This window comes from Carcharhinus amblyrhynchos, unplaced genomic scaffold, assembly GCF_965287045.1.
Source record: "Carcharhinus amblyrhynchos unplaced genomic scaffold, sCarAmb.v2.hapA chromosome_171, whole genome shotgun sequence".
Classification (NCBI taxonomy): domain Eukaryota; kingdom Metazoa; phylum Chordata; class Chondrichthyes; order Carcharhiniformes; family Carcharhinidae; genus Carcharhinus; species Carcharhinus amblyrhynchos.
The window spans coordinates 35,323-179,501 of NW_027649911.1; the positions used below are offsets into that span (position 1 = coordinate 35,323).

Below are 144,179 nucleotides of genomic sequence, written 5' to 3' on the forward strand. Positions count from 1 at the left end.
GAGTTGGAATGTTATGGTGAGGTTGCATAAGACATTGGTGAGGCCGAATTTAGAGTATTGTGTACAGTTTTGGTCTCCTAATTACAAGAAGAATATTAATAAGGTTGAAAGAGTGCAGAGAAGGTTTACAAGGATGTTACGTAGAACATAGAACACTGCAGCACAAACAGGCCCTTTGGCCCACAAGTTACACTGATCATATCCCTACCTCCCAGGCCTATCTATAACCCTCAATCCCATTAAATCCCACGTACTCATCCAGAAGTCTCTTAAAAGACCCCAGCGAGTTCGCCTCCACCACCACCAATGGCAGCCGATTCCACTCACTCACCACCCTCTGAGTGAAAAACTTACCCCTGACATCTCCTCTGAGTTACAGAGAGAGATTGAATAGGTTAGGACTTTATTCCCTGGAGCGTAGAAGAATGAGGGGAGATTTGATAGAGGTGTATAAGATTTTGACGGGTATAGATAGAGTGAATGCAAGCAGGCTTTTTCCACTGAGGCTAGGGGAGAAAAAAAACTAGAGGGTGAAAGGGGAGAAGTTTAAAGGGAATTTTAGGGGGGGATTCTTCACGCAGAGAGTGGTGGGAGTGCGGAATGAGCTGCCGGATAAAGTGGTCAACACCTTTAACATTTAAGAAAAACTTGGACAGGTACATGGATGAGAGGGGTGAGGGGGGATATGATGCAGGTCAGTGGGACTAGGCAAAAAATGGTTCGGCACAGACAAGAAGGGCCAAATGGCCTGTTTCTGAGCTGTAATTTTCTCTGGTTCTAATTACAGCAGGACAAGTTTTTTTTATTCATGGAACATGGGTGTCACTGGCTGGGCCAGCATTTATTACCCATCCCTAGTTGCCTTTAGAGGACACCTAAGAGTCACCCACATTGCTGTGGCTCTGGAGTCACATGTAGGCCAGACCAGGTAAGGTTGGCAGATTTCCTTCCCTAAAGGACATTAGTGAACCAGATGGGTTCTTCCGACAATTGACAATGGTTTCATGGTCAACAGCAGGTTCTTAGTTCCAGATATTTTCTTTCATTGAATTCAAATTTAACTGTCTGCTGTGGCAGGATTTGAACCCGGGTCCCCGAGTTTCTGGATTAATAGTCTAGCAATAACACCACTTGGCCATCACCTCCCTATGGGAGTTTATAATGAAAATATACACATCAAGGTTACAAATTATTGCAAAGGGTTGACCTGCACACCCTGCCCTGTAACACCTTCATCTATAAATTATACCTATCTATTCTTCCTTGTCTTCCCATGCGGGGTGGCACGGTGGCACAGTGGTTAGCACTGCTGCCTCACAGCGCCAGGAACCAAGATTCAATTCTGGCCTTGGGTGACTGTCTGTGTGGAGTTTGCACATTCTCCCCGTGTCTGTGTGGGTTTCCTTCCATAGGGCAAAGGTGTGCAGGATAGGTGGATTGACCATGTTAAACTGCCCCTTAGTGTTCCAAGATGTGTAGGTTAAATGGATTAACCATAGTTACAGGGCTAGGGTGGGAGAGAGGGTGTGGGTAAGATACTCTGTCGGAGAGTCAGTCCAGACTCGATAGGATGAATGACCTCTTCTGTACTGTAGGGATTCTATGACAGTGCAGAAAGAGGCCATTTGGCCCATTGAGCATACACTGACAAGAATTCCACCTAGCCCCATCCCTGTAACCCTACATATTTACCTTACTAATCCCCCTGACACTATGATTCTATGAAATATAACTCTGTGGGTGATTAACTGATCGCATATCAAAACTCTTGGATTTGTGCTCACTTTTGATATACAAAATCCTCACTGTCACACTTCTGTGTCACTTTTTGCTCCCCATTATAAATTCCTATGTCCAGATTTATAATGGAAACAGCTTATGTAAACATGTCACAGTGTAATGACAGCCACCTACCACTGGCGGTGCTGTTGTTGCTCAGTTGCTGGGTCCTCAGTGTGTAGGGCAGAGAAATTCCTACATGTTAACCGGATCTGCTTCACAAACTGCTGTTAACTTTCAGTATCTAAGTCTGAAGAAAATGCAAAACTTATTTAAAAATTAATATAAAAATGTATTTGAAACGAATTATATCTGTGTACAATCATTCCCCGTCCATTAATTTGCTTTTACCTGAATTTTGTGCATGGTGTATCACATCTACAACCCACTGGTATATTAAACATTACGCTTGAGTACCTATTTCCTGCTCACAAACATTAATGTTCTATGGTCATGACTTTTTATGGTCAAACTTCTTTTATATTAACAGGCAAATGGGGATGTTGCTATGGTTACAAGTTGAGGCTTGTAGGTGGCTTCACTAAGTGCCTGTATTTCTCTAGTGAGTGATGCTGGGGCTTCATAGCTTACTGGGGTACACTTAACTCACCCACCTGGTTCACTGACGTCCTTTAGGGAAGGAAATCTGCCATCCTTACCCGGTCTGGCCTACACGTGGCTCCAGAGCCACAGCGATGTGGTTGACTCTCAACTGCCCTCTGAAATGGCTGAGGGAGACACTCAGTTCAAGGGGAAATTAAGAATGGGCAACAAATGCTGACCCAGCCAGCGTCACCACACCTTGCGAATGATTGAAAAGAAACTTTTAAGATCGGATCAGTTTAATAACAGCCTAACTTTGTTTTATTTCACTGTATCAACTCAATGCTCTAACTTTCTCTCTCTTTTTTCCTCCCATCAGAAATCAAGACAACTCATTTCCAAGTAAGTTTCACTTTATTGTACAGCAAATAATTACTGCAACTCAACAACCTGCACACTTGTCTATCAGAACAGTTAGTAAAATTAGCAAGTTGTTGGAGACAAAACCCTGTCTTCACATTGAAGATACCCTGTGGCTCCGTCAGTAGCACTCTTGCCCGAATCAGAAGGTTGTGGGTTCAAGTGCACAGCTGGGAACCTGGGTTCGAATCCCACCAGGGCAGACGGTGCTACTTTTAGAACTGAGGGTGAGGAGAAATTTCTTCACCCAGAGGGTGGTGAATGTGTGGAATTCACTCCCACAGAATGGAGTTGAGGCCAAAACGTTACGTGATTTCAAGAAGAAATTAGATATCGCTCTTGGGGCTAAAGGGATCAAGGGATATGGGAGGAAGGGGGAGGATTAGGATATTGAATTTGATGATCAGCTATGATCAAAATGAATGGTACAGCAGGCTCGAAGGGCCAGATGGTCTACTCCTGCTTCTAGTTTCTATATTTCCTAGAGTAACTTGGTATCAAGTTGAGCCCGACCACATTCTGGTGCATCATGATTAAAAATGTCTAAGTGCGAGTGGTTTTTATTTCTTTTGTTCCAGAGCAAATGAGCTTCAGGTTGAAGTGATGCCAACTGTCCACAAGGAAACCTTCAATGTACGGTCTGTATCTGAACAAGTCAAGTCACTGATCGACCGATCGATGGTCTATTACACCATTATACTCAACATGATAGGTAAGAAGGTGCATCTTGTAAATATAAGCCACAATAAACCTTGTGCACAGCTGGAACATATCCTTAAGACCCTGGAAGAAAGGAGATGGCACGGTAGCACAGTGGTCAGCACTGCTGCTCCACAGCTCCAGGGACCTGGGTTCGATTCCCGGCTCGGGTCACTGTCTGTGTGGAGTTTGCACATTCTCCCCGTGTCTAAGTGGGTTTCCTCCGGGCGCTCTGGTTTCCTCCCACAGTCCAAAGATGTGCGGGTTAGGTTGATAGGCCATGTTAAGAAATTGCCCCTTAGTGTCCTGAAACGTGTAGGTTAGAGGGATTAGTGGGTATAATATGTAGGGATATGGGGGTAGGGCCTGGGTGGGATTGTGTTCGGTGTAGACTCAATGGGCCGAAGGGCCTCTTTCTGCACTGTAGGGTTCTATGAGATGTGTTTTAGCAGAGGCTAAAGTACAATTAGAGGCAGGCACTCAGACAGTGGTAGATATGGACAGATCACAGGCCAGAGAATCAAAGGACAGCATTGCATGGGAAGAGGCAACTCAGCTCCAGGTGTTAAAATTGGCTTTTCCAATGGATTGGTCAACTAGTCCCACTTCCCCAGTGTTTCATTCTGGAATCTATACATTTCCTCTTTGAAAGCTGCTCCTCCTGGTATTTTTTGACAGAATGTGGGCATCACTGGCAAGACCAGCCAGCATTTGTTGCCCATCCCTAATTGCCCCTTGAACTGAGTGTCTTGCTCAACCATTTCAGAGGGTAGTTGAGAGTCAACCACATTGCTGTGGCTCTGGAGTCACATGTAGGCCAGACAGGGTAAGGACAGCAGATTTCCTTCCCTAAAGGACATTAGATGGGATTTTGCAACAGTTGACAACCAATCCCCAGTCATGGCCTATAAAGTGCTTTGGAAATTCAGTGGTTGTTAATGGCGCTATATAAATGCAAGTTAGTCTTTCTTTATGTAAAAATGACCTCTGTAGTCAGAAAGGTAAAGAAAGGTGCCCTAACAACAGAAGAGGAATGGCAGACTCAGATAGAGGGAGAGATGGTAGAAGCTAGCATTTAGAGTAAAGAGGGTTGAGGGGAAATTTAAACCTGAGGGTTTGTGATCTAAAAATTAAGAGAAACTTGCTTTTACTGGCAAGAGTGCAGGTATGTGGGGTTGGGGGTGGCACGGTGGCAGAGTGGTCAGCACTGTTGCCTCACAGTGCTGGGTTCAATTCCCAGCCTGGGTCACTGTCTGTGTGGAGTCTGCACATTCTCCCCGTATCTGTGTGGGTTTCCTCCAGGTGCTCCAGTTTTCTCCCACGACTTAGTAGAGGTTTATAAGATGATGAGGGGGATAGACAGAGTGGACGTGCAGAGACTATTTCCTCCAGTGGATGTAGCTGTTACTAGAAGGCATAACCATAAGGTTCATGGTGGGAGATATAGGAGGGATGTCCGAGGTAGATTCTTCACTCAGAGAGTGGTTGGGGTGTGGAATGCACTGCCTGCTGTGATAGTGGAGTCGGACACTTTAGGAACTTTCAAGCGGTTATTGGATAGGCACATGGAGCACACCAGAATGATAGGGAGTGGGATAGCTTGATCTTGGGTTTGGACATAGCTCAGCACAACATTGAGGGCCGAAGGGCCTGTACTGTGCTGTACTGTTCTATGTTCACAATCTGAAAGGTGTGCTAGTTAGGTGCATTGGCGGTGCTAAATTCTCCCTCAGTGTACCCGAACAGGCGCCGCAGTGTGGCAACTAGGGGATTTTCACAGCAACTCCATTGCCGTGTTAATGTAAACCGACTTGTGACACTTAACAAATAAACTTTAAACTTTTAACAGTCGGATGTGGATTTAAGCCAATAAGTCCAAAAAATAACTCAATGTGAAGTTGAGGAGAATGTTTTTTGCAGCAAATTGTTTCCAATATGTGTCAGAAAAATGTGAACTTTTCAAGGGTAACGAACACAGGGTAAGATACGGATGGAAAGAGTATATGGCGGAGAATGAATGGGGTGGTGCATAATGAGAGGAAGCTATCACGGAAAAATGCACAGGGAAATCAGCGGAGATTGAGTAGAGACAATGTAACAAACTGGAATGGCAAGCAGTCAGCAGCACTGGCTACCGAACAGTTACTGTAGCAGAGAGCTTCCCCCAGACTGTCCCTCAGATGTAACAAAGATGGCAGTGCGGGAAATTCATCTTCCTGTTTTCAAGGATTTCTTAACCTCCGAAATGTGACTGGATGCCACGTTTTGCTGAAGTGAGGATCTCACAGAGCCATGAGCGGCTAAACTACTTCCAATAAGGCAAAGGCCGCAGCCTGATTCTCACCGTCTGGAAACACCAAAGAAGATTTTCAGTCCAGAGAGAGAATGAGGCCATTTGGCCCATTGACTCCACTGAACAGATTCAGATAATTGACAGAGGGCTCAGAGGGGACATGTCACTGGGTGTAAAGAGCTTTAGTGAGTTTGGTAGTTGCGAAAGAGATGCAATCTTTCCTTTTTCCCCCGTAAGGTCACCCCTGTCTCAGCTCTTCCGCTGTAGAAGTCCTCATCTACCAGACTTGAATAGCCCAATCCCTGGCCTCCCATCATCCGCTCTCTGTTAAAGTTGCACTCATCCAAACCTCTGCTGCCAGCAAGCCAACTCTCACCGAGTCCCTCCCACCCACTGCGCTCACCAACCTACATTCACGTCCCACCCCCACCTCCATCATCTGGGCCCTAAGCTCTGGAATTCCCTTGCTGAACTTGTTCCTATCTCCACTGTGGCTCCATCAGTAGCACTCTTGCCCGAATCAGAAGGTTGTGGGTTCAAGTGCACAGCGGGGAACCTGGGTTCGAATCCCACCAGGGCAGATGGTGGAATCCGAATTCAATAAAAAGTATCTGGAATGAAGGATGTAATCGATTGTCGGAAAAGCCCATCTGTACGGTACAGTGACACAGTGGTTAGCATTCCTGCCTCACAGCGCCAGGGATCCAGATTCAATTCCGGCCTCCGGTCACTGTCAATGTGGAGTTTGTACGTTCCCTCTGTGTCTGCGTGGGTTTCCTCTGGGTGCTCCGGTTTCCTCCTATGGGTTAGGTTGATTGGCCATGCTAAATTGATCCGAGTGTCAGGGGGAATTAGTTGGGTAAACGTGCAGGGGTATGGGGATAGGGCCTGGGTGGGATTGTGGTCGGTACAGACTTGATGGGCTGAATGGCCTCCTTCAGCACTGTAGGGATTTCTATGATTCACTCATGTCCTTTAGGGAAGGAAATCTGCCATCCTTAGCCTGGTCTGGCCTACGTGCGACTCCAGAGCCACAGCAATGTGGTTGACTCTCAACTGCCCTCTAAGGGCAACTAGAGATGGGCAATAAATGCTGGCCCAGTCAGTGATGTGCACATCCCATGAATGAATGAAAAAAACAATGTGGGCATATACTCTGCTGCAAAGCTGAGCGAGTGCTGCACTGTCTGATGTGATAGCAAAGTCCTGTCACTATTGATCAAAATGAATGGCAGAGCAGGCTCGAAGGGCCAAATGGCCTACTCCTGCTTCTAGTTTCTATGGGCTAGCACAGGAATATTGGATCAAATGGCCTCCCTCTGTGTAGAATCATCTTATGATAAACACGTAAAGACAGGGACCAATTATAGATAGAAAAGTGCACACTCACACAGAGATACAGACTAAAACACATACATGGAGATATCAATATCGATAAAGGGAATTAAGGGTTATGGGGAGAGGGCGGAAAAGTGGAACTGATCCACTTCAGATCAGCCATGATCTTATTGAATGGCGGGGCAGGCTCGAAGGGCTAGATGGCCTACTCCTGCTCCTATTTCTTATGTTCTTATGATACAAGAACACACAGACATGGAGATTGTAGATGAAAACAGATGTAGACATGTAGAGAGATCAGTTGTTATGGACAGGGACGGGGGGGTTAATTTAAGCAGCACTGATTACTCCTCTTACCGCCCATCTATTATTTATTAAAATTCTGATCCTGTGAAGGGTCCTGGAACAAAACAGAAAATGCTGGAAAATCTCAGCAGGTCTGGCAGCATCTGTGGAGAGAGAACAGAACCAACATTGTCCCACCTCCTCTCCGTGTGGCTCAATTTCTTCTCTCACTCAACAGTTTCTCCTTTAAATTCTCTCACTTCCTGCCTACCCACAAGCACCTTGGGATGTTTTACTGCATTGGGGCTGCTATATAATTTTAATTTGAATTGATTTATTAATGTCACATGTATTAACATACAGTTAAAAATATTGTTTCTTGCGCGCTATACAGATTAGCAGAGACTAGGGGAGATGATGGCTTAGTGGCATTATCACTAGACTATCAATCCAGAATCTCAGCCAATGTTCTGGAGACCAGGGTTCGAATCCCGCCACAGCAGGTGGTGGAATTTGAATTCAATATAAAAAGAAAATCTGGAATTAAGAATCTACTGATGACCATGAAACCGTTGTCGAGGGCGGCACAGTAGCACAGTGGGTTAGAACTGCTGCTTCGCAGCTCCAGGGACCTGGGTTCGATTCCCAGCTTGGGTCACTGTCTGTGTGGAATCTGCACATTCTCCTCGTGTCTGTGTGGGTTTCCTCCGGGTGCTCCGGTTTCCTCCCACAGTCCAAAGATGTGCGGGTTAGGTTGATTGGCCATGTTAAAATTGCCCCTTAGTGCCCTGAGATGTGTAGGTTAGAGGGATTAGTGGGTGAAATATGTAGGGATATGGGGGTAGGGCCTGGGTGGGATTGTGGTCAGTGCAGACTCAATGGGCTGAATGGCCTCTTTCTGTACTGGAGGGTTTCTATGATTCTATGATTGTTAGAAGAACTCATCTGGTTCTCTGATGTCCTTTAGGGAAGGAAATCTGCCGTCCTTACCTGGTCTGGCCTACATGTGACTCCAGAGCCGTGAGGTTGACTCTCGACTGCCCTTGGGCAACTAGGGATGGGCAATAAATGCAGGCCAGCCAGCGATGCCTAAGTCCCACGAATGAATAAAAAAATACAGACAAAGCATACCGTTCATAGAGAAGGAAAGGAGAGGGTGCAGAATGTAGTGTTACAGTCATAGCTAGGGTGTAGAGAAAGACCAACTTAAAGCGATGTAGGTCCATTCAAAAGTCTGACAGCAGCAGGGAAGAAGCTGTTCTTGAGTCGGCTGGTTGACGTCAGAACTTTTGTATCTTTTTCCTGACGGAAGAAGGTGGAAGAGAGAATGTCTGGGGTGCGTAGGGTCTAGCAAGGCTGGCAAATAGCACAATTTTTACCAAACTAGATGGAAACATGGCTTTTGGCGATTACATTTGTAAAGGAAATTGTGTCTCCTTAGCCCAGCCAGGAGGATGAGTACATGGGATTTAGTGGGATTGAGGGCTCTAGATAGGCCTAGTAGGTTTTTCTATCAGCGAGGGACATAATTTGACTGTTTTAATAAGAAAACTCCTAGTTTTTTTAACAAACAAAATGAAAATGTGGATAGATTCAACACAGTTTGGTTGTTGGCTACAGGAATCACACTGCCAACTCTGTCCTTCAGTCATTGGTCGTGGACTAACTATCTACATGTCCTTCCTTCCCTAGGTGAATGGTCACGCCTCACCCTGGACACCAAAACTGCCTACTGGTTCCTGACCGTCTCTGAAGATGCCCGCTCGCTGTCGTTTGGCTACGATCTGCAGCCTTACCCGAGCAATCCCGAGAGGTTCCGCACCCACCGCCAGATCCTCTGCTGCCAGAGTTTCACTTCGGGGTACCACTCCTGGGTGGTGCAGGCTGAGGGCATTGCCTGGGGAATCGGGATAGCGTACGGGAGCATAGCTCGGGAGGGCGAGCGCTCTGACTTAACAAACTCGGGCAAAGCGTGGTGCATTCACCTGAATCACGGCACACTCACTGCCAGCCACAATGGCTTCCACATTGACATCATTAAGGAGCCGGTGTACACCAGGTTCCAAGTTGAGTTGGATTACGAGTCGGGCTATGTGGCATTTTACCAGGTTGCCGATGCTCTCCAACACTTGTACACATTTCGAACCGAGTTTACTGAGCCCGTGTTTCCAGCGTTTTCTTGTTTCTACATTTCCTCCATAAAACTGTGCTAATCGGATTATTCATTCAGCCCAATGCTAGTGTTTAATTTTCACTTAGATCTCCTCCCATAATCTTCTTTTGCTGATCTAGAATGTAGAAAAACTACAGCACAAACAGGCCCTTCGGCCCACAAGTTGCGCCGATCATATCCCTACCTACCAGGCCTGTCTATAACCCTCAATCCCATTAAATCCCATGTACTCATCCAGAAGTCTCTTAAAAGACCCCAGCGAGTTCACCTCCACAACCACTGACGGCAGCCGATTCCACTCACTCACCACCCTCTGAGTGAAAAACTTACCCCTGACATCTCTCTAGCTTTCTCTTAAACGCATCTATGCTTATTATCTCGATCATTCCTTGTCACTCTCTGGGAATTTCTGGTGAGTGGCTTTTAGGTATCGTTTGGAAAAGCACATCTACTGCTGCTCTCTCCCACAAGCGAAAACATCTCCACTGCATCAACCCCGATTAATGTTTCCTTAACGTTAATGGTTTTTTAAAATAATTGTTCTTGAGGTGTGAGCATCGCTGGCAAGGTCAGCATTTATTGCCCATTCCTAATTGAGAAGGGGTGGCACAGTGGGTTAGCACTGCTGCTTCACAGCGCCAGGGAGCTGGGTTCGATCCCCACCTTGGGTCACTGTCTGTGTGGAGGTTGCACATTCTTCCCCGTGTCTCCACATAGATAGTCACCTGAGGCCAGAATCGAACCCGGGTTACACTGGGAGGCAGCAACTAACCATTGCGCCCAGATATCCTCAGATACCCCCTTCCATCACTCAGGAACACTTGGAGTGCTTGGGTTGGCGGGTAGGTCTGAAACCAGTCGAGTGTTGCTTTACTGATCTGAGATGTGACTGCCACTCTGTAACTGGGAGAATTAACTCATTCACCAGAAAACCCTTGGGCATCACTGGCATACCCCAGCCCAGGCACCCTCATCATGAAGTCTAAGAGGCCAGAAGAACTGAGTTAAGGCCTTTAGAGTATAACAAAATGTATCAGGTGCTGGGTGGCAGGATGGTGGGAGTGGGGGAAATACAGCGTGGGTGGAAAAATAATAATATCTGTAAGAGAGAAAGGGGAATTGTTAGAACTTACTATCTACTGATGTGTCGTGAATAATTATTTCTAATTTTGAAGGGGCAGAGGAATTGTTAACGTAACAACTAAACAAAAATACTTTGACCTGAAATTGTTGTGTCACTATTCCAGTGGTGAACTGGGGATATTGTTACTGATTTCTATCAATATCCTTTCAACTTCATTCTTTCATGAGATTTGGGCATCGCTGGCAATGCCAACCAGCATTTGTTGCCCATCTCTAATTGCCCTTTGAACTGAGTGGCTCGCCGGGCCATTTCTGAGGGCAGTTGAGGGTCACCCACATTGCTGTGGCTCTGGAGTCACACATAGGCCAGACTGGGGTAAGGACGGCTGATTTCCTTCCCTCAAGGGCCATTAATGAACCGGATGGGTTTTTACAACAATCGCCAATGGTTTCAAAGTTTTTAAATTCCACGTTGTATTAATTAAATTCAAATCCCACCAGCAGCTGTGGTGGGATTCGAACCCGTGTCCCCAGAACATTAATGTGGCTCTCTGGATTATTAGTCCGTGACATTGCCATTACACCTCTCTCATTATGCTATTGGCGGATTCCTCTGCTCCAGATATTTTCACTGACTTGTTTTATCAAAAACTCTTTGGAAATGCTGAGTACTAACCCTCTGGTATCAAAGATTTCTTCAGTAAATAAAGAGTGAATCTCCCACCTGTTGAGTTGCCTCCTCCTTTGTTTGTTTAATGGAACTGGGGGCAAATACAGGGCAGATTTGGTAGCTGATCAGAATCAACCCAATACATGAAGATCCATTTTGTGCAGTCCCTGTTGTTGTATATTTAACATCTCGGAGCTACGCAGAGATGACACTCGTTACACAGGTTTTATTCACGAGGCTTTCAAATGTCTGCTCCATGCTTCAGCTCTGGATTCCACGAATTCGATTAATGATTCCACGTCAAACATGGGCAGCTTTTTCATTCATTCATGGATGTAGGGGGTCACTGGTAAGGCTAGCATTTATCTCGAGAAGGTGGTGGGGAGCCATCTCCTTGATTGCAACTGCTAGACCATTTCAAAACACACTTAAGAGTCAACCACATTGTTGTAAATTGAGCTTTTGTTTCTTATAGAATCCCTACAGTGCAGGGGGCCATCTTTCATTCAGCCCATCGAGTCTGCACTGACCACAATCCCACCCAGACCCTATCCTCATAACCCCACACATTAGTTCCCCTGACACTAAGGGTCAATTTATCATAGCCAGTCAACCTAACCTGCACATCTTTGGGAGTGTGGGAGGAAACCGGAGCAACGGGAGAAAACCCATGGAGACACCGGGAAAATATGCACAGCCACCCAAGGCAGGAACTGAATCAGGTCCCTAGCGCTGTGAGGCAACAGTACTAACCACTGTGCTGCCATGTCAGCCCTGGATCAGCCCTAGCCCCTGGATTACTAGTCCCGTAACATAACCACAATGCTATTACATGTGTTAAGGTTCTTTTAACAGGATATGGGTGAAAGCCCATTCCTAATTGGCCTTGAGAAGGTGGTGGTGAGCTGCCTTCTTGAACTGCTGCAGTCCTTGTGGTGTAGGTACACCCACAGTGCTGTTAGGGGCTAACAGAAGCCAGCTCCTTTTGACCAGTGTAAACCCCTTCTAACTTTCATCATATTCCTCATATCTTTGCTTATTTGACTCGAAACGTTAACTCTGTTTTTCTCTCTCCACAGATACTGCCAGACCTGCTGAGATTTTCCAGCATTTTCTGTTTTTATTTCCTTGGCTGTCCACTTCCACGACAACTTGGGGCAGCACGGTGGCACAGTGGTTAGCACTGCTGCCTCACAGCACCAGGGACCTGGGCTCAATTCCCGGCTCGGGTCACTGCCTATGTCGAGTTCACACATTCTCCTCGTGTCTGTGTGGGTTTCCTCCGGGTGCTCCGGTTTCCTCCCATGCTCCAAAGATGTGCGGGTTAGGTTGATTAGCCATGCTAAATTGTTACTTAGTGTCAGGGGGACTACATAGAAGACAGGGGCAGGATTAGACCGTTTAGCCCTTCGAGCCTGCTCCGCCATTCATTACGATCATGGCTGATCATTCAACTCAATAGCCTCATCCTGCTTTCTCCCCACAACCTTTGATCCCATTTGCCCCAATATCCAGCCGCCTCTTGAATACATTCAATGTTTTGGCATCAACTCCTTCCTGTGGGTAATGAATCTCACAGCCTCACCGGGGTAAGAAATGTCTCCTCATCTCCGTCCTAAATGGTCTACCCCGAATCCTCAGTCTGTGACCCCTGGTTCTGGACTCCCCCCACCATCGGGGACATCCTCCCTGCATCTACCCTGTCCAGTCCTGTTAGAATTTTATAAATCCCACTGAGATCCCCCCTCGTTCTAGCAGGGTAAATATGTGGGGCTATGGGATAGGGGCTGGGTGGGATTGTGGTCGGTGCAGACTAGATGGGCTGAGTGGCCTCTTTCTGCACTGTAGGGATTATATGAATTCTATCAACCTGGTGTTAAAAAAAGGCTGCATCTTATTTCCCTTCTAACCTCCTAAATTAGAGCATGTGAAGGATTTGAAGACTCATCAAAATAAAACCAGTGAGAAATCTCACAACATCAGGTTAAAGTCCAACAGGGTTCTTTGGAATCACAAGCTTTCCGAGTGCTGCTCCTTCCTCAGGTGAAGAATAGAGATGCAATAATTGGGTATATTAATACTCAGGAGGTTCAGGTAAGGTTGCCTAACTATGTTCCTGAGGGTCTGATCACATGTGCCTTGCTCCAGTCAGCCAAGGCACTCACTCTTGTGACAATCTGCCTTCTACACCAAATTGATAGACAGAGAGATTCATTACACAATTCAATAATACTCAACCATCAGCCAAACTGCCCTTTTACTCCCTCCCCCACCCATTTTTAATTTTTTGGTAAATAGAAATGTTCCAATGAAAGGCTATTTAAAAAAATAATGTCCTGGTGATTTTTCTCCAGGGTGGTTGGACTTTGACCTCCAGAGACTCCAGGCCAAGCCAGGAGGGTAGGCAAACCTCAGTGTAGGATTTTGAGGCTGGACTGGAGGGAAGGACAGAGAGCCTGGGCTCAGTGACAGCGCCGCCAAGGGGCTGGAGGAGGGAAGGACAGAGAGCCTGGGCTCAGTGACAGCGCCGCCAAGGGGCTGGAGGAGGGAAGGACAGAGAGCCTGGGCTCAGTGACAGCGCCGCCAAGGGGCTGGAGGAGGGAAGGACAGAGAGCCTGGGCTCAGTGACAGCGCCGCCAAGGGGCTGGAGGAGGGAAGGACAGAGAGCCTGAGCTCAGTGACAGCGCCACCAAGGGGCTGGAGGAGGGAAGGATAGAGAGCCTGGGCTCAGTGACAGCGCCACCAAGGGGCTGGAGGAGGGAAGGATAGAGAGCCTGGGCTCAGTGACAGTGCCACCATGGGGCTGGAGGAGGGAAGGACAGAGAGCCTGGGCTCAGTGACAGTGCCACCATGGGGCTGGAGAAGGGAAGTTCAGAGAGGCTGGGTTCAGTGACAGCGCCACCATGGGACTGGAGAAGGGAAGAACAGAGAGCCTGGCTCAATGACAGCACCACAACTGGGCTGGAACTGTCACTGAGCCTGGTCTCTCTGCCCTTCCTCCTCCAGATGTGGAGATGCTGGTGTTGGACTGAGGTAAACACAGTAAGAGGTCTCACAACACCAGGTTAAAGGCCAACTAAGTTTATCTGATAGTATGGCACATCTGACGAAGGAAAAGCGTTTCCGAAAGCTTGTGGGTTTACTACCAAATAAACTGGTTGGATTTTAACTTAGTGTTGTGAGACTTCTTACTGTGCTTCCTCCTCCAGCCCAGTGGTGGAGCTGTCACTGAGACCAGTCTCAAGCCTACCTTTCAAGAGAAAAGAGACTCAACATTCTCATTCTTTACCAATTGAATAATTTTACAGTTCTGATAGCATCTTTGTAAAACAATTCACACTCTGACTAATGCTTCTATCTTATAAATCCACCTCTTCACCATAAGTTCCTTGCCGTGATCCATGAACAAATCAGCAAACACACAATTAGTTCACTTTCTGTCAATATTTATTTCTAGCGAGGGTGGCACAATGGCACAGTGGTTAGCACTGCTGCCCTCATAGTGGCAGGTACCTGGGTTTGATTCCCGGCTTGTCTGAGTGGAGTCCACACGTTCTCCGCGTGTCTGCGAGGATTTTCCCTGGGTGCTTCAGTTTTGTCCCACAATCCAAAAGACATGCTAAATTCTCCCTCAGTGAACCTGAACAAGCGCCAGAGTGTGGCAACTAGGGGATTTTCACAGTAACTTCATTGCAATGTTAATGTGAGCCTACTTGTGACACTAATAAATAGTCTTTATCTTTGGCAACATGTTCTACAGGGTGACCAACTGTTCTGAAATGAAATTAGGCTCAATGCGTTTTTACAATTGATGGTTTCAGGATTTTCATCATTGATACAAAGTGTTCAATTCCAGATTTTTAAAAAATTAATTCTATTTATTAATTGAATTTAAAATTCACCAGTTACCATGGCGGGATTCAAACTCCTGTTCATGGATATTTGAGTTGATTTGATTTAATTTAATTTGATTTATTATTGTCACATGTATTAACATACAGTGAAAAGCATTGTTTCTTGCATGCTATACACATAATCATTGTGAAAAAAGGAGAGAGTGCAGAATGTAGTGATACAGTCATAGCTAGGGTGTAGAGAAAGATCAACTTAATGTGAGGTAGGTTCATTCAAAAGTCTGACAGCAGCAGGGAAGAAACTGTTCTTGCATCGGTTGGTACGTGACCCCAGACTTTTGTATCTTTTTCTCGAAGGAAGAAGGCGGAAGAGAGAATGTCCGGGGTGTGTGGGGTCCTTAATTATGCTGGCTGCTTTGCTGAGGCAGTGAGGAGTGAAGACAGAGTCAATGGATGGGAGGCTGGTTTGTGTGATGGACTGGGCTACATTCATGATATCACCATTAAGCCATAGTCTTGCCTGTGAATGAATCATCAACTTTCCACTGACATTGAGAGCTCAGGGTTAAGGCTTGAAGAATGGGGGTGGGTAAATATTTAACAACAGTGGCTGGAGACGGAAAGAAGAAAGTGGTTATCGATTGTCCAACTCCAGAAACAATAAAACCTTCTGCCTTTCTTCTTCTTAGGCAGTCTCTTGCGATTGAGGATGACTTGCTTTCAACTCCAGTTCAATGTGTTTTGATTTCAATTGCCAGTAGTGAGCTTCCTCTACACCCTAGCTATGACTGTAACACTACATTCTGCACACTCTCCTTTCCTTCTCTGTAAGTGGTAGGTTTTGTTTATATAGCACGCAAGAAACAATACTTTTCACTGTATACTAATTGCCATGTGACAATAATAAATCAAATCAAAGAAAAACCATCAAGACAAAGAAATCCTAATGAGGTTGGTGCAAAACTTGGAGTGGATTCACTGGTAGAAGTGGAGCAGAAGCTTTGTTTAAAGAGTCCTTTGGAAAATATGGAGTGGATTTACAGAATGCAATTCACTAAATGGAAGTATTACTCAGTAAGAAGTCTCACAACACCAGACTAAAGTCCAACAGGTTTATTTAGTAGCACAAGCTTTTGGCGTGCTGCTCCTTCATCAGATGAGCAACACTCTGAAAGCTCATGCTACCAAATAAACCTGTTGGACTTTGTTGTGAGACTACTTACTGTGCCTACTCCAGTCCAACACCAGCAACTCCACATCAAAAGTATTATGATGAGAGGAAGATTTAAAGTGTATTTTTGGGAGCGGAATTTGGAAGTTCTCATGTAATAATCATCTGCGGGGGGGGGGGATCAGTTTTGCACCCAGAATCTATATTCAGTATCTATGGAGTAAATGGATTTACTATATGAGGGAACCTATAAAATGCCTCATGTTGTACTTATTGCAATCCAGTGTTCTGTGTGTCCAATTTCTTCGTCTGTCACAGGTACACAACTGATGCACATGAGGAAATGGGTTATGGGGAGAGGGCGGGAATGTGGAACTGAGCCACGACAGATCAGCCATGATCTTATTGAATGGCAGGGCAGGCTCAAGGGGCTAGATGGCCTACTCCTGCTCCTACTTCTTGTGTTCTTATTGTCAAACTACCCACAGACTTAAGTCATGAGAGGCTAAACAACCAAGGCAAGTGGGCCTAACACAAAAGAGAGCGAATTCTGACCAAAAACTGCCGGTCGAGCGAGCGCGAGGTCAGGCTTTTTATATTTTGAGTGTCACATTATTTCAATGACTTAAAATGTGAGAAGTTTAACATCTGGAAATAAATACTGATGGAAAGTGAACTGTGTGTTTGCTGATTTGTTCATGGATCACAGCAAGGAATAGATGGTGAAGCGATGAATTTATCAGTGGGGGAGTGAGACTGAGGATTGTCTGGGATCAGTCGAGTATCTCCTGTTGGGCAGAATTCTATGGCACCACTGCTGTGGAGAGTCAGCATGAATTCGATGGGCCAAATGGCTTCCCTACCAGGAAGTTTGAAGTTGGGGACACTTGTATAAACCAGCTATTGAGCCTCTAATGGCAGTGCTGTCTCCCTTCCCTGCACCCCCAACTCCGTCCCAATCCCAGATTAAATCAGCCACCTTGTTGCAGTTCAGCCTCCCTCCAGCAGTAGCACTGTCTCTCCCCTTCTCCCAGATTACATCAGCCATCTTGCTGCAGTTCAGCCTCCCTCCAGCGGTAGCGCTGTCTCTCCCCCACAAGTACACAGAAGTCGGCGGTGATAGAGGCGAAACTCAGTGGGGTCTTTTAAGAGACTTCTAGATGAGTACGTGGGATTGAGAGTTATAGATAGACCTGGTGGGTATGGATATGATCGGCGCAACTTGTGGGCTGAAGGGCCTGTTTGTGTTGTAGTGTTCTATTTTCTATTGTTCTTTACCTTTTATTTCTTTACTGTCTTTCTTCATTTTTCTTCCCCCTGTTCTTTCCCTCTAATTCATACCTCTTTCCTTACCTTTCCTCCCCCCCGTTTCCCCTTTTCTACATTCTATCTCTGTCCCATTTTCCCCTCCCCCAGCATTTTCACCTGTCAGTTTACAGCTTCTCTGCCCTTTGGCCATTCACACCCTTTATTCTCTCTCTGGGCTGCCATTAGCAGCCTTTCCTCTAGTTTCTACGGCTATGACTCATCTTTCATTCCCTCCCCCGTAGTATAAATATCTTCCACTTTCTACGCCTTTTAGCTTTGACAAAGGGTTAACTGGACTCGAAACATCAGCTCTTGTCCCTCCTTACAGAGGCTCCCAGACCTGCTGAGATTTTCCAGCGTTTTCTCTTTTGGTTACTTGAGCCACCTTGCTACAGTTCAGCCTCCCTCCATCGGGAGCGCTGTCTCCCCCTCCCAGATTACATCAACCACCTTGCTGCAGTTTAGCTTCCGTCCAGCAGCAGCGCTGTCACCCCACCTCGGTCCCAGATTACATCAGCCACCTTGTTGCAGTTGAGCTTCCCTCCAGCGGCAGCGCTGTCACCCCACCTCGATCCCAGATTACATCAGCCACCTTGTTGCAGTTGAGCCTCCCTCCAGCGGCAGCGCTACCTCCCCCCCCCTCCCAGATTACATCAGCCTCCCTCCAGCGGGAGCGCTGTCTCCCCCTCTCCCAGATTACATCAGCCACTTTGCTGCAGTTCAACCTCCCTCCAGTGGTAGCGCTGTCTCCCCCCCTCTCCCAGATTACATCAGCCACCGTGCTGCAGTTCAGCTTCCCTCCAGCAGTGGCGCTGTCTCTGCCCTCTCCCCCGATTACATCAGCCACCTTGCTGCAGTTCAGCCTCCCTCCAGCGGCAGCGCTGTCTCTGCCCTCGCCCAGATTACATCAGCCACCTTGCTGCAGTTCAGCCTCCCCCCAGCGGCAGCGCTGTCTCTGACCCTCTCCCGTTCCCCGGCTCATGCTCCTCCGGTTTGCTGCCCGCAGTCGCGCTGTTGCCGCCGCCGCCGCTTGGTCCTCGCTGTTGCCGGGAGCGTGGTGCCGGTGCCGGGCGGTGTGTGTGTCAGCCCCGGGTCTCCAGAAACAGAAAAAGAAGCCGCTGTGGCAGCGCATGGCCGCCGGGATGGAAGGAGACGCGGGCAGGGAGGAGCAGGTCCTGGCGCCGCTGAGGCAGGCGGTGCGGGAGCAGGTGAGAGAGGCCGGGGATGGGGGGGTGGGCACTGGGCTTGGAGGGTTGGCATGGGGAATAAGGTATGGACACTGGGCCAGAAGGTGAGCACTGGAGATAGTACAGGATTAGAGGGTTGGGCACTGGAGGAGCTGGGCACTGAAGGGGGTGGGCACTGGAGGAGCTGGGCACTGAAGGGGGTGGGCACTGGAGGAGCTGGGCACTGGAGGGGTGGGCACTGGGAGAGGTGCCCGGGGATGGAGGAATTCAGAGGGTTAATAAGATTTAGCAAAGCTTTGTTCTGCTAAGAACATAGTGAGATTTGAGAGAAGTGGACAAGATTGTGACAGATCTGGAGAAGGAAGCTCTGCTCCCATCAGCTGGTAATACAAAGCCAGAGGCACAGATTTAAGATTTTGGGGAAGCGATGCTTGGTGGACATGAGGAAGAACTATTTTGACATGGTAACAGCAAGCTAAAGTCCAACAGATTTATTTGGTAGCGCGAGCTTTTGGAGCGCTGCTCCTTCATCAGATGAGTCTCAGGGTGGAAGCTGGAGAGTGGAGCACCGTGAGGTTATCTGTGGGCTTGTGGAACAGTGAGGTGCTGAGTCACTCACCTGATGAAGGAGCAGCGCTCTGAAAGCTTGTGCTACCAAATAAACCTGGTGTTGTGAGACCTGTTACTGTACCCACCCCTGTCAAACACTGGCATCGCCACATCATATTTTGACATGAGTGATAATAGGTGGGGATCAATAATTTGAGAAGGGAATTGGGCGAGCGCTTGAAACAGGGCAGAATGTATGCAGAATAGGATGTGAGACTGATTGGTTTTTCCCAAAGAGTGCAGGTAGGGATGTGAAGGGCTGAATGGCTTCCAGTGCTGTGGGTGACTCTGTGACAACGTACATCCAGCCCAGTCATCAGTTAATCTAATTATGATGATTGCTAAGTGTGATGATATAAAAGCCAATCTAGTAAAATGAACCTATCAGCCATTTACTCTTTAATCATTTGATACTGGATTGCTGAATCATTAATACACAATCTGTGCATTAATAACTGCTTAGGTATGTTTTGCACTATTAAATTGGTAATCAGATGCAAATGCTTCAGTTTTATGTAAAGGAATCATGAAACACTTGCATTTATTTGTTCAGTGTCTTTGACAGCCTCAGGACTTATAAAGCTTAACAGGCAATGAAGTATTTTTGAAGTGTGGTCCCATTGTAATGTTGGGAATGTGGCAGCCACTTTGTGCATAGCAAACTCCCACAGACAGGTATACGATAACCCATTCACCTGTTAAATGAAGGATAAATATTGGCTCTCGCCTGCCCTCTGCATAGTGTCGTGATATCACTGAACCATTTCACGTCCACTTGAGAAGGCAAATTGAATGTCTCATCTGAAAATTTTTAAAGTTTATTTATTAGGATCACTTGTAGGGGTACATTAACACTGCAATGAAGTCACTGTGAAATTCCCCTAGTCGCCACACTCCAACGCCTGTTTGGGTCAATGCACCTAACCTGCACGTCTTTCAGACTGTGGGAGGAAACCCGGAGGAGACCCACGCAGACACGGGGAGAACTTGCAAACTTCACACAGACAGTGGCCCAAGCCGGGACTCAAACTCCGGGTCCCTGGCACTGTGAAGCAGAAGTGCTAACCACTGTGCTGCCCCAAAAGCTGGCAGTTGCGACATTGCTGCAGTCACTCAGCACTGCCTGAACTTTGTGCTCATGCCTCTGGAATGGGACTGAAATCCTCAGCCTGCTGACTCAGACAGGAGTGTACTGCTTGCAGTGTCTATTACCCATTGTAAACTTGTCCAGAAATATATCTCCCTTAGCGTAAAGAAAGGTCTGGCAGCATCTAGAAGGAGAGAAGAGAGCTGATGTTTCGAGTCCAGATTATCCTTTATCAAAGCCTCACCTTCCCACAAGTGATTTGATAAAGGGTCACCTGGACTCGAAGCGTCAGCTCTTTTCTCTCCTTACAGATGCTGCCTGACCTGCTGAGACTTTCCAGCATTTTCTGTCTTGGTTTCAGATTCCAGCATCCGCGGTCATTTTCTTTTATAAAGAAAGTGTCATCTGCTTACAGTCAAAGTCTAAGGGGCGGCACAGTGGTTAGCACAGCTGCCTCACAGTGCCAGGGACCCGGGTTTGATTCCTAGCTTGGGTCACTGTCTGTGCAGCGTCTGCATGTTCTCCCCGTGTCTGCCTGGGTTTTCTCCAAATGCTCTGGTTTCCTCCCACAGTCCAAAGATATGTGCGTTAGGTTGATTGGCCATGCTGAATTGTCAGGGGGACTAGCTAGGGTAAATGCATGGTGTTACAGGGGTAGGGCCTGGGTGGGATTGTTGGTACATGCTTGTGGGCCGAATGGCCTCCTGCACTGTTGGAATTCTATTCTATGAACATTAAATAGCAGTGGTTATACACATTCTGATTTTGAGGTATTGTTTGGAATCAACCAGTTCAGCGAATTATGACAGAGTAAATTGTCTCAGATTGCTCGAGGTAATAGTTTAAATTTCAGCTGTTTTGAAGCCCTGTCAAGTAGTTATCTCCTTACCCATATTTTAAATGAGAAGCTGAGAGATTTTTTGTTTAAAATCAGACTCTGCTCCACCCTCTTCTCCTTCATTGCTGAGATTGAGCTGTGCAGAGCTAGCTGTATGTGGTTCTGCAGAGCTGCCACATGTGTTCCTCAGTGCATTGTGAACTCAGACAGTGTAGAATATCAGCACATCCTGCCTGCTGCAATCTGCGTTTGCAGATTCCTCCCTCCCCTTGCCACGTTTCCCTCTCTTCAGCAGAGAGCTATGGTCTCACCCTGCCCACTGACTGCATTTTGCTGTTTCTGTATTTCCTGCTCAGATATCACACGCTTTGTGGTTGGATATTTTCAGTGGTGTGTCTTCTAAAGTTTCACTTTCTCTTCCTGTAGAATATTTACAGCTTTTGCGATGGATTTTAATTCAAAAACAAAGCCTGCAATTGATGTGGAGCTTTTCCTGTCCACCTAAAGTCTTTTACAGCAATAAAGTATGTTTGAAGTGTGGTCAGAGGGATAGGACCTGGGTGGGATTGGAGTCATATTGGAAACCTAGCAGTACGGACACAGCAAACTCCCACTTAGCAACATGGTAATGATCAGAGAATTTGCTTTTTGTGATGCTGTAACACCATCTCCACTGTGTTCCTGGTTACAGTGGTGCTGTAATACCTCTTGTGTTCCTGGTTACAGTGTACTGTAATATTTCCTCTGTGTTCCTGGTTACAGTGATGCTGTAATATCGCCTCTGTGTTCCCGGTTACAGTGATGCTGTAATATCTCCTGTGTTCCTGGTTACACTGTACTGTGATATCTCATCTGCATTCTCAATGCTGAAGAATTACGTACAACATTCAGAATCGAGCATCAACCGTCAGTTAACGGGCAGTGTGGGGAGGCCACGCATGCTGGGGCAGCGTGGGGAGGCCACACAATGTTGCCTGCGATGTTTCAAGTGCACACGCAGATTTGCAGGGTTGTTAAGTGGTCTCAGGAGTATTCTGTCCAGTTCTTGACCAGTAATTCATTAGCTGAAATTGCAGTAAACATAGAAATTTAGAACAGTACAGGACCTTCGGCCCTTGATGTTGTGCCGAGCTATGTCCAAACCCAAGATCAAGCTATCCCACTCCCTATCGTTCTGGTGTGCTCCATGTGCCTATCCAATAACCGCTTGAAAGTTCCTAAAGTGTCCGACTCCACTATCACAGCAGGCAGTCCATTCCACATCCCAACCACTCTCAGTAAAGAATCTACCTTGGATATCCCCCCTATATCTCCCACCATGAACCTTATAGTTATAGAACATAGAACATTACAGCGCAGAACAGGCCCTTCGGCCCACGATGTTGCGCCGACCAGTTAAAAAAAACAATGAGCCTCTAACCTAAACCAATCCCTTTTCATCCATAAACCTATCCACGGATCTCTTAAACGCCCCCAAACTAGGCGCATTTACAACCGCAGCAGGCAGGGCATTCTAATCCCTCACCACCCTCTGGGTAAAGAACCTACCCCTGACATCCGTCCTATAACTACCCCCCGTTAATTTAAAGCCATGCCCCCTCGTGCTAGCTTTCTCCATCTGAGGAAAAAGGCTATCACTATCCACCCTATCTAAACCTCTAATCATCTTATATGTTTCAATAAGATCCCCTCTTAGCTGCCTTCTTTCTAGCGAAAACAACCCCAAATCCCTCAGTCTCTCCTCATAGGACCTCCCCTCCATACCAGGCAACATCCTGGTAAACCTTCTCTGCACCCTCTCCAAAGTCTCCACATCCTTCCTATAATGTGGGGACCAGAACTGCACACAATACTCCCAAGTGCGGCGGCACCAGAGTTGTGTACAGTTGCAACATGACGCTGCAACTCCTAAATTCAGTCCCCCTACCAATAAACGCCAAGGCACCGTATGCCTTCTTAACAACCTTATCTACTTGATTCCCAACTTTCAGGGATCTATGTACACATACACCTAGATCCCTCTGTTCATCCACACTATTCAGAGTCCTCCTGTTAGCCCTATACTCGACACATCTGTTATTCCTACCAAAGTGAATCACCTCACACTTTTCCGCATTAAACTCCATCCGCCACCTCTCGGCCCAGCTCTGCAACCTGTCTAAGTCCCCCTGCAAACTATGACACCCTTCCTCACGATCTACCACACCTTCGACTTTGGTGTCATCAGCAAATTTACTAATCCATGCCCCTGGTAACAGCTACATCCACCCGAGGAAATAGTCTCTGCACATCTGCTCTATCAATCCCACTCATCATCTTATAAACCTCTATTGAGTCGCCTCTCATCCTCCTCTGCTGTAAAGAGAAAAGTCCAGCTCCCTCAACCTTTCCTCATAAGACCCACCCTCCAAACCAGGCAGCATTCTGGTAAATCTCCTCTGCACTCTCTCCAATGCTTCCACATACTCTTTAGTGAGGTGACCAGAACTGCACACAATATTCCAAATATGGTCTCACCAAGGTCTGATATAGTTGCAGCATAACCCTACGGCTCTTAAACTCAAACCCCCTGTTAATAAACGTTAACACACTAGAGGCCTTCTTCACAGCTCTATCCACTTGAGTGGCAACCTTCAGAGATATGAACCCCAAGATCTCTCTGTTCCTCCACATTCCTCAGAATCCTGCCGTTGACTCTGTAATCCGCGTTCAAGTTTGTCCTACCAAAATGAATCACCTCGCGTTTAAAACTCCATCTGCCACTTTTTGGCCCAGCTCTGCATCCTTTCAATGTCTCTTTGCAGCCTGCAAGAGCCCTGCATCTCATCCATTACTTCACCAATCTTGGTGTCATCAACAAATTTACTAACCCACCCTTCAGCCCCCTCTTCCAAGTCATTGATAAAAATCACAAATAGCAGAGGACCCAGCACTGATCCCTGTGTTAACTGGCCTCTAGTCTGAAAATTTTTCCTCCACCACCACCCTCTGTCTTCTACGAGACAGCCAATTACTTATCCAATTGGCCAAATTTCCTTCTATCCCACACCTCCTTACTTTCTTCATGAGCCTACCAAGGGGAACCTTATCAAATGCCTTACTAAAATCCACGTAAACGACATCAACTGCTCTACCTTTGTCCACACACTTAGTTACCCCCTCAAAGAATTCTGTCGAATTTGTGAGGCAGGACTTACCCCTCACGAAACCGTGCTGACTATCCCGGATTAAATTGCATCTTTCCAAATGGTCACAAATCCTATCTCTCAAGACCCTTTCCATTAACTTACCGACCACTGAAGTAAGACTAACTGGCCTATAATTACCAGGGTCATTCCTATTTCCTTTCTTGAAAAGAGGAACAACATTCGTCACTCTCCAGTCCTCTGGCACAATCCCTGCAGACAGTGAGGACCCAAAGATCAAAGCTAAAGGCTTCGCAATCTCATCCCTTGCCTCCCAAAGTATCCTAGGATGTATACCACCTGGCCCAGGGGACTTATCCACCCTCAGGTTTTTCAAACTTGCTAACACATCTTCCCTCAGAGCATCTACATCCTACATCCTATCAGCCTGTATCACACTCTCATCCTCAAATCCATGGCCCCTCTCCTTAGTGAACACTGAAGAAAATTATTCATTCAATGCCTCACCTATCTCTTCTGACTCCATGCACAAGTTCCCGCTACTATCCTTAACTGGCCTAACCTCACCCTGGTCATTCTTTTATTTCTCACATAAGAGTAAAAAGCCTTGGGGTCTTCCTTTATCCGACTCGCCAAGGTCAACCTTGTTAACAGTCAACCTCGTTATTTAATTGTTGGTTGTGGGAGCTTGCAATGTGTAAATCTACTGCTGAATTCCCTGTATTTCAGTACTTCAAAAATGAAATACTTAACTCAGCTGTGAGATGTGCTGAGATTGCCAAAGCTGTCACAGAAAAGCCAGTTTTGTTTTTCTCCATGGCAAACTCAGGGTAGAGTACCAGGTGCTGTGTGAATGCAAAACTTCACAAAGCTGGACGGAATTAATCCCAAATGATGTACTTACTGTAAAGAATCAGAGAAAGGCTACAAGCGCAGGAGGAGGCCATTCGGCCTGTCATATCTTCCTGGCCCTCTAAAGTGCCCTTCCCCACACCCTGCAAATATTTCCAGATCAGACGGTGATCCAAATTCCCTTAGAAGAACTGAGATGGTGCACTCAGGCAGTGCATTCCTGATCTGTGTAACAACACTCACTGTTCAATGAAACGTTTCCCTCATGCATCTGTGCTTTTCTTGGCAATTACCTTAAATCCGGTGATAGAGAGTAGAGGGATTCCTTGGTAGTTCCCACAGTCCACCTTTCTTGAAGATGGTGGTGATGACAACATTCCTGAGATCAGCAAGAATTTCTTCTCTGTCCCAGATTTTCAGGAACAGCTGATGGAGATGATGGGTAATTTCTTCTCCAAGTTTGAAAATCTTCACTGGAATCCCATCTGCTCCTGTGACTTTTCCATTCTTCACCAATGGAGTGATTCTTCGCTATCCTGTTCCCCTGGTATGGAGCTGCAAAAGTGGCAAGGGAGCCCATCAACGTGGCATCAGTCCTGGAAAAGGTGGCCAATGACACTGCTGAAGTTCTAGGTGAAATGAACGCTGAAATGGTAGCCCTGCAAAACAGGATGGCACTTAACTACATCCTGGCTGAACAAGGAGGCACTTGTGCCTTAATTGGGACTGAGTGCTGCACATATATACCCTACAGCGCAGAAAATATCACTAATTTGGCTGGACACATTAAAAAGGAAGCCGAAAAGCTTAAACAGCCCCCACCCTCCACCTTGTGGAGCTGGGTGACTGGTTGGCTAGGCTCAGTTGGAAGCTCCATGTACAATGACTAGCGTTACTCTTTATCATTATTGTAATGATGCAAAATCTCACTTCCTAAATGCAAGTGTAACCATTTAATGTCGATAGAGAAGGGTAAATCAGTCATGATGCAAACACAAAAGGAACAGGAAGCCAACCATTCCTGCACCTGAAGGAGGTTTCATTTTTTATGATTCAGAATGGTCATATAGAATCAAAGGAAGGATTTGAGGGATGCTGTATGTGTGATTAGCTCTCCTTGTTTCATTAATGCAAAGACTTCATTTTAAGATATTTCTGCCCATGCAATTACATTTAAATGCTAAGCTTTTCAAACTAACTTGACCACATTCTCAATCTCAGCAGGCATGCTGGGATTAGCTAGGAAAATTGACTGCTTTCTTTGAAATTACAATGCAAGCAAAAACAGGTCTTTTCAGAAGCCAAGACGAAGTTTTTCATAGACAAAATCTGCAAGTTGTTTTTGCAGCATGTGCCGAGGGATTTCATAACATGTATTGAATCTCGTATATTATAGTCAGAACTCTAGTTAGTTCGGTGTAGAGTCTGTTTTGAGTGTTGCTTTAATCAGTACAATACTGGGTTTTGCCTCTATCTCTATCTATCTCCATTTTTTTTGCTTTCTGTAATGGGTTAATTTTAAAACCTGTTCAATAAAAGTAGTTCAGCTTCGTATCTGTCTATTCAGAGGAATGAATAAACTCAACAAGTGTTAACCAGTGTGCCACCATATCAGTCAGAGCAATGATAACTGTCCTGTAAATGTTCCCCTGACACTTGATCCACTTGGCTCTCCTCATTCCCAAGATTAACTGGAAATTTTCAGAACCTCCTCTCCAAAAACACAGTTGTAAACTTGCTCAGCACCTTAAGCAGTCACTGTTTTCAATAACTGTGCACAGTGTGTACCAGTCTTAGCTCTCTGTAAAGTGACATTGTTCCTCTAGTCAGGTGGGAGAATTGTTGTTGAGATCCGCAGCCTCTAGCTGTGGGTCTATGCTGATCTCACATGTTCTCATTCAGCTCTTTACTGTTCATTTCCAGGGAGAACTTGTTCGGAAGTTGAAAGCGGAGAATTCTCCACAGGTGGACATCGATAAAGCTGTGGCAGAGCTTAAAGCTCGGAAAAGGATCCTGGAGGCTAAGGTTTGAACTGCGGTCTACCTGGATGGCAGGAGTTCCGTTCTTACATACCTGTCCATAGTGATTCAATCCCTTGTAATAAATCACTCCCACATCATGTTACCCTCCACCTCTCTTGCTGCCCTTTGACAGCTTCATCTGAAGACACCATTGGGTCCCATTTTCTGCATGGACCATATCCAGCTTTATCTTGCCACGTCCTCTTGACTGTTCATCATCTTTGATGAATTTCCAATCCAATATCCTCCTCTTCACTGCAACCATCTACTTCCACCTTCTCCATGTCACCTGTCTTTGACCCTGCCTTGGCTGATCGGCTGCTGAAGCCTTCACCCATACTTCTGTAATTTTGCTGCTAACTAATTGAAAGTACCCACTTGCCACCTCGCACCCTGTGGAACATTCAGCACACCTAAAACTCTGCAGCCTATGTTCTAACTGCATAATGACTTGAGAGACTTCCCAGTGTTAAAGACAAGTTGTTATGTTATATGGCAGTGCGCTAAATCAGAGGTGTCAATGATGATGACGATGTCCTCTGATGCACCTACTTGTTTGAGAATCACTGAGTATAGATTCTCACTGCCATGTGGTATGTGCGAATCACTGAGTGTATACTGTCACTGCCATTTGATTTATGAGGTCCACTGCCATTTGGTATATGCAAATTACTGGGTGTACGTACTCACTGGCATTTGCTATATTCAAAATCACTGGGTGTACATACTGACTGGCATTTGGTATATGAGAATCACTGGCTGTACACTCACTGCCGTTTGGTATATGAGAGTCACTAGTGTACGCACTCGCTGCCATTTGGTACATGAGAATCACTGAGTGTACACCCTCATTGCAGTTTGGTATATGAGAATCATGGAGTGTACACTCTCAGTGCTGTTTAGCATATGAGAATTACTGGGTGTACACGCTCACTGGCATCTAGTATATGAGAATCAATGAGTGTACACACTGGCATGTGCACTTTCACCGTGGTGTAGTTTTCACTTGTATCAGTTCTCTGAAGGGTCTGTGTGTTTGATGCTCATTCACTACAGATTGCTCTCCACTATCCTTTTCCCCACAGGAGCTGGCTCTGCAGCCCAAGGATGACATAGTTGACCGAGCAAAGATGGAGGACACATTAAAGAGGAGGTTCTTCTACGACCAGGCTTTTGCAATCTATGGAGGTAGGAGGATCAGGCTTGGGGCAAATGGACATTTGTATAAACATACACAATTGATAAGCAGGGAAAGGCCACCTCCATCAGTCTTTGGTGACTAGACATCCCTTTGCCCCACTACAGTGCTGCTTCCTGGGAGAGGGAGACTGGAGGGCCAACAGGGGGAAAGACTGTCAAATATTGGTCTGCGCAGCCCCCCCCCTTTCCCCCCCAAACCTTCAGGCAATCAAAACAAGTCCAGGAGATCACATTGACCAAGCGTTCTTGATAAAGCCACTTCCCTTCTCTGTAATGTCATCTGTGCCACAGCCAGGAACCAGTCCAGCCCCTCTTGAAGATAATGCAGGGAATCAGCATTCATTGTACCTTTGTCAGCAAGGCGATGGCCTAGTGGTATTATCGCTAGATTATCAATCCAGAAACTCAGCTAATGTTCTGGGGACCAGGGTTCGAATCCCACCACGGCAGATGGCGGAGTTTGAATTCAATAAAAAATATCTGTAATTAAGAATCTACTGATGACTATGAAACCATTGTCAATTGTCGGAAAAACCCATCTGGGTTCACTAATGTCCTTGAGGGAAGGAAATCTGCCATCCTTAACCCAGTCTGACCTACATGTGAATCTAGAGCCATAGCAATGTGGTTGACTCCCAACTGCCCTCCAAGGGCAACTAGAGGTGGGCAATAAATGCTGGCCAGTCAGTGATGCCCATGTCTCACAAAAGAATATAAAAAATTGGGCATTGTATTCTAGAGTTTTGTTACTTGGGAAAAAGACGCACCCAACATCCAATATACCTTTACGTAACCTGAAATCATGTCCCTGGTCCAACACTTGGTCCAGTGGCACCATCATTCCTGCAGTTGTCCCGTAGCAATGCCGATACTCCGTGGGGCTGAGATATCAGAGCCCCAGCTGTGGGGAGTGTGTGGGAGGAAACAGGGTGTGTGGTGAGAGGGGAATTTGCACCCAGTGGAATAAATGGGATCTAATTGTACTTTGATCAGGTGTGAGTGGACTGTACGACTTTGGCCCTGTCGGCTGTGCTCTGAAGAACAACATCCTCCAGATCTGGAGGCAGCACTTTATCCAGGAGGAGCAGATCCTGGAGATTGACTGCACGATGCTGACTCCTGAACCTGTCCTGAAGTAAGTAGGATCATAGACTGATTAGAAAGCAGAAGGAGGCCTTTAACCCATTGTGTCTGCGCCGACCAAGCGCAACTCCACTAATCCCACTTCCCTCTCCCGGTGGACCTGCAGGATCTCTCTTTGTATAATTATCCAGTGACCTTTTTGTAAGTCCGAAATAAAGCTGCATCTACCATGTTATCAGGCAGCACCGTACAGATCCCAACCACTTGCTGAGTAAAAATGTTTTTCCTTATGTTGCCATTGCTTCTTTTGCCTTGTTCCCTCGTTCTCCATCCTTCACCAGTGAGAACAGTTTCTCCCTATCTACTCTGTCCAGATGCCCAATTATTTGGAATATCTGTCAAATCTCTTCTCAAACATCTCAAAGGAAACAGTTCTACAATCTTAATTAGATTGCTGAATAAACTAGGCTTGTACTCGTTCGAGTTTAGAAGAATGAGGGGAGATCTCATTGAGACATATAAGATGATGGATGGATAGGACAGAGGCGGAGAGGCTCTTCCTGCTCAGAAATGACAGTAGGACTAGAGGGCACAGCTTCAAGATAAAGGGGGGGCGGTTTAGAACGGAGTTGAGGAGGAACTTCTTCACTCAAAGGGTGGTGAATATCTGGAATTCTCTGCCTGTTGAAGTGGTGGAGGCTGCCTCGCTCAATATTTTTAAGACGTGGGTTGATAGGTTTTTGATAGGCAAGGGGATTAAGAGTTATGGGGAGAGGGCGGGAATGTGGAACTGAGCCACGACAGATCAGACATGATCTTATTGAATGGCGGGGCAGGCTCGAAGGGCTAGATGGTCTACTCCTGCTCCTATTTCTTATGTTCTTATTGGACAGCAGAAGGAATGATGTTGCAAGGGAGGGGGAGGAATGGTGGTCATAGAATCTTTACAGTGCAAAAAGAGGCCATTTGGCCCATCCAGTATACACTGGCTCTCTGAAGGAGCATTCTACCCAGTCCCATTCCCCTGCCTTATTCTTTTGTACGTTCTCTCTTTTCAGATAGCAATCCAATTTCCTTTTGAGTATCCTCAATCCAACCTGTCTCGCAGCACACTCTCAGGAAGCCCATTGCAGTCTCCAATTATCCGCTGGGTGGAAAAATGTTTCCTTATTTCCTCACATTTTACTCCTTTTGGCCATTATTCTGAATCTGTGCCCTCTATTTCCTGGTGCTCTCTTGAGTGGGAACAATTTCTCACCATTTGCCCTTTCTGTATCCGTCAGGATCTTGAATCCCTGTATGAAATCTCCTCTCAGCCTTCATTTCTCCAAGGAAAACAGTCCCAATCTCTCCAGTCCATCGTCACAGCTACAGTACTTTATCTCTGGAATCATTCTTGTGAATCTCCTCTCCAATGCCTTCACAACCTTTCTCAAGTTAGAACTCCAGTGAAGGGTCATCTGGACACGAAACATTGGCTCTATTCTCTCTTCACAGATGCTGTCAGACTTGCTGAAATTTGCCAGCGTTTTTCTGTTTTTGCATCAATATAACTATGTCTTTTGGTAGTTCAAGACTATTCTCATCACAGATGACAATATTTCCAACCTTCATATCATCCGCAAATTTTGAAACCGTGCCCTGACCACCACAGTCTGTCCCAAATACAGGGGTGGTATGGTAACACAGTGGTTAGCACTGCTGCCTCACAGTGCCAGGGATCCGGGTTCAATTCCTGGCTTGGATCACTGTCTGTGCGGTGTTTCTCTTTCCCCAGGTTTCCTTCGGGTACTCTGGTTTCCTTCCACAGTCTAAAGGTGTGTGGGTTAGATTGATTGGCCATGCTAAATTGACCCTAGTATCAGTGGGATTAGCAGGATAAATGTGGAGTTGCGACAATAGGACCTGAGTGGAATTGTGGTCAGTACCGAATTGATGGGCCAAATGGCCTCCTTCTGCACTGTAGGGATTCTATGAAATAGAGAAAGAAGTTCCCAGAAAAAAAGCTAAAGCAGAGGGTATGGAGAGCTGCACTATACCAATCATTGCAAGTTTATGGACACTGTCACTGATTCAGCAAGAAAGGGCATTTAGCGAGAAAAGGCAGAGGAAAAGACAAGACTGAACAATAAAATTTAAAGAAGCCTCAATCAGTTCTGCACCACGTGATAAGCTCGGAGCAGACCTTCAACATGGTTAATGTTAGTGAGGCGTGAGCAGAGCCTGTTGTTGCTACAGTTGTAATTGATGGTGAGCAGATTAAGTTGGAGGTGGGCACAGGATCCTCCATGTCTGCTTCTCTTCAATATGCTCCAAGGCATCTTTTGCATCCACCTGAGATGGCAGGTGGGATCATCAGTTTAACATCTTGTCCAAAAGGATAGTGCTTTGGACAATGCAGCACTCCATCAGTACTGCACTGGAGTGTCAAATTAAATTCTGGGCATGGTTCCGGAATGAGACTTGAACCCACAGACTCGGAGGCTAGAGTGCTTGCGACCCACTGAGTCATGGCTGGCATCCTGGTCCATGGTGACAGCGGTGACCTGTCAAAAAAATCTGCTTGAGCATTTTAAATCTGACTCACAAAGACAATTTAAATAGATTCTTTTGTGTGTATTGATAGCGTTAGGATGGGGGTTGCATGGAACTCATTGCTTTTTAGAGGGGCTATTTTTACAGAGTCAGGGGATTTTAAAATGGGAAGTACGGGGTGGGATTTTGTGACCCTTCCTGCTATCAGGATTGTCAGGTGACCCCTGCCGCAGGTTCTCTGGCTGCAAAGGGTGCAAACAAAAGCAGTAGGAAACCCCGCTGACGTTGGTGGAATGGGAAGATCCCATGTCCAGTCAGTGATGGGATACCTCCGCTACCACAATACATGGGGGGCGGGGTGGGGGGAATTCCCACCTGTAATTTCGCAAGCTTTTGGTGCTGAGCTTTTGTGACTTGTGTTACAGAACATCGGGACATGTGGATAAGTTTGCTGACTACATGGTGAAAGACCTGAAGAATGGCGAGTGTTTCCGTGCTGACCATCTGTTAAAAGGTAATGGTTTTCCATTTTGTTTGTGGGCTGCATGTGGTTATGATTGCTCTGTTTGTCTAATGTCAGTGGGTATATTCTGAACTCCTTTACATAAGGACATAAGAACTAGGAGCAGGAGTAGGCCATCTGGCCCCTCGAGACTGCTCCACCATTCAATAAGATCATGGCTGATCTTTTCATGGACTCAGTTCCACTTACTCTCCTGCTCACCATAATTCTTAGATCCTTTACTGTTCAAAAATTTATTATTCTTGCCTTAAAAACATTCAATGAGGTAGTCTCAACTGGGCAGGGAATTCCACAGGTTCACAACCCCTTGTGTGAAGAAGTTCCTCCTCAACTCAGTCCTAAATTTGCTTCTCCTTATTTTGAGGCCATGCCCCCTAGTTCTAGTTTCACCCACCAGTGGAAACAACTTCATGCTTCTATCTTTATTCCTTTCGTAATCTTATATGTTTCTAAAAGATCTCCCCTTGTTCTTTTGAATTCCAATGGTACGATAGACTGAATTGGCCTCCTTCTGGTCCATAATATCGATAAATTCATTGGGATAGGGTGAATGCCACCAACAATTGTTGGTGCCTCACCAGAGTCAAGGAGGCAGCACCAGAAAGGTGGATTGTGGAGATTAGGCAACCAGGTGATCAGGACTTTTGAAACATAGAAACATAGAACATAACAGCACAGTACAAGCCCTTCGGCCCTCAATGTTGTGCCAAGCTATGTCCAAACCCAGGATCAAGCTATTCCATTCCCTATCATTCTGGTGTACTCCATGTGCCTATCCAATAACTGCTTGAAAGTTCCTAAGGTTTTGGTTATAAGGAATCATTTTAAACCAAAGTGGTCCAGTTTCTTGGGTTGTGAGACTGAGATGAGGGGGTTGCCATATGAAGAGAGATTGAATAGTTTAGGCCTATACTCTGTGGAATCTAGAAGAATGAGGGGAGATCATGTTGGGGTATACAAGATGGTAAAAGGTGTGGATAAAGTAGACGTGGAGTCGATGCTTCCTGTTGTGGGGAATTCTAGGATGAGAGGCCTTAGTCTTAGGATAAGGGGTAGCAAATTTAAAACAGTTGAGGGGGAACTACTCCTCGCAAAGGGTTGTGAATCTGGAATTTGCTGCCCCAAGGTGCAGTGGATGCTGGGACAGTGAGTAAATTTAAGGAGAAGTTAGACAGATTTTTAATTGGTAATGGGTTGAAGGGTTATGGGGAGAAGGCAGGAAAATGGGGATGAGGAGCATATCAGCCATGATCGAATGGCGGAGTGGACTCGATGGCCTTATTCTGCTCCTATATCTGATGAACTTGTGAGAAATGGCAGAGTTGTTCGCAGACAGCAAAACCACATTTGCTTCCTGTACAACCCAGAGTCAGAAAAAAGCTTCAGTTAAGGTGGCAGAAGGTAATGGTGCCGTGGACGGTCACTGGGAAGTTGCTGCTGACGTTAGAGGTTTGCCGGTTGCCTCGGCTGTGGGATGAGGTGAATGATTTTTATCTCAGAGGGTTGTTAGTCTGTGGAATCCTCTTCCTCACAGCAGTGAAGACTGGGCCTTCAAATTTATTCAAGGCTGAGTTAGACTGTTGAGAGACAAGGGAGTCGAGGGTTATGGGGGCAGACAGGAAAGTGGAGTTGAGACCAGGTTAGTTATAACCTGGCAGAGCAGGCTAGAAGGGCTGAATGGTATTCTCCTAAGTCAGATTCCTAAATGTGAACAGCATAACGCTTTGTGTTGGCATAAGAACATAAGAAATAGGAGCAGGAGTAGGCCATCTAGCCCTTCGAGCCTGCCCCGCCATTCAATAAGATCATGGCTGATCTGTCGTGGATCAGTTCCACGTTCCCGCTCTCTCCCCATAACCCTTAATCCCCTCACTTATCAAAAACCCATCAACCCGCGTCTTAAATATACTTAGCGAGGCAGCCTCCACCACTTCAACGGGCAGAGAATTCCAGAGATTCACCACTCTTTGAGTGAAGAAGTTCCTCCTCAACTCCGTTCTAAACCGCCCCCCCTTTATCTTGAGGCTGTGCCCCCTAGTCCTACTGTCCTTTCTGAGCGGGAAGAGTCTCTCCACCTCTATCCTATGCATCCCATTCATCATCTTATACGTCTCAATGAGATCTCCCCTCATTCTTCTAAACTCTAACGAGTACAAGCCTAGTTTATTCAACCTCTCCTCATAGCTCAACCCCCTCAACTCTGGTATCAGCCTAGTAAACCTCCTCTGCACTCCCTCCAAGGCCAAAATATCCTTGCGTACGTGCGGCGACCAAAACTGCACACAGTACTCCAGCTGCGGCCTCACCAATGCCCTATACAGCCGCAGCAAGACCTCCCTACTTTTATATTCAATCCCCCTCGCTATGAAGGCCAGCATCCCATTCGCCTTCCTGACCACCTGCTGCACCTGCAGGCTGGGTTTTTGCGACTCATGCACAAGGACCCCCAGGTCCCTCTGCACCGTCGCCTGCTGCAGTTTTTTGCCACGTAAGTAATAGTCCTTCCTACCATTCTTCCTACCAAAGTGGACCACCTCACACTTGCCAACATTAAATTCCATTTGCCATTTCCTGGCCCATTCGCCCAGCCTATCTAGATCCTTCTGCAGACTCTCCACACCCTCCGCGCAATTTGCCGTTCCAGCAATCTTGGTGTCATCAGCAAATTTCGACACCGTACACTCGGTTCCCTCCTCCAGATCATCTATATAAATGGTAAATAGCTGAGGCCCCAGCACCGACCCCTGGGGCACTCCACTAGTCACCAACTGCCAATCTGAATAGCGCCCATTAACCCCCACTCTCTGCCTCCTATTTGACAACCAATCCTCTATCCACGCTAACACCCTACCCCCAACTCCATGCCCCCTTACCTTCTGCAATAACCTCTTGGCACCTTGTGTATCTTGGCACCTAGTGTACAGACAATCCAAGTGGGACATGCTACTGATGCGCCTGTGAGAGCAGGTATAGAGACATTTGCACCACCCTCTGGCGGCAGGTTTCTGTTGTGTGGTTTGTTGAATGTTTATGTGTAAAAGCAAAGTTGCCAGCACAAGTTTGACTTTCCCTAATCACCTTCCATTGTAGCTCATTTGCAGAAACTGATGTCTGATAAGAAATGTTCAGCAGAGAAGAAAGCAGAGATGGAAAACATCATCACTCAGGTACAAGGGACTGCTTTTCTCACCTTACCCTCTCACGTTTGTTTGAGGCACTCCTCAGCCTGTTATTTTACTCCTACGTCACTCCGCGCTGTCCGCTCCCGCTTGTCTGTCTTGTGAACCATCTCAGTCAAATGCGCAGAGTGTCACGTGCCATGATCGAGTGTCAGCGCAGCACGGTTTGGATGTGTGAATGTACAAATTAGAAGCAGCAGATGGCCACTTGGCCCCTCGAGCATCATAGAGGTTTACAGCATGGAAACGGGCCCTTCGGCCCAACTTGTCTATGCCGCTCAATTTTAACCACTAAACTAGTCCCAATTGCCTGCATTGGCCCCTATCCCTCAATACCTATCTTCATCATGTAACTGTCTAAATGCATTTTAAAAGACAAAATTGTACCCACCTCTACTACTACATCTGGCAGCTTGTTCCCGACACTCATCACCCTCTATGTGAAAAAATTGCCCCTCTGGGCACTTTTGTGTTTCCCCCTTCTCACCTTAAACCTGTGCCTGCTTTTCCATCCATTAAGATCATGGCTGATTGAAAGATGTATTGTTGTAGGTTTCCCAAATTTCCTTTGTTCCTTACCTTGAGGGGGTACACTTGCATTGGGGTGCAACTCAACCCTGCTCTGTTGTTTACCTGGACACTACAGGTGCCAGGGTACTGTGAAGAAGAACAGGGTGTATGGGAACATACCTTAGGAACAGATAGAAACCTTGTATCATCTTCAGATTTGTTGTACCGTTCAGTTAGATCATGACCAATCTGTTAATGTCAATTCTGTTGACCTACTTTACCCCATATCCCTTATACCCTTACCCAGCCAAAATGCACCAATCTCAATATTGAAGCTTCAGTTATCACAGCAACCACAGTCTTTCGGGGAAATTAGTTCCACACTTCCACTAGCCATAGTGCTTTCTGGACATGATTACTCCCTTAGTCAAATGGGTATCGTGGAGAAATGGTAATTAATTTTGTTTATTGTCCTTTTTAGCTGGATAATTACAGCCAACAGGAGTTAGCGGATTTGTTTGTGAGCTACAGTGTCAAGTCCCCAGTCACCGGGAATGATCTGTCTCCGCCCATTTCCTTCAATCTGATGTTCCAGACGTCCATTGGACCAGGAGGCAACATGCCAGGGTAAGAATAGATGGCAGTAGAACAGATATAGTTAAGGGAAGGCTAATCAAACACGAGGGATAAGGAATTGATGGTTAAGTGGATAGATTTGGAGGAGGCTGTACTGGAGCATTCGTGGGCTGAATGGCCTGTCTCTGCTGTGTATAGTATGTAATATGTAATACTCATTGTATAGTGTAAGTACTGTACAATAAAATATACCCACTGTATACCAACTGTGTACAGTGTAAGGACTACATTCTGCTATACCCACTGTACAATGTAAGCACTGTACATTCGAATATACCCACTGTGTACAGTGTAGGCACTGTAGATTCCAATATACCCACTGTGTACAGCGTAAGTACTGTACATTCCAATGTACCCACTGTGTACAGTGTAATGTGTGTAGGTGTGTGTGTACATAGATCCCTGAAAGTTGGGAATCAAGTAGATAAGGTTGTCAAGAAGGCGTACGGTGTCTTGGCGTTTATTGGTAGGGGGATTGAATTTAGGAGTCGCAGTGTAATGTTGCAACTGTACACTACTCTAGTGCGGCCGCACTTGGAGTACTGTGTGCAGTTCTGGTCCCCGCATTACAAGAAGGATGTGGAGGCGTTGGAGAGGGTGCAGAGGAGGTTTACTAGGATGTTGCCTGGTATGGTGGGGAGGTCCTATGAGGAGAGACTGAGGGATCTAGGGTTGTTTTCGTTGGGAAGAAGGCGGCTAAGAGGGGATCTTATTGAAACATATAAGATGATTAGGGGTTTAGATAGGGTGGATAGTGATAGCCTTTTTCCTCGGATGGAGAAAGCTAGCACGAGGGGGCATGACTTTAAATTAAGGGGGGGTAGCTACAGGACGGATGTCAGGGGTAGGTTCTTTACCCAGCGGGTGGTGAGGGATTGGAATGCCCTGCCTGCTGCAGTTGTAGATGCGTCTAGTTTGGGGGCGTTTAAGAGATCTCTGGATAGGTTTATGGACGAAAAGGGATTGGTATAGGCTAGTGGGTCATTGTTTTTGTAACTGGTCGGCGCAACATCGTGGGCCGAAGGGCCTGTTCTGCGCTGTAATGTTCTATGTTCTATGTTCTATGTTCTATTAATGACTGTGCCAATATCCCCACTGTGTACAGTGTAAGCACTGTACATTCCAGTATACCCACTGTGTACAGTGTAAGCACTGTATATTCCAATATACCCACTGTGTACAGTGTAAGCACTGTACGTTCCAGTATACCCACTGTGTACAGTGTAAGGACTGTATATTCCAATATACCCACTGTGTACAGTGTAAGCACTGTACGTTCTAGTATACCCACTGTGTACAGTGTAAGGATTGTACATTTATTGAGCCTCTCTTGCAGATGATTGGATGTTGAATATATTCACAGGCAAAGCTTGGAAAGATGGATCAGAAGCTAGAGGCGTGTTAATGTTGGTCTAGCTGCTGCCAACACAATGAGTTTCTTTTGGTAGCGATGCCATGTGGAGTCTGATGTTAAAATCACCTGCTTTATATTCCCAGATACCTCAGACCGGAAACAGCTCAGGGAATTTTCCTCAACTTTAAACGGTTGCTGGAATTTAATCAGGGAAAGCTTCCCTTTGCTGCTGCTCAAATAGGAAATTCATTTCGGAATGAAATCTCCCCACGGTCAGGACTCATCCGTGTCCGGTAAGGGGCTCCTTCTCATCATCGGTTGTTGGCTTTTTACCCCCAAATCCATCTCTCAGTCCCCCCACCTCCTCTATTGCCTGCCCCCATCGCCCTCCCTGCCCCCTCCTCCACTTCCTGAATAATGACTAAGTATCTCTCTTGCTATTTAGGGAATTCACAATGGCAGAAATTGAGCATTTTGTGGATCCCAATGAGAAGGTTCATCCCAAGTTCAACACCGTAGCTGATGTGGAGATAATGCTGTACTCCGGCCAAGCCCAGACCAGTGGGCAATCAGCACGAAAGCAGCGACTTGGTGATGCTGTGGCACAGGTAGCGTTTGTACCTGTGTATACACGTGCGTTCAGGTCTGGGTGGAAGAGTCCATTATTAGAGGTTTGAGGTGCGAGGGGCAATGTTTAAAGGAAATGTACGAGGCAAGTTTTTTTACACAGAGGGGGGTGCGTGCCTGGAACTCGCTGCCAGGGCAGGTAGTGGAAGCAGATACAATAGTGACTTATAAGGGGTGTCTGGACAAATACACAAATAGGCTGGGAATAAAGGGATACGGTACCCGGAAGGGGGTTTTAGTTCAATGGGGCAGCATTGTCGGTGCAGGCTTGGAGAGCTGAAGGGCCTGTTCCTGTGCTGTAATTTTCTTTGTCCTTTGCTCTGACCTGGATGAATGCCCGGCTGAACCATCCCCTGAAGCAGGGACATTATAGACTTAGACTGAAAAATGATGAATTCTCCTTCCTTCAACCGCACAATGTTGAAGGGAGAGAAAAGATCTGAGATTCTTAAGAGGGGCGATGAACTGAATCCCAGTCCAAATTTGCGACTGTCACCAGCCCTGGATCCCAGGGACGTGGGAATGTGCGGAAAGCTATGGTTTAGTTAATTCACAAGTAGGATAAGAAGGATGGGGAATCTGGTACAGATTAGCCACAAACTAACTGAATGGCAGAATAGGCTCGAGGAGCTGGAAGACCTTCAGAAGATATCCTGGAGTGCGCTGAGAATGTCGTGGTGCAGGGTAGGAGAGTGTGAGGGCAAATGTTCTGGGAGGATTGTATAGGATTTGGGAAGGAGTGGGATTTGTTTTGAAATGATCCTGTTGGATTCCTTCACACTCTCATGTTAACCAGAGGTGGTTCCATGTCTCCCCTGCTGCAGGGAATCATCAATAACTCTGTGCTGGGATATTTCATCGGAAGGATTTACCTCTTCCTGGTGAAGGTGGGCGTGTCACCCGAGAAGCTGCGCTTTCGGCAGCACATGGAAAATGAGATGGCGCACTACGCCTGCGACTGCTGGGACGCTGAGGCCAAAACCTCTTACGTAAGCACATTCCTGTTAGTGCAGCAAGCTGGACCTTCGAGGGAGAGGCTGGAGGGTGGGCAGCGGGGGATTTTAATTTGTGTTGACGTCTCTTTAAACAACTCCCCTGTAACCATCTCACTTCCTGCAAACTAAACGGTTCCATTTGTTGTTTTTTTTTTTAACCTCACCACCTCCTCCTCCTGAAGTTTTAACCCTTTGTTGATTGGGGACAGTTGATGTCCAGCAATCGGTCTGTTTACCCCAATTGTCAATATTGAAGTGTTGAAAGGAAATGGATGGAGAAGGGTGAAGAAACCTTTTTATTCCACTTGTCCCCTCCATGCTGTGCCCTGAGCTTTCCCAGAGTGTGTAACGTTACCACAGTAACCATGACTAACTGCCGCATTCCCCAGTCCGGGATGGAATCCTGCAATCAGTGATATTCGGGATGAGTTTCCGGACTGAGAGCGATCGATTCCTCTTTAGGTGAAACTGTTGAGGGCTGGAGAACACAGGAGATGACAGATCTGCATCTTATTTCAGGTTATCCTGAATGAATCAAGGGATAGACTCGACGGGCTGAACAGCCTTCCCTCACCCTCAATGACTGTCAGTGCATTTCGTCCAGCAAGCTGTTTCTTTGAGGAGATGGTAGTGCGCTATCTTCTTGAACTGTTGCTGTCCCAGTGGTGTAGGTACTCCCACAGTGCTGTCATTCACTCTCTGCCTCTCTTTCTCTCTCCCCACTGTCTGCAGGGCTGGATCGAGATAGTTGGCTGTGCTGATCGATCGTGCTATGACCTCGCCTGTCATTCCAGAGCAACCAAAGTACCTCTAGTGGCAGAAAAGGCTTTGAAGGAGCCCATATCCTTTACACAGCAGTGCTCCCAGACTGAGGATTCAGTTTAGTTGCAGTGACTGTACCCGTCTCCTCATTACAGTATGAGTGTGAGTGTGCAGTACGTGTAGTGTGTGTGTGAGAGAGAGAGAGAAATCGCGGTGATTGGATGACACAATGGTTGGCACTGCTGCCTCACAGTGCCAAGGACTCAGGTTCAATTCCAGCCTCGGGTGTGTAGAGTTTGCACGTTCTCCTCGGGTCTGCGTGTGTTTCCTTCAGGGGCTCCAGTTTCCTCCCACACTCCAAAGATGTGCCAGTTAGGTTGATTGGCCATGCAAAATTGACCCTGGTGTCAGGATAAATACATGGGGTTATGGGGATAGGGCCTGGGTGGGATTGTGGGATGTGATGGGCCGAATGGTCTCCTTCTGCCCTACGGCTCCTATGATTCTACATCCTCGAGTTTCCCAAAATGCTTTACTGTCAGTGAAGTAATTTTTAAAGAATTGTCACTGCAGCAGGAAATTCAGCAACTAATCTGCATACAGCAAGCTTCCAACAATAGCAATGAAATAAATGAGCAGCTAATTTCGAGCAGTTGTTTGAGGAATAAATATTATTCAGGAAACTGAAGAGAATTCCTCTCAAATAGTGGAGTTTCACATCGCTTGAGATGGTAGTATATTGCAACATCTGAAAGGTGGCATCTCTGCCAGTGCAGCACTCCCTCAGTACAGTACTGTCAGCCTGGACTTTGCGCTCAAGCCTCTGGGATGGGATGAGAGCCAACGATCTTCTAACACCCGAGGAGACGGTGCCGTCACCGAACCCCTGCTGATCCTGTGAGGAACAATTCAGCTTTACGCTTTCCTCCAAGTATTCAGTGTCACGTACACAAAAGGTGAAAATGCAGATAGGTGCATGCGGCTATAATCCTCCTCACCACCTAAATTAGCCATCTTCCAATCTCCCTCCCAATCCCTCATCCCAAATGGTCATTACTTTCCACATCAGAGTCAGCAGTGAACATGATTGAGATGTCCTGTATTCTGGTGGATGAACATCTGCTCTCCAGTGCTTGATGCTGCCATTCTGAGCTGCAGTCTGTGAGTGTGCATGCATGTGATTGGTCAGATGCTCATTCATTGCTTCACCCTCTTGCTGTGCCAGTCTGGCAATGATTGCCGATGGCGAGCCCCTTTCATTGAATCGGTGTGTCTGTCCGGCTCCTAATGGGCATTGCCCACTGTAAACCGTCTCTGGGTAGGGATTAAATCAGCAATCTCACTCGGAGGAACCATGTGGCTGAATTTGGGGAAATTGTGTGATATTGCGTAGGGGGTGCTCCCGAATGCTTACATAGAACATACATAGAAACTAGAAGCAGGAGTAGGCCATTTAGCCCTTCGAGCCTGTTCTGCTATTCATTTTGATTGTTGACTGATCATCGCATTCATATCCTAATGTCATCTTTCCCCCATATCCCTTGATCCCTTTATCATCAAGAGCTATATCTAATTATGTAATGTGAGCAGTTGGATCCTAGCACGGATCCCTGCAGAACCCCACTTGCCACTGCCTGTCAGTCGGAAAAAGACCTATTTATTTGAACTCTTTGTTTCCTATCTGCTAACCAGCTTTCTATCCATCTCTTGACAATACTGCAACCCCATGTGCTATAACTTTACATAGTAGTCTGCTATGTAAGACCTTGTCAAAAGCCTTCTGAAAGTTTAAATAAACCACATCCACAGGTTCTCCCTGGTCAACTCTACTCGTTACATCCTCAAAGAATTCCAGTAGATTTGTGAAGTATTATTTCCCTTTTGTAAATCCACGTTGATTTTGTTTGATTACACCACTGCCTTTCAAATGCTGTTATGAAAACCCTTGATAACGGACTCTACAACTTCCCCGGTAGTGACATTAGGCTTACTGGTCTGTTTTCTCTCTCTCCCTTCTTGAATTGTGGTTTGACTGGAGCAGTGTAGAGGGAATCTTCGTTCTGTAGCTGACCAAACTGCACCTCACTCAGTGCGTGCTCGATACCTGAGTTGGAAACGACTCAGCTCTCCAGCACAGAATTCCTCTCAATGTTCGTTGTTTTAAAAAGCTCTCTCAATTTCAGAAGTGAGATTTGACGAAAGGTGAAGGAACCGGCTAAATATTTCAGCAAAATGGACAGACTTTCAGAATTCCTACTGCCTCATAGAGGGAGTAGGGGGCGTGAGTATAGTTGGTGGCATTGCGGCAAATAGGGTCCAGGTGAAGGCTGGGATGAAAGCACTTTATCTGAATGCACGAAGCATTCGGAATAAAGTGGATGAGCTGATGGCGCAGATCGACACAAATGGATACGATCTGGTGGCCATTACAGAGACGTGGCTGCAGGGTGACAGGGACTGGGAGCTGAATGTACAGGGCTATCAAGTGTTTAGGAAGGATAGGCCGGAGGGAAAAGGGGGGGGGCGTAGCTCTGCTGATTAAGGATAGCATCACGGTGGTAGCAAGGGATGATATTGGAGCCAAGGAGCAGAGGGTGGAATCGTTGTGGGTGGAGATTAGGAACAGCAAAGGGAGGAAGACACTGGTGGGTGGATGGCCTACTCCTGCTCCTATTTCTTATGTTCTTATGTTCATCCTTAACTTCAGTACACAAAACTGTCAACATTGTTCAGTTTGAACCCAACAAGGGGGCCATCGGCAAGGAGTTCAAGAAGGAGGCCAAGATTGTGATGGAGTACTTGAATGTCTGTGACGAATGTTACATCGTCGATATGGAGAAGGAGCTGAGTGAAAAGGGGTAAGTTTCCCAAATCCATTCAGTTAACTATCATGGCCAGGACTCGGTTAGTTTGGGGACACATCACCTGGTTTCTTGGCAGATTTGGGTTCTCTGTGGAATGAGTGGATGTGAGAAACCAGTAATCCTACCGCTCGCTCCCAGAGTTTAAGGATAGAGAGAAGGGAAAGGAGTTGATTAGCTGAGGGTCTCAGCCCATCCCACTAGGTGGAACACCATACTGTTCTTTCATTACAGTTCCATGCTGAATGATTTTAGTCTTGGCATCACAGATGTTGAAAAAGAAAATTGCCATTGCCTCCCCAAGTAGCACAGCTGTTAATGTGACAGGATGAGTAATCCAGAACCCGACTGCTGAGCTGAAGGCAAGAATTCAAATCCAACCCATGGCAGCTCGAGGATTTAAATTCAGTTAATTAAATAAATTTGCAATAAGAAGCTAGCCTCTGTAATGATGGCCACTAAACCACCAGATTGTTACAAGTACCCATCTGGGTCATTGATGCCTTTAGGGAAGGTTATACCGCTGTTCTTGGTCCATGTGACTCCAGACCCACCGCAATGCGGCTGACTGTTAACTCACACCAAGTCCTGTTTGTCCATCAACTCATGTTCGCTGACTTACATTGGTTCATGTTTAAGCACTATCTCTATTTTAACATTCTCTAGGGCTTTGTCCCTCCCTACCTTTGTAATCTCCTTCAGCCCCACAGCTCTGAGCGATCTGTTCTCCTGATTGTAATGGCTCTGGCATTGGTATCGAGCTGCAGCTACCTAAGCTCTGGAATTCCATTGCTACACCTCTCATCTCTCACTCCTTTAAGAAGTTTTTTCCTAAACCAAAGTTTGGTCATCTATCCTAATATCCCTTTATATGCTGTGTGAATTTTAATTTTAAAGGTGCTACATAAATACAAGTTGTTACTGGACTGGTTAAACAAGCTACTCAGTTACAGAATCACAGAATCCTACAGTGCAGAAGAGCCTATTGCGTCTGCACACACACAGGAAAGTCCTGACCTGATCCTACTTGCCAGGGCCCATAACCTTGAATGTTATGGTGTGTCAAGTGCTCATCCAGGTACTTGTTAAGGGATGTGAGGTAACTCGCTTCCACCACCCTCCCAGGCAGCACATTCCAGACTGTCACCATCGGCTGAGTAAAAATATTTTTCCTCAAATCCCCCACTAAACCTTCCACTCCTCACTTATAACTTGTGTCCCCTCGTAACTGACCCTTCAGCTGCTCTCTATCCACCCTGTTCATGCCCCTCATAATCTTGAACACCCCAATCAGGTCGCCACTCGGTCTTCTCTGTTCCAGAGAAAATGACCCAAGCCTATCCAACCCCTCCTTATAACTTAAACGTTCCATCCCAGGCAACGTCCTGGTGAATCTCCTCTGTACCACCTCCAGTGCAATCACATCCGTTCTATAATGTGGTGACCAGAACTGCACACAGTACTCCAGCTGTGGCCTCACCAAAGTTCTATAGAACATTCCAGCGCAGTACAGGCCCTTCGGCCCTCGATGTTGCGCCGACCAGTGGAACCAATCTAATGACCCTCTAACCTAAACTACTTCAATGTTATCCATATGCCTATCCACTGACCATTTGAACGCCCTTAAAGTTGGCGAGATAGAACATAGAACATTTATATAACTATACAATTCTGTCATGATCTCTCTGCTTTTGTGATTTTTACCCTGATTGATAAAGACGAGTGTGCCATTCTTTCACCACCTTATTACTCTGCTTTTCCGCCTTCAGAGATCTATGGACAAACACGCCAATGTCCCTTTATTTTTCCGAACTTCCCAGTGTCAGACTTTTCATAGTACACTTCCTTCACAAATCACTCCTTCCAAAGTGCATCACCTCACACTTTTCAGGCTTCAATTCCATCTGCCACTTATCTGCCCATTTGACAATCTTGTCTATATCTTCCTGTAACCCAAGACATTCCACCTCACTGCTAACCACCCGGCCAATCTTTGTCATCGGCAAACTTAACTGATCCTACTTCCCACATAGTCATCTATGTTATTTATATACACGATGAACAATAGGGGGCCAGCACAGATCCGTGTGTTAGGGGTGGACAATAAATGCTGGTCTTGCCAGCGCCACCCATTTCCCAGGAATGAATTCAACAAATAAACCCTTCCATTAGTTTTGATCTCTGGTACCTGTCCCAGATCTTCTCTGAAAATGACCATTGTAATCAGGCTGTGCGTTCCAGACATCTGCCACTCTCTGCGATAACTTACCCCCAAAGCTCTATATCTATGCCCAGCATGGAGCAGGGGAAGTTATAACTGTGTACAGCCCCCGTATCTCTGGCGCTTGAACCCCAAATTCAACACAGCTCACACTACTAAATTCTCCCTCAGTGTACCCGAACAGGTGCCAGAGTGTGGCGACGAGGGGATTTTCACAGTAACTTCATTGCAGTGTTAATGTAAGCCTACTTGTGACACTAATAGATAAACTAAACTAAACTTAAACTAGTTGTAGCAGTGGGCATTATTCCTCATCCTGGGATGGAAAGTTTGTTGAAGTTATTTGCGAGTGTGTGAGACTGATGTTGGTTTATCTCCCTTAATCCCTCTTTCTAGAGAGTTCACCTTTGAGTCGGAAGGGAAGAGTTTCACTTTGAACAAGAACATGGTTGGAGTGAAAAGGTTTCAGAAGACTTTACACGGTCAGTGGCTTTGGCTTGAACTGTTGGTGTTGCTGTTTCTGAATTAGCCCTCACGCTGTTCTACACTTCACCCTCACCATCTCTGCCTTCACAGGCAATAGTGTAAATTCCTTTGATTGTAAATAGAGTCCATGAACACAGCATCACGTCATTCATCGTCCTTTTAGTAGCTCTGTAAATATCTGAAACCATTCTCTGCTTCACAAACCCATCAGTTATATCCTAAGTACAGAATAACATTCCAGTAGACGTCAGTCTTGGGGTGTCAGCTCCAGGTATAACACCATGTTAATGTCGATAATGAGACCGTCATTTACAAATACTCTGGAACACAGAAGCTTGAAGGGAGAATTTTTACTTTGGATTGTCTTACTGTAGATTTAAATTTATGTTCACTATCTGTCTATCTTATCAGCCTGTCCTATTTATGTATGTACACCTCCATCTTATATATAGATGGGGAGATGACAAAATGCTGCTTCCCAGCATTAAGATCAGTGATGACTTTGTTCTTGATAAATAACATGTATAAAATGATTCATTGTTGTGTTGTCACTTAGCTTTCGTATATTTGTAAAAACTTCATACATAAGGCTGGCAGATTGAGAAACTCACACTTGTGTTAGGAATTTTGTGCACAATTAGTTTGAAAGTGTAGAGGCTTACTCAGACAAATGTAACAAGATATTATGTGCAGAGCAAGATTCCACAAATAATATAGAATCTTACAGTACAGAGGGAGGCCATTCTGCCCATCGAGTTTGCACCAACCACAATCCTACCTAGGTCCTATCCCCGTGCATTTACCCAGTGAGGCCCCCGACACTAAAAGGCAATTTAGCATGGCCATTCATCTAAGCTGCACACCTTTAGACTGTGGGAGGAAACTGGAGTACCGGACGAAACCCCTACAGTCATGGGGAGAATGTGCAGACAGTAATCCAAGCCGGGAATCGAACCCGGATCCCTGGAGCTGTGAGACAGCAGTGCTAACCACTGTGCCACCGTGCCGGGAATGTGATGAATGGACTGTGTTCAGAGACAGCATCACGAGTGGGACTTACTCTGAAGCTGAATCTAAAATGAGTAGTGAGGCTCTGGGACAGTGGGGAATGTTTTAAGAGCTTCTGTGTGAAGGAGTTTGTGGGAAGCAGGGTTTACCCAGCCTCCCTGAGCTCTCTCAGTTATCTGCCTTCTTGCACTAATGAACCTTTTTTTTTGTTCCTGGTGCTTCAGTGGAGGAAATTACTCCCAGTGTGATTGAGCCGTCCTTTGGAATCGGAAGAATCATGTATTCAGTTTTTGAGCACACCTTTCACATCCGGGAAGGGGACGAGCAGAGAACAGTAAGTCCACACGTTCTCCCTGCGCAATCTTGAGTCTGCAAGGGGCAGAGGCGGGCAGAGCAGGAGAGGCAGACAGAGTGGGAGAAGTGGGCGGAGTAGAGTGATGAGAGGAGGGAGGAAGAAAGAGATGAGTGAGTGAGCAAGGTTGAGAATTTTAAATAGTTGCGCGGGGGGTGGGTGGGAAACAGGAGGCTGTGTTGGGTAAGAGGAGGGGGTGATAGGTGAACAGCAGCCACTGGGATAGGATGAGAATAATAGGAAGCTGTCGAGGTAAGGATATTGAGTGATCGCTATTGGTTTACTGCTGACTGTGGGAGTGAGGGACGTGGATTGGTTAAGGTGTTTTGGATAATCTCCTATCCAGGATAAGGAAATCCACCTGTTTCTGTCCTTCCACATAATCCACAGTGCAGCACTGCATTGTTATCAGGGATCCCATGTTTAGCTGTTTAATATCCAGAAACAAAGCTGTTCTCAGCTCTCGCTGTAGGTTATTGATTGCAGTCTGTTACCCTGACGTAAGGTGTGGGGAGACTCTCACACGGAACCATACACTGCCTGTAACGGAAATGAGTGACTGTAACAAGTAATGTGTTCACACAACAGTTTTATCGAATATTGAGTAATGATTATGATCTAAAAAGAGATAAATAAGTAAAAAGAAAGATAGCTTATCAGAAGAAGAAAAAAGATTTTTTTTAAAGCACAAACAATAGTGCCAAATTGGACTGTCCCGTGACAGCCCCAGGCTGGTACATGTGTTACCAACTCGCTGAGATATTTGTGGAAGATCACTAAGGTCAGTCACTCCGTTCTTGACCCTTCTGCTGTATTCAGCAGCGAGTCCTCAAAGCACAGTCCCTTCAAGCCAAATTTCTGGCTGCATTCCAGCCTTCCCAGTCCGAGTATAGTCCTTTCCCAAAGCAAACCATTCCTTCTCAAGCCTCCTCACGAGAATATAGAAACATAGGAGCAGGAGGAGGCCATTTGGCCCATTGTGCCAATGCTGGCTTTTTGAAAGAGCTGTTCAATCCGTCCCACACTTTTCATTCCCTTCCAAATACTTCCACAAGTTCACATCCAGGTTTTATTTTTGTTTGGATGGGTTCACTGGTGGTGTCATTTACTCAGAGAACCCAGACTGCTCTTTCATAGATCCTCAACGATTGTTTGTTGCCTGGGTCCAGCGCAGGGTCTGCTTTGAAACTGCTTAAATGAATCGAAGGGTGGGGGGTGAGATGAGGAGACAAAGGATCCAGCAAGAGTCTGAGAATGAAATATAGTAGAATGTGGTAGGTGTAAAAGAGAGATTGGGAAGATAGGAGCAACTCAAAATGAACAGCTTCATCTCACCGGTAGAAGAATCGAGCTGATGAAATATCCTTACGCAGTGAGGCATTAAGATGCAGTGCCAGAAAGGACAGTGGAGACAGATTCAATAATAACTTTCAAAAGGAAATATGACCAGTTGAAGTGAATAAACTGCAAGGATAAAGCAGGGAGTGGGCTTAACTGGATAGTTGTTTCGAAGAGCCAGCAAGGATATGATGGACAGAATGGTTTCCTTCTAAGCTGCATGACCCTATGCTTTGATATCCGTACTACAATGTGTAAATATTAACTCTGACATTTCACATATGTAGTATTTTAACCAAAAAATAGAGGGATTGGGAGGGGAATCTGTGACGGAGAAATGTGATGGCAATGTGGGGTTGCTGAAGTATCACAGGATGCCACTGAATTCCGATTCCCGTCCCTGTCTTCACATCTCTTCTGTTCCTCCCAAACAGTACTTCAGCTTTCCGGCGACAGTGGCTCCCTATAAATGTTCAGTTCTGCCCCTCAGTCAGAACCAGGAGTTTGCTCCGTTTGTGAAGGAGCTCGGTGAGTAGCTGATGATTCAAAAGCTCACTGAGATAAACTAGTGAGTGACTAGATTTGAATCAGTTTGATCATTGGCTGATTTTTTTTTGTGTCTGTCATGTTGACTGAAGTCATTGTAAACATTGGACCTGTTAAGTGATGGGAACAGATGTCAGTCGATCGATCCCTGTTCTCTGTGTACTCCTTTGGTCGTTTCATTTAACGAGGATCTATCTGCATTGGAAACAGTTCAGAGAAGGTTCACTAGGCTGATTCCTGGGATGAAAGGGATTGTCTTCTGGGGAGAGGTCAAGCCTTTGCTCTCTGGCATTTAGAAGAATGAGAGAGGATCTTATTGAGACATCCAAGATTCTGTAGAGAGTGGACAGGATGGAAGCTGATTGGGGAATCCAGAACTGGAGGGGCACAGTTTCACAATAAGACGTCCTCTGTTTGAAGAGGAGGAGTTCCGTGTCTCTCTGGGTGATTTAGTGTTTGGATTTCTCTTCCCCGGAGAGCAATGGAGGCTGGGACACTGAGTATATTTAAGGCTGAGTCAGTCAGAGTCTTAATTGACCAAGGAGCCCAGGGTTATGGGAGAGACAGATAGGAGAGTGGAGTTGAGGTCACCATCAGATCAGCAATAATCTTGTTGAGTGGTGAAGTGGGCTTGAGGGGACCGTCCTCCAATTTTTCATGTGATGGTAGACCTCACTCTGGATCCCAAGATTTCTGTTGTTACTACAATACATATGAACCTTTATTACTTTAAAAAAAAAGGGTGCTGGCAGCTATCAGTTCCCGAGGGAGGTTATCACGGAGGTCTTTCCTGAGGGGGAGACCACGGGGATCTTTCCCAAGAAGATCGTGGGGACGGTCCCCGAGGGGGAGACGGTGGGGACCTGTTGTGTTTGTTGTCTGTCTGTTACCCTCCCTGATGACACTGCCTGTCCTCTCTGCAGCTGAAGCACTCACCAAGTATGGCGTTTCCCACAAAGTGGATGATTCCTCTGGCTCCATTGGTAGGCGGTACGCCAGGACAGATGAGATCGGTGTGGCTTTTGGCATAACCATCGACTTTGACACGGTGAACAAAGTGCCTCACACAGCCACACTGAGGGACCGTGACTCGATGAGGCAGATCCGTGCTGAGGTAGGTTCAAAGAGCAGGTTCTCTGATCACGTTCCCTCCCTCCATTGCTGGGCGTACACCTACTTTAATAAAACAGCCAGGATGTCCAGATATCAGGAAACTCTGACTGCAGAGCCTGGGAAGCAGCTTTGCTGAGGAGGAGACGGCTTGCTCATTACTGGTGACTACACAAGCTCTACAAGATAATGAGGGACACAGATAGAGTGGGTAGGAAAACATCCTCCCCTTAGTGGAGGGGTTAATAATCAGGGGGAATAGATATAGGCGAAGGGGCAGGGGATTTGAGGAAAAGTTTCTTAACTCAGAGGCTGGTGGGAATCTGGAACTCGCTGCCTGAGAGGGTGGTAGAGGTGGGAACAAAAAAAGAAAGAAAATTACAGCACAGGAATAGACCCTTCAGCCCTCCAAACCTGCATTGACCATGCTGCCTGACTGAACTAAAACCCCCTACCCTTCCGGGGACCATATCTCTCTATTCCCATCCTATTCATGTGCTTGTCAAGACACCCCTTAAAAGTCAGTACCGTATCTGCTTCCACTCCTCCCCCAGCCACGAGTACCAGGCATCCATGACTCTGTGTAAAAAATCTACCTTGTACTTCTCCCTTAAATCTTGCCCCTCGCACCTTAACCCTGTGCCCCCTAGTAATTGACTCTTCCACCCTGGGAAAAAGCTTCTGACTATCCACTCTGTCCATGCCTCTCATAATCTTGTAGACTTCTGTCAGGTCACCCCTCAATCTCCGTCATTCCAGTGAGAACAAACCAAGTTTCTCCAACCTCTCCTCAGAGCTAATGCCCTCCATACCAGGCAACATCCTGGTAAATCTTTTCTGTACCTTCTCCAAAGCCTCCACGTCCTTCTGGTAGCATGGCGACCAGAATTGAACACTGTATTCCAAGTGTGGACTAACTAAGGTCCTATAAAGCTGCAACATGACTTGCCAATTTTTAAACTCAATGTCCTGTATGCCTTCTTGACTACCTTCTCCACCTACATTGCCACTTTCAGTGACCTGTGTACCTGTACACCTAGATCCCTTTGCCAATCAATACACTTAAGGGTTCTGCCATTTACTGTATATTTCCTATCTGTATTAGACATTCCAAAATGAATTACTTCACATTTGTCCGGATTAAACTCCATCTACCATCTCTCTCTCTCCCAAGTCTCCAACTGATCTATGTCCTTCTGTATCCTCTGATGGTCCTCATTGCAACCACAAATCCACCAATCTTTGTTGTCCACAAATTTACTAATCAAACCAGTTACATTTTCTTCCAAATCATTTTTATATATATTACAAATGGCAAAGATCCCAGCACTGATCCCTGAGGAACACCCTCCATTCAGAAACACACCCTTCCACTGCTACCCTCTGTCTTTGAGCCAGTCTTGTATCCACCTTGCCAGCTCACCTTTGATTCCATGCGACTTCACCTTCTGCACCAGTCTGCCATGGCGGGCCTTGTCAAAGGCTTTACTGAGTCCATGTAGACAACATCCACTGCCCTACCCTCATCAACCATCTTCGTCATTCCCTCAATCAAGTTCGTGAGACATGACCTCCCCTTCACAAAACCATGTTGCCTCTCACTAATTCATCCATCCTCGCAACATTTAAGCGTTTAGATGAGCACTAGAAATGCCTCAGCATGCAAAACAACAGACCAAGTGCTGAAAAGTAGGAGTGGAAAGATAGGTGTTCAGTGGCTGGCGTAGGCAGCATGGGCTGAAGGGCCTCTTTCTGTGTGGTAAAACTCTGTGATACTCTGCACAGTAAGAAGTCTCACAACATCAGGTTAAAGTCCAACAGGTTTATTTGAATCATGAGCTTTCGGAGCGCTGCTCCTTCATCGGATGAGAGAAACCTGAGGATTTTGCAGCACTTCGAAAGCTCGTGATTCCAAATAAACCTGTTGGACTTTAACCTGGTGTTGTGAGACTTCTTACTGTGTTTACCCCAGTCCAACACCAGCATCTGCACATTTTCTATACTTGTTCTTGTTTATTTGTTCTTTAATGACGAATGTTCTTTAAGAGACTTCTGGATGAGTACATGGGATTTAATGGGATTGAGGGTTATAGATAGGCCTGGTAGGTAGGGATATGATCAGCGTAACTTGTGGGCCGAAGGGCCTGTTTGTGCTGTAGTTTTTCTATGTTCTATGACCCTGCTCTCTGTTCCTTTCTCACTCAGATATGTATCATTGCCTTAGCTGGGCATTATTAAAGATTGGAAACTACGCTCTGGTCTAGTTTCCTATAAACTGAGGCAGTCAATATTGTCAGAATCAGCAGTTGTAATGGTGATAAAAGTGTAATACATAGTGTAGCAAGTACGTAAACTGGATATTTCCCCATGGTGAGTGGGTGGCCAGCTCACCTTTACTCTGCTGCGTCTTTCTCAGATCAATCTTTATATCGACTCCTCTCGCTGCCTCACCTCTCCCTCAGCCTCATACAGAAACACAAGATCATGGAGCTGAGTTTTACACTCTGCTGCAGGTGGCTTTGTGGAGCGGGGTGCGTGTCTGTAAAATTCCTGTTGGTCTGCAGTGTTACAACGTGGCAGAGGAGGCACAGGCCCACCCACTTGCCCTTGGCCCAATTGAGACCCTGAAGTGGGTATTTAATAATCAGTAAAAAGCCATTTCCAGCCCAACCTCCATTTCTGGAGCTGTTGGGAGGCCTGGCGAGTCACCCTGCTCAGTACTCTGTGAGCGGGGGGGCTCTCCATCAACAAGCCATTCCTTTCCTCGCCTCCACCTTCCCCCTGCCCTCACCCCCCCCACTGTCTCCCTGACCGTTTCCCCTTGCACCCTTTTCCCTCTCCCTGCCCCTTCCCCTCCCGTCCCCTCCCCTCCTGTTCCCTCCCCTCACACACTTGCCCCTCCTGTCCCCTTCCCTCAGGGAGACTCTCCCTGCACTTACCTGGTCCTGGATTCTGGGACTTTGAACCTGGTCACTGCCCTGCTGGGACTGAGAGGCAGGGCTTCTTCCTGAGTGAGGGATAGGAGTCCCGTCTACAATCAGTTTGTGCTCTGTAGAGAGCGCGATAGCTGCCGGGCAGCCAGTACCGGTGGGAATGCATTCCTTGCACGATGGTGTGGGAAACTTTGTCATCCCATTCACACAATCGTTCTCAGCCACTCAGTCCCACTGCAGCTGGTGTAGACATGCTTCTGTTTTGATGCTGAGGGGGAAATTGTGGTAAGGTCGCGGGATGGGTAATCCAGAAACCCAAGCTAATACACTGAGGATGTGAGTTCATATCCCCACCCCCACCCCCCCAAAGTGAAATTAAAATTAAATTAATAAATCTGGAATTGAAAGCTAGTCTTGAACGTGAAACTTACCAATTGTCGGAAAAACCCATCTGGTTCACTGACGACATTTGGGGAGAGAAATCTGCTGTCCTTACCTGGTTTGGCCTACATGTGACCCTGGAGCCACAGTAATGTGGTTGACTCTCAACTGCCCTCTGAAATGGGGACTGAGAGATGGAAACAAATGCTGTACTATCCCTATGCTGCCCATATCCCCAGAATGTATAAAAGACCCACCCTGATTCTCAGCAGTTCTGATTTTAGGCAGCTTGTTCTGTTTAACATCACCTTCCCTGAGTGTGGAAGGAGGCCATTCAGCCCATCAAGTCTGCACTGACTCTCCAAAAGAGTATCTTACTCAGGACCTCCTCTCTACCCTATTCCATAACTGGGTACATTTAACATGGCCAATCAACCTAACACATATCTTCAGACTGGGAGAAGAGACCGTGCACCTGGAGGAAGCCAGGTTCTTACCTGGTCCTGGATTCTGGGACTTTGAACCTGGTCCTGGATTCTGGGACTTTGAACCTGGTCACTGCGCTGCTGGAATGGCCAGGACTGAGAGGCAGGGCTTCTTCCTGAGTGAGGGATAGGAGTCCCATCTACGATCAGTTAATCTCCGTGGAGAGCGAGATAGCTGCCAGGCAACCAGTACCGGCGGGAACGCTTTCCTTGCTGACTCCTCGCATGATGGTGTGGGAAACTTCGTCGTCCCATTCACACAATCGTTCTCAGCCGCTCAGTCCCACTGCAGCTGGTGTAAACACGGGGAGAACATGCAAACTCCACGTAGACAGTGACCCGAGGCAGGAATTGAACCCAGGTCCCTGGCGCTGTGAGGCAGCAGTGTTAACCACTGTGCCACTGATGTTCCTGGAGGTGAGTTGGGTTGTTGGTGTCTGAGTTCTCCTGAGTTAATTTAGCCATCCTGGTATCTGTGAAATCTTTCCCGCGTTGTTTCCCATCGTCCTGTTGCTTTCCTGTCATTGTCCAGTTTTTTTGGCTGCTGGATGGTTGTGAGTTTTGGTGGGGAGGGAGGATGGGAGAGGTTTTTATGCTGGATTTTCTCTTCCTTCCCTTCACACCCACTCATTCCCCAATCTCCGGATTGCTGAGAGAGGAACATTGCATGAAGTATTCTGCTGATCCTGTATTTGGAGTAGGAGCTGCCTTTACCCAGTGAGTGGCTGAACCACTTTGGACCAGGATGTTTGTGGGTTTGATCCTCTGTCTAAGCAGCTTGGTGATTAGCAGCAAGAGCTCTGGTGGTTTCAGACCCACTCAGCACCTCCCACATCTCTCATTATGGCTTAAGCTTCCCAGGACCTGGGCTGTCAGACGTACCCCCCAAGCCCTGCAAAAGTGACTATCAGAATCTGGTGCTGGGGCTCTAACCCTGACCGGGAGTTTGAGTCCATGTTCGGGAATTTATAGCCTCACTCGGGTGAGATCATACAATCCCGCCCGAGGCCAACAGAGATTTCCCTCTGTGAGCCTCACCCTCCCCAGAATCAGGGCTGGGGAGGTGGTAAAATTCCATCACATGTCTCTATTACATCAGCTGTCAGCTCTAATTATAGCTCTCGTTCAATATTTCTCTCCATTTCCTTTATCTTCAATTTTGATTTGATTTATTATTGTCACCTGTATTAGCATACAGTGAAAAGTACTGTTTCTTGCGCACTATACAGACAAAACATACCATCTAAAGGTGTAAGATCTCCTTCCCTAAAGGACATTAGTGTTTAGACATTTTCTAAAGGTATTCATTGTTTAACATTTTCTTTGCAGGTTTCGGAACTGCCGCAGGTTGTGCGAGATCTAGCCAACGGTTCCCTCACCTGGGCTGATATCGAGGCCAAGTACCCTCTGTTCGAAGGGCAGGAAACAAGCAAGAAAGAAAATTGATGTTGCCTCTCTATACTTCCTCCTCCCGTCCTCTGTACAGCCGGGCACTGTGAACCGTGCTGTGAATGTTGGTCATACAGGTCTGATTGAAAGCACGTTCACAAACCAGTGACTGTCCCTCCCGTGGAAAGCAAGCCCCTCATTGCAGGATCATGCAAGAATTTAATCAGATTCTGTACAGTAAATCACAATGGTGAACTGGCTGGTTGTGGTTTTTCTGCTCTGCTAACCCTCAACTCCAACTGTTTTTACAACTGAACATCTCGATTATAATGTGATGGTGCACTCTGTAGGAACACTAATCAGTTTAATTACTCTGCTAACAGGCACTGAGCAATTTACTGTCTCTCTTGTAAATGACTGGGGAGGAGGTTTCCATAGAATGGGAGACAAGGTCACCAGTCAACTGAGGAAAAATTTTCCCATTCAACCTTAACTCCACGTAACCCTCCACAGGTGAAGGGTTATCTCACAGCAATAACCCTTCGTAAATGGAACTAATAATTTAAAACTGGTACATATGAGTATAGAATGAGAGAAAATTGAATAATTGAGGGGTTTGGGTGGTTTATATATAGAATAACGGATACCCGGGAGTGGGTTACAGACTGGAATCTAATCGAGGGGTTCGGGGTGGTTTATATATAGAATAACGGATACCCGGGAGTGAGTTACAGACTGGAATCTAATCGAGGGGTTCGGGGTGGTTTATATATAGAATAACAGATACCCGGGAGTGAGTTACAGACTGGAATCTAATCGAGGGGTTTGGGTGGTTTATATATAGAATAACAGATACCCGGGAGTGAGTTACAGACTGGAATCTAATCGAGGGGTTTGGGTGGTTTATATATAGAATAATGGATACCCGGGAGTGAGTTACAGATTGGAATCTAATCGAGGGGTTTGGGATGGTTTATATATAGAATAATAGATACCCGGGAGTGAGTTACAGACTGGAATCTAATCGAGGATTTCGGGGTGGTTTATATATAGAATAATGGATACCCGGGAGTGAGTTACAGATTGGAATCTAATCGAGGGGTTTGGGGTGGTTTATATATAGAATACCAGATACCCGGGAGTGAGTTACAGACTGGAATCTAATCGAGGGCTTTGGGTGGTTTATATATAGAATAATGGATACCCAGGAGTGAGTTACAGACTGGAATCTATCACCATTTAACTAATACTCTGCCATTCTGTTCCTCTTTCCGAAGAGGATAACTTCACATTTATCGACATTATACTGCATCTGCCATGTATTTGCCCACTCATTCAACTTGTCTAAATCACATTGAAGCAACTTAACATCCTCCTCACCTCTCATTCCCACAACGTTCTGTGTCATCAACAAACATGGGATTATTACATTTAGAACCCTTTTCCAAATCCTGGGAGACCTAAGCACTGATATCTGTGGAACCTACTCGTCACCACTTGCCACTTTGAAAAAACCCCACTTATTTCCACTCTTTGTTTCCTGTCTGCTAACCCCAATCCCACATGCTTTAATTTTGCACACCAACCTGTCATGTGGGATTTTGAGGGGCTGAAGAGTCTTTTTTGCATTGTATGATTCTATATGAGGAGAGGCTGAATAAACTAGGCTTGTACTCGTTAGAGTTTAGAAGAATGAGGGGAGATCTCATTGAGACGTATAAGATGATGAATGGGATGGATAGGATAGAGGTGGAGAGACTCTTCCCGCTCAAAAAAGACAGTAGGACTAGGGGGCACAGCCTCAAGATAAAGGGGAGGCGGTTTAGAACGGAGTTGAGGAGGAACTTCTTCACTCAAAGGGTGGTGAATCTCTGGAATTCTCTGCCCGTTGAAGTGGTGGAGGCTGCCTCGCTAAATATTTTTAAGAAGCAGGTTGATGGGTTCTTGATAAGAGAGGGGATTAAGGGTTATGGGGAGAGGGCGGGAAAGTGGAACTGAGCCACAACAGATCAGCCATGATCTTATTGAATGGCGGGGCAGGCTCGAAGGGCTAGATGGCCTACTCCTGCTCCTATTTCTTATGTTCTTATGAAGCTTTCTGAAAGTCCAGAAATGACGCTGAGAGACCCAGGAGTCTTAGATCCAATGTTCAAAGATGTTCAGCCAAGGCAGAGCAGCAATTAGTAAAACCAATAGAATGAGTGGAATGCAGGTCAAGAGTCAGAAATGTTCAAAGGTTGTTTGCACTGTGTTCTGTTCTGGTGGTCAAGAAGCAAGCATGGGAGATAGTAAAAAGACCACAGATATGACCACCAGGTTGAGGTGAAGAGATTGGCTTTTTAATCTGTTTGCCGTCAATTCAATAACTTTGCCCCCTCGTGTTGGTTTAGAGAGGTCCTGGAATGACTCCATTGCAGAGTCCATTACATCAGTTATAGATCTGGAGGGCTTGCTTTGGACAAGTGTAAACTTCAGGGAGATTCAGTTGAAGGGTCGTGATTGTTTCTGTCTGGACAGACTTTTAACTTCACAGGTTGAGCCCTTGTGTATAAGCTAAGGACCAGGTCGGGTTTCAGTAGGTATTTTTGAGCAGCAGCTTGTTGTTGGTGGGAAGCATTCCTGGTTCTTGTGGCGAGTTTGGATTTCGCTGAAACGATGCAGAAGTTGTAGAAGCTTCTTACTGATGCTGATACCACAATGTAGGGAAGGTAGCTGGGACATTGGGTACATGTTTCACAATTAATCATTTTGATTAATGTTTGGGAGTTGTAGAGAGGAATTCCCCAGGCTTTATCGAGCACAAGAGCAAAGAGGCAATATTGAGTTTGTATAGATCAGTATTTTTTAATGTTTAGGTTAGTTTATTTATTAGTCACAAGTAGGCTTATATTAATACTGGAATGAAGTTACTGTGAAAATCCCCCAGCTGCCACACTCCAGCACCTGTTCGAGCACTGAGGGAGAATTTAGCATGGACAGTGCACCTAAGCAGCACGTCTTACAGCCTGTGGGAGGAAACCAGAGCACTTGAGGAAATCCACACAGACACGGGGAGAACGTACAAGCTGCACACACAGAGTGAGCCAAGCCAGGAATTGATACTGCTGAGGCAGCAATGTTAACCACTGTGCCGTCTACGGGTGTCATTGTGGGTGCCGCACTTTAGGAAGGATGGGAAGGCGTTGGAAAGAGTGCAGAAAAATTTCACAAGAATGATGGGGTATGAGGAACTTCAGTCACTGGAATTTAATTCAGATAAATGCAAGGTGATGCATTTTGGTAGATTGAACCAGGGTGAGACTTAATCAATTGTAAGATGGTAAGGCATTGGGAAGAGTTATAGAACAATGACATCTAGGCGTACGTGTTCATAGCTCCTTGAAAGTGCAGTCACAGGTGGACAGCATGGTAAGGCATTCGGCACGCTTGGTTTAATTGGTCAGAACATTGAACACAGGAGTTGGTATGTCTTGTTGAAGTTGTGCTAGACATTGGTAAGGCCACATTTGGAATACTGTGTTTAAATCCAGTCCCCTATTATAGAAAGCGTATTATTAAACTAGTATGTACAGAAAAGATTTACTAGGATGCTACTGGGACTTAATGGTTTGAGTTATAAGGAGAGGCTGGATAGAGATTTGGACTTTTTTCTCGAGTGTAAAAGGCTGAATGGTGATCTTATAGAAATCTATAAAATAATGAGGGGCATAGATAAGGTAGATAGTTAACATATTTTCCCAAAGGTAGGGGAGTCTAAAACTAAAGGGCATAGGTTTAAGGGGAGAGATATAAAAGTTTTTTTCATGCAGAGGGTGGTGAGAGTCTGGAATGAGTGCCAGAGGTAGTAATAGAGTGGGTACAATTTTAAAAAGCGTTTAGACAGTTTTGTGGGTATAGACAGACATGGGTCAAATGCGGGCAATTAGTGATAAAAACTGGGTGGCATGGACAAGCTGGGCTGCAGGGCCTGTTTCCATGCTGTAAACCTCTATGACTCTATAATGAAATTGGATTGAAGAAGTTAATTTTGTTTTCCTTGATGTAAAGAAGACAGAGGATAGATGTGATAATGTTCAAAATCGTAAGGGTGTTCACAGCAGTTTGGGAGAATCTCTTTCCAGACATGAAAAGATTGAGAACCAGAGGGCACAGATTGAAATATTTGGCAACAAAAGCAGCAGAGACATCAGGAAAAGCTTTTTCACACCGAGTGGTTATGGTCTGGAACACTCTAAATGTGTGATGGAGGCAGATTCATTGAAAAAGGAATTGGACGGGTTATCTGAAAGTAGAGAATGTGCAGGATTGTGGGGCAAAGGTAGGGGAGTGGTAGCGGCTGACTTGCTTATTTTGAGAGCCAGTGTAGATATGACGGGCTGAATGGCCTCCTCCTGTGCCATGACAAGAGATTGGATAATTTATTGTCCCTGGATAAGTTGAAAGTTTTTTTTGTCTGTTCCTGAAGATTGCCAGTCTCCAAGTAGAACATTGGGGCTCTCAAACTTTGCCTCATGATTGGAAGAAGGCTGATGTACCATAGATTGTATGAACCTCTCTCATATTGGAAGTTGGGAACTGCTTCACATAAAAACTGGTAGAAGTGTAAAATTCTCTTCTACATTCCATGTTCCTATGGAGGAGGAGGCAGCCATTCACACCTGTTAATCAGGGAATCCCTACAGAGTTGAAAGAGGCCATTTGGTTCATTGAGTCTGCACTGAAATGTATCTTAGTCAGGCCCTTCCCTTCACTGTATCCCATAACTCTGCACATTTAGCATAGCCGATCCACTTAACCTGCATGTCTTTGGAATGGGAGGAAACTGGAGCACCTGGAGGAAACCCACACAGACATGGGGAGAGCATGCAAACTCCACACACAGTTACCTAAGCCTGGAATCAAATTTGAATCCCTGGCACTGAGAGGCAGCAGTGCTAGCCACTGAAGCAATGAATAAGAACTTTAGTGATCTCTGTTCTGCAGTGAGTACAGACACAGAGTCCTGGTGCATTCAATTACTCAGTTTATTTACTAAAGAAAATCTTGATGTCAGAAGTCTATTACAGAACATTTCAGCACATAATACAGAGATTACTTGACGAAACCATCAGTAAAAATATCGAGCAGATGAATCTGCTAATCACACAATCAGTTACAGGGCCAGTGACGGAGGTGAACAAGAACTCACTTCACCCAGGCAGGACACTGACATGGTGAAGAAATCAACTTGAATCAAGTTCTTCACATCTTCTGGGTATTAAAGATTTCTCCTCCATCAAAGTTAGAGATAACTATTATCAACATATCACTGCATTATCAACAACAGATTCTTCCAGAATTTAAACCCCTTCCAACTACCCAACTTATATATTACTAGGAATGATAACCTCTGACCCCAGTGTGAACTATTTTACCCACAGCTCTTAGTTGAACCAGGTTGAGATGAAGTAACGTTTTCTTGTCAGAGAGTCTGGGAATGTAAGAATGTTGGCAGGTATTTAATGGTGTGGAATTTATACAGGACAATGCATTCAGTGTGAGGACTAGTTATTGATATTATGAAGTATAATTTAGGTGGGGAGGGGGGGAGTCTGAGATTTTTAATCCGTTTGAAAAGGAACCCTTCAACTAATCTCCAAGTGCCAGATCTTCAAGCTCTCCTGGAGGTTTATAAGCGTTTGTGACAAAATGGTGCCAGCTCACTGCCATTTGTTGCACACATCGTCCTGGCCCTATTGGACACAGTCTGCACCACTCCCCCTAGACCCCAAACATTCCCATACACCTCCTGGCTCTCAAATCTTCCTTCAGGAATTGCACTTTCTGGCTTCCTGCTGATGACTGGAGAAGCAGGAGAGGGCAGGGTGGGCAATCTGTCCCATGCCCATCTCATTAGATCTGTCCATCCCTAGGGATATCTGTGGTTCAGAGGTCAAACTGCTCATCAAACATTGATCACTGACATGTGCAAGTCGGAGATCATTCTCTAGATTTGGCTAATCCAGCTCCACAACCCTCTGAGAAATCGCAATCCTGGACTCAGGAGCATCCCTGGTTTTCATTACTGCATCACAGTGTCCCTGCCTTCAGTGGCCAAGTCCCTAATGCTCTGGAATTCTCTTCCTAAACCTCTTGTAAGCTGCACCTTAAAACCACCACTTTGGCCATCTGACCTTGTGGCACCATACGTGGGTCAGATTTTAGCCTGTGAAGTTCACTGGGACTCCAAAGGTGTTATTAGCAATATCAGTTTTTTTATCATTGCAGCCACCGTAATGTGACTTGATAAGAATTCATTCAGACAGAAAGTCATAGAGATTTGATTGGTGTCTTGAATGTTCCAAGATCAAAGCTGTTGGTGAGATCATTTTGGAGGCTATCTTAATAAAGCTTGCCCATCAGCTCCCCAATGGGACGATTCTGGATTCGTGCTCCCTCCCTCCCCCCACCCCCACAGGTTATATTGAATTAACTGGAGACTATTATCAGGAGGATGTGAAAAGTCTTTCCCTCCAGGTGAGTTTGGGTTGAAGTTAACACTGGGGCCCGTTATTTAATATCTCACTCTAACACAGTTTTATGGAGGAATTGCCCGAACAGGAGAACGCTGGAAACACTGCTTCAGTAAAGGTGGTTTTAAATGTGTGTAAGTGTCTCTGATTCTCACTGACCTGGTAAAAGGACACTGTCCCGGCCTCATAATCCAACTGGATGCGCATCCTGCTGATGGCAGGGTACTTCATTAAGTAAGTCTGCTGGTTCTTATGACAGGCTGTCAGTGAACCCCGATAGAAATATAAACACCACGACTTAGTGCTGTTGGTGAAGTAAGACTCCAGCCCTCCCCGGTCTATGCTCCCATAGGCAATACCCACCCCCCAGGCAATGCCACCAGTCTTCACATCCCAGGAGTGGCAGCCAGCGGTGAAGCTCTGAGCGCACAGAATCTGGTGCATGTTCTCGAACATTTTGGAGTTGTGCCAGGAATTCTCTCCCATGTACCCAAACATGACCGTCTTCTCATCATCGGAGACATTCAGGAGCCAGTAGGCTGAGTCTGTGTCCAGCGTCAGTATCGACCACTGATCTACGGGAGGGAGGGAGATACAAAGTGGTCAGAAGTAAGTTCACCCTACTGATGGGGAGCTCAAAGGTAAAGGCCACCAGCGAGTCCATCAATCTCATTGATTCCAATCCCTCCCTCCTACCAGACATACACTGTAATAATAGGAGCAATGTAGGCAAATTCTATTTGGAGGAAGGAACTGAAGACAGTGTTGCTAAGTTTGCAGATAATACAAAGATATGTAGAGGGACAGGTAGTATTGAGAAAGCAGGAGGGGCTGCAGAAGGACTTGGACAGGTTAGGAGAGTGGACAAAGAAGTGACAGATGGAATACATTGGAAAAGTGTGAGGTTATGCACATTGAAGGAAGGAATGGGGGCATAGATTATTTTCTAAATGGGGAAATGCTGAGGAAATCAGAAACACAAAGGGACTTGGGAGTCATTGTTCAAGATTCTCTTAAGGTTAACGTGCAAGTTCAGTCGGGAATTAGGAAGGCAAATGCAGTGTTAGCATTCATATCGAGAGGGCTAGAATACAAGAGCAGGTACTTCTAATGCTGTATAAAGCTTTGGTTGGACCCCATTTGGAGTATTGTGGGCAGTTTTGAACCCCATAATCTAAGGAAGGATGTGCTGGCCTTGGAAAGGGTCCAGGGGAGGTTCAGAAGAATTATTCCCGGAATGAAGAGTTTGTTGTATGAGGGACAGTTGAGGTCACTGGGTCTGTACTCGTTGGAGTTTAAAAGGCTATGGGGGGGGGGATCTTATTGAAACTTACAGGACGCTGCGAGACCTGGATAGAGTGGAAATGGAGAGGATCTTTCCACTAGTAGGAAAAACTAGAACCAGAGGGCACAACCTCAGGCTGAAGGGACGATTCTTTAAAACAGAGATGAGGAGGAATTTCTTCAGCCAGAGAGTGGGGAATCTTTGCCACAGAAGGCTGTGGAGGCCAGGTCAATGAGCATCTTTAAGACAGAGATAGATAGGTTCCTGATTAATAAGGGGATCAGGGGTTATGGGGAAAAGGCAGGAGACTGGGGATGAGAAAAATATCAGCCATGATTGAATAGCGAAGCAGACTCAATGGGCCGAGTGGTCTAATTTGCTCCTATGTCTTATGGTCTTAAATAGTGGAAGGAATTGCAGGAAGGAACATGAAGGGAAAACTGGGTTACACATCGGCATAGAATAATAAAAGACAATTTCAACGCCCCCAAATAGGCAGTAAATGTTCTGGAAAGAGAAAAAGGAACAGAGTTACTACGGTGAATGTAGGATTCCTTTCTCACTCAGCAGGGAGAAAGCCCAAAAGGAAATGAATAATTGCTCCATATTTTAATGAGGGATGAACTAAAACTGAAAGAAGTAAGTGCTGGGGAGCATTTCAGTAGTAGTGATCACAATATAATAAAAGGATGGTGAGTAAAATAAATAGTATATGGATTTAGGTAATGGATTAGATAGAAAACAGCAAAATAAAGGAGGGTGGCACTCAAGAAAGTAAACTGCAAAAAGTCTTTAAAAAACAGACAGAAAATACAGAAGTTATTTCGAAAAGATAAATCAACAGAGTTCAGGGGTAACTCCACTGAAGCCAAAAACAAACAAAGTAGTTATGGAGCACCAGGAACAAAAAAAGAACTGAAGGGAAAATTGAATCTAAACAGAAGGTATACAAGAATCACATTAATAAGTTCAGTGGGGAAATAAGGAATAAAATCTTTTTCACAGAGCGTGAGTAAAATGTGGCACTCACTGCCAATGTGAAATAGTCAGGAAGCTTAGATGATTCCAAAGGAAATCTAGACAAGTATATGGTGGAAAAGCGAGTAGAAAGTTAAGTAGAAAGGCTATGTGTTAGATAGAATAAGAACATAAGAACTAGGAGCAGGAGTAGGCCATCTGGCCCCGCGAGTCTGCGCCATCATTCAATAAGATCATGGCTGCTGTTTTTGTTGACTCAGCCCCACTTACCCGCCCCCTCACCATAATCCTTAATTCCTTTACTGTTCAAACATTTATCTATCCTTGCCTTAAAAACATTCAATGAGGTAGCCTCAACTGCTTCACTGGGCAGGGAATTCCACAGATTCACAACCCTTTGTGTGAAGAAGTTCCTCCTCAGCTCAGTCCTAAATCTGCTCCCCCTTATTTTGAGGCTATGTCCCTAGTTCTAGTTTCACCCGCCAGTGGAAACAACTTCCCTGCTTCTATCTTATCTATTCCCTTCATAATCTTATATGTTTCTATAAGATCTCCCCTCATTCTTCTGAATGTCAATGAGTATAGCCCCAGTCTACTCAGTCTCACTCATAATCCAAACCTCTCGACTCTGGAATCAACCCAGTGAATCTCCTCTGCACCCACTCCAGTGCCAGTGTATCCTTTCTCAAGTAAGGAGACCAAAACTGTACACAGTACTCTAGGTGTGGCTTCACCAGCACCGTATATAGCTGCAATATAAACTCGCTGTTTTTAAACTCCATCCCTCTAGCAATGAAGGACAAAATTCCATTTGCCTTCTTAATTACCTGCTACACCTGCAAGCCAACTCCTTGAGATTCTTCCACAAAGACACCCAGGTCCCTCTGCACAGCAGCATGCTGCAATTTTTTTACCATTTAAATAATGGGCCATTTTAACTGTTATTCCTACCAAAATGGATGACCTGACATTTACCAGCATTGTACTCCATCTGCCAGACCCTTGCCCACTTTGAATGGGAGGGGACATGTGGGATAAGCCTGAGCATAGACAAGTTGGTCCATGTGACCTGTCTCTGTGCTGCATAATCCAGGTTTAAAAAAATACAGGCCAGCGATCTGAGTGTTTGCATTCTGTAAAAGGACTAAGACCTTAGCCTCTGTATTTTTTTAATGATGTGGAGATGCCGGTGTTGGACTGGGGTAAATACACTATGGAGTCTCACAACACCAGGTTAAAGTCCAACAGGTTTATTGGGTAGCAAATGCAACTAGCTTTCGGAGCGCTGTGCCTTCATCAGGTAAGTGGGAGTTCTGTTCACAAACAGGGCATATAAGTATACAAATTCAATTTACAAGATAATGGTTGGAATGTGAGTTTTTACAGGTAATCAAGTCTTAGGTGTACAATGTGAGTGGAGAGGGGGTTAAGCACAGGTTAAAGAGATGTGTATTGTCTTCAGACAGGACAGTTAGTGAGATTTTACAAGCCCAGGCAAGTTACGGGGGTTACAGATAGTGCGACATGAACCTAAGATCCCTGTTGAGACCGTCCTCATGTGTGCGGAACTTGGCTATCAGTCTCTGTTCAGCGACTCTGCGCTGTCGTGTGTCGTGAAGGCCGCCTTGGAGAACGCTTACCCGAAGGTCAGAGGCTGAATACCCGTGACCACTGAAGTGTTCGCCAACTGGAAGGGAACAGTCTTGCCTGGTGATTGTCGAGCGATGTTCATTCATCCGTTGTCGTAGCGTCTGCATGGTCTCCCCAGTGTACCATGCTTCGGGACATCCTTTCCTGCAGCGTATCAGGTAGACAATGTTGGCCGAGGTGTAAGAGTATTTACCGTGTACTTGGTGAGATAATGCCATCCAGGTTGATGAGCCAGCATGTTTTGCAGAGGTTGCTGTGGCAGGGTTGTGTGGTGTCGTGGTCACTGTTCTCCTGAAGGTTGGGTAGTTTGCTATGAACAATGGTCTGTTTGAGGTTGTGCAGTTGTTTGAAGGTAATAGCTGGAACAGCCAGCAGAGAGATCCACGGTGTAGCAACCGAAGAGGAAAGAGTCCAATTGGACTCCTCCGGAAGGCCGCTGCCCTCGACTGGGCTTGTATGTCCAAACCATCAGGAGGTGCATCAACACCAGATTCATCAACCGCACTCACCAGACAGCCCCGAACGTTACCCAAGCACAACGCAACACATCCGCGGCCTTTTGGCCTTGGAGGGAGTGCAGAGGAGGTTTACTAGGCTGATACCGGAGTTGAGGGGGTTGAGCTATGAGGAGAGGCTGAATAAACTAGGCTTGTACTCGTTAGAGTTTAGAAGAATGAGGGGAGATCTCATTGAGACGTATAAGATGATGAATGGGATGGATAGGATAGAGGTGGAGAGACTCTTCCCGCTCAGAAAGGACAGCAGGACTAGGGGGCACAGCCTCAAGATAAAGGGGGGGCGGTTTAGAACAGAGTTGAGGAGGAACTTCTTCACTCAAAGGGTGGTGAATCTCTGGAATTCTCTGCCCGTTGAAGTGGTGGAGGCTGCCTCGCTAAATATTTTTAAGATATGGGTTGATGGGTTTTTGATAAGAGAGGGGATTAAGGGTTATGGAGAAAGGGCGGGAATGTGGAACTGATCCACTTCAGATCAGCCATGATCTTATTGAATGGCGGGGCAGGCTCGAAGGGCTAGATGGCCTACTCCTGCTCCTATTTCTTATGTTCTTATGTAAGACCAACCACAACATTGTCATCAAACCAGCAAAGGAAGGGCCATCGTCATACTGAACAGAATGGATTACTGTAAAGAAATGTACCGACAACTAAACAATGAGGAACACTATAGACAATTACCCACAGATCCGACCAAAGAACACACTCGTCAACTCAACAATCTGATCAAGACCTTTGATCCGGACCTTCAGAGCACCCTCCGTGCTCTCATTCCACGTACTCCCCGCATTGGAGATCTCTACTGCCTCCCAAAGATACACAAGGCAAACACACCTGGCCGTCCCATCATATCGGGCAATGGGACTCTGTGTGAGAACCTCTCCGGCTACGTCGAGGACATCCTGAAACCCATTGTACAAAGAACCCCCAGCTTTTGTCGCGACACTACGGACTTCCTACAGAAACTCAGCACACATGGAGCAGTTGAACCAGGGACACTCCTCGTCACAATGGATATCTCGGCGCTCTACACCAACATCCCCCACAACGATGGCATTGCTGCGACTGCCTCAGTACTCAATGCTGACAACTGCCAGTTTCCAGATGCAATTTTACAACTCATCCACTTTATCCTGGACCACAATGTCTTCACCTTCAACAACCAGTTTTTCATCCAGACACACGGAACAGCCATGGGGACCAAATTCGCACCTCAATATGCCAACATCTTCATGCACAGGTTCAAACAAGACTTCTTCACTGCACAGAATCTTCAACCGATGCTGTACACTAGATACATCGATGACATTTTCCTCCTTTGGACTCATGGTGAACAATCACTGAAACAACTATATGATGATATCAACAAATTCCACCCCACCATCAGACTCACCATGGACTATTCCCCAGAATCAGTTGCATTCTTGGACACACACATCTCCATCAAGGACCTCAGTACCTCACTGTACCGTAAGCCCATGGATAACTCTCAATGCTCCACTTCTCCAGCTTCAACCCTAAACACATTAAAGAAGCCCTCCCCTACGGACAAGCCCTCCGTATACACAGGATCTGCTCAGATGAGGATGATCGTGACAGACAGCTCCAGACGCTGAAAGATGCCCTCATAAGAACAGGATATGGTGCTCAACTCAACGATCAACAATTCTGACGTGCCACAGCACAAAACCACACCGACCTCCTCAGAAGACAAACACGGGACACGATGGACAGAGTACCCTTCGTCGTCCAGTACTTCCCTGGAGTGGAGAAGCTACGACATCTTCTCCGGAGTCTTCAACATGTCATTGATGAAGACGAACATCTCGCCAAGGCCATCCCCCCACCCCCACTTCTTGCCTTCAAACAACCGTGCAACCTCAAACAGACCATTGTCCACAGTAAACTACCCAGCCTTCAGGAGAACAGTGACCACAATACCACACAACCCTGCCACAGCAACCTCTGCAAGACATGCCGGATCATCAATATGAATGGTACCATCTCACGTGAGAACACCATCCACCAGGTACACAGTATATACTCTTGCAAATCAGCCAACTTTGTCTACCTGATACACATCATGATGTGGAGATGTCGGCATTGGACTGGGGTAAACACAATAAGAAGTCTCATAACACCAGGTTAATGACACAACAGCACAGAGTCGCTGAGCAGAGACTGATAGCCAAGTTCCGCACACATGAGAACGGCCTCAACCGGGATCTTGGGTTCATGTCGCACTATCTGTAACCCCCGTGATTTACCTGGGTTTGCAAAATCTCACTAACTGTCCAGTCTGGAGACAATACACATCTCTTTAACCTGTGCTTAACCCTCTCTCCACTCACATTGTCTGTACCTTTAAGACTTGATTACCTGTAAAGACTCACTTTCCAACCATTATCTTGTAAATTGAGTTTGTGTCTATATATGCCCTGTTTGTGAACACAACTCCCACTCACCTGACGAAGGAGCAGTTCTCCGAAAGCTACTGGCTTTTGCAACCAAATAAACCAGTTGGGCTTTAACTTGGTGTTATGAGACTTCTTACTGCGTCCTTTCAATGACATTGATATAAATATCTTCATGGATACTTCAAAAAATTTTAAAACTGGACAATGGTCTTTTAAGATGGCTGAACCTGAACAGAATGAGCTAGCTGGCAGTTTCAAAGAAACTTAACGCCTTGTTATCTCAGAAGAGACACTAACAGCACAATGAGGGGTGGCAGAGACTAAATTCTAAGAGAACTATAGAAAGGGATGTGTTGGGTGGGCCACCCAGAATCTATCTGCTAGGACAAAGGGCCCCACAACCTTCATAGAATCATAGAAACCCTACAGTGCAGAAAGAGGCCATTTGGCCCATCGAGTCTGCACTGACCACAATCCCACCCAGGCCCTACCCCAGACTTCCTCTGAAGTCTCAATGGTTGGAACATTTTACTATCTCTGGAACCCACTTGGGGTGGGGAGGGGGGGAGGTGTTGGGGGTGGGGAGGGTGTTACATCCCCTTTTGCCAAAGACACTATGAGGAGATGGGAGTCAAATAACGTGACTCTCTGATAGAACCTGTTATATTGCTTTGCTGTACTGCAAAGCTCGCTCTGCCATATTACCCATCTCCTATGTAGCAGAACAGCAAAGAGCCTCTGCCTAGACTGAATACCTGGTCTCACTTACACCATTTCTACCCAAACTTCTGTATCATTGTCTACACCACTGATTCATCTCAGTGTGCCAATCTCCTCGTCTGCAGTCATTGGGAAAGTGAATTGTACAGCATCAGCTTTCAACCTGCTGAACTCCACAAAGGAATTCCTCACTGGACTTTGATTCTGAACTCTGGACCTGTGTAACACGATATTTATTTTATCTACGTTATTTGCCCTGTAAATCTTTTCTCTGTCCCTCTTTTACTGTATAAGTGAACAGGGGACTATGTTGTGAACCCCTGCCCGCCACCCCACTCCCCATGCTTTGTGTGTGTGAAGATGAGTTTATCCTATCCCGAGTTTGTTGTGGGGCTATTAACAGAAAACTGGATCACACTAAAATAATGGGATTGGTAAATGGTACCACTGCTTATAAAGGGAGAAGGAAATCATATACACCTTTCTGTTTACAGGCGGACAGTAAGAGGAGTAATCATAGAAACATAGGAGCAGGGGGAGGCCATTTGGCCCTTCGAGCCCATTCATTACGATCATGGCTGATCATCCAACCCAATAGCCTAATCCTGCTTTCTCCCCCTAACCTTTGGTCCCATTTGCCTTCTTTACCGCCTGCTGCACCTGCATGCTTACCTTCAGTGACTGGTTCACAAGGACACCCAGGTCCCTCTGCACACTCCCCTCTTCTAATTTACAGCCATTCAGATAGTACTCTGCTGCCTTTGGTTTTGTTTCCAAAGTGAATAACCTCTCTCTTATCCAAATTACACTGCATCTGCCATTGATTTGCCCACTCACCCAACCTGTCCAGATCATTCTGAAGGATGTCTGCATCCTCATCACAGTTCACCCTCACACCTAACTTGGTATCATCTGCAAACTTTGAGATGTTACATTTTGTTCCCTCATCCAAATCATTAATAAATATTGTGAATAGCTGGGGGTCCCAGCACCAATCCCTGTAGTACCCCACTAGTTACTGCCTGCAAATTTAAAAAGCACCCATTAATTCCTAGTCTTTGTTTCCTCACTGCCAACCAGTTTTCTATCCATCTCAATACACTTCCTCCAATCCCATGCGCTTTAATCTTGCATAATAATCTCTTCATCAAACGCTTTCTGAAAGTCCAAATATACTACATTGACTGACTTCCCCTTATCAACTCTATCAGCTACATCTTCAAAGAATGCCAACAGATTTGTCTAGCACGAGTTCCCCTTCATAAATCCATGCTGACTCTGTCTGATCCTGCCACTGCTTTCTAAATGCTCTGCTATAAAGTCCTTGATAATGGATTCGAGAATTTTCCCCACAATTGATGTTAAGCTTACTGGTCTATAATTCCCTGTTTTCTCTCTACCTCCCTTTTTGAATATCGGAGTGACATTTGTTACCCTCCCTGTAGGGACTGTTCCAGAGTCTATAGAATCCTGGAAGATGACCACCAATACATCCACTATTTCTACAGTCACTTCCTTAAGTACTCTGGGATGTAGATTATCAGGCCTGGGGATTTATCCACCTTCAATCCTTGCAATTTTCCCAGCATCATCTCTCTACTAATATCGATCTTCCTCAGTTCTTTCCTCTCACTAAATCTTGCATTCTCCAACATTTCTGGCATCTGATTTGTGTCCTCTTTTGTGGAGACAGAACCAAAGTATGTATTTAACTGCTTGGCCATTTCTTTGTCCTCTATTATACATCCCCCCTGCCCCACCTCCCCCGTTTCTGTCTGTAGGGGTCCTAACAACCTCTTTCTCTTCACGTATCTTAGTGTCAGTCTTTATGTTCTTAGTGTCAGTCTTTATGTTCCCTGCAAGCTTACTTTCGTACTGTATTTTCCCCTTCTTAATCAATCCCTTGGTTCTGCTTTGCTGCATTCTAAACTGCTCCCAATCTTCCGTCCTGTTATTTTTCTTGGCCAATCTGTATGCTTCTTCCTCAGGTCGGATTCTCTCTCTAATTTCCATTGTTAGCCAGGGATTGGCCCTCTTACCCATTTTGCTTTCGTACCAGACAGGAACGATCAGTTGTTGGCATTCCCCCATCCGTTCTTTGAATGTTTGCCATTGCCTATCCACTGTCATCCCTTTCAGTAACTCTCCCCAGTCATTGCCAACTCACGCCTCATATCCTCATAGTTTTCTTTATTAAGATTCAGCATCCTAATCTCCGAATCAACTACCTCACTCTCCATCCTGATAAAAAATTCTATCACGTTATGGTCTCTCATCCCCGGGAGGTCTCGTACAGTTAGATTGGCAATGATTCCCTTCTCATTACACAGTACCCAGTCTAAGATGGCCTGCTCTCCAATTGGTTCCTCCACATATTGGTCAAGAAAACTATCCTGTATACACTCCAGGAATTCCTTCTCTCCGGCATTGTGGCTAATTTGATTTGCCCAACCTATGTGCAGATTAAAATCACCCATGATCATTGGTATTCCCTCATCACATGCATCTCTAATTTCATGGTTAATGCCATTTCCAACATCACCACTGCAGTTTGGGATCTATATATGACACTCACTAATGTTTTTTGCCCCTTGCTATTTCTCACCTCTACCCATACAGACTCCACATTGTCAGAGCCAATATCCTTTCTCATTATTGTGTTAATTTGCTCTTTAACCAGCAGTGCCACTCCATCACCTTTTCCTTTATGTCGCTCCTTCCTAAATATGAAGATCCTGGGACATTCAACTCCCCCCCCGATCACCCTGCAGGCACGTCTCCATAATCCCAATTATATCATACCCGTTTATATCCACCTGCGCAATTAGTTTATCCACTTTACTGCAAATGCTCTGCATATTAAGACGTAGAGCCTTTAAGCTTGTTTTTTTAACATTGTTTGTCTTGCTCCCAATATTTTTCTCTATAGCCCTGTTTGAACTTTGTCCTTGGTTTCTTTGCCTATCACTTTTCTTATTCCCTTTTCTATCTTTTATTTTTGTCCTTGCTCCCTCCTTCTCTGACTCCTTACATTGATTCCCATCCCCCGGCATTTTAATTTAAACCCTCCCTAACCGTTCTAGTAAACACTCCCCCTAAGACATCAGTTCCAGTCCTGTCCAGGTGCAACCCGTCCAATTTGTACAGGTCCCACCTCCCCCAGAACCAGTTCCAGTGCCCCAGGAATCTGAAACACACCCCCGACACCATCTCTTCAGCCACATATTTATTCGATATATCCTGTCATTTCTACTCTGACTAGCACATGGCACTGGTAGTAATCCTGAGATCACTATCTTTGAGGTCTGATATCTTCACCTTTTCCGAGCTCCCTGTATTTCTGCTTTTAGGATCTCATTCCTTTTTTTACCTATGTTGCTTGTACCAACATGTATTACGACAACTGACTGTTTGCCCTCCCCCTTCAGAATGTCCTGCAGCTGCTCCGAGACATAAGAACATAAGAACATAAGAAATAGGAGCAGGAGTAGGCCATCTAGCCCTTCGAGCCTGCCCCGCCATTCAATAAGATCATGGCTGATCTGTCGTGGCTCAATTCCACTTTCCCGCCCTCTCCCCATAACCCTTAATCCCCTCTCTTATCAAAAACCCATCAACCCGCGTCTTAAAAATATTTAGCGAGGTAGCCTCCACCACTTCAACGGGCAGAGAATTCCAGAGATTCACCACCCTTTGAGTGAAGAAGTTCCTCCTCAACTCCGTTCTAAACCACCCCCCCTTTATCTTGAGGCTGTGCCCCCTAGTCCTACTGTCCTTTCTGAGCGGGAAGAGTCTCTCCACCTCTATCCTATCCATCCCATTCATCATCTTATACGTCTCAATGAGATCTCCCCTCATTCTTCTAAACTCTGACGAGTACAAGCCTAGTTTATTCAGCCTCTCCTCATAGCTCAACCCCCTCAACTCCGGCATCAGCCTAGTAAACCTCCTCTGCACTCCCTCCAAGGCCAAAATATCCTTGCGTAAGTACGGCGCCCAAAACTGCACACAGTACTCCAGCTGCGGCCTCACCAGTGCCCTATACAGCTGCAGCAAGACCTCCCTACTTTTATATTCAATCCCCCTCGCTATGAAGGCCAGCATCCCATTCGCCTTCCTGACCACCTGCTGCACCTGCAAGCTGGGTTTTTGCGACTCATGCACAAGGACCCCGAGGTCCCTCTGCACCGTCGCCTGCTGCAGTTTTTCGCCACGTAAGTAATAATCCTTCCTACCATTATTCCTACCAAAGTGGACCACCTCACACTTGCCAACATTAAATTCCATTTGCCATTTCCTGGCCCATTCGCCCAGCCTATCTAGATCCTTCTGCAGACTCTCCACACCCTCTGCACAATTTGCCGTTCCACCAATCTTGGTGTCATCAGCAAATTTCGACACCCTACACTCGGTTCCCTCCTCCAGATCATCTATATAAATGGTAAATAGCTGAGGCCCCAGCACCGACCCCTGAGGCACTCCACTAGTCACCAACCTGAGCACCAGGGAGGCAACATATCATCCTGGGGTCTCGTTTGCAGCCACAGAAACGCCTGTCTATTCCCCTTTACAACTGAATCCACTATAACTATTGCACTGGCACACTTTTCACCCCTCCCCCCTGCAGTGCTGTTTAAATTACTCCATCCCTGTCCTTAACAATTGGTAAATCAACTTGTCTACATATGTTTTCAGCTACAGTTTCCATGTATGTGTGTACCTGTATTGATATCTCCGTGTCTGTGTTTTAGGGTGTGTGTGTGTGTGTGTGTGTGTGTATACATTTCTATCTATAATTGGTCTGTGTCTTCATGTGTTTGTGTGTTTACAATAGAACATAGAACATTACAGCGCAGAACAGGCCCTTCGGCCCACGATGTTGCGCCGACCAGTTAAAAAGCAATGACCCTCTAACCTAAACCAAACCCTTTCCATCCATAAACCTATCCACGGATCTCTTAAACACCCCCAAACTAGGCGCATTTACAACTGCAGCAGGCAGGGCATTCCAATCCCTCACCACCCTCTGGGTAAAGAACCTACCCCTGACATCCGTCCTATAACTACCACCCCTTAATTTAAAGCCATGCCCCCTCGTGCTAGCTTTCTCCATCCGAGGAAACAGGCTATCACCATCCACCCTATCTAAACCTCTAATCATCTTATATGTTTCAATAAGGTCCCCTCTTAGCCGCCTTCTTTCTAACGAAAACAACCTCAAATCCCTCAGTCTCTCCTCATAGGACCTCCCCTCCATACCAGGCAACATCCTGGTAAACCTCCTCTGCACCCTCTCCAAAGCCTCCACATCCTTCCTGTAATGTGGGGACCAGAACTACACACAATACTCCAAGTGCGGCCGCACCAGAGTTGTGTACAGTTGCAACATGACGCTGCGACTCCTAAATTCAATCCCCCTACCAATAAACGCCAAGACACCGTATGATTAGTATGAATAGTATGAATAGTATGAACCGTATGAACCGTATGAATAGTATGATTCTACACAGAGGGAGGCCATTCTTCCTAGCTTCCTGCTTTTAGGACCTCATCCCTTTTACCTATGTCATTTTTCCTGATGTCTACCACGACCACTGGCTGTTCACCCACTGACTGTTCACCTTCAGAATGTCCTGTACCCACTCCAAGGCATCCCTGACCTAGCACCAGGGAGGCAACATACCACTCTGGAGTCTTGCTTGTGACCACAGGGAGTACCTATCCATCCCCCTTACTAGTGAACCCCCTATAATTATTGCATTCCCACACTTTTTACTTCTCTCCTCTGTAGAAGAACCAAACGTGGTACAATAGATTTGGCTGTTGCTTTTTTCCTCTGGGAGGCCATTCCCCTCAACAGGACCCAAAAAGGTATATCTGTTTTGCAAGGGGAATGGCCACAGGAGATTCCTGCACTGTCTGCCTATCTCTCTTGCTCTGCCTGGTAGTCATCTAATCCTTTCCTGTCTGTGGACTCCGAGCCTGCGGTGTGGCCAATTCTCTATATATGCTACCTATGATACCCCCACCTCGCAGATGCCCCACGGTGTCCCCAGCCTCCAGTCCAGCTGTGAAACTCAGGCTTCCAGGAGCTGTAGCTCGGACACTTACTGCACATATGTTGGCCCTGGGCACTCGAAATATTCCCGGCCTCCCACATGGAGCAAGAGGAGCACACCATGGCTTGGAGCTCTCCTGCCATGTCTTACCCCTTTAAACTGAAGCTTTTGGGAGATGCTTGCTATCAGATTATATCCAATTTTCTAGGGCTCTTCTTTCCTGCTGCAGCTGTATAGGGCACTGGTGAGGCCGCAGCTGGAGTACTGTGTGCAGTTTTGGTCGCCGTACTTACGCAAGGATATTTTGGCCTTGGAGGGAGTGCAGAGGAGGTTTACTAGGCTGATACCGGAGTTGAGGGGGTTGAGCTATGAGGAGAGGCTGAATAAACTAGGCTTGTACTCGTTAGAGTTTAGAAGAATGAGGGGAGATCTCATTGAGACGTATAAGATGATGAATGGGATGGATAGGATAGAGGTGGAGAGACTCTTCCTGCTCAAAAAAGACAGTAGGACTAGGGGGCACAGCCTCAAGATAAAGGGGGGGCGGTTTAGAACAGAGTTGAGGAGGAACTTCTTCACTCAAAGGGTGGTGAATCTCTGGAATTCTCTGCCCGTTGAAGTGGTGGAGGCTGCCTCGCTAAATATTTTTAAGACGCGGGTTGATGGGTTTTTGATAAGCGAGGGGATTAAGGGTTATGGGGAGAGGGCGGGAATGTGGAACTGAGACACGACAGATCAGCCATGATCTTATTGAATGGCGGGGCAGGCTCAAAGGGCTAGATGGCCTACTCCTGCTCCTATTTCTTATATTCTTATGTTCTTATGTTACTACCGAATATAAGATTTACAAAGTATAAACCACAGAAATTACCTCTGAGACAATAAGTGAAAAAGTTATTAAACACTTACCTGACTTTACTACTTTACCAATCAGAGATAGACCTATCAAATTTGTCCCAAGTGCTCGTTCCCCATCTATCTGTAATTATTTCCCATTTATCAATACTTGACTGTGATTCAATCTGCTTCTATTTTCTTCCAGTCTGTGCAGTCCAGATCATAACAACTCAACTGAGTATTAATAACAAGTTACCTCTTCTCTACTCCATTTCTTTTGAAAATAGCTGTGTCCTTTGGCCTTGCTCACGGCAGGGACAATTTCTCCATATTTATTCTATTAAAACTATTCATGATTTTTAACACTCGCATCAAACATCCTTCTCTGCTCTGAGGAGAACTCCAAATTCATGGGAACATTCCAGTAAATCTCAGCCTGAGGTGCGGTGCCCAGAATTGGACACAGGGCTCCAGGTGAGGCCTAACCAGTGTTCTATAAAGATTTAATGTTCCATTTCCTTTTGTATTCAATATTATTTATAAAGTTCAGGAATCCAAATACATTCTCAACCTGTTCTGCCACCAAAGAGTTGTGTTCGTATACACCCAGATCTATCTGTAACTCTCTTTAACATTGTGACATTGAGTTTGTTCTGACCCTCTTCATTCTCCCTACTTAATGAATCATTCAATTCTTCACCTGCCAGACACTGAACTGGACTCACCACATAAACACAGGAGCAGGTCAGATCTGGGAATTCTGCGGTGAGAAACCCACCTCCTGACTCTCCAGAGCCTGTCCACCATCTACAAGGTCCAGGTCAGGAGTGTGATGGAACACTCCCCACTGACCTGGATGGGTGCACACTCAAGAAACTTAACACCATCCAGGACAAAGCAGCCCGCTTGATCGGCATCCCTCCCACAAACATTCACTCCTTCCACCACCGATGAACAGTAGCAGTAAGTGTGTTCCATCTACCAGATGCACTGCAGCAACTCACCAAGGTTCCATCAATAGCACTTTCCAAGCCCGTGATTTCTACTACAAGGGCAGCAGACACATGGGAACACCATCAATTGGAGGTTCCCCTCACCACATACTCACTCACCATCCTGACGTGGAAATATCTCACTGAGTCAAAATCATGGAACGCCCTCCCTAACAGCACTGTGGGTGTACCTACACCGCAGGAACTGCAGCGGGTTCAAGAAGGCAGCTCACCAGTGTCTTCTCAAGGCACAACTAGGGATGGGCAGTAAATGCCAGCCCAGCCAGCGACGCCCATGTCTGTGAACGAATTTAAAAAACTGTTTGCCCGTTTCATCAGTATGCCTCTGTCGTCCTGAAGACTTGTTGCTGTCTCTGCCTACCCACAAACTTTGCCACCAGCCCCTTGTGTTTCAGAAAGCTGCCCTCTCTTACTTGTTGTTCCCAAAATGGCTGATTGGTAGGTAAAGGAATTATTCATCCGATCTTTGATCAGTTCAGGAGCATTGTACAGGTTCAGGACGAGCTTCGGGATCTCTATGACTGGTTGTTTCTGTGTCTCAGCAACTCTGGAACAAATGAGGAAAAAACTTCCAGTCAGCATTTCAGATCAGCAATCCAAGGGTTAATACATTATTATACTGACACGAATCTTCACACTGACACTAATACTCTTAGTAAAGTGTAACCAGTCTGGAAATCCTCTCAGTGTTCTCCCTATTGCTTTTCTAACTAAGGCAATTCCCTTTTCAATGTTATTATTAAACCTGCTCCCATCACTCCTCTGACAGCGTATTCCAGGGGTAATAACTCACTGACTATTGTTATAGGTGTATAGATTCTAGAAAAATCTGAGGTTAATTCCAAGGATCACAATGAAACTGATACATAGGATCTGATCTGGGACTGATGCCTGTATATAGGATTTGGAACAGATGCCTGTATGTAGGATCTGGGACTTGCCTATATATAAGGTCTGGATTGACGCTGGTATCTCAGATCTGGGACTGACGCCTGTATATGTGATTGGGGACTGATGCCTGTGTGTAGGATCTGGGACTGATGCCTGTATACAGGATGTAGGACTAATGCCTGTATATAGGAGCTGGGACTGATGTCTGTATGTAGGAGCTGGGACTGATGTATGTGTGTAAGATCTGGACCTGATGCCTGTATAAAGGTCCTGCGACTGATGACTGTCTATAGGATCTGGGACTGTTGCTGTATGTAGGATCTGGGGCTGATGCCGATATATAGGATATGGAACTGATGACTGTACATGGGAATGATGTCTGTATATGGAATCCAGGGCTGACATCTGTATATGGGATTGGAGACGGATGCCTGTATATGGGATTGGGGACTGATGCTGTATATGGGATTGGAGATGGATGCCTGTATATGGGATTGGGGACTGATGCCTGTATATGGGATTGGGGACATGCTGTATTTGGGATTGGGGACTGATGCCTGTATATGGGATTGGGGACTGATGCTATATTTGGGATTGGGGATTGATGCCTGTTTATGGGACTGGGGACTGATGCCTGTATATGGGATTGGCGACTGATGCCTGTATATGGGATTGGGGACTGATGCCTGTATGTGGGATAGGGGACATGCCTGTATACAGGATTGGAGATGGATGCCTGTATATGGGATTGGGGACTGATGCTATATTTGGGATTGGCGACTGATGCCTGTATATGGGATTGGGGACATGCTTGTATATGGGATTGGGGACTGATGCCTGTCTATGGGATTGGGGACTGATCCCTGTATATGGGATTGGGGACTGATGCCCGTATATGGGATAGGGGACTGATGCCTGTATATGGGATTGGGGACCGATGCCTGTATATGGGGTAGGGGACCAATGCCTGTATATGGGACTGGCGACTGATGCCTGTATATGGGATTGGAGACGGATGCCTGTATATGGGATTGGGGACATGCTTGTATATGGGATTGGCGACTGATGCCTGTATATGGGATTGGGGACCGATGCCTGTGTATGGGATTGGGAACTGATGCCTGTTTATGGGATTGAGGACTGATGCCTGTCTATGGGATTGGGAACTGATGCCTGTCTATGGGATTGGCGACTGATGCCTGTATATGGATTGGGGACTGATGCCTGTATGTGGGATTGGGGACCGATGCCTGTATATGTGATTGGGGACTGATGCCTGTATATGGAATAGGGGACTGATGCCTGTATATGGGATTGGGGACTGATCCCTGTATATGGGATTGGGGACTGATGCCCGTATATGGGATAGGGGACTGATGCCTGTATATGGGATTGGGGACCGATGCCTGTATATGGGGTAGGGGACTGATGCCTATATATGGGATTGGCGACTGATGCCTGTATATGGGATTGGGAACCGATGCCTGTATATGGGATTGGGGACCGATGCCTGTATATGGGATAGGGGACCGATGCCTGTATATGGGATTGGGGACCGATGCCTGTATATGGGATAGGGGACCGATGCCTGTATATGGGATTGGGGACCGATGCCTGTATATGAGATTGGGGACCGATGCCTGTATATGGGATTGGGGACCGATGCCTGTATATGGGATAGGGGACTGATGCCTGTATATGGGATTGGGGACCGATGCCTGTATATGGGATTGGGGACCGATGCCTGTATATGGGATTGGGGACCGATGCCTGTATATGGGATTGGGGACCGATGCCTGTATATGGGATTGGGGACCGATGCCTGTATATGGGATTGGGGACTGATGCCTGTATATGGGATTGGGGACCGATGCCTGTATATGGGATAGGGGACTGATGCCTGTATATGGGATAGGGGACTGGAGCTGGTAGCCAGGACTGAATCTGTAAATCGAGGCAATTTGCTTTGCTAAATTTAATTACCCACTTAACAAAGAGACAGTTGCCCCAGAAACGACAATTATTTACTGTGCGACTGAATGAAACTTACTGAGAAAGGACTTGGCTTGATTTCTGTTGGGGAGAAAGAGACAGAGAGGGAACATTAGACATCGCATGAACGCACAGTAAAGTAACAGCAGTGTTTGACAGACATTAGAGAATGCAGCCTGTCAGAGTGAGTTGTAGAAACCCAATCAACAAGCCAAAGACAGCATGGGTGAGAGCACAGCAGCAGTGCTGGGTGACACTCACAATACTGAGCACACTCAGAGAAAGACCTTACATGAAATGTGCTGTAGATAAATGTAAGTTATGACGAAATCCCGAAGTCGAATTAGTCTAATCAGTCTAATTAGGTTCCAAAAGCTTAATCAAATAAAATTTGACATCAAGCCATTGAGTAGTGGAATGATAGAGAAGAGAAGGCCATTTGGTCCACAATTTCTGTGCTAGCCCTTTGAAAGAACTATCCAAGTTACCCGATGTCCCAAAATCTTGTGAAATTTCCTCCTTCAGGTAGTTATCCAAATTTGGAAATTATAAATGAATCTGCCTCCATTGCCTTTTCAGGGATAATAACATCCAGAACAGTGAGCTGGATAACATCTTTAAAACCTGGCATTTTGTTGATGATCTTTAACCTGGGGCATCCAGCCAATAGAAAGACTTCCTTCTAATTTACTTCTTCACAGTCATTCAGAGTTTTGAACAGTGCTGCTGGGGTGGTTTGGCAGCTCACCGAGACAGAACCTTCTCCCCAGGTAGGGGCAGAGTTTCCACCTTCAGCTATTTAACACAGTTTACAGTTTAATTAGCGGTGGGACTGCCTTCGAGAGAGGAAGTGGCCTCCCACAACCTTTTAGATGGGGCTGATTAGAGAACAGAGCCCCATTGAATCCAGCCCGGTGACCCCCATCCAGCCACTTAAGCATTCACTCCCTCCACCACTGATGCCCAGTGACAGCCATGAGTAACATCTACAAGATTCTCTGCACCAACTCACCAAAGATCCTTGGACAGCACCTTCCAAACACATGATCGCCACCATCTAGAAGGACAAGGGCAACAGATACCTGGGAACACCCCCAGCTGGAGGTTCCCCTCCAAACCACTCATCGTTCCTTAACTGTCGTTGGGTCAAAATCCTGCAACTCCCTCCCTAACAGCACAGTGGGTGTACCTACACCTCGGGAATTGTGGCAGTTTAAGAAGGCAGCTCACCACCACCTTCTCAAGGGTCAATTACGGATGGGCAACAAATGCTGGCCTAGCCAACAGCACCCACACCCCGTAAATAAAGGAAGATTACTCTAAGCAAGAGGCCGGAGTGGAGGGCAGAGCGGTTTTGGAAGATTTGCGGGCAGGTGGAGTTGTAGAGAGGGAGGGTTGAATCCATGGAGGGAACGACGGAGATTGAGGGGTGACCTGATAGAAGTCTACAAGATTATGAGAGGCATGGACAGAGTGGATAATCAGAAGCTTTTTCCCGGGGTGGAAGAGTCAATTACTAGGGGGCACAGGGTTAAGGTGCGAGGGGCAAGGTTTAAAGGAGATATACGAGGCAGATTTTTACACAGAGAGTAGTGGGTACCTGGAACTCACTGCCGGGGGAGGCAGTGGAAGCAGATACAATGGTGAGTTTTAAGGGGCGTCTGGACAAATCCATGAATAGGATGGGAATAGAGGGATACGGTCCCCGGAAGGGTAGGGGGTTTTAGTTCAGTCAGGCAGCATGGTCGGTGCAGGCTTGGCGGGCTGAAGGGCCTGTTCCTGTGCTGTACATAAGAACATAAGAAATAGGAGCAGGAGTAGGCCATCTAGCCCTTCGAGCCTGCCCCACCATTCAATAAGATCATGGCTGATCTGAAGTGGATCAGTTCCACTTTCCCGCTTTCTCCCCATAACCCTTAATTCCCTTGTCTGTCAGAAACCTGTAATTTTCTTTGTTTTTTTGTTCTTTGTTCTAAACATAAAGATGATCATTTTAAAACGGAGGCAGTAGATTAGCTTTTGTAGAAGTACCTGGATAAGTGAGAGAGGGTCCATATGTACCAGCTTCTGGGTTTCATCATCTATCAGTCGAATTAGGTGCATCCTCTTGTTCAATTCATTGGTATATTCGGCACTCTTTGTCAGCACCTTCAACCCTTCATCTTCAATCATTTTCAGGGCATAGTCTTCATCTTCCTCCAGGCTCTTCCTCCACTCACAGAACTTCTTCGATAGATTTTCTTTCAGCTGATCGATCTGTGTCTGAAATTCCAAACCGTGTTCTGGTTACACACTGCTCAGTTACCCCCTGGGCAGAGGACCCGTTACTGGGCCATTCACACCAATCACCATTCGATGGAGCGCGCTGAAATTTTCACAGCTTTCTGTTTGGAGAAAGCGTGAGGGTTGCGCTCTTGGCACGAGGGGGTGGTAGCAGATAGAGACCAGAACACTGCCTCATATCCGGGTGGTGTGCGCACTCACAGGACACGCAGATACAGAGCTGAGCTCCCTCTACGCTCTCCACACAACACCCATCCGTCCTGCCTTCAGTACAGAATCTCTGTGCTGTATTGGAGTGATAGTTCCCACTCGGACAAAGAATCATTAGACACACCTTTGCATTCAGGTTCATGTCGATCAGATCATAGAACCCTACAGTGCAGAAAGAGGCCCTTCAGCCCATCGAGTCTGCACCGAACACAATCCCACCCAGGTCCTACCCCCATATCCCTACATATTATACCCACTAATCCCTCTAATCTCCGCTACCCTGGACACTAAGGGGCAATTTCTTAGCATGGCCAATCAACCTAACCTGCACATCTTTGGATTGTGGGAGGAAACCAGAGTACCTGGAGGAAACCCACGCAGACACAAGGAGAATGTGCAAACTCCACACAGACAGTGACCCGAGCCGGGAATTGAACCCAGGACCCTGGAGCTGTGAAGCCGCAGTGCTAACCACTGTGCTACCGTGCCGCCCTGTGTTACCATGCCGTCCACGGAATGTGTCACTGGGTTGATTGAAACTTAAATTCAATTAACAAATTTGGCATTGAAAGCCAGTCTCAGTAATGGTGGCCACCAAACCATTGTCAATTGTCATAAAACTCATCTGTTTTATAATGTTCTTTAGGGAAGGAAATCTGCCATCCTTACCCTGGTCTGGCCTACATGTGATTCCAGAACTACAGCAATGTGGTTGACTCTTAACTATCCTCTCAAATGATCGAGCGAGACACTCAGTTCAAGGGGCAATTAGAGATGGGCAGTAAATGCTGGCCTTGCCAGCGATGCCCATGAAAGCATAGAGAAAAAACCCAGGCACAGGATTCAAATCAGTGTCGCTGAAAGCAAATTTTATTCACAACTGTGATCTCCCTGAGTTAGACCATAAGATGGATGAGCAGAAGTAGGCCATTCAGCCCATCGATTCTGCCCCGCCATTCAATGAGATCATGACAGATCTGATATGAAAATCCTCAACTCCATTTTCCACCTTATCCCAATAATCCTTGATTCCCTTACTGATTAAAAATCAGCTTGGACACACTTAATGATCCAGCCTCTACAGCCCTCTGAATTCCACAGATTTACTACCCTCCGAGAGAAGAAATTCCTCCCCATCGCTGTCTGAAACGGGAGCTGGGATTATGCCCTCTGGTCCTGGACTCTCACAGGGGGAAGTAGTGTCTCAGTATCTAGGTGGACAAGTTACCAGGTATTCACTCGTGCTCAGGATGTGAGCATGGCTGGTACGGCCAGTGTTTGTTATTCCGACCCAGTTGCCCCTAAGAAGGTGGTGCTGGGCCTTCCTCTTCAATCAGTGGTACCTCACTTCAGAAGGCCATTAAGTGTTGACCGTGGTGTGTGGGCCTGGAGTCACCCATAGGCCCAGATAGGGTAAGGACATTGGTCAGGATTTTATGACCTTACTCGGATGAGGCTCGTAAATTCCTGCCCGAGACCAATGGAAAATTCCATTCCGTGAGCCTTTCCTGTCCCAATTCCAGGGCAGGCATGGCGGTAAAATTCCAGCCATCAAGTTTCCTTTCCTAGAGGACATTAGTTTATCAACCAGTTGAGTTTTTTATGTCAATCTCACAGAGTTTGGGTCTCTGATACCTGCTTTTTATTTCCAGATTTCAGAAATTATGAATTCTCAAGCCACCCATTTTCTGTTGTTCCTGGAATGTGGACGTCACTGACTGGGCCAGCATTTATTGCCCATCCCTAATTGCCCTTGAACTGAATGACTTGCTTCATAGAAGCAGGAGTAGGCCATTCGGCCCTTCGAGCCTGCTCCACCATTCATTTTGATCATGGCTGATCATTGAATTCAATATCCTGATTCCCCCCTTTCTTCATATTCTTTGATCCCTTTAGCTCCAAGAGCTATATCTAATTTCTTCACGAAATCAGACAACGTTTTGGCCTCAACTCCATTCTGTGGGAGTGAATTCCACACATTCACCACCCTCTGGGTGAAGAAATTTCTCCTCACCCTCAGTTCTAAAAGGTTTACCCCCTTATCCTCAAACTATGACCCCCTAGTTCTGGACTCCCCCAACCATTGGGAACATTCTTTCTGAATCCACCCTGTCTAACCCTGTTAGAATTTTATAAGTTTCTATGAGATTCCCTCTCACTCTTCTAAACTCCAGTGAATATAATCCTAACTGACTTAGTCTCTCCTCATATGACAGACCTGTCACCCCAGGAATCAGCCTGGTAAACCTTCACTGTACTCCCTCTATAGCAAGGACATCCTTCCTCAGATAAGGACACCAAAACTGCACACAATATTCCAGGTCTGGCCTCACCAATGCCCTGTACAATTGCAGTAAAACATCCCTATCCCTATTCTCAAATCCTCTCGCTATGGAGGCCAACATATCATTTGCCTCCTTCACTGCCTGCTGTACCTGCACACTTACTTTCAGTGACTGATGCATGAGGACTCCAATATCTTGTTGAATATTTACTTGTCTTAATTTTACGCCCATTCAAGTAATAATGTCTTCCTATTATTGCTACCAAAGTGGATGACCTCACATTTATCCACATTATACTGCATCTACCATGCAGATACCCACACACTCAGCCTGTCCAAATCACACTGAAGTATCTCTGTATCCTCCTCACAGCTCACCCTCCCACCCAACTTTGTATCATCTGCAAATTTGGAGATAATACATTCAATTCCCTCTTCCAAATCATCAATATATAATGTGAACAGTTGGGGTGAACAGTTCAGAACAGTTCAGTTAAAAGTCAATCGCTCTGATTTATTGATTATTACCAAGTAACACATCGATAATATAAATGCAGACATATATAGATAGTAAGACGGTGGTAATATCACAGGAGTAGCAATCTAGATGCCCAGTTTCTGTGTTGTAGATGTGGATTCAAAACGCATCGCAGCAGTGGGTGAAATTTGGATTCATGCCCTAAATCTGTGATGGAAAAGCACGCTTAGTAATGGTGCTCATGAACTGTCCTTGGTTGTGGATTATTGGGGCAGCACAGTAGCACAGTGGTCAGTACATTTGCCTCATAGCGCCAGGGACCCGGGTTTGATTCCCGTCTTGGGTCACTATCTGTGTGGACTCTGCACATTCTCCCCATGTCTATGTGGGTTTCCTCCAGGTGCTCTGGCTTCCCCCCACAGTCTGAAAGATGTGGATTAGGTTGATTGGCTGTGCTAAACTTCCCCTTAGTGTCCCAGAATGCGTAGGCTAGTCGGTCCGCCTTGTTGTCCAACGAGGGGCATACACGCGATGGGTCGTACTTGGGCTGCTTTTGAATGTTCGAGAATAGCCTAGTGCTTCATGTCGTTAGTGTGTGCTTAAACTGGACCAGATACTGGGCAAGACGACAGCTCAGTGACTATCACTGTTAGCTGTGCAGACACATGGATTTGGGCCGGTGTCTGTGGGAGTTTGCGCATTCTCCCCGTGCTTGCGTGGGTTTTCTCCGGGTGCTCCGGTTTCCTCCCACACCCCAAAGATGTGCTATTAGGCTGATTGGAGGCAATAAATTGTCCCTGAATTAGTTTCCCTCAATGTGGATGGCCATAAACAATAGATAAGGGTCATGGGTGGAGGGGGGGACTGGTGATGTTAAAATGGCAGCGTGGGCTAGTTGGGCTGAAGGGCCTGTTTCCCTGGCTGTTTTTGCTCTTTGTTCTTTGATTAGTGGGGTTACAGGGATAGGGTCTGGGTGGGATATGTCATTGCAAACTTGATGGGCCAAATGGCCTTCTTCTGCACTGTAGGTTTTCTATATTCTATATTCCAGTGCTGCCTCACAGCGTCAGGGACCCAGGGTTGAGTCACTGACTGTGCGGAGTTTGCACGTTCTCCCAGCGGGTTTCCTCCGGGTGCTCCGGTTTCCTCCCACCAGTCTGAAAGACGTGCTGGTTAGGGCGCATTGGCCGTGCTAAATTCTCCCTCAGTGTACCTGAACAGGGGCCGGAGTGTGGCAGCTCAGGGATTTTTCACACTGCATTGCAGTGTTAATGTAAGCCTTACTTGTGACACTAACAAATAAACTTTAGATTAAAAAAAACCATTTTAAATAAGCATCTTGTTCTCGTGTCAAAACATTCAGCTCAGACAAGGTCCCATGGTAAAGCTGCTCCCAGGGGGTGGTACTTTACCTTAATTTCTGATTCTGAGACGGTCATATCCTGGTGTCTGAAATGACAGTCCTGCTGAATTATCCGGAGGCTGTCAATTTCCTTCATCAATTTCTCCTATGGAGACAGTTTAAATAGTGCAAAGGAAAAAAAAAAGACATGAATTAAAAGGCATTTCAGAAAGGTAGGTAGTGGCTCAGGGACTAAACGGAAATCAACGCAAAATGCAGCAGATGCTGGAAATCACATTTGGAAATGAGAACAGAAAATGCTGGAAAACCTCAGCAGGCCTGGCAGCATCTGTGGAGAGAGAAACAGGGTTAATATTTCCAGTCTAGTGTGACACTCCTTCCTGTCTCACTCCGCTTACTAACAAAGAACAAAAAGAACAAAAACACCCCGGGAAACAGGCCCTTCGGCCCAACGAGAACTTACTGGGGCAAGACAATTTGATTCTCAGGAAGGGAGCTTACTACGGGCGGCACAGTGGTTAGCACTGCTGCCTCAGAGCGCCAGGGATCTGGGTTCGATTCCAGCCTCGGTCTGTGTGGAGTCTTCTCGTTGTGTCTGTGTGGGTTTCCTCCGGGTGCTCCAGTTTCGTCCCACAGTTTGGAAGGTGTGCTAATTGGGTGGATTGGTCATGCTAAGTTGACCCTAGTGTCAGGGGGATTAGCAGGGTAAATGTGTGGGGTTACGGGAATACGGCCTGTGTGGGATTGTGGTTCAATCATAGAATTCCCACAGTGCGGAAGGAGACCATTCAGCCCATCGAGCCTGAACCCACAGCAATCCCACTACCAGGCCCTATCCCTACAACCCCACACAATTACCCCGCTAATCCCTCTAACCTACACATCCCAGGACACTTAGGAGCAATTTAGCACAGCCAATCAACCTAACCCGCACATCTTTGGAGTGTGGGAGGAAACTGGAGCACCCGGAGGAAACCCATGCAGACATGGGGAAGATGTGCAAATTCCACATAGACATTGACCTGAGGCCGGGAATCGAACCCGGGTCCCTGGAGCTGTGAGGCGGCAGTGCTAACCACTGTGCCACCATGCTGCCCATACAGACTTGGTGGGTCAAATGGCCTCCTTCTGTGCTGCAGGGATTCTATGATTCTCAGCTAAGGGACAGATTTCGGAAGCACTTTTAGAGAATCATAGAACCCTACAGTGCAGAAGGAGGCCATTTGGCCCATCGAGTCTGCATCGCAACAATCCCACCCAGGCCCTATCCCCGTAACCTCACATATTTACCCTGCTGATCCCCCTGACACTAAGGGGCAATTTAGCACGGCCAATCCATCTAACCTGCACATCCTTGGAGTGTGGGAGGAAATGTCCTGCTGAATGGGGGGCAATGGGGCGGGGGGGGGGTGGGGTCGGGGCTAAAATGAGATTCCCAATGAGGATTAATCCCATTCTCCCAGCCCACCTCACTGATCCCGATGAAACTCCCACCCAGAGAGGACACAAACCCAATAAAAACTACTGATTATAATATCATTAGCCGGTTGCACGGTCCATTCGGTGGCCCCGCGCTATTCGCCCAGCTCCCCAGTGGGAACTACATCAGACCAACGTGGACTGGGTGTGTTGGCCTCCGAGCAGCTGAAGGCAACTCCAAAACAGTTCCGTGCTTCTCAGTTCCTCTTTTTGAGTCAATATTGCAGTTAGGAACAATGGGAATACTTGAGATGCATTCAAGTGGACGGCACGGTGGCACGGTGGATAGCACTGCTGCCTCACAGCGCCAGGGACCTGGGTTCAATTCCCGGCTCGGGTCACTGTCTGTGTGGAGACTGCACATTCTCCCCGTGTCTGCGTGGGTTTCCTCCGGGTGTCCCGGTTTCCTCCCATAGTCCTAGAATGTGAGGGTTAGGTGGATTGGATCTTTGCTTCAGGAGTAGCTCGGATAAACGCACGGGGGGTTGGGAATTGGGTCTGGATGGGATTGTGGTCGGTGCAGACTTGGTCAGCCAAATGCACTGTAGGGATTCTGTCAGCGTGAAGGGAAAGGTAAATAAACACAGCTGGCTGGAGGCTGAGTAGAAATCATTCAGGGGAATGAGAAACAAAGTATTTTTGGGGATGTTTCCCATGATATATTCAATTACATTGACCAGGTGTAAGAAACCCATCTCACAGTCGCTGCTATCACCAGTGAGAAACACTTTGCCTTCCCCGTAGCCCCATGCATTTACCCTGCTAATCCCCCTGACACTAAGGGGCAATTTAGCATGACCAATCCACCTAACCCTCACATCTTTGGGCTGTGGGAGGAAACCAGAGCACCTGGTGGAAACCCACGCAGACATGGGGGGAATGTGCAGACTCTGCCCAAACAGTGATCCGAGGCTGGAATTGATCCCGGGCCTCTGGAGCTATGAGGCAGCAGTGCTAACCATGCCAGTCCCTAGTGTATCTCACCTAGTGCCACTCCCCAGCCTTCTCCCCTGCATATTCTTCCTTTTCAGATAAGTCCAGCTCCCTTTCTAATGCTTTGATTGAACCTGCCTCCACCACACTCTCAGGCAGTATGTTCCAGACCCCAGTCACTCGCTTTGGTCCCTTTGTCACTATTTCAAATCTTATTCTCCATCCTCTCTCGAGGGGGCGCAGTGTTTCCCTATCTATTCTGTCCAGACCCCCCCTGTGAGTTTGAACACCTCTATCAAATCTCCTCTCAGCCTTCTCTTCTCTAAGGAAAGCAGTCCAAACTTACACAGCTTATTCCTCTATATACACTATATCCCTCTAATCCTTCAGACAAGTCATTTAGAAATATACTGACAAGCTGTGGCCTTACTATGGATTCCTAGAGAAACCACATAATCACACACTCTTTACCCCTACTCTCTGTCTTCTATCTCCTAACCAATATCCTGGGCATGTCAAGAACATAGAACATTCCAGCGCAGTACAGGCCCTTTGGCCCTCGATGTTGCGCCGACCAGTGGAACCAATCTAATGACCCTCTAACCTAAACTATTCCAATATTATCCATATGTCTCTCCACTGACCATTTGAACGCCCTTAAAGTTGGCGAGTCCACAACTGCTGCAGGCAGGGCATTCCACACCCTTACTACCCTCTGAGTAAGGAAATTAATCCCAATTTCGTACACTTGTATTTACAGTGATAAATGTGATTTATATATACGGGCAGCACGGTGGCCCTGTGGTTAGCATTGCTGCCTCACAGTGCCAGGGGCCCGGGTTCGATTCCCGGCTTGGGTCACAGTCTCTGTGGTGTTTGCACATTCTCCATGTGTCTGCATGGGTTTCCTCCCACACTCCAAAGATGTGCGGGTTAGGTTGATTGGCTATGCTCAATTGCCCCTTAATGTCAAGGGGTTAGTGGCGCAAATAAGTAGGGTCTGGGTGGGATTGTGATGGGAGCAGACTTGTTGGGCCAAATGGCCTCTTTCTGCACTGCAGGGATTCTATGAATAGAATTTTATGTGGAAGTTATTGAATGCCCTCTGGAAGTCCATATAAATAACATCCATTGTCACTCCTTCATCTAATACATTAGATACCCTCTAACTACAGTCAACTGGTTAAGGACAATTTACTCTGCATAAATCCATGCTCCCTAGTGTAAAATTACAGAGGATATACAGCACAGAAAAAGGCCTATTCAGCCTGACAAACCCTTGTTTATATTCCACATGAGCCATACTTATTTATTAATTCATACTTGTCCCATAGCCTCAGCCACCCTGTCTCGAATAACAGATTCCAGTTACATTCCCCAATCTGACATTAGAAAGAGTCTGCAATGTTCTCGAATCTCTCTCCCACTCCTAAGCATGGACTGAGATGGGTAATTTTCTAACCCGAGGAGATAATTCTTAGAGTCACAGAGGTTTACAGCATGGAAACAGGTCCTTCAGCCCACCTTGTCCTTGTCACCCTTTTCTTTTTAACCACTAAGCTGGCCCCAGTTGCCCGCGTTTGGCCCATACCCCTCTATACCCATCTTACCCATGTAACTGTCTAAATGCTTTTTAAAAGACAAAATTGTACCCGCCTCTACTTCAAATCGATTCTTCAACTAAGAAAACTTGGAACAAATATATGAATTCGGAAGAGGAGGAGGCCACTCAGCCCCTCGAGCCGAGATCAAACTAACCCATCAACAGGTTCCTCACCTGTGTGATTGTATCAGGTCCTAGAGTCTTGTCAACTATCAATTGCATTACTTTCTTCCCCATGGCCTGTTTTCATTGACAATAAACCTTAGTTAGGGTGCCCCTTGCTGTCATCCTATTGTCAGAAATGTACCTATTTCTACTGTGACTAATTATAATATAATTCTTTAGGCAGCCCATTTCCCTATTTGCAATTGCAACTTTGCTGTTCTGAAGAGTTACATAACATAAGAACATAAGAAATAGGAGCAGGAGTAGGCCATCTAGCCCTTCGAGCCTGCCCCGCCATTCAATAAGATCATGGCTGATCTGTCGTGGCTCAGTTCCACATTCCCGCCCTCTCCCCATAACCCTTAATCCCCTCTCTTATCAAGAACCCATCAACCCGCGTCTTAAAAATATTTAGCGAGGCAGCCTCCACCACTTCAACGGGCAGAGAATTCCAGAGATTCACCACCCTTTGAGTGAAGAAGTTCCTCCTCAACTCTGTTCTAAACCGCCCCCCCTTTATCTTGAGGCTGTGCCCTCTAGTCCTACTATCCTTTCTGAGCGGGAAGAGTCTCTCCACCTCTATCCTATCCATCCCATTCATCATCTTATACGTCTCAATGAGATCTCCCCTCATTCTCCTAAACTCTAACGAGTACAAGCCTAATCTATTCAGCCTCTCCTCATAGCTCAACCCCCTCAACTCCGGTATCAGCCTAGTAAACCTCCTCTGCACATAGCCACGCTCTTTCTTTGCTAGTACGAGATCTTTGAGATCTGTCCTCAAGCTCCTTGCCAAAGTCTCGTATCCCCTCTTTGCAACTCATACAATTTTCCCTGCTCTCCTTCAGACCTGGCTTGCTCAATGGAAACACTACTCTTTGTACAAGACCTTCCTGTCAGTTTTATACATGGGGTCAAATGGCTTCCTGCTGTCCCAGAAGTTTTGTATGATTCCACACTATCTCATACTCCTCTTCCTAATCAAAATTGTTGAACTTTTGCTCATTTTATATTAGAATCATGATCATAGAATCCCATTCGGCCCATTGAGTCTGCACCGAATACTATCCCACCCACATCCTATTCCTGTAACTCCACGTATTTACCCTGCTAATCCCCCTGACATTAAGGGGCAATTTGGCACGGCCAACCAACCTAACCCACACATCTTTAGCCTGTGGGATGAAATCAAAGCACCCAGAGGAAACCCACGCAGACATGGGGAGAATGTGCAAACTCCGCACAGACAGTGACCGGGGGCCAGGATTGAAGCCGGGTCCCTGGCGCTGTGAGGCAGCTGTGCGAACCACTGTGCCACTGTGCTGCCCACACACTCCTTAAATTTCAATTGGACTACTCTCATTTCTTTCACTCACCCGCATCCAAATCTCTGCATTCTCCAGGCTCATCAGTATGTGAGATTTGTGTTTGCCTGTGATTGTACAGGGGCCACACACACACTCTCCATCATCTTCGCAGTAAAACTCCAGTGTCTCATTATGCTCTGGGCACTGTTTCTCCGCAGGCTCAGTCAAGGCCTCCTCAACAGCTTCACAGCCCATGATCTCCTTTGGGTCTTCTCCAGGCAAGGGGAGCTTGTCAGTGACGGCAGCAGCAGCCTCCTCTGGCTTTTCTGGGTAGGGGAGGTGGGGACTGGGTTCCAGGCTGGGATCTAAGGGGAATGCGTCGCCGCAGATTGGGCAGCACACAGCACCCTCGACTGCTACCTTGGCCTGGGAATCCTCCAAGCAGTTTGAGCAGAGGTAATGGCTGCAGGGCAACTGATCGGAGTCAGGGAACTGGCAGCCGCAGATGGCACAAGTCGGATCCGGGGCTGGAGCTGTGTTCTCCATCCTCACCACGAGCTTGGGAAGAGGCTTGGGCACAGCGGGAGAGCTCAACTCTGGAGAAGCAGCTTGCAAACTGACTGAGAGAGACTGGAGATTGACTTGTTACAATTCCAAGGTCAACCCTGGCTGGAGATTAACCCTTGGTAGGCCACAGCGGGAGATTACACAGATTGCAACACCTCCACGTGTAGCATTGCTCCCTGGGATCTCAAAGTGGGTGAGGGGGACAGCTGGAGTCGGGACAGTGGCGGGGGGATATGAACACAAATCTTTAACAGGGCAGGTCAGAACGGTTAAAATGCTGGGCTTTGCAAACAGCGGCAGGGAGATTACACTTCTATAAATCATTAGGTCTCAGGCGGGGCATTGTGTTCAATCCTGGCCACCACAAATGAGGAAAGACGTCTCAGCCTTGGAGAGGGTGCTGAGGAGATTTATGAGAATGGTCCCACGTAGAGCCATAGGAGCAGGAGGAGGCCATTCCAGCCTGCTCCGCCATTCTATACAATCATCCAACTCAATATCCAGGTCCCACCTTCCCTCCATGTCCTTTAATTCACTTTGCCCCAACTGCTCAATTTAATTGCTTCTTGAGAACACTCAATGTTTTGGCTTTAACTATTTTCTGTGGCTCAGAATTCCACAGGCTCACCGGGTGAAGAAATTTCTCCTAATTACTGTTCTAAACTGTCTACCTTGTATCCTCAGACTGTGACCCCTGGTTTTGGAAACCCCTTCCACCATTGGAACATCCTTCCCACATCTATCCTGTCTAGTCCTGTTAGACTTTCATAGGTTTTTATGATATCCCCCTCTCATTCTTCTAAACTCCAGTGAATATAATTCTAACCCACTCAATCTCTCCTCATGTATCAGACCTGCCATCCCAGGAATCAGCCCAGTAAACCTTCACTGCTCACCCTCTATAGGGAGAACATCCTTCCTCAGAAAAGGAGACCAAAACTGCGCACAATATTCCAGCAGTGGCCTCACCAAGGCCCCTGTATAATTGCAGCAACACATCCCTGCTCCTGTACTCGAAACCTCTCGCAATGAAGGCCGACGTACTATTTGCCTTCTTTACCTCCTGCTGTACCCGCATGCTTACCTTCAAGTTATACATTCCCCCTCTCTTTATTTCCACTTATTCAGATAATAATCCTGTTTTTGCTACTGAAAACAAATTTTTAAACTTTCATTTATTAGTCACAAGTAGGCTTACGTTAACACTGTGTTACTGTGAAAATCCCCTAGTTGTCACACTCCGGCACCTGTTCGGGTACACTGAGGGAGAATTTAGCACAGCCAAAGCACCCTAACCAGCACATCTTTCAGACTGTGGGAGGAAACCAGAGCACCCAGAGGAAACCCATGCAGACACAGGGAGAATGTGCAAACTCCGTACAGTGACCCAAACCAGGAGTCGAACCTGGGTCGCTGGCACTGTGAGGCAGCAATGCTAAACCCTGTGTCGCCATGCCATACCGAACATCACATTTATCCACATTACACTGCATCTGCCATGCATTTTTCCATTCACTCAGCCTGTCTCACTCTTGCCAATTGTTGTAAAGACCCACCTGGTTCAATAATGTCCTTCAGGGAAGGGAATCTGCTGTCTTTCCCCAGTCTCATGTGGCTGTATAGAATCATAAAATCCCTACAGTGCAGGGTGGAGCATTCAGCCCACTGAGTCTATACTGACCACAAACCCAGCAAGACCCTATTCCTGTAACCGCTCATATTTATCCAGCTAATCTTACTGACAAAGGGCAATTTAGCGTGGACAATCAGCCTAACCCACACATCTTTGGACTGTGGGAGGAAACTGGACCACCCGGAGGAAACCCATGCAGACACGGGGAGAATGTGCAAATTCCACACAGACAGTGACCCAAGCCGGGAATCGAACCAGGATCCCTGGCGCTGCAAGGCAGCAGTGCTAACCCACTGTGCCACCGTGCCAACCCTATGCTGTAGGTACACCCACAGTGCTGTTAGGGAGGGCATTCCAGGATTTTGACCAAGTGAAGGAATGGCGATAAATTTCCAAATCAAGATGGGTGACTCAGAGGGGAACCTCCGGGGGTGATGTTCCCAAGAATGTGGTGGTGGCGATCCCAGGTTTGGAGCCTTGGTGAGTTGCTGCAGTGTAGATAGTAAAGGCAGCTGCTGGTGGTGGAGGGAGTGAATGTTGAAGGTGCTGAATAAGGTGCCAAACCTCCTACTCTGCCTTCCCCAGTAACCTGTCATACAGCACTTCTCGTATTGGCAAACCTTGTAAGCGGACCCATCCCTCTCTCTTGAGGCACCTTTTGATTTGATTTGGTTTATTATTGTCACATATAGTGGAGAGTATTGTTTCTTGTGCGCTATACAGACAAAGCATACCGTTCATACAGAAGGAAACAAGAGAGTGCAGAATGTAGTGTTACAGTCACCGTTGTTAGAGAGTTTAAGAGAGTTAGGATGAAGTTTTAGAAGCATAGAACAAGAGTAAAAGATAGAATTAGAAGGTACACTTGGCACAGCTTGTGAGAAGTCACCTCACTCTGCTGCCATCTTGGAATCTATTGGAATGTTCCTCACATTACCCTCTGACCAGCTACCACTCACCCTCAGCTTGCCTCACAGTGTCACCCCAAGCCTCACGGTGACCATGCTCAAGTTCTCTCCTTCCATCCCCTCCCAGCTCGCACTCATGCCCTGCTCTCTAAGTATGGTCCTCTGGGTCAGCGTTGCCAATGCCTGGCACTGTCCACGTGGCAACGGCTTTTCCCTCTTTAACCACTTCCTTCTCTCTGCATCCTGAAATCAAGGCTTACTGTCTACCTATGCCTCAGTCCATCGGGGATTAGCTGGGAGTTTAAGTGTTGGTGTAGACTCAATGGGCCGAAGGGCCTCTTCCTAGAGTCCTACAGTGGAGAAGGAGGCCATTCAGCCCATCGAGTCTGCACCAACCACAATCCCACACAGGCCCTAGCCCCACAACCCCATGCATTTACCTCAGCTAGTCTCCCTGACACTAAGGGGCAATTTAGCACGGCCAGTCAATTTAACCTGCACATCTTTCTGACCTTGGGAGGAAACCGGAGCACCTGGAGGAAACCCATGCAGACATGGGAAGAATGTGCCAACTCCACACAGACAGTGACCCAGGCTGGGAATTGAACCCTGGTGCTGTGAGGTAGCAGTGCTAACCACTGTGCCACCATGCCGCCCAGGGTCCCTGGCACAATGAGGTAGCAGTGCTAACCACTGTGCCACCATGCCACCCAGGGTCCCTGGCACAATGAGGTAGCAGTGCTAACCCAGTGTGCCACCGTGCCACCCAGCTTAAGCTGCACTATGCGATTCTATGATTCCCTTCCCACCAACCCTCTCATCCTTCAGGCAAACTCACCAAACCACCAGAACCTCATTCTCTGTTTCCAACTTTAACAACATCTCGGGTGGAAATCTCCCGAAACAATGATGAGTTCCATATCGATGAGAATAATGGAATGATCCATGCTGAACTTTCCAGCACGCTCCGCAATGCAATTCTCCCACTTTTTTGGAGAGTTGGGAGTTTTGTGCTGGGACTGAGGGGGTGGGGTGTAAACAGGCTGATGAACCCAGCCTCAGAGCGATCGGGCGCTGTTTCACAAGAATACCCCGATCTTACAGTGCACTGGGAGATCCCCCTCTCCCCCAGACATCGATGCATGTTCTCCCCGCCTGACCCCCTCCCACCCAACAGGACTACCTTCATAATCCATCACTGATGACCTCCCTTGTCAGCGCGCCCCTCCCACCCCCCACAACCATGGCCCCTTCTCCACATCATGACTCCCTACGCAGACCCCACCATCTTGACATTGCCACTGGTGCACTAGCGTACCCAACTAGCACAGCTTGTCTATCCGATGGCCAAGTTGTCCAGTGACAATTGTTGGGCAGTGCTGGTGTGTCAGGTGGGCCCTGCCAAGTACATGCCCCCAACCACCACAAGGCTTTAGCGGCCCCTGGGCCCCTCCCACCCTGGCATGACTATTGCGCCTGCCCATCTCTGCCAGCGGAAACCAGGGTGATTCTCACCATTATGGTGCCCGAATGCCGGAAGATTCCGTGCACTGGGATTTGAACGGGAGAAGCATATTTAAATGCTAAGCAGCCTTCGCGCATTATGAAGAGAACAGGAGAATTGCAAACTGTTCGGCATCGAATGTGAAATGGATCTTGAGGCCCACACGCTATTGCCCTGAATCAGCGCGGTGAGGTCAGAGAATCAGCCCCTTGTCTCTGAAACTGGAAGTGGAGGCTCGATCTCCCAATACCGAGACTTCAGCCTAAAGTTCAGTCTTGCTGCTCCTGATGAGTACTGACTGAGTGAGCTATCCCAGCCCCAGATGGAGATTCAGGCGGTTATGGAATTGAGTTCCCTGTGCAGTACTGAGGGAGTGCTGCACTGTTGGAGGTGCCATCCCTTGGACGATCCTTCAGCTGACGGCCAACTACATTCTCTTTAGGATATCCTGAGATCGTAGAATCGAAGAATCATAGAATCCCTACAGTATGGAAGGAGGCCACTCAGCCCTTTGAGTCTGCACCGACAACAATCCCACCCAGTCCCTATCCCCGTATATTTACCCCACTAATCCCTCTAACCTATGCATCCTAAGGAGTAAATTAGCATGGCACCAATTCACCTAACCCGCATATCGTTTGGAGTGTGGGAGGAAACCGGAGCACCCGGAGGAAACCCACGCAGACATGGGGAGAATGTACAGACTCTGCATCAAAAAGTGACCCAAGCCGGGAATCGAACCAGGGTCTCTGGAGCAGTGCTAACCACTGTGCCACCCTTCGGTTATGGTGAGCTGACCCCATTAGTGAAGATGTTGCCCTCTCAGTGTTAACAGGAATGTTCCGTGTTAATCCTCACACAGAGGGTTCAAGGCAACATCACAGTTTCACTTCACTGAAGTCAGCAGAAAGCTGGGTGAAGTAACTCTCTGAGCCCAGATACCATCCAGAGTTCCTGAAACAACAGCAGCAACTGACAGCACAATGAAACATTTATCAGCTCAAACAATGTCCCGAACACTGCTCTCCTCCGGCCCACAGCTCTGATAAGACCGCACAGATTTAGTTTGTAGCGGGTGAGCGGATACACAGCACTCCCACATCCTTTATGTTTATCTGTGCTTAACAATTCACCAGAACCGGAACCAGCGGCATTCGACCGAGTGTGGCATTAAGGAGCCCTGGCAAAACTGGAGTCAGTGGGAATTGGGTGGAAAACTCCCCACTGGGTTTGAGTCATACCTGGTACATAGGAAGGTGGCTGTGCTGGTTGGAGATCCATCAGCTCCAGGGCATCTCTGCAGGAGTTTCTCCATGTAATATTCGAGTCCCAACCATCTTCAGCTTCTTCATCAAAACGATAAAAGTCAAAGTTTATTTATTAGTAAGGCTTACATTAACACTGCAATGAAGGTACTGTGAAAATCCCTTCGGGGCCACATTCCAGTGCCTGCTCGGGGAATTTAGCACGGCCATTGCATCTAAGCAACACATCTTTTGGACTGCGGGGGAAAGCAGAGCACCCAGAGGGAACCCACGCAGACACAGAGAGAATGTGCAGACTATGCACAGACAGTGACCCGAGGCTGGAATTGAACCCGGGTCCCTGGCACTGTGAGGCGGCACTGTGCCACTGTACCACCCTTCAATGACCTTCCTTCCATCATAAAGTCAGAAGTGCAGATGTTCACTGATAACTAAACAATATTCAGTATCATTGGCCACTCCTCAGATACTAAAGCAGATCCATGTCCAAATGCAGCGAGATCTGGACAACATTCCAGCTTAGGCTGACAAATAAAATTCATTCCACACAAGTGCCAGGCAATGACCATCTCCAACAAGAGAGAATCCAACTACTTTCCCTTCAAATTCAATGACAGTACCATCACTGAATCCTCCACCTTTAACATCCCAGGGACTTACCACTGACCGAAACTGAACGAGACTGACCAGATATATCATTTTCCTTTGTTCAGGGGATGTGGGTGTCACTGGCTGGGTCAGTATTTATTGCCCATCCCTAATTGCCCTGGAACTAAGTGTTTTACTAGGCCATTTCAGAGGGCAGTTGAGAGTCACCCACATCGCTGTGTCTCTGCAGTCACGTGTAGGCCAGACTGGATAAGGATGGCAGATTTCCTTCCCTAAAGGACATTAGTGAACCAAATGGATATCTATACCAATCAACAAGAACAGGACAGGCTGAGTGTGTGGGCTAATGAATGGCAAATGCAGTACAACGTGGATAAAGTGAGGTTATCCACATTGGTAACAAAAACAGGAAGGCAGATTATTATCTGAATGGCTATAAATAAAGGGAAGAGAATGTGTAGCGGGATCTGGGTATCCTCGTACACCAGTTGCTCAAGGTAAGCATGCAAGTGCAGTAAAAAAAGGCAAATGGTATGTTGGCTTTCATAGTGAGAGGTTTCGAGTACAAGGGCAGGGATGTGTTGTTGCAATTATACAGGGTGTTGGTGAGGCCACACCTGGAGTATTGTGTGCAGTTTTGGTGTCCTTATCTGAGGAAGGATGTCCTTGCTATAGAGGGAGTACAGCGAAGGTTTACCAGGCTGATTTCCTGGGATGGCGGGCAGATATATGAGGAGAGATTGAATCCATTAGGATTGCATTTCTGGAGTTTAGAAAAGTGAGGGAGGGAATCTCATGGAAAGCTATAAAATTCTAACAGGACTAGACAGGGTAGATGTAGGAAGGATGCTCCCGATGGCGTGGGTGTCCAGAACCAGGGGCCACAGTCTCGGGATATGGGTAAACCTTTTAGAACAGAGATGAGGAGACATTTCTTCAGTAAGTGAATTGTCAGTCTGTTGAATTTGCTACCATAGAAAGCAGTTGAGGCCAAAGCATTGTGGGTGCAATTTTCCCCCAAAAAACTAAGTGCTCAATGGGTGCAAAAACGGGAATTTTTTTTCTGCCCATTTTTTGGGGAAGTTTAGTTTAAAGTATTTCTGGCACTCCGTGCATCACAGAGTCTGACAAGAAGTTTATGCCGGGAAGGGGAGGATGGGGCCTAATCTCAACCGAGAAGCCGGCATGAGACTGCTAAAGCAGCCAGCGCGCAGGCGCTGATCTCCAAATATAGTGGGAGATCAGTTGACATGATCCTCTCCCCAGTCACTGCCCTCCCGATTGCCAACCCAAATACCCCCTCCCTGATCACCAGCCCCCAACACCCCCCCCTCCTCCCTGATGGTCAGCCTCCTGATGGCTAGACTTAGCCTCCAATTGCTGGTCCCACATCAGCTCCCAACCCCAATGCAGAGTTCCTCCTTCCCTCCCCTCCTACTTTCCTCCACCCTCCTTGCTCTGGCTCCATCTCACCCCACACCCTGCAGGTTCCACCCCATTGGCACTGCAGGTGCCTGGGTGCCCAGTGGGCAGTGCCAGGGTGCCAGGCTGGCACTGCTCAAGGTGCAGCCCACTTGCTCTTGACCTCTCTAGGGTCTTCAATGGGCACTGGTCTCACCAGCGAGGCCACCAGGCCTTGTTCCCATTACTGGGGACTAGACGTAGTCTCCACTGGTGTAGACCTCCCCCAGTGGGGTCAGAAACTATAGCGAGGGTGGGCAGTTGCATCTGGGCTTGCCAAAGTTTAAAGTTTAGTTATTAGTCACAAGTAGTCTAACACTGCAATGAAGTTACTGTGAAAATCCCCTTGTTGCCACACTCCGGCACCTGTTCGGGTATGCTGAGGGAGAATTTAGCACGGCCAATGCATCTAGCCAGCATGCTTTTTGGATTATGGGAGGAAGCCAGAGCACCCGGCCGAAACCCGTGCAGACATGGGGAGAACGTGCAGACTCCCCACAGACAATGACCCAAGGCAGGAATCGAACCCGGGTCCCTGGCGCTGTGAGGCAGCAGGGCCAAGTAGATGGAAATGCTGATTTCCATATTGCAATCAGTAATTACTCTGTAAAAAAGTGGCCTGGGAAGATGGTGACCGGCGGATGCTGGCCTCGATTCCCGTTTTTGGCCTCCCATTGACATTCCCTGGCCCACTGTGCTACTGGAGCAGCAGTGATCTGGGAAAATCCCCCTCTGTATGTTTGCAAAATTTGGAGACAATACATTCAGGCAGCGGAGGCGATGGCCTAGTGGTACTAACACTAGACTATTAATCCAGATACTCAGTTAATGCTCTGGGGACCCGGGTTCAAATCCAACCAGGGCAGATGGTGGAATTTGAATTCAATTTAAAAAATCTGGAATTAAGAATCTACTGATGACCATGAAACCATTGTCGATTGTTGGAAAAACCCATCTGTTTCACTAATGTCCTTTAGGGAAGGAAATCTGCCATCCTTACTCGGTCTGGCCTACATGTGACTCCAGAGTCACAGCAATGTGGGTGACTCTCATCTGCTCTCCAAGGGCAACTAAGAATGGGATTAAATGCTGGCCCAGCCAGCGACGCCCACGTCCAACGAATGAATTAAAATGTTCCCCCTTCTAACTCATTAACGTCGAGATGTTTTTGGGATCTTGCTGTGTACAAATTGCTTGCTGCATTTCCTAAATTGTGACAGTGACTGCCCTAGAGAAAGCACTTTGTTGATTGTAAAGCTTTAAGATGTTCTGAGGCCGTGAAAGGTGCTATACAGATGCAAGTCCTTCCTTGTCACAGGTTACTGTGTGTGTGTTATGAGGCTATATTTGAACAATGGGCAGTTACTTGGCTGCGAAACTGTTACACTTGGTAACAGTTGCCCAAAGCCCCTTGCTACATGTTGTTTGTTACATTCAGGGAAATATTCTTTTTAGCTGTTTGCGACATTTTTATTGCTACACTCGAGGGACATGCTGTACTGGTTATACGGGACTTGATGCTGATGAGATTGGTGCGACTGATACAAAATAGACAAAGTTAAAAGTAACTAATCTCTCAACAGCACTATGGCACTTAATAGCTTGCAGAATAGCTCAGACAATATGTAACTTGCTCACCCTACAGCAGTAAGGGTGGCATGGTGGCACAGTGGGTTAGCACTGCTGCCTCACAGCGCCAGGGATCCAGGTTCGATTCCCGGCTTGGGTCACTGTCTGTGCGGAGTCTGCACGTTCTCCTCGTGTCTGCGTGGGTTTCCTCCGGGCGCTTCGGTTTCCTCCCACACTCCAAAGATGTGCAGGATAGGTGGATTGGCCATGTTAAGTTGCCCCTTAGTGCCGGGGGATTAGCAGGGTAAATATGTGGGATTACGGGGATAGGACCTGAGTGGGATTGCAGACTCAATGGGCTGAATGGTCTCCTTCTGCACTGTGGGGTTTCTATGATTCTATGACTTACTGACCCTACACCAGTAGGGTTGGCTTTCCGACTCCCGGGTGAAAATTCCCTTGTCCGGGTAATAGGTCGGGAATCGTGCAGCCACTCCACATCATTGATGAATGGAAAACTGGCATGAGTGTTAATGTCCTGAAACAAGGACTGTCCCTTACAACGGACAAAAATACTGCGGATGCTGGAATCGGAAACCAAAAGAGAAAACGCTGGAAAATCTCAGCAGGTCTGGCAGCATCTGTAAGGAGAGAAAAGAGCTGATGTTTCGAGTCCAGATGACCCTTAGCCAAAGCTAAAAGGCAGAGAAAGTGGGAGGTATTCGACATACAGTATAAATAGGTGCAAAGGGTCATCTGGACTCGAAACGTCAGCTCTTTTCTCTCCTTACTGAGGCTGCCAGACCTGCTGTTACTTACAGTGTGGGATTAGGGGAGACACTGGGTGAAACACTCGGGTGGGAAATGCTCAGGACTCGACTGTTTCTCATCTACATTAGACCATTACAACTCCCAGCTGAAGTCTGCAGTCAGCTTGGGCACTGCAGTGAGATTGGGGTAGTCCCCCTTCTCTCTCTGTGTACTTGCTGCCTCATGACATGATTATCACAATGGGGCAACTGGAGAGACAAACCCCAAGAACTATCGCAGTTACTGGATCATTTTTAAGAAAGAGAACTTGTGCTGTGTTTTACTTGCTGATTCTGTAGACACCTTTAGAAGAGCACATCTGGAAAAATAACATCTGGGACAAGTTTCCTGCTTTATCCCCCAAATCCCCAATTCAAAAAATAGGGACAGAAATTCCTCTAAATAAGCACAGGATATTAATTGGTAAGTATAATTACAAGCTACAAAGCATCCCACAAGTACTATTGCAATCATCTATATAAAGCAGCACTAATCAATGCACTCACATACATAAGAACATAATAAGAACATAAGAAATAGGAGCAGGAGTAGGCCATCTAGCCCTTCGAGCCTGCCCCGCCATTCAATAAGATCATGGCTGATCTGTTGTGGCTCAGTTCCACTTTCCGGCCCTCTCCCCGTAACCCTTAATCCCCTCTCTTATCAAGAACCCATCAACCCGCTTCTTAAAAATATTTAGCGAGGCAGCCTCCACCACTTCAACAGGCAGAGAATTCCAGAGATTCACCACCCTTTGAGTGAAGAAGTTCCTCCTCAACTCCGTTCTAAACCGCCTCCCCTTTATCTTGAGGCCGTGCCCCCTAGTCCTACTGTCTTTTCTGAGCGGGAAGAGTCTCTCCACCTCTATCCTATCCATCCCATTCATCATCTTATACGTCTCAATGAGATCTCCCCTCATTCTTCTAAACTCTAACGAGTACAAGCCTAGTTTATTCAGCCTCTCCTCATAGCTCAATCCCCTCAACTCCGGTATCAGCCTAGTAAACCTCTTCTGCACTCCCTCCAGGGCCAAAATATCCTTGCGCAGGTGCGGCGCCCAAAACTGCACACAGTACTCCAGCTGCGGCCTCACCAATGCCCTATACAGTTGCAGCAAGACCTCCCTACTTTTATATTCAATCCCCCTCGCTATGAAGGCCAGCATCCCATTCGCCTTCCTGACCACCTGCTGCACCTGCAAGCTGGGTTTTTGCGACTCATGCACAAGGACCCCGAGGTCCCTCTGCACCGTCGCCTGCTGCAGTTTTTCGCCAGACAGAAGAACTGAAACTCAAGCCTGTGAATGACACAAGACCGAATATTAATTCCATTGGAATTCGTTCACGAAAATGTACAATTTCTAGCACTACAGTAAGACCAAACCAATTCTTGTACTGTTTTAGTTTTGCAAGGGGAGTTACGTACACTAGGTAGATCTGGTCCTATTATTGACACTGAGCGCATCTGTTACTGACTCTGGGCTGGAGCGGAGTTCTGTACTTGCCACCGATCTCATTCCTTTTGATCCCTTGTGGAGGTAGGGTGACACGGTGGCACAGTGGTTAGCACTGCTGCCTCGAGAAGTCAGCAACAACAGGTTCAATTCCAGCCTTGGGTCACTGTCGGTGCAGAGTCCACATCTTCTCCCCGTGTCAGCGTGGGTTTCCTCCGGATGCTCTGGTTTCCTCCCACAGCCCAAAGATAGAAACTGGGAGCAGGAGGAGGCCATTCGGCCCTTCCAGCCTGCTCCCCCATTCATCTTGATCATGGCTGATCATCAAATTATCCTGATTCCCCCCCTTTCCCTCCATATTCCTGGATCCCTTTAGCCCCAAGAGCTATATCTAGAATAGAAACCCTACAGTGCAGAAAGAGGCCATTCGACACATCGAGTCTGCACCGACCACAATCCCACCCAGGTCCTACCCCCATATCCCTACACATTTACCTGCTAATCCTTTTAACCTACGCTTCTCAGGACACTAAGGGGTAATTTTAGCATGGCCAATCAACCTAACCCGCACATCTTTGGACTGTGGGAGGAAACCGGAGCGCCCGGAGGAAACCCACACAGACACGAGGAGAATGTGCAAACTCCACACAGACAGTGACCCGAGCCGGGAATTGAACCCGAGACCCTGGAGCTGTGAAGCAGCAGTGCTACCGTGCCGCCCACATTTCTGCTTCAAATCACATTTTGGCCTCAACTAATTTCTGTGGCGGTGAAGAAATTTCTTCTCATTTCAATTATAAAAAGTTTATTCCTTATCCTCAAACTATGACCCGTAGTTCTGGAGTCCCCTACCCCCAGTGGGAATATTCTTTCTGAATATACCCTGTCTATCCCTGTTAGAATTTTACAAATTTTTATGAGATCCCCTCTCAATCTTCTAAACTCCAGCAAATATAATCCTCACCAACTCACATGATAGACCTGCCATCCCAGGAATCAGCCTGGTAAACCTTCGCTGTGCTCCCTCTATAGGAAGGACATCCTTCCTCAGATAACGACACCAAAACTGCTCACAATACTCCAAGTGTGGCTTCGCCAACACGCTATATAATTGCAGCATAACAAGGGTCATGGGAGGAGAGGGGACTCACAATGTTGAAATGGTGGCGCTGGCTCGTTGGGCCAAAGGGCGTGTTTCCTGTGCTGTGTTGTTCTTTGTTACCCCTGTGTATGGGTTTGGTTGATTGTCCTTCAGTGTTGGGGAGCTACCAAGGTAAATAAGTGGGGTATGGGGATAGGGCCTAGATGGGGTTGTTTTCGGTGCAGGCTTGATAGTCCAAATGGCCTTTCTCTGCACTGTAGGGATTCTATGATTTTATGAACAACCTTAGTCAGGGAGTTGAACTCACAATGTCAAAGTTATTTAGAATCACAGAATCTTACAGTGTACAATAGGCCATTCGGCCCATCAAATTTGCACTGACTCTGACAGAGTATCTTACTCAGGCTCTTCCCCATCCCCACAACCCCATACATTGCCCAGGGCTAATCCATCTAACCTGCACATCTTTGGACACTAAGGGACAATTTGGTATGGCTCCTAATCCATTTAAATCGCACATCATTGGACAGTGGGAGGGAGCAGCCGGAGGAAACCCATGCAGACATGGGGAGAATGTGCAAACTCCACACAGACAGTGACCCAAGCTGGGAATCGAACCCAGGCCCCTGGCGCTGTGAGGCAGTAGTGCTAACCACTGTGCCAGCCTGCAATCCAGCAAACCAGTTCTTCAGCCTTCTTCTTTGTGCAGAGAATTTTAGAGGGCAGATTTCATAGAACATGTTCAGAATTATGAAAGATTTTACTGGAGTCAATAATGGGGAACTTTTCCTATCGCACAAGGATTGGTAACCATGAAGAAACAAATGTTTTATTTATTCATGGGACATGGGCGTCATTGGCTGGCCAGCATTTATTGTCCATCTCTAGTTATCCTTGGGGGGCAGCTGAGAGTCAAAGAGCAGCACGGTAGCACAGTGGTTAGCACTGCTACTTCACAGCTCCAGGGACCTGGGTTCAATTCCTGGCTTGGGTCACTGTCTGTACGGAGTTTGCACATTCTCCTCATGTCTGCTTGGGTTTCCTCCAGGTACTCCAGTTTCCTCCCACGCTCCGAAGATGTGTGGGTTAGGTTGATTGGCCAAGCTAAAAATTGCCCCTTAGTGTCCTGAGATGTGTAGGTTAGAGGGATTAATGGGTGAATATGTAGGGATATGGGGGTAGGGCCTGGGTGGGATTGTGTTGGTGCAGACTCAATGGGCCAAATGGCCTCTTTCTGCACTGTAGGGTTTCTAAGATTCTATGACAGCCAACCACATTGCTGTGGGCCTGGAGTCACATGTAGGCCAGACCGGGTAAGGATGGCAGATTTCCTTCCCTAAGGGCATTAGTGAACTAGATGGGTTTTTCCAACGATGATTTCATGGTCATCAGTAGATTCTTAATTCCAGATATTTTTTGTTGAATTCAAATTTCACCATCTGCCGTGGCGGGATTCGAACCCGGGTCCCCAGAACATTAGCTGAGTTTCTGGATTTAAGATATAAGGACGGGTGAGGGAAAGGGAGATGGAGCAGTATTATATTTCACAGCGGGTCACTGTGATCTGGAATGGGTGGAAGAAGATATGACAACAACTAGACGGGGGGGGGGGGGCGCTAATTGGACAGCTTTTCCAAAGAACTGGCACAGATATAATGGGCTGAATGGCCTCATTCTGGGCTGTATGAACCAGTTTGAGACTTCCAGAAGAATTTAGATCAATTTCGCAATTGGTAGAACTAACTGCAAATGAAAAATCAAGAAAAGAAAAAGCCTTGCATTTCTAAAACATCTTCTATAATCTCAGAGTGTTTACAATCAGTTAAATACTTCTGAAGTGTAACTGCTGTCATGTGGGCAAATGATTGCTGGAACAATTGCATAATGGGTGAAGAAAGGGTGAGATAGATGATACATAATGAAATAGATACATAACGAAAGGACCAGCGGCAGCACAGAGGAGTTTTGAACTGTATCCTGAGGTAACATTCAATGTTGAAAGTAATATGGGGAAACAATGTGAAACACACACGGCTGAAGAGTGAAGTACGGATCTGCTAAGAGTTAGGCACTCTGATTAGATCTTGGTGAAGCTACGGACCATTCATTGCATCACGTTTCAACTCAGACTGACTGTGGGGTGGAGCAAGTGTGAAGGGTGCAAACTGTTGTGTTATTGTAACGATATAATGCCTTAGCTTATTCACTGCACAAGGCATCAATTCATAAGAACATAAGAACATAAGAAATAGGAGCAGGAGTAGGCCATCTAGCCCTTCGAGCCTGCCCCGCCATTCAATAAGATCATGGCTGATCTGAAGTGGATCAGTTCCACTTTCCCACTTTCTCCCCATAACCCTTAATCCCCTCTCTTATCAAGAACCCATCAACCCGCTTCTTAAAAATATTTAGCGAGGCAGCCTCCACCACTTCAACGGGCAGAGAATTCCAGAGATTCACCACCCTTTGAGTGAAGAAGTTCCTCCTCAACTCCGTTCTCAACTGCACCACCCCCCCACTCCCCCCAGCCCCTTATCTTGAGGCTGTGCCCTCTAGTCCTGCTGTCCTTTCTAAGCGGGAAGAATCTCTCTACCTCTACCCTATCCATCCCTTTCATTATTTTATACGTCTCTATAAGATACCCCCTCATCCTTCTAAACTCCAACGAGTACAGACCCAGTCTATTTAGTCTCTCTTCATAGTCCAACCCCCTCATCTCCGGTATCAGCCTAGTGAATCTCCCCTGCACTCCCTTCAAGGCCAAAATATCCTTGCGTAAGTGCGGCGCCCAAAACTGCACACAGTACTCCAGCTGCGGCCTCACCAATGCCCTGTACAGCTGCAGCAAGACCTCCCTACTTTTATATTCAATCCCCCTCGCTATGAAGGCCAGCATCCCATTCGCCTTCCTGACCACCTGCTGCACCTGCAGACTGGGTTTTTGCGACTCATGCACAAGGACCCCGAGGTCCCTCTGCACCGTCGCCTGCTGCAGTTTTTCACCATTTAAATAATATTCCACCCTACTATTGCTATTTCTTCCAAAGTGCAGACTCCACACAGACAGTGACACAAGCCAGGAATCAAACACGGGTTCCTGGCACTGTGAGATAGCAGTGCTAACTAACCACTGTGCTGCCGTGCTGCCCCAACCCCGATAATATTCTTGTAAACCCTGCAAATTATTTTCCCTTTAGATGTTTATCCAATTGCCTTTGAACCTGTGTTTACCACACTCTTGAAAGACATGCTGGTTAGGGGCATTGGCCATGCTAAATTCTCCCACAGTACCCGAACAGTGTGGCCTCTAGGGGATTTTCACAGTAACTTCATTGCAGTGTTAGCGTAAGCCTACTTGTGACACAACTTTTTTCTCACTCTCAGGCAATGCATTCCAGGTCCGAATAGTTTCTCCTCATGTCGCCATTGCTTCTGTGCAAATTCCCCTTAAATCTGTGCCCAATTCTTCCACTAAAGGGAACACTTTCTCCCTAACGACCATGACCAGACCCCTCATGATTTTGAACACCCTCGATTCAATCTCTCAACCTCCTGTTCTCTAAGGCAAACGAGACAGTCTGTCTGACTGATTGAATTTCCCATCCCCGGATCCTGTCTCGGGAATCTTCTCCACGCTCTCCCTCTAATCATTCCTAAAATGCTGTACCAAGAATTGGACCCAATTCTCCAGGTGAAGCTGGGCCAGTGTTTTCTCTGCAGATTCACCACAAGCAGCACTGGGAGAGACACAAACACAACCGGGAGAGGCCGAAAGGAAGCGTTTTCATTGGAGAGAAGAAGGTTACAAGGTGACCTAATTGAGGCATACAAGATCATCGGAGGGTTAGAAAGGGTGGACAGTGGGAGCCTTTTCCTCAGATGGTGATGGCTAACACGAGGGGACATAGCTTTAGGGGTGGTAATTATAGGACGGATGTCAGAGGTAGGTTCTTTACTCAGAGGGTAGTAAGGGCGTGGAATGACCTGCCTGCAGCAGTTGTGGACTCGCCAACTTTAGGGGTGTTCAAATGGTCAGTGGATAGACATATGGATAATATTTAGGTTAGAGGGTCATTAGATTGGTTCCACTGGTCGGCACAACATCGAGGGCCGAAGGGCCTGTACTGCGCTGGAATGTTCTATGTTCTATGAAAGAGAATTGGACACAAATTGTATGTGAAGTACAGCAGGTATAGAGAACAATTTGTGAAGTAAATGGCCTTTATCACAAAAAGGTTCGAGTATAAGAACATAAGAACATAAGAACATAAGAAATAGGAGCAGGAGTAGGCCATCTAGCCCTTCGAGCCTGCCCCGCCATTCAATAAGATCATGGCTGATCTGTCGTGGCTCAGTTCCACATTCCCGCCCTCTCCCCATAACCCTTAATCCCCTCTCTTATCAAAAACCCATCAACCCGCGTCTTAAATATATTTAGCGAGGCAGCCTCCACCACTTCAACAGGCAGAGAATTCCAGAGATTCACCACCCTTTGAGTGAAGAAGTTCCTCCTCAACTCCGTTCTAAACCGCCTCCCCTTTATCTTGAGGCTGTGCCCCCTAGTCCTACTGTCTTTTTTGAGTATAAGGAGTACAGGAGTCTGATCTTACAGAGATCTATAAAATAATGAATGTAAGATCATAAGAACATAAGAAATAGGAGCAGGAGTAGGCCATCTGGCCCTTCGAGCCTGCCCCGCCATTCAATAAGATCATGGCTGATCTGTTGTGGCTCAGTTCCACTTTCCCGCCCTCTCCCCATAACCCTTAATCCCCTCTCTTATCAAAAACCCATCAACCCGCGTCTTAAAAATATTTAGCGAGGCAGCCTCCACCACTTCAACGGGCAGAGAATTCCAGAGATTCACCACCCTTTGAGTGAAGAAGTTCCTCCTCAACTCCGTTCTAAACCGCCCCCCCTTTATCTTGAGGCTGTGCCCCCTAGTCCTACTATCCTTTCTGAGCGGGACGAGTCTCTCCACCTCTATCCTATCCATCCCATTCATCATCTTATACGTCTCAATGAGATCTCCCCTCATTCTTCTAAACTCTTAACAAGTACAAGCCTAGTTTATTCAGCCTCTCCTCATAGTTCAACCCCCTCAACTCTGGAATCAGCCTAGTAAACCTCCTCTGCACTCCCTCCAAGGCCAAAATATCCTTGCGTAAGTGCGGCGACCAAAACTGCACACAGTACTCCAGCTGCGGCCTCACCAGTGCCCTGTACAGTTGCAGCAAGACCTCCCTACTTTTATATTCAATCCCCCTCGCGATGAAGGCCAGCATCCCATTCGCCTTCCTGACCACCTGCTGCACCTGCAGGCTGGGTTTTTGTGACTCATGCACAAGGACCCCGAGATCCCTCTGCACCGTCGCCTGCTGCAGTTTTTCGCCACGTAAGTAATAATCCTTCCTACCATTATTCCTACCAAAGTGGACCACCTCGCACTTGCCAATATTAAATTCCATTTGCCATTTCCTGGCCCATTCGCCCAGCCTATCTAGATCCTTCTGTAGACTCTCCACACCCTCCGCGCAATTTGCCGTTCCACCAGTCTTGGTGTCATCAGCAAATTTCGACACCCTGCACTCGGTTCCCTCCTCCAGATCATCTATATAAATGGTAAATAGCTGAGGCCCCAGAACCGACCCCTGGGGCACTCCAGGAGGAGCTAGATAGGCAATATCTTTTCCCGAGGGTAGGGGAGTCTAAAACTAGAGGTATAGGTTTAAGGTGAGAGGGGAGAGATACAAAAGTGTCCAGAGGGGCAATGTTTTCACACAGAGGTTGGTGAGTGTCTGGAACAAGCTGCCAGATGTGGGTACAATTTTGTCTTTTAAAAAGCGTTTAGACAGTTACATGGGTACCATGGGTGCAGAGGGATATGGGCCAAATGTGGTCAATTGGGACTAGCTTAAGGTGTTAAAAAAGGGACAGCATGGACAAGTTGGGCCGAAGGGCCTGTTTCAATGCTGGAAACCTCTATGATTCTATGATTTTAAGTCTTACTGCAATTATATTGTGGCCATACCAAAGAACAAAGAACAAAGAACAACACAGCACGTGAAACAGGCCCTTTGGCCCGACAAGCCCGCGCTGCCCATTTTAACACTCAGTGAGTGCCTCATTCCAATCCTCCTTCTACCTACAACTTTTGTCTACATCTCATGGACTCCACAATAAAGGGGTACAAATTTAGAGAATTATATGTGCGCCACATTAAGAGAGATCAGGATATAGCTTAAATCTCCTTATCTAAAGGAGGATGTACTTGCCTTAGAGAAAGCGTAACTGAGGTTCATTTGACAGATTCTTGAGGTGAGGGTATAATTCTGTGAGGAGAGACTTGAGAAGATTGCGAGGTTACTAAGGAGGCAGAGAATGAATGTTGTTGCTGGCAAAAGCAGGTGTGAGGTGGAGAAGAGAAAGAGACGCTAGCCGTTGCTGGGGAACTCTGCCCGGCACTCACGGTGAGGTGGAACCTCTCCGATGGATGGAGCACCGGGTCAGAGGAGCTGGAACACCAACTTTGCTGCTTTGTGCCTCGGTGTGGCAATAGCCCCATCTTGTGGCTTCAGGAACAATTGCACAGAGCTCGGAGACAAGACTGTGTTTTCTTTCATTTTTCATACGAAGAGAGACTAAGTCGGTGAGGATTATATTCCCTGGAGTTCAGAAGAGTGAGAGGGGATCTCATAGAAACTTATAAAATTCTAACAGGGTAGATTCAGAAAGAATGTTCCCGATGGTGGGGGAGTCCAGAACTAGGGGGTCATAGATTGAGGATAAGGGGGTAAACCTTTTAGAACTGAGGGTGAGGAGAAATTTCTTCACCCAGAGGGTGGGGAATGTGTGGAATTCACTCCCACAGAATGGAGTTAAGACAAAAGGTTGTCTGATTTCAAGAAGAAATTAGATATCGCTCTTGGGGATAAAGGGATCGAGGGATATGGGAGAAGGGAGGGATCAGGATATTGAATTCAATTATCAAAATGAATGGTGGAACAGGCTCGAAGGACTGAATGGCCTCCTCCTGCTTCTAGTTTCTATGTTTATGATGGAGTTACTATGCTGGAAACTTATTGCCCATCCCTAATAGAATCCTTACAGTGCAGAAAGAGGCCCATCAAGTCGGCACTGACTCTCTGAAAGAACATCTTACCCAGGCCCCCCAACCCTATCCCTGTAACCCCACATATTTATCATGGCCAATCCACTTAACTTACACATGTTCGAACTGTGGGAGGAAACCAGAGAACCCGGAGGAAACCCATGCAGGCACGAGGAGAATGTGCAGACTCCGCACAGACAGTGACCCGAGGCTGGATTTGAACCCAGGCCCCTGGAGTTGTGAAGCAGTTAACCACTCTGCTGCCCGGGGTGGTGAACCACCTTCTGAAATGGCAGTGCTGCTAGGGAGGGAGTTCCGGGACTTTAACAGTGTGACGCTGTGGGAATGATGATCTGATCTGAAGGGAGACGGGATATGAATTAGAGGGATGGTGTTGGTGTTCCCGTGTACCTGATACTATCAGATGGAGGGAGCAGGGTTGAGAGGTGCTGTCATTGATGTTTATTATTATTATCAGGTGTACAGAATATGAGAGATACAGATAGGGAGGGTCTCGTCCAGTTAGTAAAGGGGTCAATAACCAGGGTATTGATTTAAGGGAAGGAGCAGGAGATTTGGAGGGGATTTCAGGGTGTTGCGAATCTGGAACTCACTGCTTGAAAGGGTGGTAGAGGCAGGAATCCTCACAATGTTTAGGAAGCATAAGGAGAAAGCAGGAATGTGGAACTGATCCACTTCAGATCAGCCATGATCTTATTGAATGGCGGGGCAGGCTCGAAGGGCGAGATGGCCTACTCCTGCTCCTATTTCTTATGTTCTTAGATAAGCTCCATCCTATTCTACAGACCAAGTGCTGGATAATGGGATTAGAACAGATAGGTGCTTGATGGCTGGCACAGATAGGATGGGCCGATGGGCCTCTTGCTGTGCTGTAAAACTCTGTGGGCGGGGTTTTACAGCCTCGCTTGCCCCGGAATTGGAAAATCCAGCCCGAGGTCAAGGGACCTTTCCATGGTCTGCCCCTCGCCCACTCTGTGAAGGGCGGGACAGTAAAATTCACCCGATTGTGCTGGATGGGAGGAAGCTGAATGGCTTCCACTGTCATTTATATATCACTGATAACCTGACAGAGTTTTCTGATGAGTTTCCAGGAAATGCAGTTGAAATTGTGGAACCTGAACTTCCAAAAGCTGTTTGACCAAGTGCCACACGTTAGAAATAATTGAACCCCGGGGGATAGAACGGAGCGGTGCAGCATGGATACAAAACTGCCTAAGGATAGGATGTAGAGAGTTGTGGTGAATGGATCCAGTTTATTAAAAAGGTACCTGGATCAGTGCCCAAAGAGCTGGAAGACCACGGATCAGGAGCTGGGATTAAACTAAACGGCTAGTTTCTTTTTTTCTCTCTTTGGCCAACGAAGACATGATGGGCTGAATGGCCTCACTGTACACCGTAACCCATAACCTTTCAAAGGTTTGATGGTTCTAATGGCTGGCCAGGTTAAAGCCAGTGCAGAAGGAGGCCACTCGGCCCATCGAGTCTGCACTGACAACATAAGAACATAAGAAATAGGAGCAGGAGTAGGCCATCTAGCCCTTCGAGCCTGCCCCGCCATTCAATAAGATCATGGCTGATCTGTCGTGGCTCAGTTCCACTTTCCCGCCTTCTCCCCATAACCCTGAATCCACTAGTCACCAACCGCCAATCCGAATAGCACCCATTGACACCTACTCTCTGCCTTCTATTTGACAGCCAATCCTCTATCCACGCTAACACCTTACCCTCAACTCCATGCCCCCTAACCTTCTGTAACAACCTTTTGTGCGGCACCTTATCAAACGCCTTCTGAAAATCGAGAAACACCACGTCCACCGGTTCCCCTCCATCCACCGCACTAGACACATCCTCATAGAATTCCAATAAATTCGTCAGACACGACTTCCCCTTAACGAATCCGTGCTGCGTCTGCTCTATCAAACAATTCTTCTCAAGATGCCTCTCTATTTCCTCTTTGATGACGGATTCAAGCATTTTTCCTACAACAGACGTTAAACTAACTGGCCTATAATTCCCTGCCTTTTGCCTGCTACCCTTGTTAAACAGCAGCGTAACATTAGCCATTTTCCAATCTTCTGGCACTTCCCCAGAATCCAGCGAGGTTTGGAAAATAATCACTAAGGCATCCACTATCACCTCTGCCATTTCCTTCAGAACCCTGGGATGTATTCCATCTGGTCCTGGGGACTTGTCCACCATCAGTCCCTCCAGTCTGTCAAGCACCACCACTCTAGTAACAATGATCTCATTCAGGCCCTCCACTCCTACCATCGCTAACATAAGAAATAAGAAATAGGAGCAGGAGTAGGCCAACTAGCCCTTCGAGCCTGCCCCGCCATTCAATAAGATCATGGATGATCTGTCGTGGCTCAGTTCCACATTCCTGCCCTCTCCCCATAACCCTTAATCCCCTCTCTCATCAAAAACCCATCAACCCGCTTCTTAAAAATATTTAGCGAGGCAGCCTCCACCACTTCAACGGGCAGAGAATTCCAGAGATTCACCACCCTTTGAGTGAAGAAGTTCCTCCTCAACTCTGTTCTAAACCGCCCCCCCTTTATCTTGAGGCTGTGCCCCCTAGTCCTACTGTCTTTTTTGAGCGGGAAGAGTCTCTCCACCTCTATCCTATCCATCCCATTCATCATCTTATACGTCTCAATGAGATCTCCCCTCATTCTTCTAAACTCTAATGAGTACAAGCCTAATCTATTCAGCCTCTCCTCATAGCTCAACCCCCTCAACTCCGGCAACAGCCTAGTAAACCTCCTCTGCACTCCCTCCAAGGCCAAAATATCCTTGCGTAAGTACGGCGCCCAAAACTGCACACAGTACTCCAGCTGCGGCCTCACCAATGCCCTATACAGCCGCAGCAAGACCTCCCTACTTTTATATTCAATCCCCCTCGCGATGAAGGCCAGCATCCCATTCGCCTTCCTGACCACCTGCTGCACCTGCAAGCTGGGTTTTTGCGACTCATGCACAAGGACCCCGAGGTCCCTCTGCACCGTCGCCTGCTGCAGTTTTTCTCCACGTAAGTAATAATCCTTCCTACCATTATTCCTACCAAAGTGGACCACCTCGCACTTGCCAACATTAAATTCCATTGGCCAGTTCCTGGCCCATTCGCCCAGCCTATCTAGATCCTTCTGCAGACTCTCCCCATCCTCCGCACAATTTGCTTTTACACCAATTTTGGTGTCATCAGCAAATTTCGACACCCTACACTCGGTTCCCTCCTCCAGATCATCTATATAAATGGTAAATAGCTGAGGCCCCAGCACCGACCCCTGAGGCACTCCACTAGTCACCATCCGCCAATCCGAATAGCACCCACTGACCCCCAATCTCTGCCTCCTATTTGACACCCAGTCCTCTATCCACGCTAACACCCTACCCCCAACTCCATGCCCCCTGACCTTCTGTAATAACCTCTTGTGAGGTACCTTGTCAAACGCCTTCTGAAAATCCAGAAAGACCACATCCACTGGCTCTCCTCTATCCACCGCTCTAGACACATCCTCATAGAACTCCAGTAAATTTGTCAGACACGACTTCCCTTTAATGAAACCGTGCTGCGTCTGCTCTATCAAACAATTCCCCTCAAGATGCCTCGCTATTTCCTCCTTAATGACGGATTCTAACATTTTACCTACAACAGACGTTAAACTAACCGGCCTATAATTCCCCCCTTTTTGCCTGGCACCCTTCTTAAACAACGGCGTAACATTAGCCGTTTTCCAATCTTCCGGCACTTCCCTGGAATCCAGCAAACACCTGGCAAACTATTCACGTCCTCCTCCGTGAAGACCGAAACAAAAAACTTATTTAAGGCCTCAGCCATTTCCTCATCCCCCATCACTAAATCTCCCCTCATCCTCTAAGGGTCCAACATTCACCCTAGCCAGCCGCCTCCTCTTTGTATATTTATAAAAACTCTTACTGTCCTTTTTTATATTTAGCTCTAGTTAAGCTTCATAGTCTATCCTTCATTTCTTTATCAACTTTTTCGTCATTCTTTGTTGATATTTAAACCTCTCCCAATCCTCTTCTCGCCCACTACTTTTAGCCACTCTAAACGCATCCGCTTTTAATTTAATACTCTCCTTTATCTCCTTCGTTATCCATGGCTGATTATCCCTTCCCCTACGATCCTTCCACAACAATCCCATCCAGGCCTTATCCCTGTAACCCCATATATTTATCCGTTAATCCCTCTAATCTACGCATCCCAGGACCTTAAAGGTCATTTACATAAAACATAAGAAAACATAAGAAATAGGAGCAGGAGTAGGCCATCTGGCCCTTCGAGCCTGCCCCGCCATTCAATAAAATCATGGCTGATCTGCAGTGGATCAGTTCCACTTTCCTGCTTTCTCCTCATAACCCTTAAATCCCTTGTCTATCATAAATCTATCTACCCGTGACTTAAATATATTCAGTGAGGTAGCCCCCACCACTTCAACGGGCAGAGAATTCCAGAGATTCACCACCCTTTGAGTGAAGAAGTTCCTCCTCAACTCTGATCTAAACTGCCCCCCCCTTATCTTGAGGCTGTGCCCTCTAGTCCTGCTGTCCTTTCTAAATGGGAAGAATCTCTCTACCTCTACCCTATCCATCCCTTTCATTATCTTATACGTCTCTATAAGATCCCCCCTCATCCTTCTAAACTCCAACGAGTACACACCCAGTCTATTCAGCCTCTCTTCATAGTCTAACCCCCTCATCTCCGGTATCAGCCTAGTGAACCTCCTCTGCACTCCCTCCAAGGCCAATATATCCTTCTGCAAGTGCGGTGACCAAAACTGCACACAGTACTCCAGCTGTGGCCTCACCAGTACCCTGTACAGTTGCAGCAAGACCTCCCTACTTTTATATTCAATCCCCCTCGCTATAAAGGCCAGCATTCCATTTGCCTTCTTGATCACCTGCTGCACCTGTAGGCTGGGTTTTTGCGACTCATGCACAAGGACCCCCAGGTCCCTCTGCACTGTAGCATGCTGCAGCTTTTCGCCCTTTAAATAGTAATCCCTCCGACTATTATTCCTGCCAAAGTGGATAACCTCACACTTGCTAACATTATACTCCATCTGCCAGGTCCTCGCCCACTCGCTCAGCCTATCCAGATCCCTGTGCAGACTTTCCACACCCTCTGCACAATTTGCTTTTCCACTCATCTTCGTGTCATCAGCAAATTTCATCACCCTACACTCAGCCCCCTCCTCCAGATCATCTATATAAATGATAAATAGCTGAGGCCCCAGCACCGATCCCTGGGGCACTCCACTATTCACCAACCGCCAATCAGAATAGCACCCATTGATACCAACTCTCTGCTTCCTATTAGACAACCAATCCTCTAACCACGCTAACACCTTACCCCCAACTCCATGCACCCTAACCTTCTGAAGCAACCTTTTGTGAGGTACCTTATCAAACACCTTTTGGGAATCTAAAAACACCACATCCACCGGTTCTCCTCTGTCTACCGCACTAGTCACATCCTCATAGAAATCCAATAAATTCATCAAACACAACTTCCCCTTAACGAATCCGTGCTGCGTCTGCTCGATCAAACCATTCTTTTCTAGGTGCCTCGCTATTTCTTCTTTGATGATGGATTCGAGCATTTTTCCAACTACAGATGTTAAACTAACCGGCCTATAATTCCCTGCCTTTTGTCTGCTACCTTTTTTAAACAGTGGCGTAACATTAGCTGTTTTCCAATCTTCCGGCACTTCCCTGGAGTCCAGCGAATTTTGATAAATAATCACTAAGGCATCCGCTATCACCTCTGCCATTTCCTTCAGAACCCTGGGATGCATTCCATCCGGTCCTGGGGACATGTCCATCTTCAGTCCCACTTGTCGATCAAGCACTACTTCTCTAGTGACAGTAATTGCATTCAGGCCCTCAACTCCTACCATCCTTCCATCTTTAATATTCGGCAAACTATTCGCGTCCTCCTCCGTGAAGACCAAGGCAAAAAACTTACTTAAGGCCTCAGCCATTCCCTCATCCCCCACCGCTAAAACCCCCCCTCTCATCCTCCAAGGGTCCAACATTCACTCTAGCCAGCCTCCTCTTCTTTATATATTTGTAAAAACTTTTACGGTCATTTTCTTTATTTAGAGCTAGTTTAGCTTCATACTCTATCTTTCCTTTCTTTATCACCTTCTTAGTCATTCTTTGTTGTTTTTTAAATTTTTCCCAATCTTCTAATCGCCAACTATTTTTAGCCACTCTGAACGCATCAGTTTTTAATTTAATACTCTCCTTTATTTCCTTCGATAACCACGGTTGGTTATCCCTTCTCCTACATTCCTTCTTTACCATTGGACTATATTTCTGTTGAGTACTGAAAAAGATCTCCTTAAAGATCCTCCACTGTTCCTCAGCCGTCCTACCAACCAATCTGCACCCCCAATCTACATTCACCAATTCTGCTCTCATCCTATCATACTCCCCTCTGTTCAAACAGAGGACACTGGTGCGGGACCTGACTTTCTCATTCTCCATCTGCATCAGAAATTCAACCATACTATGATCGCTCGTCCCAAGAGGATCCCTCACAAGAAGATTCCTAATTCTACCTGCCTCGTTACACAGTACCAGATCTAAGATAGCTTGCTCCCTGGTAGGTTCCATTACATACTGTTCAAGGAAACTATCCCGACAGCATTCCAAGAACTCTTCCTCAAGCCCACCGCGTCCAACTTGGGTCATCCAATCAATATGCAGATTAAAATCCCCCCTAATTATCGCCGTTCTGTTTTTGCACGCATCAATTATTTGCTTGTTTATAGCCTGTCCCACCTCAAAGTTATTATATGGGGGCCTATAGACCACACCCACCAGCGTCTTCCTCCCCTTACTATTCCTTATCTCCACCCACAACGATTCCACGTTTTGCTCTTTGGAGCCTATATCTTCTTACTTCCGCCCTGATATTATCCTTAATTAACAGAGCTACCCCACCCCCTTTTTCCGCCCATCTATCCTTCCTAAACACCTGATACCCCTGGACATTCAGTTCCCAGTCCCTGTTTCTGTAATGGCCACCAGATCATATCCATTTGTGCTGATCTGCGCCACCAGCTCATTCACTTTGTTCCGAATGCTTCGTGCATTCAGGTAAAGTGTCTTTATCTGGACCTTATTTGTAGAAACGCTACTAACCTTTCTCATGCCCCCTACTCCTTTTATTATTGGGACATCCTCAACATTTACCTGCACACATGCCCTCTCCTTTACTTTAGATTTAGTAATTTCCCTCACTCCTGCACCCTCCCCCCCTGTAATTAGTTTAAAGCCATATCTACAGTCCTAGTTATACAATTTGCCAGAACTCTGATCCCAGCACAGTTCAGACTAAGACCATCCCATCTGAACAGGTCCCACCTGCCCCGATACTGGTGCCAATGCCCCATAAATTCAAACCCATTCCTCCCACACCAATCCCTGAGCCACCCATTCATCTCCTTAATCTGATTTACCCTGTGCCAATTTGCATGTGGTTCAGGTAGTAATCCAGAGATAACCACCTTGTCGGTTCTGCTTTTTAATTTGATTCCCAGCTTTTCATACCCCCTCTGCGGATCCTTACTTCCCATTTTGCCTATGTCGTTGGCACCCATGTGTACCACAACGACCGGATTCTCACCCTCCCACTCCAGGTTCCTCTGCAGCCCAGGTGAGACATCCCGGACCCGAGCACCAGGCAGACAACACACCCTTCTGTATTCTTTATCATTATCACAGAGGACAGTGTCTATACCCCTAACTACACAATCCCCAATAACCACTACATTCCTCTTTACTTATTTATTTACTTACTTATATATTATTTCAAACAAATATGTATTAATGATTATAAAGTCAACATGTTCAAACTTTTATGTTTCTGCTGGTGGCTCAGTGTTAGCCCTGCTGCCTCACAGCACCAGGGAGCCGGGTTCAATTCCCAGCTCGGGTCACTGCCTGTGTGCAGTTTGCACATTCTCCCCGTGTCTGTGTGGGATTCCTCAGGGTGCTCCAGTTTCCTCCCATAGTCCGAAAGATGTGCTGGTTAGGTGCATTGGCCATGCTAAATTCTCCCTCAGTGTACCCGAACAGGTGCCGGAGTGTGGGATTTTTGCGGTAACTTCAGTGCAGTGTTAACGTAAGCCTACTTTGTAACAATAAAACTTACACAAAAAGAAAGTAAGACTATTTACTTCACGGGCACAGTGGTTTGCACTGCTGCTTCACAGCTCCAGGGACCTGGGTTCGATTCCCGACTCAGGTCACTAACTGTGTGGAGTTTGCACATTGTCCTCGTGTCTGTGTGGGTTTCCTCCGGGTGCTCCGGTTTCCTCCCACAGTCCAAAGATGTGCGGGTTAGGTTGATTGGCCATGCTAAAATTGCCCCTTAGTGTTCTGGGATGTGTAGGTTAGAGGGATTAGTGGGTAAATGTATCGGGATATGGGGATAGGGCCTGGGTGGGATTGTGGTCAGTGCAGACTCAATGGGCCAAAGTGCCTGTTTCTGCACTGTAGGGTTCTATGTATTTGTGACACTAATAAATAGACTGTGTTTTATAAGGGACTAGGTGACAGGGCTCTGGGGTGGGGTGGATTGAGGGGGATTAACTATGTCACTCTTTTAAAGAGTTGGCAGATTTGGTGTGTGGAGGGTATATGACGCAGGGTGCAGAACTGTTGCTGTTATTTCAGACATGTCCAGGAGGTGGTGCTGTCCCTGCATATACTTTGGAGACTATTTTTTGCCCTTCCCATTTCCCATTTTCTCTGGCTCCCGGTTTGGAATTCCTCCCCCGTCTATATATTCTCCGCCTTTTCCCCTTCCTTTGCTTTGCTGAAGAGGCCCCTGTTTCTCCAGAGGGAGAGGGGTGGCCCACAAGTCTGCGTATGGAAAGTCTGATGTTGTTTCCTCAGTGAGGGCCCCCCCCCTCCTCCGCCCCCTTGCCCAGGCCTCTTCCCGCACCCTGCCAGGCCTGCTGGAATGCAGCCGCTGAGTAAAGTTCCAGCGCTCAATCCAAGCAGCAGAGCCACTGGGGGGGGAGGCGCCACTCAACTGGGAAAGAAACTCGAACGGAAGAGGGGCTCCCACTGGGACACACACAGACAACCCCGGGTCAATGGAGGCTGTAGAATTCTTACGCAACAGAGAGAAGCCATTTGACCACACCCAGAGTAACCTCTTCAGTTAAAGTTTATTTACTAGTCTCACAAGTCAGCTTACCTTAACACTGCAATGAAGTTACTGTGAAAATGCCCTAGTGGTCACACTCCGGCGCCTGTTCGGGTTACACTGAGGGAGAATTTAGCACCTAACCAGCACGTCTTTCAGACTGGGAAGAAACCGGAGCACCCGGAGGAAACCCACGCAGACACGGGGAGAACATGCAGACTCCACACAGACAGTGAACCAAGCCGGGAATTGAACCCAGGTCCCTGGCAATGTGAGGTAGCAGTGCTAACCCACTGTGCCACCCTCACTCTCAATGGGAAAGCTGGTGTTTTGGTTTCACAAAAATGTGACCACTGACCATCCCCCTCTACCCCTCCCCCTCCGCTACCAACACCACCACCCACTCCTGTGTGTTCACCTCACTGGGAGCGAGCTGCTGTCCAATTTCTGTAACCTCTTCCAAACTTACAGCCCTCCCTATCTGTGTAATCCCCTCCAGCCCTCCCCATCTCTGTAATCCCCCTCAGCCCTCCCTATCTCTGTAATCCCCTCCCCATCTCTGTAATCCCCCTCAGCCCTCCCTATCTCTGTAATCCCCTCCATCCCTCCCTATCTCTGTAATCCCCTCCATCCCTCCCTATCTCTGTAATCCCCTCCATCCCTCCCTATCTCTGTAATCCCCTCCATCCCTCCCTATCTCTGTAATCCCCTCCATCCCTCCCTATCTCTGTAATCCCCTCCATCCCTCCCTATCTCTGTAATCCCCTCCATCCCTCCCTATCTCTGTAATCCCCTCCATCCCTCCCTATCTCTGTAACCTCCTCCCGCTCTCCCTATCTCTCTATCCTCCTCCCGCCCTCCCTATCTCTCTATCCTCCTCCCGCCCTCCCTATCTCTCTATCCTCCTCCCGCCCTCCCTATCTCTCTATCCTCCTCCCGCCCTCCCTATCTCTCTATCCTCCTCCCGCTCTCCCTATCTCTCTATCCTCCTCCCGCTCTCCCTATCTCTCTATCCTCCTCCCGCTCTCCCTATCTCTCTATCCTCCTCCTGCTCTCCCTATTTCTCTATCCTCCTCCCGCTCTCCCTATCTCTCTATCCTCCTCCCGCTCTCCCTATCTCTCTATCCTCCTTCCGCTCTCCCTATCTCTCTATCCTCCTCCCGCTCTCCCTATCTCTCTATCCTCCTCCCGCTCTCCCTATCTCTCTATCCTCCTCCCGCTCTCCCTATCTCTCTATCCTCCTCCCGCTCTCCCTATCTCTCTATCCTCCTCCCGCTCTCCCTATCTCTCTATCCTCCTCCCGTTCTCCCTATCTCTCTATCCTCCTCCCGCTCTCCCTATCTCTCTATCCTCCTCCCGCTCTCCCTATCTCTCTATCCTCCTCCCGCTCTCCCTATCTCTCTATCCTCCTCCCGCTCTCCCTATCTCTCTATCCTCCTCCCGCTCTCCCTATCTCTCTATCCTCCTCCCGCTCTCCCTATCTCTCTATCCTCCTCCCGCTCTCCCTATCTCTCTATCCTCCTCCCGCTCTCCCTATCTCTCTATCCTCCCTCCCGCTCTCCCTATCTCTCTATCCTCCTCCCGCTCTCCCTATCTCTCTATCCTCCTCCCGCTCTCCCTATCTCTCTATCCTCCTCCCGCTCTCCCTATCTCTCTATCCTCCTCCCGCTCTCCCTATCTCTCTATCCTCCTCCCGCTCTCCCTATCACTCTATCCTCCTCCCGCTCTCCCTATCTCTCTATCCTCCTCCCGCTCTCCCTATCTCTCTATCCTCCTCCCGCTCTCCCTATCTCTCTATCCTCCTCCCGCTCTCCCTATCTCTCTATCCTCCTCCCGCTCTCCCTATCTCTCTATCCTCCTCCCGCTCTCCCTATCTCTCTATCCTCCTCCCGCTCTCCCTATCTCTCTATCCTCCTCCCGCTCTCCCTATCTCTCTATCCTCCTCCCGCTCTCCCTATCTCTCTATCCTCCTCCCGCTCTCCCTATCTCTCTATCCTCCTCCCGCTCTCCCTATCTCTCTATCCTCCTCCCACCCTCCCTATCTCTCTATCCTCCTCCCGCTCTCCCTATCTCTCTATCCTCCTCCCGCTCTCCCTATCTCTCTATCCTCCTCCCGCTCTCCCTATCTCTCTATCCTCCTCCCGCTCTCCCTATCTCTCTATCCTCCTCCCGCTCTCCCTATCTCTCTATCCTCCTCCCGCTCTCCCTATCTCTCTATCCTCCTCCCGCTCTCCCTATCTCTCTATCCTCCTCCCGCTCTCCCTATCTCTCTATCCTCCTCCCGCTCTCCCTATCTCTCTATCCTCCTCCCGCTCTCCCTATCTCTCTATCCTCCTCCCGCTCTCCCTATCTCTCTATCCTCCTCCCGCTCTCCCTATCTCTCTATCCTCCTCCCGCTCTCCCTATCTCTCTATCCTCCTCCCGCTCTCCCTATCTCTCTATCCTCCTCCCGCTCTCCCTATCTCTCTATCCTCCTCCCGCTCTCCCTATCTCTCTATCCTCCTCCCGCTCTCCCTATCTCTCTATCCTCCTCCCGCTCTCCCTATCTCTCTATCCTCCTCCCGCTCTCCCTATCTCTCTATCCTCCTCCCGCTCTCCCTATCTCTCTATCCTCCTCCCGCTCTCCCTATCTCTCTATCCTCCTCCCGCTCTCCCTATCTCTCTATCCTCCTCCCGCTCTCCCTATCTCTCTATCCTCCTCCCGCTCTCCCTATCTCTCTATCCTCCTCCCGCTCTCCCTATCTCTCTATCCTCCTCCCGCTCTCCCTATCTCTCTATCCTCCTCCCGCTCTCCCTATCTCTCTATCCTCCTCCCGCTCTCCCTATCTCTCTATCCTCCTCCCGCTCTCCCTATCTCTCTATCCTCCTCCCGCTCTCCCTATCTCTCTATCCTCCTCCCGCTCTCCCTATCTCTCTATCCTCCTCCCGCTCTCCCTATCTCTCTATCCTCCTCCCGCTCTCCCTATCTCTCTATCCTCCTCCCACTCTCCCTATCTCTGTATCCTCCTCCCGCTCTCCCTATCTCTCTATCCTCCTCCCGCTCTCCCTATCTCTGTATCCTCCTCCCGCTCTCCCTATCTCTCTATCCTCCACCCGCTCTCCCTATCTCTCTATCCTCCTCCCGCTCTCCCTATCTCTCTATCCTCCTCCCGCTCTCCCTATCTCTCTATCCTCCTCCCGCTCTCCCTATCTCTCTATCCTCCTCCCACTCTCCCTATCTCTCTATCCTCCTCCCGCTCTCCCTATGTCTCTATCCTCCTCCCACTCTCCCTATCTCTGTATCCTCCTCCCGCTCTCCCTATCTCTCTATCCTCCTCCCGCTCTCCCTATCTCTCTATCCTCCTCCCGCTCTCCCTATCTCTCTATCCTCCTCCCGCTCTCCCTATCTCTCTATCCTCCTCCCGCTCTCCCTATCTCTCTATCCTCCTCCCACTCTCCCTATCTCTCTATCCTCCTCCCGCTCTCCCTATCTCTCTATCCTCCTCCCGCTCTCCCTATCTCTCTATCCTCCTCCCGCTCTCCCTATCTCTCTATCCTCCTCCCACTCTCCCTATCTCTCTATCCTCCTCCCGCTCTCCCTATCTCTGTATCCTCCTCCCGCTCTCCCTATCTCTCTATCCTCCTCCCGCTCTCCCTATCTCTCTATCCTCCTCCCGTTCTCCCTATCTCTCTATCCTCCTCCCGCTCTCCCTATCTCTCTATCCTCCTCCCGCTCTCCCTATCTCTGTATCCTCCTCCCGCTCTCCCTATCTCTGTATCCTCCTCCCGCTCTCCCTATCTCTCTATCCTCCTCCCGCTCTCCCTATCTCTCTATCCTCCTCCCGCTCTCCCTATCTCTCTATCCTCCTCCCGCTCTCCCTATCTCTCTATCCTCCTCCCACTCTCCCTATCTCTCTATCCTCCTCCCGCTCTCCCTATCTCTGTATCCTCCTCCCGCTCTCCCTATCTCTCTATCCTCCTCCCGCTCTCCCTATCTCTCTATCCTCCTCCCGTTCTCCCTATCTCTCTATCCTCCTCCCGCTCTCCCTATCTCTCTATCCTCCTCCCGCTCTCCCTATCTCTGTATCCTCCTCCCGCTCTCCCTATCTCTCTATCCTCCTCCCGCTCTCCCTATCTCTCTATCCTCCTCCCGCTCTCCCTATCTCTCTATCCTCCTCCCGCCCTCCCTATCTCTCTATCCTCCTCCCGCTCTCCCTATCTCTCTATCCTCCTCCCGCTCTCCCTATCTCTCTATCCTCCTCCCGCTCTCCCTATCTCTCTATCCTCCTCCCGCTCTCCCTATCTCTCTATCCTCCTCCCGCTCTCCCTATCTCTCTATCCTCCTCCCGCTCTCCCTATCTCTCTATCCTCCTCCCGCTCTCCCTATCTCTCTATCCTCCTCCCGCTCTCCCTATCTCTCTATCCTCCTCCCGCTCTCCCTATCTCTCTATCCTCCTCCCGCTCTCCCTATCTCTCTATCCTCCTCCCGCTCTCCCTATCTCTCTATCCTCCTCCCGCTCTCCCTATCTCTCTATCCTCCTCCCGCTCTCCCTATCTCTCTATCCTCCTCCCGCTCTCCCTATCTCTCTATCCTCCTCCCGCTCTCCCTATCTCTCTATCCTCCTCCCGCTCTCCCTATCTCTCTATCCTCCTCCCGCTCTCCCTATCTCTCTATCCTCCTCCCGCTCTCCCTATCTCTCTATCCTCCTCCCGCCCTCCCTATCTCTCTATCCTCCTCCCGCTCTCCCTATCTCTCTATCCTCCTCCCGCTCTCCCTATCTCTCTATCCTCCTCCCGCTCTCCCTATCTCTCTATCCTCCTCCCGCTCTCCCTATCTCTCTATCCTCCTCCCGCTCTCCCTATCTCTCTATCCTCCTCCCGCTCTCCCTATCTCTCTATCCTCCTCCCGCTCTCCCTATCTCTCTATCCTCCTCCCACCCTCCCTATCTCTCTATCCTCCTCCCGCTCTCCCTATCTCTCTATCCTCCTCCCGCTCTCCCTATCTCTCTATCCTCCTCCCGCCCTCCCTATCTCTCTATCCTCCTCCCGCTCTCCCTATCTCTCTATCCTCCTCCCGCTCTCCCTATCTCTCTATCCTCCTCCCGCTCTCCCTATCTCTCTATCCTCCTCCCGCTCTCCCTATCTCTCTATCCTCCTCCCGCTCTCCCTATCTCTCTATCCTCCTCCCGCTCTCCCTATCTCTCTATCCTCCTCCCGCTCTCCCTATCTCTCTATCCTCCTCCCGCTCTCCCTATCTCTCTATCCTCCTCCCGCTCTCCCTATCTCTCTATCCTCCTCCCGCTCTCCCTATCTCTCTATCCTCCTCCCACTCTCCCTATCTCTCTATCCTCCTCCCGCTCTCCCTATCTCTCTATCCTCCTCCCACTCTCCCTATCTCTCTATCCTCCTCCCGCTCTCCCTATCTCTCTATCCTCCTCCCGCTCTCCCTATCTCTCTATCCTCCTCCCGCTCTCCCTATCTCTCTATCCTCCTCCCGCTCTCCCTATCTCTCTATCCTCCTCCCGCTCTCCCTATCTCTCTATCCTCCTCCCGCTCTCCCTATCTCTCTATCCTCCTCCCGCTCTCCCTATCTCTCTATCCTCCTCCCGCTCTCCCTATCTCTCTATCCTCTTCCCGCTCTCCCTATCTCTCTATCCTCCTCCCGCTCTCCCTCCTCCCGCTCTCCCTATCTCTCTATCCTCCTCCCACTCTCCCTATCTCTCTATCCTCCTCCCGCTCTCCCTATCTCTCTATCCTCCTCCCGCTCTCCCTATCTCTCTATCCTCCTCCCGCTCTCCCTATCTCTCTATCCTCCTCCCGCTCTCCCTATCTCTCTATCCTCCTCCCGCTCTCCCTATCTCTCTATCCTCCTCCCGCTCTCCCTATCTCTCTATCCTCCTCCCGCTCTCCCTATCTCTCTATCCTCCTCCCGCTCTCCCTATCTCTCTATCCTCCTCCCGCTCTCCCTATCTCTCTATCCTCCTCCCGCTCTCCCTATCTCTCTATCCTCCTCCCGCTCTCCCTATCTCTCTATCCTCCTCCCGCTCTCCCTATCTCTCTATCCTCCTCCCGCTCTCCCTATCTCTCTATCCTCCTCCCGCTCTCCCTATCTCTCTATCCTCCTCCCGCTCTCCCTATCTCTCTATCCTCCTCCCGCTCTCCCTATCTCTCTATCCTCCTCCCGCTCTCCCTATCTCTCTATCCTCCTCCCGCTCTCCCTATCTCTCTATCCTCCTCCCGCTCTCCCTATCTCTCTATCCTCCTCCCGCTCTCCCTATCTCTCTATCCTCCTCCCGCTCTCCCTATCTCTCTATCCTCCTCCCGCTCTCCCTATCTCTCTATCCTCCTCCCGCTCTCCCTATCTCTCTATCCTCCTCCCGCTCTCCCTATCTCTCTATCCTCCTCCCACTCTCCCTATCTCTCTATCCTCCTCCCGCTCTCCCTATCTCTCTATCCTCCTCCCACTCTCCCTATCTCTCTATCCTCCTCCCGCTCTCCCTATCTCTCTATCCTCCTCCCGCTCTCCCTATCTCTCTATCCTCCTCCCGCTCTCCCTTTCTCTCTATCCTCCTCCCGCTCTCCCTATCTCTCTATCCTCCTCCCGCTCTCCCTATCTCTCTATCCTCCTCCCGCTCTCCCTATCTCTCTATCCTCCTCCCGCTCTCCCTATCTCTCTATCCTCCTCCCGCTCTCCCTATCTCTCTATCCTCTTCCCGCTCTCCCTATCTCTCTATCCTCCTCCCGCTCTCCCTCCTCCCGCTCTCCCTATCTCTCTATCCTCCTCCCACTCTCCCTATCTCTCTATCCTCCTCCCGCTCTCCCTATCTCTCTATCCTCCTCCCGCTCTCCCTATCTCTCTATCCTCCTCCCGCTCTCCCTATCTCTCTATCCTCCTCCCGCTCTCCCTATCTCTCTATCCTCCTCCCGCTCTCCCTATCTCTCTATCCTCCTCCCGCTCTCCCTATCTCTCTATCCTCCTCCCGCTCTCCCTATCTCTCTATCCTCCTCCCGCTCTCCCTATCTCTCTATCCTCCTCCCGCTCTCCCTATCTCTCTATCCTCCTCCCACTCTCCCTATCTCTCTATCCTCCTCCCGCTCTCCCTATCTCTCTATCCTCCTCCCGCTCTCCCTATCTCTCTATCCTCCTCCCGCTCTCCCTATCTCTCTATCCTCCTCCCGCTCTCCCTATCTCTCTATCCTCCTCCCGCTCTCCCTATCTCTCTATCCTCCTCCCGCTCTCCCTATCTCTCTATCCTCCTCCCGCTCTCCCTATCCCTCTATCCTCCTCCCACTCTCCCTATCTCTCTATCCTCCTCCCGCTCTCCCTATCCCTCTATCCTCCTCCCACTCTCCCTATCTCTGTATCCTCCTCCCACTCTCCCTATCTCTGTATCCTCCTCCCGCTCTCCCTATCTCTCTATCCTCCTCCCACTCTCCCTATCTCTCTATCCTCTTCCCGCTCTCCCTATCTCTCTATCCTCCTCCCGCTCTCCCTCCTCCCGCTCTCCCTATCTCTCTATCCTCCTCCCACTCTCCCTATCTCTCTATCCTCCTCCCGCTCTCCCTATCTCTCTATCCTCCTCCCGCTCTCCCTATCTCTCTATCCTCCTCCCGCTCTCCCTATCTCTCTATCCTCCTCCCGCTCTCCCTATCTCTCTATCCTCCTCCCGCTCTCCCTATCTCTCTATCCTCCTCCCGCTCTCCCTATCTCTCTATCCTCCTCCCGCTCTCCCTATCTCTCTATCCTCCTCCCGCTCTCCCTATCTCTCTATCCTCCTCCCGCTCTCCCTATCTCTCTATCCTCCTCCCGCTCTCCCTATCTCTCTATCCTCCTCCCGCTCTCCCTATCTCTCTATCCTCCTCCCGCTCTCCCTATCTCTCTATCCTCCTCCCACTCTCCCTATCTCTCTATCCTCCTCCCGCTCTCCCTATCTCTCTATCCTCCTCCCGCTCTCCCTCCTCCCGCTCTCCCTATCTCTCTATCCTCCTCCCGCTCTCCCTATCTCTCTATCCTCCTCCCGCTCTCCCTCCTCCCGCTCTCCCTATCTCTCTATCCTCCTCCCGCTCTCCCTATCTCTCTATCCTCCTCCCGCTCTCCCTATCTCTCTATCCTCCTCCCGCTCTCCCTATCTCTCTATCCTCCTCCCGCTCTCCCTCCTCCCACTCTCCCTATCTCTCTATCCTCCTCCCGCTCTCCCTATCTCTCTATCCTCCTCCCGCTCTCCCTATCTCTCTATCCTCCTCCCGCTCTCCCTATCTCTCTATCCTCCTCCCGCTCTCCCTATCTCTCTATCCTCCTCCCGCTCTCCCTCCTCCCACTCTCCCTATCTCTCTATCCTCCTCCCGCTCTCCCTATCTCTCTATCCTCCTCCCGCTCTCCCTCCTCCCACTCTCCCTATCTCTCTATCCTCCTCCCGCTCTCCCTATCTCTCTATCCTCCTCCCGCTCTCCCTATCCCTCTATCCTCCTCCCACTCTCCCTATCTCTCTATCCTCCTCCCGCTCTCCCTATCCCTCTATCCTCCTCCCACTCTCCCTATCTCTGTATCCTCCTCCCACTCTCCCTATCTCTGTATCCTCCTCCCGCTCTCCCTATCTCTCTATCCTCCTCCCACTCTCCCTATCTCTCTATCCTCTTCCCGCTCTCCCTATCTCTCTATCCTCCTCCCGCTCTCCCTCCTCCCGCTCTCCCTATCTCTCTATCCTCCTCCCACTCTCCCTATCTCTCTATCCTCCTCCCGCTCTCCCTATCTCTGTATCCTCCTCCCGCTCTCCCTATCTCTCTATCCTCCTCCCGCTCTCCCTATCTCTCTATCCTCCTCCCGCTCTCCCTATCTCTCTATCCTCCTCCCGCTCTCCCTATCTCTCTATCCTCCTCCCGCTCTCCCTATCTCTCTATCCTCCTCCCGCTCTCCCTATCTCTCTATCCTCCTCCCGCTCTCCCTATCTCTCTATCCTCCTCCCGCTCTCCCTATCTCTCTATCCTCCTCCCGCTCTCCCTATCTCTCTATCCTCCTCCCGCTCTCCCTATCTCTCTATCCTCCTCCCGCTCTCCCTATCTCTCTATCCTCCTCCCGCTCTCCCTATCTCTCTATCCTCCTCCCACTCTCCCTATCTCTCTATCCTCCTCCCGCTCTCCCTATCTCTCTATCCTCCTCCCGCTCTCCCTCCTCCCGCTCTCCCTATCTCTCTATCCTCCTCCCGCTCTCCCTATCTCTCTATCCTCCTCCCGCTCTCCCTCCTCCCGCTCTCCCTATCTCTCTATCCTCCTCCCGCTCTCCCTATCTCTCTATCCTCCTCCCGCTCTCCCTATCTCTCTATCCTCCTCCCGCTCTCCCTATCTCTCTATCCTCCTCCCGCTCTCCCTCCTCCCACTCTCCCTATCTCTCTATCCTCCTCCCGCTCTCCCTATCTCTCTATCCTCCTCCCGCTCTCCCTATCTCTCTATCCTCCTCCCGCTCTCCCTATCTCTCTATCCTCCTCCCGCTCTCCCTATCTCTCTATCCTCCTCCCGCTCTCCCTCCTCCCACTCTCCCTATCTCTCTATCCTCCTCCCACTCTCCCTATCTCTGTATCCTCCTCCCGCTCTCCCTATCTCTCTATCCTCCTCCCGCTCTCCCTATCTCTCTATCCTCCTCCCGCTCTCCCTATCTCTCTATCCTCCTCCCGCTCTCCCTATCTCTGTATCCTCCTCCCGCTCTCCCTATCTCTCTATCCTCCTCCCACTCTCCCTATCTCTCTATCCTCCTCCCACTCTCCCTATCTCTCTATCCTCCTCCCGCTCTACCTATCTCTCTATCCTCTTCCCGCTCTCCCTATCTCTCTATCCTCCTCCCGCTCTCCCTATCTCTCTATCCTCCTCCCGCTCTCCCTATCTCTCTATCCTCCTCCCACTCTCCCTATCTCTCTATCCTCCTCCCGCTCTCCCTATCTCTCTATCCTCCTCCCGCTCTCCCTATCTCTCTATCCTCCTCCCACTCTCCCTATCTCTCTATCCTCCTCCCACTCTCCCTATCTCTCTATCCTCCTCCCGCTCTACCTATCTCTCTATCCTCCTCCCACTCTCCCTATCTCTCTATCCTCCTCCCACTCTCCCTATCTCTCTATCCTCCTCCCGCTCTCCCTCCTCCCGCTCTCCCTATCTCTCTATCCTCCTCCCGCTCTCCCTCCTCCCGCTCTCCCTATCTCTCTATCCTCCTCCCACTCTCCCTATCTCTCTATCCTCCTCCCGCTCTCCCTATCTCTCTATCCTCCTCCCACTCTCCCTATCTCTCTATCCTCCTCCCACTCTCCCTATCTCTCTATCCTCCTCCCGCTCTCCCTCCTCCCGCTCTCCCTATCTCTCTATCCTCCTCCCGCTCTCCCTCCTCCCGCTCTCCCTATCTCTCTATCCTCCTCCCACTCTCCCTATCTCTGTATCCTCCTCCCGCTCTCCCTATCTCTCTATCCTCCTCCCAGTCTCCCTATCTCTGTATCCTCCTCCCGCTCTCCCTATCTCTCTATCCTCCTCCCGCTCTCCCTCCTCCCGCTCTCCCTATCTCTCTATCCTCCTCCCACTCTCCCTATCTCTCTATCCTCCTCCCACTCTCCCTATCTCTCTATCCTCCTCCCGCTCTCCCTATCTCTCTATCCTCCTCCCGCTCTCCCTCCTCCCGCTCTCCCTATCTCTCTATCCTCCTCCCGCTCTCCCTATCTCTGTATGCTGTGAGATATTTGTCCTGCTCCACTTTGGCCATGGGGGTATTCCCAGTGTTAATGTTCCTGTTATTGGTGACCTGGGCCTCAGATTCTGGATTCTTCTCTCAGTCTCTGTGCTCCTTTCTGCTGCTTTAACCTGTCCCTAAAACCTAACTCTTTGGCCAAGGTTTTGGCTCCTGTCCGAATACCTCCCTGGGTCATTCAGTGTCAGAGTGAAACTTCTACATAGATAGCCATTGATAGTACAGAACGTGACCTTACTGAATGAAGGCTCTTCCCTGTACTCCGTCTCATCATTGTCTAAGATCCACTACCGTGGGGTCATCAGCAGTCTTGCGAATCGAGTTGGTGGGGGATGTGGCCGCACGGTCAGGGGTGTATAAGGAGTATAGTTGGGAGCTGTGGGGCACCAATTCTGCAATAATTGACTAAGATTTTAGCTCCCTGGGGTCAGTGCCCCTTTGATGGCCTTTACTTTATCCTCTACTGGACATAACCACATGCCATCTACCTGGTAACCTGAATAGGTGACTTTGGCTGCCTGGAAAATGCATTTCCCCCTCTGCAAGCAGACTCCTATTCTGGAGAATTGCTGCAGGATTTCTTCTAGGTTGACCAGGTATTCCTGTTCTGAAGCTCCTGTGACCAAGACATTATCTAAATATACTGCCACCTTGGGTAGTCTTTGAAGGGTGTTCTCCATTACTCTTTAGAAGATGGCACACACTGATGATGCCCTGAAAGGCAAACGGGTATATTCACAGAATCCTTAAGTGTGTTGAGTGTCGCTTATTTCCAGGAGGTCCAATTCAAGCTGAAGGTAGACGTGGCTCATGTCCAACTTGGAGACCATCTTGTAATGTCCAGATCTTCAATCTGGGAATAGTGTACCTATCAAGTTTGGAGACCTGATTGGTTTATTGTTCTTGCAAAGACCATCTGATTTGTCAGGCTTAAGAACAGGGACGATAGGCGTGGCCCATTCTACAGATTGTACAGGCCTGATTATATCCAAGTTTTCAAGACATCCTAGTTCAGTGTTCATCTTCTCCAGCATGGAGTAAGAGTCTGAAGTACCTAGATGGAATATTGGCGTCAAAGTAGATCTGAGCCTTGGTTCCATTTTCCCCAGGCCTTCCTGAAAAGTGAATAACCTCACATTTATTGGTGATTGCTTTGCAAGTAGACTCTGAACAAGAATACAATACAGGAAACAGGCCCTTCAGCCCTCTGATTGGTAGAGGTGTTGCCATGGAGAGTGCAGCAGTTAACTGATGACTGATTGTTAACTGCCAAATTTCGTTTCCAAACAGTTTGGCTTTGATTGGTCTGGGAAATGAAGCGAGACAGTCTATTGGCTATTTTGTTCAGCTGAAAGAGGTGCAATGTGTGTACCTGTTCCATCTCACTGCAATGGAGAGGGCCTTATGTATTAATATATATCGCTGCCAGCCTTATTATCACACCCAGGACTGTTTAATAATGTCTATTTATAAAATATATTTATTCAATATCTTTATATATTTAACTTCATGAAAAATCCCAAGGAACATCCTCGAAACGAAGGGCGGAATTCTCCTAGCTTGGGGCTAAGTGCAATGTCAGACAGCGCTGGTGGTATCTGTCCAGCTAACGGGAATAGCATGATCCCACGCCAGATTCTGCACTTGGAGGTCCCCTTTGACTCTCCTGGTGGGCCGGTAGCTAACTCGTCCACTCACTGATGGGTTCAAAGGTGCCGGTACCTTATTTATATACCAGCCAGCACATCCCGTCACTCTCTGCAGTCCCTCCCCCGGTTCACCAGGCCGTACAGGATGTCAGTAACCCAGACAGACACGGCTCACAGCTCGGGAAGGAGGTCCTCCCATCCTCCCAGTGTTTAACTGGAGGGAACTTCCGCTCAGCCAGTTGGTTAAACATGCTGGTAATGTAGCACGGATGTACACTGAGTGGTATGGGCCCTCAGAGAGTCCTGGCAAGTGATAATTCCTACTGCTAATCTCTGGGTCCTCATGTTGACTGGATATTTAACTGCAGGGAGCATCGCACGCACTTAAATATACCCATAGATATACATGCATGTACACATAGAAATACACAGGCTTCTGCACACCGATATAGCAACACAGGAATTAGGAGCAGAAGTTGGTACTTCAGCCCCTCGAGCCTGCTCCACTATTCTATCAGAGCATGGCTGATCTCTCCCTGGTCTCTATACACACACGTACACAAATGTACACAGACATGTGCATACAGATATGCAAATATACACATTCATGCACCTGGATATAGTCACACATTATATACATATGCGGCTCAGTGGCACAGTGGTTAGCACTTGGTCCGCCTTGTTGTCCAACGAGGCGTATACACGCGATGGGTCGTACAAGGGCTGCTCTTGGTTGTTTTGAGATTGGCCTAGTGCTTCATGTTGTTAGTGTACGCTTAAACTGGACCAGATGCTGGGCAACACGACAGCTCAGTGACTATCGCTGATTGCTGTGCAGACACATGGATTTGGGCCGGTGTCTGTGGGAGTTTGCGCATTCTCCCCATGCTTGCGTGGGTTTTCTCCGGGTGCTCCGGTTTCCTCCCACACCCCAAAGATGTGCTCTTAGGCTGATTGGCAATAATAAATTGTCCCTAAATTAGTCTTCCCTCAATGTGGATGGCCATAAGCGTAGACAAGGGTCATGGGTGGAGGGGGGGACTGGTGGTGTTAAGATGGCGGCGTGGGCTCGTTGGGCCGAAGGGCCTGTTTCCCAGGCTGTTTTTGTTCTTTGTTCACTGCTGCCTCACAGCTCTAGGGACCCGGGTTCAATTCCTGGCTTGGGTCACTGTCTGTGCGGAGTCTGCATGTTCTCCCCGTGTCTGCGTGGGTTTCCTCCGGGTGCTCCGGTTTCCTCCCACAGTCTGAAAGCTGCGTAGGTTAGGGTGGATTGGCCATGTTAAATTCTCCCTTGGCATACCTGAACAGGCACCGGAGTGTGGCAACTAGACAATAACTTCATCGCAGTGTGAATGCTTGTGACGCTAATAAATAAATATAAAACTTTCAACAAACATGAACAGGCATACGTATAGACATACATGTTACAACACGCACACAAATAGCAAGCTGCCTTGTAATAAGGAGGAAGTTATCTGCATTAGCAGTGCTGGTTAAAGGGTAGATATTGACCAAGACACGGGGGGGGAGAGGGGCGGGGGGGTAACTCTCCATCTGTTTTCAGAATAACTTGGTCCTTCACAAGGGTTCAGCATCGTGTCGGACTGACAGCCCCTCCACCAGGGCAGCCTGGATTACTGCGCCCACTGTCTCTCGGTCTTCAACCCCGAGTATAATAATTAGACAAACCACACGCGGGCATTGTGGTTGCCCTGCCCTGCGAACAGAGGTGAAGCAGGAAGCTGTGTGACAGCAGCGATGTTCGAGCGAGCAGGGCAGTCTTTATTCTTCTACAAAACACACTCATGAACCTGTGAGAACATCCCAAAATGGCCGGCTCTCAGAAAGCTGTGATATTCGGGTTCTTGACATGTAACACTCTGAGATAATCCAATACAGGAAATGTGTCTGACATTTTACAACAGTCTTACAAATTGTTGTTTGTTCGGAGGAATGAGGGGGGGGATCTCACGGAGATTTATAAAATTCTAACAGGATTAGACAGGGTAGGTGCAGGGAGGATGTCCCGAGGGTGGGGGGAGTCCAGAACCAGGGGGTCACAGTCTGAGGATTCAGGGTAGACCATTTAGGACGGAGATGAGGAGACATTTCTTCACCCGGTGGAATTCATTCCCACAGGAAGTAGTTGATGCCAAAACATTGAATGTACTCAAGAGGCGGCTGGATTAAAGGGAGAAAGCAGGATGAGGCTATTGAGTTGGACAATCAGCCATGATGGTGATGAATGGCGGAGCAGGCTTGAAGGACTGAATGGCCTCCTCCTGCTCCTATCTTCCATGTTGCAAAGTTAGTTTATACACAGTCTACATGGAACAAGTCACACTCCGAGGTGCTTCAGTCCAACTGAGAAACGTGTTGTGTACACCCAGTGAGTTATTCAGGCCAAGGGTGCTCTGCTCTCTGTCGCTTACTGGGGCTGAAAGGTTTTAGACAGTGACTTTCCCCATTGCTGCAGCAGCTGCCCCGAGTTTCAGTGTGTCTCTCAGCACGTAGCCCTGGACTCTGCAATGTGCTGGTCTGCAACACGCAGTCAGGGACTTCCCCTTGTACTGGGAGACCAACAAGTTTCGGGCAGACCAAAGATTATCACTCACTGAGTGGATGGTCCTCCAGCAGCAGCTCATGTGTGAGTTAGCAGCGCAGTCCTGTACGCAGTGCTGGGTGCAGAGTGTGTGTGTGTTAGCAGCGCAGTCCTGTACGCAGTGCTGGGGTGCAGAGTGTGTGTGTGTTAGCAGCGCAGTCCTGTACGCAATGCTGGGGTGCAGAGTGTGTGTGTGTTAGCAGTGCGGTCCTGTACGCAGTGTTGGGGGTGCAGTGTGTGTGTGTGTTAGCAGCGCAGTCCTGTACGCAGTGCTGGGGGTGCAGAGTGTGTGTGTGTGTTAGCAGTGCAGTCCTGTACGCAGTGTTGGGGGTGCAGTGTGTGTGTGTTAGCAGTGCAATCCTGTGTGCAGTGCTGGGGGTGCAGAGTGTGTGTGTGTGTTAGCAGCGCAGTCCTGTACGCAGTGCTGGGGGTGCAGAGTGTGTGTGTGTGTGTGTGTTCACAGTGCAGTCCTGTACGCAGTGCTGGGGTTGCAGAGTGTGTGTGTGTGTTAGCAGCGCAGTCCTGTACGCAGTGCTGGGGGTGCAGAGTGTGTGTGTGTGTCTGCAGTGCAGTCCTGTACGCAGTGCTGGGGGTGCAGAGTGTGTGTGTGTGTCTGCAGTGCAGTCCTGTACGCAGTGCTGGGGGTGCAGAGTGTGTGTGTGTGTTAGCAGCGCAGTCCTGTACGCAGTGCTGGGGGTGCAGAGTGTGTGTGTGTGTCTGCAGTGCAGTCCTGTACGCAGTGCTGGGGGTGCAGAGTGTGTGTGTGTGTTAGCAGTGCAGTCCTGTGTGCAGTGCTGGGGGTGCAGAGTGTGTGTGTGTTAGCAGTGCAGTCCTGTACGCAGTGCTGGGGGTGCAGAGTGTGTGTGTGTTAGCAGTGCAGTCCTGTGTGCAGTGCTGGGGGTGCAGAGTGTGTGTGTGTTAGCAGTGCAGTCCTGTACGCAGTGCTGGGGGTGCAGAGTGTGTGTGTGTGTGTTAGCAGTGCAGTCCTGTACGCAGTGCTGGGGGTGCAGAGTGTGTGTGTGTCTGCAGTGCAGTCCTGTACGAAGTGCTGGGGGCAGAGTGTGTGTGTGTGTTCACAGTGCAGTCCTGTACGCAGTGCTGGGGGTGCAGAGTGTGTGTGTGTGTTAGCAGTGCAGTCCTGTACGCAGTGCTGGGGGTGCAGAGTGTGTGTGTGTGTTAGCAGTGCAGTCCTGTACGCAGTGCTGGGGGTGCAGAGTGTGTGTGTGTGTGTTAGCAGTGCAGTCCTGTACGCAGTGCTGGGGGTGCAGAGTGTGTGTGTGTTAGCAGTGCAGTCCTGTACGCAGTGCTGGGGGTGCAGAGTGTGTGTGTGTGTTAGCAGTGCAGTCCTGTACGCAGTGCTGGGGGTGCAGAGTGTGTGTGTGTGTTAGCAGTGCAGTCCTGTACGCAGTGCTGGGGGTGCAGAGTGTGTGTGTGTGTTAGCAGTGCAGTCCTCTACGCAGAGCTGGGGGTGCAGTGTGTGTGTGTGTTAGCAGTGCAGTCCTGTACGCAGTGCTGGGGGTGCAGAGTGTGTGTGTGTTAGCAGCGCAGTCCTGTGTGCAGTGCTGGGTGTGCAGAGTGTGTGTGTGTGTTAGCAGCGCAGTCCTGTGTGCAGTGCTGGGTGCAGAGTGTGTGTGTGTTAGCAGCGCAGTCCTGTGTGCAGTGCTGGGTGTGCAGAGTGTGTGTGTGTGTTAGCAGTGCAGTCCTGTACGCAGTGCTGGGGGTGCAGAGTGTGTGTGTGTGTGTCTGCAGTGCAGTCCTGTACGCAGTGCTGGGGGTGCAGAATGTGTGTGTGTGTTCACAGTGCAGTCCTGTGCGCAGTGCTGGGGTTACTGCTCCTCACAGAACGCTGATCAGGCAGTGTGACATTCCAGCTCCCTGACATCATTCACAGCCAGTCTCCGATGTCTAAAAACACAAATACACACAGGGACCGGAAAGGGAGCAAGGGCTGGCTAAGAGGCAAAGGGGCAGATTCACTCGCAGTTAAGATCCAAAGAGTTAGGTCGTGATAACGGGGTGGAGGTGGAATGGATGGTCAGTGGGATGAGGAGAGACGGGAGTTTGGGGGGGAGAGAGCACAGGAGATGGAGCGGACGGTATGTTCTGGGTAGCTGTGGAATGTCACGATGTGGAGATGCCAGCGTTGGGCTGGACAGTGAGAACTCTCACAACACCAGCCTATAAAAATGTGCTACCAAATAAACCTGTTGGACTTTAACCTGGTGTTGTGAGACTTCTCACTGTGGAATGTACAGATAGATCTTTATCTTTATCTTTACCTGGGTTAAAAAAGAACAGCAGGAAGAATCGACAGAGAGAGACTGAGCCGGAATTTTACCGTCCGTAAGGAATCTGCGTGGGCGATGAGCGGGCAATGGGAAAGTCCGTTGATCTTGGGCAGGATTTGGGATGAGTGAGGCTGTAACATCCCGCCCAAAGTGCCTGAGCCCCAGGGCATTCTTTCAAAGTATATTTTACCTTATTCTCATCCTTATTTTCAAATCTCCCCCTCCCCACTCCGAGGCGATGCCCCTCCTTAAATTCCCTCAGCTCCTCGGGACTCTGAGATAGCTTCCATTCTGGCCCCTTCAGTCTCCCAGTGTTAATTACTTCACCCTTAATGGTGTCTTCATCCCAGTCTAACGCCACTCCGGCGATGGCCTCGCAGCTTTTTATTGTGTTAACGGCGCTAACAAAATGCCAGTTGTTGTTGATAAAGGAAGCGCAGTTTGCATACGGCAAACCCGGGGTGGGGGGAGTCTTTTCACCAGCTTGTGTGAGGGTACAAACCAATGGGATTGTGGAATTTTCCAATGTGGGGAGGCCAGTCAGCCCATCACTCTTGTGTCCTTACTAGCTCCATACTGGGACTATCCACTCCACCAAACTATCCTCTATCTGAATGTTTACATGCTTTGTTTAACGAGCTAGTGGAAGCAGATTGAACGGTGACTTTCAAAGGGGCAATAGATACATACACGAAGGGGAACATTTTGCAGGGCTGTGGGGAAGGGGTGGGGCAACGGGGCTAATTTGAGATGACACATTCGCGATGCACTGAAAGGCTCCCTGTGCTGTATCTATTCTATAAACTCTTTATCGATCCATATTTTTCTGCATGATTCTATGAGCTGTTTATAAATTCACAATTGGGACTAGCCTAGGGATTAAAAAGGGGCAGCATGGACAAGTTGGGCCGAAGGGCTTCCATGCTGTAAACCTCCATGATTCTATCTATCCTAGGTGATTCCATAAGCTCTTTATAATTCAGCTGAAATGTTGGCATTGGTTTGTTCCCCCGGGATCAATTACAGAGTTTCACCAGATCTGTTGCTCCCCCACTTTTCTTCCTCTCCCTCCCCCTGTGAATCACTAACCATGTTCTGGGTTTACCCTGCCCCAGTCACAACTGCACTGCTGGATTTACCACCAGACCAGACATTAGGCCGAGACTACGAGAGGACACAGGTTTGGGGAGCAGGTACAGAGGAGATGTCAGGGGTAAGTTTTTCACTCAGAGGGTGGTGAGTGAGTGGAATCGGCTGCCGTCGGTGGTGGTGGTGGAGGCGAACTCGCTGGGGTCTTTTAAGAGACTTCTGGATGAGTACATGGGATTTAATGGGATTGAGGGTTATAGATAGGCCTGGGAGGTAGGGATATGATCGGTGCAACTTGTGGGCCGAAGGGCCTGTTTGTGCTGCAGTGTTCTATGCTCTGTGAGACCCCATTCACCTATTGGGGATGGCAGGGCGGAGGTTTGAGAGGGTAGGATTTGTGTTGGGGGGGGTGGCAGTGTAAAATATACTCTGGTACTGTTTTGAAGAGCAGGGTGCGTTCTCTCTGGTACCCTACCCCAATATTTATCCCTTGTCGTGAAGTCAGTGTTAGCAAAATTATTTTAAAAATGGAAAATATTAAGACTTGTAAAATTGCATGGTCTGTTAAAAAAGAGTTTTTTTCTGTACTTTGAGTTTTATAGAAAAGGGAAGTTGGAGGTACATGCAGTACACAGACTGAAACATCGTACTGGGAGGTTCGGTAGTAGTGTTGCCGAGACAACGGACTGTTTTTAGAACATAGAACACTACAGCACAAACAGGCCCTTCAGCCCACAAGTTGCACCAATCATATCCCTACTTATCAGGCCTATCTATAACCCTCAATCCCATGAAATTCCATTAAATTTGAATCTTAACCAATCAGTTTAAACTGGGAATTTGAATAACAACAGCCTATCAGATTTGAATCTGATGCTTTGGTAACCTGTAAACCAATCCCATTGTGGGGATGTTGCCAAGTCTTCAGGGGTATAAGGGCTCGAGACAGGTAGACAGCAACTGTCTCTGCCACAGCAAATAACTTTTAGCTCAAATCCTCACCTGAATTAAAAAAGGCACCAAAGAGAAGCCAGAGAAATCAGCAAAGAAGACAGAAGATTCCGGAAGATAAAACCTTTTGAGAGTGACTAAAAATGCTATGTTTTTGGTGAATAAGTGAGAATTGTATTTATTGGAACAGCATTCCATTAGAATCAGGTTTAATTCACTTTGGTAATAGTTTAGTTGACCTGTTAATTCTTTTACACAAACAAAGTGTTACTTGTTGCTTTTTCAGAGAGTCTGAGAGAGTTATTTTTACTTAACCACTAAAAATTGCTGAGATGCAGATATTACCCAATCTCACACTCTGTCTAACAGATAGATTGGGCGAGGTACTCCTCTTTGAGAGGTTAGGTGTTAGTTCTCAGGGAGGAGATCCATCTCTGCTTCATAACACCCTTAACAATCACCATTAGAAACAGATACTCAGGTTGTTGAATTAATTGCTGGTGTGGGAGCTTGCTGAGTGCAAACTGACTGGGCAAATTTCCTGCACTACAACCACGGCAAAGTACTTCATTGGTTGTAAAATACCTTGGGAGTCCTGAGCTTGGCGACGGCGCTATTTAAATGCAAGTCTTTGTGACTTTGCGTGTTATTTTTAATGCCACGGTTGTGTGTGAGTGTCAGCACCCCAGAGGCCACGTGTACACAGTCACCAGCAGGGGACAGAGGAGAGTAGATCAGCTCCAGGGGCCCCAGCGGGGTAACCTCCTGCCTGAGCCAAGAACGTTCCAGGCTCCCGGCAGCCTCCCCGTTGCACTGACACTGAGGCTGGGGACGTGTGCACAGAGTCGGGGGTTCGAATCCCTGGTCGGTGGAGCTTAGTGTCATGGTAGCCAGCGTGCAGAAGAGAATTAAACAGCAATAAGGAGGAATGGATGTTTGATCTGAAAGTGACAGTTTAAATAATGCTACAAAACCTCAGGACTTCCCAAAGCATTTCCAGCCAGTGAATACTTCTGCAATATAGTCAGTGTGAAAAATAGTAAATTAGACCTGTGCTTTTCTCTCTGAGGAACTTTCGCTGTTTAGTACATGGCCTTAGTCATCACTCTCATTTCCCAACCTCGCTGAGATTCGTTATTCACTGAAAGCAGAATGTGATCGAATTCAACCATTAGAGTAGAATCATACCAGACATGAGGGAGGGAGGAGCTGGCCAGAGTTAATTGGAAAGGGAGCCTGGCAGAGAAGACTGTGGAACAGCAATGGCAGGAGATTTTGGGCGTTATTCAGGAGGCACAACAGAAATTCATCACAAAGAGGAGGAAACATGCTCAGGGGAGGACGAGGCATCCATGGCTGACGAGGGAAGTCAAAGACAACGTAAAAAGCAAAAGCATACAAAGTGGCGAGGATTAGTGGGAAGCCAGAGGATTGGGAAGCCTTTAAAAGTGAGCAGAGGACAACTAAAACTAAATAAGGGGGGGAGAAGATGAAATATGAGTGTAAGCTAACTAGTAATATAAAAGAAGATAGGAAGAGATTTTTTCAATATATAAAAGGTAAGAGAGAGGCAAAAATAGCCATTGGAAAATGAGGCTGGAGAAGTAATAATAGGAAACAAAGCAATGGCAGAGAGAAATTGAATGGGTTAGGACTTTATTCCCTGGAGCGTAGAAGAATGAGGGGAGATTTGATAGGGGTGTATAAGATTTTGATGGGTATAGATAGAGTGAATGCAAGCAGGCTTTTTCCACTGAGGCTAGGGGAGAAAAAAAACCATGGGTTAAGGGTGAAAGGAGAAACGTTTAAGGGAATATTAGGGGGGGGGCTTCTTCACGCAGAGTAGTAGGAGTGTGGAATGAGCTGCCAGATAAAGTGGTAAATGCGGGGTCACTTTTAACACTTGGACGGGTTCATGGATGAAAGGGGTGTGGAGGGATATGGTTCAAGTGCAGGTCAGCGGGACTAGGCAAAAAATGGTTCGGCAACAGACAAGGAGGGCCAAAAGGCCTGTTTCTGAGCTGTAATTTTCTCTGGTTCTATGGAACTGAATAGTTACTTTGCATCAGTCACCTCGGTGGAAGGCATCAGTGGGATGCCAGAGCTCCAGGAGAATTAAGGGGCACAGATGAGTGTAGTGGCCATCACTAAGGAGAAGGCTGTGGGAAACTGAAAGGTCTGAAGGTGAATAAGTCACCTGGACCGGATGGACTCCACACCAAGTTTCTAAAACCGATAACTGAAGAAATTGTAGAAGCATTGGTGGATCTTTCAGCAATCACTGGAGACAGGGAGGGTCTCAGCGGAGTGGAAAGTAACTCATGTAACACTGCTGTTTAAGAAGGGAGGGAGGCAGCAGACAGGAAATTATAGGCCAGTCAGCCTGACTTTGGTCATTGGCAAGATTTCAGAGTCCATTATTAAAGATAAGATCACAGAGTACTTGTTAATGCAAAACAAAATAGGACTGAGTCAGCATGGCTTCGTCAAGGGGAAGTTACGTCTGACAAATCTGTTAGAGTGCTTTGAGGAGGTATCAAGAAATTTAGATAAAGGAGAAACAGTCAACGTGATATATTTAGATTTCCAAAAGGCCTTTGACAAGATGCTGCATAGGAGACTGTTAAATAAGTTAAGAGTCCATGGTGTTTAGGATAAGATCCTGGCATGGATAGAGAATTGCCTGACTGGCAGAAGGCAAAGAGTGGGGATAAAGGGGTCTTTCTCAGGATGGCAGCCAGTGACTAGTGGTGTGCCTCAGGGGTCAGTGCTGGGATCACAACTTTTCACAAAATGCATTAACGATTTGGAAGAAGGAACTAAGGCACTGTTGCTAAATTTGCAAATGATACAA

At 47.6% G+C, this 144,179-nt stretch overlaps 3 protein-coding genes across 3 annotated transcripts in view; 2 read left to right on the top strand and 1 right to left on the bottom strand.

The window, feature by feature from the left end:
* The window catches only part of LOC145338781 (E3 ubiquitin-protein ligase TRIM7-like), a 17,232-nt gene extending 7,662 nt beyond the window's left edge, over positions 1-9,570 (top strand). Inside the window, exons 4-6 of the mRNA XM_080183173.1 lie at positions 2,702-2,724; positions 3,321-3,454; positions 9,050-9,570. Of these exons, the coding sequence (XP_080039299.1) occupies positions 2,702-2,724; positions 3,321-3,454; positions 9,050-9,570 (678 nt within the window). The remainder of the gene's footprint in view (positions 1-2,701; positions 2,725-3,320; positions 3,455-9,049) is intronic.
* Positions 9,571-18,571: 9,001 nt separating this feature from the next.
* On the top strand, positions 18,572-56,125 carry LOC145338779 (glycine--tRNA ligase-like). Its single transcript, XM_080183172.1, has 17 exons — positions 18,572-18,824; positions 27,259-27,360; positions 28,442-28,544; positions 29,550-29,691; positions 32,600-32,688; positions 35,788-35,864; positions 36,868-37,013; positions 38,520-38,669; positions 38,822-38,984; positions 39,828-39,992; positions 40,731-40,838; positions 43,473-43,618; positions 46,239-46,324; positions 47,561-47,670; positions 49,461-49,554; positions 50,496-50,686; positions 55,811-56,125. The coding sequence occupies exons 1-17, from the start codon at positions 18,597-18,599 to the stop codon at positions 55,925-55,927; spliced, it is 2,217 nt and encodes a 738-aa protein (XP_080039298.1). The 5' UTR covers positions 18,572-18,596; the 3' UTR covers positions 55,928-56,125.
* Positions 56,126-62,436: 6,311 nt separating this feature from the next.
* Positions 62,437-93,390, bottom strand: LOC145338782 (E3 ubiquitin-protein ligase TRIM7-like). Its single transcript, XM_080183174.1, has 6 exons — positions 92,914-93,390; positions 87,407-87,502; positions 82,771-83,001; positions 80,798-80,820; positions 78,270-78,403; positions 62,437-62,957 (listed from the first exon to the last, which is right to left on the bottom strand). The coding sequence occupies exons 1-6, from the start codon at positions 93,388-93,390 to the stop codon at positions 62,437-62,439; spliced, it is 1,482 nt and encodes a 493-aa protein (XP_080039300.1).
* Between the last annotated feature and the right edge of the window lie 50,789 nt (positions 93,391-144,179).

Bases quoted from the DNA above. Each gene is read 5' to 3' on its own strand.
- LOC145338779 (XM_080183172.1), top strand. From the start codon at position 18,597: ATGCTCCTCCGGTTTGCTGCCCGCAGTCGCGCTGTTGCCGCCGCCGCC. The intron at 27,361-28,441 runs GTTTGAACTGCG...TTTTCCCCACAG, and splicing joins AAAGGATCCTGGAGGCTAAG to GAGCTGGCTCTGCAGCCCAA. The intron at 46,325-47,560 runs GTCAGTGGCTTT...CTGGTGCTTCAG, and splicing joins GTTTCAGAAGACTTTACACG to TGGAGGAAATTACTCCCAGT.
- LOC145338782 (XM_080183174.1), bottom strand. From the start codon at position 93,390: ATGGAGAACACAGCTCCAGCCCCGGATCCGACTTGTGCCATCTGCGGC. The intron at 78,404-80,797 runs GTAAGTTTCATT...CATTTGTTCCAG, and splicing joins TCAAGCCAAGTCCTTTCTCA to AGTTGCTGAGACACAGAAAC. The intron at 62,958-78,269 runs GTAAGAGAGGGC...TCCCTCCCGTAG, and splicing joins AGCCATTTTGGGAACAACAA to ATCAGTGGTCGATACTGACG.